At 38.8% G+C, this 144,179-nt stretch overlaps 10 protein-coding genes and 2 long non-coding RNA genes across 25 annotated transcripts in view; 7 read left to right on the top strand and 5 right to left on the bottom strand.

Annotated features, from left to right (window-relative positions):
- The window catches only part of LOC106181211 (cytochrome P450 2J4-like), a 5,871-nt gene extending 1,897 nt beyond the window's left edge, over positions 1–3,974 (bottom strand). The window contains exons 1-5 of the mRNA XM_087013527.1: positions 2,850–3,974; positions 2,091–2,322; positions 1,433–1,541; positions 871–1,024; positions 218–354 (exon numbers count right to left, since the gene is read on the bottom strand). Of these exons, the coding sequence (XP_086869653.1) occupies positions 218–354; positions 871–1,024; positions 1,433–1,541; positions 2,091–2,322; positions 2,850–3,138 (921 nt within the window). The 5' untranslated portion in view covers positions 3,139–3,974. The remainder of the gene's footprint in view (positions 1–217; positions 355–870; positions 1,025–1,432; positions 1,542–2,090; positions 2,323–2,849) is intronic.
- A 2,982-nt stretch (positions 3,975–6,956) lies between these two features.
- LOC106158197 (uncharacterized) lies at positions 6,957–24,271 on the bottom strand. 2 transcript variants are annotated; one of them, XR_015334490.1, is made up of 4 exons: positions 23,533–24,271; positions 22,225–22,380; positions 16,637–16,875; positions 6,957–8,231 (listed from the first exon to the last, which is right to left on the bottom strand). It is a non-coding gene; the product is annotated as an uncharacterized LOC106158197 (long non-coding RNA). The 2 variants fall into 2 exon arrangements; XR_001237881.3 differs by lacking the exon at positions 16,637–16,875 and having other exon boundaries at positions 23,533–23,999.
- A 9,020-nt stretch (positions 24,272–33,291) lies between these two features.
- LOC106181209 (uncharacterized) lies at positions 33,292–42,516 on the top strand. 3 transcript variants are annotated; one of them, XM_087013347.1, is made up of 5 exons: positions 33,292–33,477; positions 37,826–38,082; positions 39,092–39,311; positions 39,924–40,321; positions 40,418–42,516. In XM_087013347.1, the coding sequence occupies exons 2-5, from the start codon at positions 37,893–37,895 to the stop codon at positions 41,635–41,637; spliced, it is 2,028 nt and encodes a 675-aa protein (XP_086869473.1). In that variant the 5' UTR covers positions 33,292–33,477; positions 37,826–37,892; the 3' UTR covers positions 41,638–42,516. The 3 variants fall into 3 exon arrangements, with proteins under 3 accessions (XP_086869473.1, XP_086869472.1, XP_086869471.1); XM_087013346.1 differs by having other exon boundaries at positions 39,924–40,387; XM_087013345.1 differs by having other exon boundaries at positions 39,924–42,516.
- Positions 42,517–43,883: 1,367 nt separating this feature from the next.
- On the top strand, positions 43,884–50,057 carry LOC106158160 (putative defense protein 3). Of its 2 annotated transcripts, XM_087012989.1 has the most exons (5): positions 43,884–44,145; positions 44,352–44,532; positions 46,880–47,117; positions 47,508–47,727; positions 48,652–50,057. In XM_087012989.1, the coding sequence occupies exons 3-5, from the start codon at positions 46,922–46,924 to the stop codon at positions 49,022–49,024; spliced, it is 789 nt and encodes a 262-aa protein (XP_086869115.1). In that variant the 5' UTR covers positions 43,884–44,145; positions 44,352–44,532; positions 46,880–46,921; the 3' UTR covers positions 49,025–50,057. The 2 variants fall into 2 exon arrangements, with proteins under 2 accessions (XP_086869115.1, XP_086869116.1); XM_087012990.1 differs by lacking the exon at positions 44,352–44,532.
- LOC106158170 (beta-2 adrenergic receptor-like) lies at positions 49,963–52,423 on the bottom strand. Its single transcript, XM_013534061.2, has one exon. It carries the CDS (start codon positions 51,683–51,685, stop codon positions 50,570–50,572), a length of 1,116 nt encoding a protein of 371 aa, XP_013389515.2. The 5' UTR covers positions 51,686–52,423; the 3' UTR covers positions 49,963–50,569.
- A 5,485-nt stretch (positions 52,424–57,908) lies between these two features.
- Positions 57,909–69,020, top strand: LOC106158183 (adenosine receptor A2b). Of its 2 annotated transcripts, none has more exons than XM_013534075.2 (2): positions 57,909–58,031; positions 65,989–69,020. In XM_013534075.2, exon 2 carries the CDS (start codon positions 66,918–66,920, stop codon positions 68,058–68,060), a length of 1,143 nt encoding a protein of 380 aa, XP_013389529.2. In that variant the 5' UTR covers positions 57,909–58,031; positions 65,989–66,917; the 3' UTR covers positions 68,061–69,020. The 2 variants fall into 2 exon arrangements, with proteins under 2 accessions (XP_013389529.2, XP_086869112.1); XM_087012986.1 differs by lacking the exon at positions 57,909–58,031 and adding an exon at positions 58,786–59,128.
- A 2,029-nt stretch (positions 69,021–71,049) lies between these two features.
- Positions 71,050–80,771, top strand: LOC106158198 (cytochrome P450 10-like). Of its 2 annotated transcripts, XM_087012984.1 has the most exons (10): positions 71,050–71,098; positions 71,879–72,154; positions 72,691–72,922; positions 73,432–73,619; positions 74,730–74,931; positions 76,342–76,504; positions 77,125–77,291; positions 78,660–78,741; positions 79,428–79,628; positions 80,096–80,771. In XM_087012984.1, exons 2-10 carry the CDS (start codon positions 71,944–71,946, stop codon positions 80,210–80,212), a joined length of 1,563 nt encoding a protein of 520 aa, XP_086869110.1. In that variant the 5' UTR covers positions 71,050–71,098; positions 71,879–71,943; the 3' UTR covers positions 80,213–80,771. The 2 variants fall into 2 exon arrangements, with proteins under 2 accessions (XP_086869110.1, XP_086869111.1); XM_087012985.1 differs by lacking the exons at positions 78,660–78,741; positions 79,428–79,628; positions 80,096–80,771 and adding an exon at positions 78,061–78,639.
- A 5,423-nt stretch (positions 80,772–86,194) lies between these two features.
- Positions 86,195–96,069, top strand: LOC106158199 (cytochrome P450 10-like). Of its 2 annotated transcripts, none has more exons than XM_087012982.1 (10): positions 86,195–86,346; positions 89,438–89,692; positions 89,895–90,126; positions 91,066–91,253; positions 91,797–91,998; positions 92,545–92,707; positions 93,360–93,526; positions 94,269–94,350; positions 94,653–94,853; positions 95,411–96,069. In XM_087012982.1, exons 2-10 carry the CDS (start codon positions 89,476–89,478, stop codon positions 95,546–95,548), a joined length of 1,590 nt encoding a protein of 529 aa, XP_086869108.1. In that variant the 5' UTR covers positions 86,195–86,346; positions 89,438–89,475; the 3' UTR covers positions 95,549–96,069. The 2 variants fall into 2 exon arrangements, with proteins under 2 accessions (XP_086869108.1, XP_086869109.1); XM_087012983.1 differs by having other exon boundaries at positions 86,222–86,346; positions 89,459–89,692.
- Positions 96,070–99,083: 3,014 nt separating this feature from the next.
- On the top strand, positions 99,084–113,691 carry LOC106158166 (cytochrome P450 10). Of its 5 annotated transcripts, none has more exons than XM_087013800.1 (10): positions 99,084–99,330; positions 100,538–100,781; positions 100,984–101,215; positions 103,848–104,035; positions 104,763–104,964; positions 105,691–105,853; positions 111,052–111,218; positions 111,490–111,571; positions 111,888–112,088; positions 112,563–113,691. In XM_087013800.1, the coding sequence occupies exons 2-10, from the start codon at positions 100,565–100,567 to the stop codon at positions 112,677–112,679; spliced, it is 1,569 nt and encodes a 522-aa protein (XP_086869926.1). In that variant the 5' UTR covers positions 99,084–99,330; positions 100,538–100,564; the 3' UTR covers positions 112,680–113,691. The 5 variants fall into 5 exon arrangements, with proteins under 5 accessions (XP_086869926.1, XP_086869924.1, XP_086869923.1 ...); XM_087013798.1 differs by having other exon boundaries at positions 100,517–100,781; XM_087013797.1 differs by having other exon boundaries at positions 99,084–99,348.
- A 10,083-nt stretch (positions 113,692–123,774) lies between these two features.
- Positions 123,775–127,689, bottom strand: LOC106158182 (protein Mis18-alpha-like). Its single transcript, XM_013534073.2, has 5 exons — positions 127,449–127,689; positions 127,008–127,071; positions 126,664–126,786; positions 124,821–124,920; positions 123,775–124,441 (listed from the first exon to the last, which is right to left on the bottom strand). The coding sequence occupies exons 1-5, from the start codon at positions 127,606–127,608 to the stop codon at positions 124,241–124,243; spliced, it is 648 nt and encodes a 215-aa protein (XP_013389527.2). The 5' UTR covers positions 127,609–127,689; the 3' UTR covers positions 123,775–124,240.
- A 3,269-nt stretch (positions 127,690–130,958) lies between these two features.
- On the top strand, positions 130,959–136,321 carry LOC147761888 (uncharacterized). Of its 3 annotated transcripts, XR_015334880.1 has the most exons (6): positions 130,959–131,188; positions 131,408–131,569; positions 133,048–133,120; positions 134,165–134,415; positions 134,728–134,844; positions 135,811–136,321. It is a non-coding gene; the product is annotated as an uncharacterized LOC147761888 (long non-coding RNA). The 3 variants fall into 3 exon arrangements; XR_015334881.1 differs by lacking the exon at positions 134,728–134,844; XR_015334879.1 differs by having other exon boundaries at positions 134,728–136,321.
- Positions 136,322–142,316: 5,995 nt separating this feature from the next.
- LOC147761887 (E3 ubiquitin-protein ligase TRIM71-like) overlaps positions 142,317–144,179 on the bottom strand; it is a 3,307-nt gene continuing 1,444 nt past the window's right edge. The window contains exon 1 of the mRNA XM_087014208.1: positions 142,317–144,179. This exon is cut by the window's right edge and continues 1,444 nt beyond it. Coding sequence (XP_086870334.1) covers positions 143,148–144,179 — 1,032 coding nt within the window. The 3' untranslated portion in view covers positions 142,317–143,147.

The raw sequence follows: 144,179 nt of genomic DNA, 5'->3' as shown, positions 1-144,179 counted from the left end.
GAATGTGTTGGCTATGGGAGGTCAACCCACTTACAATTTGCCTCACGTGACTGCCTCTCGGCAAATTAGTAAACGCCAAAATTCATGAACATTTATTACAAACAAAGAGGCTTAATTAATTGAACACATCTTTCATTCAGAATAAAGATTCAAAGAAATAAGAACACAAGATCATCTAAGATTCTCGCTGTTGTTCATAAATACTGTGGGTCGTTACCTGATCAATTTCCTTCTGTACCCTCTTCTGTACATCCGGGTGATTTACGATATGAACCAGGGACCATCTCAAAGTATTAGCTGTTGTGTCGGTTCCAGCCGAATATAGATCAACTATGATGCGGAACACGTTCCATTCTGAAATTAATAACGCCAATAGAGAACTTAAAACAAAGATAATAATAATAATAATAATAATAATAATAATATTAAGAATAAGTAGACGAAGATTACAATCAATGGGCGGTGAAAACAATCAGAAAATCATCGATATTTGATCGGGCGGTACGTTTTAAAAACAGTTGTCTGCTAAATCACATCAAGTCGGGATCAGATATGAACCAGGGACCATCTCAAAGTATTAGCTGTTGTGTCCGTTCCTGCCGAATATAGATCAATTATGATGCGGAACACGTTCCATTCTGAAATTAATAACGCCAATAATGAACTTTAAACAAATATAATAATAATAATAATAATAATAATAATAATAATAATAATAGGTAGACGAAGATTACAATCAATGGGCGGTGATTACAATCTGAATATCATCGACATTTGATCGGGCGGTACGTTTTAAAAACAGTCGTCTGCTAAATCACATCAAGTCGGGATCAGATCTGTACGTGAAATTGTCATTTAACGGTTACATACCTGTGTAAATTTCTGGATCTAATCTCTCTTGAGTGACCTTTATATAGAGGTCAATGAAGTCCCGGATGTCAGCCGGATCAAAGGACTGGCGGTGCCGTTCTACTTCCTGTCTTATCAAACAATAGAATTTATCCACGAGGACGAATTTCTTCTTCTGAATTGAAAGTTATCAAACTTTGTAAGACGAATAGCGTTTTTGTGATTTTTTTAACATAAATCTTGCAACAGGCTTTTATAAGAACCAAATACAAAATTGACAATTTGTCCACGAGGGAGAATGTATATTTTCATATGAAATAAAACTTTGTTGAATTATGTAAGAATCGAAATATATTCTTGTGGTTTAAGGCACGCACTTTGTCAAACAAACTTTACAAGAAAGGTAAGTACGTGTGCCTACAATGGTCTGATTTCGAAATATATGAATTTATTTCGTATTGCTCAAAATTTAATTGCAAAATATGACACCAGAGACGAATAGGAAAAGGAGAAAAATATAAAAATGAATAATAAGCACTATGTAAAAGTCCTATGCTAGATATTGCAAATAAATCCATATTACCGGAAAAAACAAGCGCGCCAAGTTGGTAAATGCCATGGGTCCTCCTTTATTCATTCTCACTGATTCCTCCAAAACTGACAACATCTCTGGGGTGTCTTCGTAGTCATATCTGAAAGCGTTTTAAGGAAATTGTCACTTTTATAAAATAAAAAAAAACATAACGGACTTCATCCGAGATGGGTTTGAAAAAATACTGCGTGATGTCACAAGAGATTTTGAAACGAGAATTCGCGGGTGGTGAGGCTTTTCAGCAAATAAACACCCAAACCCAATATAGAGGTGTATTTCACATGCTATGTGTCAAAAAAATAAGATTGAATAATTCAAAGTTGTTGAATTTTTTACAATATGTGTATGGAACAAAAATCCACGACTGTCTCAATTTAAATTCAAATTTTAATTTTTATACCGCGTTCCGATATATTAATATATATATTAATGGTTTAGTCATGGTAAATTAGACATGCCGTACGGATGTTTTTATAAATATATGTAACTCCAGGGGCTTTGCGTCATGGCTAATACTAGGTAACGTATGTTTCCTAGAAAAATTGTCAAAATGTTTCATTTTGTTCAAGTACTTGGAGTATATACACATAACCTCCTCCGCAAATTATTCTTAATTTTTTCTAGTTGCAAAGTGTAGCTATTCACTCACCTAACTCCAAACACTACAAAAGAAATAATGTTGCTGACAGCTTTTGCAACCCTATCCCTTGGAGAGAAAGCCTTTCCATTTTCATCTTCAATATTTTGCACCAAGTATCTGGCCTCATCTTGAATTTTTTCTTGTAAACTTTTTCTCCCAAGGCCGAAATCTCGAAGAGACGAGAGTGTGAATCTCCTCAGCTCCTTCCATGCGTGTCCATTTTTCAGGATAACTCCAGCACCTGCAGTTTAGATATAATTAAAATATTTTATGACCCAATTTCCCAAATACCATCTATTTTATTATTTTATATTAAAATAACAAAAGCAGACACGAAAGTGGAGACGGAGATAAACACAAACACAATCAAACACACACGCGTGCGGGTGCACACACAATTACACGCACACATTCATGCACAGGTGTCGAAATGCTGAACTACTAAATGGTGCACGCTTCAGTTGCTATCTGTAAACCCCAGTTGACATGGCCTATAGGCTATCTACATAAAAGACATCTGGTCAAGCGGTGCGGACTTCACACTGCACACTTAAGTTTAAGTGTGTTCCTAAATAAATGTGAGCGCATGAGCCAATGTTGGATTTGTTTGGTAGATTTGGGGGGGGGGTATACGCCCTTCTCCATCCATTAAAAGTATAATGATCAAAACCAAACAATATCAAGTTGTTTGCCTTCCGTGCACTATATATTATACTAATAGTATCCTTGTCTACTTGAAAGCTAAAAAGTTGAAGTCACTTTATTTACCGTCTTTTCCGACCAATCGTCTTATAGGATATATCCAGGTAGGCCTATCACTGACTGTAGCTGCATTCCTCACGAAAGCCTCTTCTATCAGCTCATAAGACCCAAGCATTATCATGTGTTGTTCACCAAGTTGGATGTGCATAATATCTCCGTATGTATCGTACCATGGAAGAAGATCTGTCGGTTGTCGTCTTCTACCGCTGATCATCAGCTGAGGGAGACATCCCACCACGGGGAAACACAGAGGTCCGGGCGGCCAGTTCACCCGAGGATTCCTCAACGACAGCATCCACAGACTTAACAGCAACACTACCACGAATATCAAAACTGTCGGCAAACCAAGGTTTGCAAAAAAACTCAGAGAAACTGTGTACGACGTCAGTCATTTTGGATTCCACAGTTACAGCACCTTCTCCAGTATTTATAATAGTAAGAGCTATAACGGCGGTAGGGATATGCCGCTGTAAGCCCTAATGCATGTATCCTACCTGTACACGAAACAAGGTCAATACTGGACGCCTTTATGTGCTATGCTTATGTGCTTTTTTAACGTCACTAGCATAAAGAGATGGCCAAATTTCACACGAAAGTTCAAGGAATGATTTAACAACCAAACGCGAAAGAACATCGTCTGTCTCAACCCAACTACAGTCTTGAGAGCATGCATATATATTTCCATTTCTTATATCAGAGACCAGCCAGGTTATAACAACACCATACATTAACTCTCGCTAGACAGCAAACTGTATAGAATTAATTGAAGACAACACATAGGTGTGAATATCTAGTGAAAAATCCAACTGTACCTGACGTTGGTGGAGGCCAGTGTCAGACCTTATAATTATAAACGGATTAGGCGTTTACTAACAGAGGCGGATCCAGGATCATTTGAAGGGGGTCCGGAACGACCGTCGCCCCCTTGGTGTGGGGTTTGGGGCCTGCTCAAGGGCCCCGAATTTTGTGTGTTTGTGTTTGTGTGTGTGTGTGTTTTAGAGAGCAAACAGTGCCTTTTGGTACGGTTTAGAAGTATGATTAAGCTAGTCAATATTCTATTATATATTTTTCAGAAGTCGAAGGGGGAACAGTACCCCCCCTGACCCCCTTCTCCTCTAAAGTCGCCACTGTATTAACAGTACCCGCAGATCTTTTAGCACTAACGCCCATATTAATCTCAAAACCCATGAATTAACCAACACACCGCGCAATTATTTAGCACCAGCAAAGTGATACCTAGCACTAACAATTCATCCGCTCTGGTAGTGCTGGTAATTTTGTGGCTTATGTGGTTAAAATGGTTGTTAGTGCTAAAAGAACTGCGGGTACTGTTGGTAAACGCCTAATTCGTTTATAAGGCCTGAGTATTTACACACGTGACATCTTATTCAGATTCACCGGACATAACCCTGGTCCTCTTTTGTAATGAAATAGCAGCGTGTATTATTTTTATAATTATCATTGTTGTTGTTGTTGTTTTTGTTGATGTTGTTGTTGTGTTATTTTGTTATTTAAGTTTGAATGTTCAGTTATAAATTCTAGAAAGCACAGGGATTTTAAAACATGTAAAATCAATATTTTGATGATATTAACAGAAACCCTGGTAAAACTGAAAGCCAATAATATAGTTGATCAATTGATAAATATACGTAGTCTTTGACATTGTCTTTGCAGACCTCCCGTTTGAGAGTTTCGGTGCTTTAAATGTTTGAGACACTTAAAATATTGACTCTGTTAAGTTGACTGCTCCCTTCTTAAAAACTATATCAATGCAATTTATTTACTTCATTTTCAACATATGTACTGAAATAAGTCAATTTCAGGTGCGTAGTTTTTTATACCCCCCCCCCCCCTCCATTGCTTATCTTAAGTTTTGGATGGTAGAGGTAAGGTGGAGGAACATTTTTTGACAAAACTATCGATTTATGTTGTCAAGCAGTCAAGTGTCTTCTCTACCACAATAACAAATGATTTGGACACAAGACTCTAAAGCATTCGTGTGTGTGTGTGTGTGTGTGTGTGTGTGTGTGAGAGAGAGAGAGAGAGAGAGAGAGAGAGAGAGAGAGTTGTTATCCAATAGAAAAACCATAACTCATTCACTGGTCAAGCTTATATAGTTAAAACTGTAAATCGCTGGCAGACTATAAAATCGTGATGAATATCGTGTATGCATTCAGATGTCTTAATGTGGTTCTCAGAAATGCCCCGGATGAGTAGAATCCAATTTTGAGGACAAGATGTTCAGAAGAGGAAAACAAGTGATAGCATCTTTCATTTTTTTAACAAAAGACAACACGGATTCTTGGAAACGTAAGCGAAATTTGCAGTATAGGTACATGGTCACTGTATCAGATTGAAAACAAAAAAGAAAAAAATATTCACTGAATTTCTCTTAGGTCCTCGACAGTCAAAACTCTCCACCCAGACTCCGCCCCTCCCGTCCCCGTTGCTGATCTTGCCCTGCCAAGAGTCATCTCCACAGCGTGAATGAAAATCATCCGGGCTTGGATCGTCCCATTACTCCATAACCCCAGTGTAAACGTGGCTTCACACCTCCTCTGGCATGTACAGCTGGCGGCGGCGGACAGAGAACAATTTGACATGATTAATGACTTTTTAAAACCCCAAAACACATATAAATCTTCGGTCACTTGCACTTCAGTTACCTAATGTCTACTATGTTGTCAATATGCACTTAATTGACCTTTCATTTACACTTGTTTAATTGACCTGTTATCGTTATGATTGCGTTTATCGATCTTTCACAGAAATCTGTCCATTTACTGTATGGTGGTGATGTTTCCATTTAATAATAAATGTTTGTTTTTTGTCGCCTTCAGGGACGCGAGGTGAAAATTAGCTGTTCACCAGTTGGTGATTCGAGGACATTGTTGAAGGTTCCCGAAAAAATTGCCAAAATTCCAAGTATTTAAATGAAACAATGCATTCACCCAGTACTATCCGAAGTATCGCAAAATGCCGTAAAATCACACGAGAATTTTGGGACTTATTCGAGAGTGTGGTCAAGATCAGAATGAACATTTCAGATTTCAACGCCAGGAAAAGCTTGTTGAACTTTTAATCTTATAATTGCAATCAACTAGAGTCTCTGCGAACTACCTACGATAGTATCACTGTAAATGCCCCTAGTTAACAAAAACAACGACCCTCGTGCCGGTGTAACAGGAATGGAAGTCGGCTAGAAACCGTCGTCCGTTCCTATTTACTTTGTACAGGTGACATCCGTCCCATATACCAACCCTAATACTCCGACTAACCCTAACATGTACTAAGCATGAGTAACCCCGAACTTCCATTCCTAAGACTACCATTCTTGGTAGTCTTGTTACACCTGGCAAGTTTTATGTGCGCTCTGCTAGGGAGAGGGGTGAACTGATTGGAGTAAAGTGACCTTCACTGACCGCTAGTCTAGGTGTAAACAGTCAGTGGTCAGTACAGTTAGTTTGATGGCCACGCCCCCGTTGGACAGCAGACCTAATCCCAAGTGGTCCCTTCTATCGCCATATTATGTAAGGTGAGTCTCGAGATGAGCTAATCGCAAAAACTACGTCTGCTGAGATGTACCGCATTGTGTTTTCTGAACCCCACTGGAACCGAGAAGGGGGGGTACGGGGGGGGGGGGGTCAGGGCATTTGGCCATGTCACGTCACATCGGTCTTAAGCATAGTGAAAAGCGATCTACGGAATCCTGTACACATACGTTGGCCATTTTAGTATTTCGTCGCTTTGCCAAGACCCTAGACAACAGATATTCAAGCTCAAGTAAATAATTTTGCTGTTATTCTACGTACCCCCACCGTTAATTGCATTTCTTTAACTAGTTGGCTCCCTCACTTTATTTTATTTTATTCAATTATTTTTGTTTTTATGCGAGGGTGTACGACTTTAGCACACATCAACATAGAACGCGTCCATTTGCAAAAGCTAATTCAGACAAGGCTTTCTTTAGATCGGTCGTTTGTTGACGCAAGTCAATCTGAGCTTCGGTTTAAATGGCCCTTGTCCTAACTGTCTCCATACGGCTGTGAAAATTATCAAACCGAGAATGGAACGGTTTTTAATCAAGTGAAGACATAACTCACCACGCTGCAATAACAGTTGACGGTTTAATTATTTGGAGAACACATAGTTGTGTAAAGAAGTACCAATATTACGTCAAGGATTCTTATTTTGGATCCTAGACTACATCAAAACCTCTTATTGTCTAATACCTCTAAGCTAACATGTCATTTAACAAATTTTCTGACCATCTAAGTACAGCTATAGAAATGAAAATCTTTAAAATTTTGTCAGCATTAACACCGTCAAAAAGCACCTAAGATGAATTATTCCTCAGCCCCAGAACACTATTTGGCGATATGAGCCAGCCATTCTGTGGAGAGCATATGGAACGTTTCCTTTGTATTATCCTTGTATAAGCCGCCTGATTGGCCTTTAACGTTATCCTTTGTTTTCACCGACGCGTGTAAATTGTTCGGTAAAACAATCGGAGCTTTGTTGACTTTTTCTCTGTCCAAACTTGCCGAGTGCCTAATCTGCCCAGAGTTGTGTATTTTAACAGGTTCGAAAGAGGCATACTCGTCTAAATCTTCATCAAACACTCTGTAGTAATATTTTTTGGCTAAGCTGTCTCTGATTTCGAGACAGGTCACGTTTGACTCAGCTATTGAGACGCTGTCCCTATCTAAAAAGGGACTCGACGGTTCCGACGTTGAGCGCGCTTCGCTCTCCTCAAAAACTAGCGTCGTTATCGTTGGCGCCCCCGCCGACGTACTGTGCGCAGGCGTACTGTCACTTTTCAGTTTAGCCGCCCTGTACTTAGCATAGTCTGTGAAATAACCTCCACCCGAACTGCTATTCTCATGTTTAACTTTTACCTCCTTCTCATCATCCAAAGTAACGTTTTGGGAGCACTCTCTCCCCAGAGAACATACACAATACATCGTCCAAGAAAATATAAAAACTGCGGGGCCTATTAGAATTCCTAGAAATCCAAATCTTTGTCCGGCTGGCCCTACACGTCCTCCAAGTATCATCAATAGAAACGGAACTCCGACGAGAAGCATCCCGGAGAGGACGAAAATTAAGAACACCCATCGCCCGCGGAGTCGACTGTTTTGTTCCCACTGTATAAATCGTTCTTTAAACCTCATGGCGGCGCTAGGTCTGCCAGAGCGCGTGCGTCCTGAGGGATGGTTGTGTCGTTGCATTCAACGTGTGTCTTCTGGTCCTCGTTGTGTCGTCTTCCTCTTAGCACGAGTTGCGTTGTGAGTCAACTTTAGGTGGAGAGCCACGCGGAATGCGCTATGTTCAAAGCAGCAAACCCTCTTGTCGTTTTCCTATAAACTGCTGACGCTGCTTTATCCACTAGAATGAAAGAGGACAACAGTATATATTAATTATAAATCTTCACAACAATGGAGGTTCAATAATTTACTTTTATCAGACAAGTGACATGTGACAGAAGCATGTAGGTGTATTGCTTCAAAGGTAGAAAAAAAGTAAACCATTGATTTTGAAGCTTGTGTTAATCCCAAGTTTACAATTCATTATATATAGTCTGCCACATTGCCCGGGTTTTCGCGTCTGGTCTCTGAAATAAAGGAAATGAGAGAACGCTCAGGTTTCAGCTAACAGGTATGTTAGGTCTGCTATCAGCCAGTCAGCAGTGTCGTCTGCCACACTGTCCAGTTCCTAGGTGTCTTGTCCCTGTAATGTTGGGGGGGGGGGGGGGTTTGAGAGAACGCTCACATGGCTTGTTAGTGTCCACACGCTGTCTGCGGTACTGCCGTCAAGAACAAGAAAAAGACTTCCGGTGGAGTGGAAGAAGGAAACAACTAATATTTTTCAGATATCCCAAAATAAAAATACATTTTAATAATATCTGGGGGTCGTGTACCCCCTGCCCCCCCCCCCCCACCCCCACCCGTCAGTAATCCCCGTCCCTGGGGGAATCTTGTTTCCCTTTCGGAACATGATGGTGAGAGGATGGGTCGACCTTGTTAATTTCAACTGTTCTAAGGGATTTATTCTTTCAACTTAAATACTTATTTAATTATTTATTTATTGGTCTCCCAAACTATTCTTAAAAGCCCCGGCCATAAAATGTGTTTCCACACAGCAAATTTTGGTTCGACTCAAGTGCGCGCCCAGATCAGGTCAATAAATGCAAATGGAGCTATATTTACACTTTGATAGTACTACAACCGTGAGGTAAAATGAAGACATAGATCCAAATAGTCCTTTACATGAATCTTAACAAGAGATAAAATAAGTCAGTACCGTGTGTAAATAATAACAATAATAAAACCTGGATCAGTCGCTGACCATTTTGCCAAATGCAGGCTCCGTTTTACGATCCAGAGATGTTCATAAACGTGCCAAATGCAAAAGTTTAAACGTATTTCATCTACAGCGTGTCGTGCCCATGCATATTCATGTGACTCTGCTGGCAAATGCAGGATATTCCAGAGAGGCTCAGGCCGGCACAGCAGTCTGGTTGACTTTGCATTACCAGGTTATAACACATGTATCTGTAGGCGGCAGAGAGCAGGACCGGAGACTGGGGGAAATCATAGAAATGCTGTTCAAGTGTTATATACACAGTCAAACATATTATTCATATTGCTTGTGGTACTGATCTAGACGCTCAACTGAAGGAAAATGTATGTAGCTTCTGGTGGACTGGGATAAAGAAATGGAAAATCATACACGTTATAAAGACACCCCCCTTCTCCCCCCCCCCCCCCCAAAAAAAAAAAAAAAAAACAAACTGTTTTTCAAAATTATCTGATCCCTTGGAGTGCAGCAATCCCCAGAGATCAACCAATGGACTTAATTGAAATTATTCCGCATACGGCTTGTTCCGTATACAGCCGGTTACCTTGCAAAACCAAGACCTACTACTGCAAATAGATTAAAATGGGGCTCGTATTATTATTATTATTATTATTATTATTATTATTATTATTATTATTATATGCGTTCTATTTTTGTCGTCTGGTGAAGTTGAATGCCGCAATGCAGTCGTGTGTTTGACCTTGATGCCCTTGGCTGTGAAGAATTTTACCAAGAAGGACTATCTTGTCTTACTTCAGTGATGTCGATATGAACCTAAAAACGCCTAGAATCTCAAAGGAGGTATCAAAATTCGGAGAAACCAGTCGCGATCAATCATGAAAACACTGGGAGCTTAGAACACAGCGGCACACGGGCACAGAGGATACGGGTCCGTGTTTGTCTTCTATCTCAAACCATCAGTGCCTTCATTGCCCAGTTAGATCTCCGCTGTTTTTATACATTCTGGATTTTGCCATTATAGGATTTCTTCAATCTCTCCGCCACACTGAGGACCTCTTATCTCTTATTCCTTCGTGACGTCGTTATCGGTTTCGATAGTTTAAAAGATGGACGGATACATTAAAGGGTTTGAGACACATTAACCTCCATTTTCGAATTTCGTAGATCCAGCACTCAATCTGCACACTACAAATATGTTGGGATCGATTGCCACCCCATGAATAGTATAAAAACAACCTCTTAGTAGAAAATAAAGGCGTTTTAAAAATACCTTAACCGAATATGCAAAAAAATTGCGACATATCTGGGTCACGTGGTACTGTGACGACATACAAGCCAAGGGCCTTTGCTTCAGCTGAGTTATATACTGAATACAGTGGAGTTAGGGAAGGCTACGTGGAACAGAGATGACCAATTTTCTTTTTGCCTTAGGCTCTATTCTCATAGATTTTAGATCGATCTATCCCCGCGGGGAGTCTCACTAGATTACTTTCGGATAATACGACTTAAATGTCCGTCCCGCCTACTACAAGCTGTGAAGGGGTAATTAACTTTCGTGTCCGCCCAGCTGACAGCTATTTAGCGTGAACCCCCAGGGAGTTAGGTCGATCTAAAGTAGGTCGATCTAATCTATGGAAATGGGGTGTAAGTGTGCTGCCGTGGGATGCATTAAAAAGCAGCAAAGGATCTGGCGCTCGTTGACGATCTTGTTACTTTGTGATGGCGTTCCGTGACTTTCTTACTAACGTCGGTGACAATAGATGTGATGAGACTTGTTGATGCAATTTAAATGCCTGGTAGTTGACAATTAAATTTGTTAATTACGCACTGCGGAGGATGGGCCAGCAAAGATAATCTGGAAAAACTGTCAGAAAATCTGGCGATCGGGGGAGATTGGGGGCTCTGTGCACCGCCGTAAGAGCATCAGCGGTTATCTGTACTTCTCAGTGTTCCCTAAAGACCATGTGCAGCATTGATCCCGAGTGTTCTCGTGTTCCTTCCCTATCAGCCCGTAGACTTTTATGTTGTTTTTCCGGGGGTATTGTACATTATAGCTAGCCATTTCGATGGCATATTTTTTAGAAATGTTTCAACTGGTTTCTGTAATCAAATACTTCATACATTTAACGATAAAGAAAAGTCAAATTGGCCTCTTAGTTATTTGTTCCATACATATATCTGATAACAAGTAGATCAAACGAAGTGTGGGTGTGTGTCTAGAATGTTTATTTTAGATAACGCAATCAATAGCTTGCGGCTACTTTCACGGTGTCGCCCGGCATAAAAAATCGTGACTTCTTTTGTCGCAGGTCATTATCAATATTCTTAGCCATTTAAAATGTCTTTCAGAAACATCCATGATTTGCAGACGATATGGTGACGATATGTTGTACACGAAACACGTCAACACTGCATTCTCTTACAAAGTAATTTGCAAAATCTTTTCGTTACCAGGCATTGTGAAAATATTCTTGAAGTTAAGGACAAATTCATCAGTAAATTAAACATGCATATCGTAATACCTTTTAAGTGCGTGTCGTCTGAGTTTTTAACATTAATTTTGTTAACATTATACAAAAGCGTTGTTATTCTATTTTCGTCACTCTAACCATATGTTTCCTTGCTCTAACCATCGTACTGAATATGAACTTTGTGCCAAGGCATGTATCGATAGATATTTGCATGATTACACACAAAAAATAAATTTATCGGTTTCTTTTACCAGAATTTTAGAAATATTGAAATTTGCGAATGTGTTTTTAACTTTATTTTTCATTTTTCTGTTTACCTTGAATGGACGCATATATTGAGTATACATTTTTATACCAGTAAATATAGTCGTAATTAAATGCTAGTTCATTTTATTGAAATGACAGCAAAATGGTTTCACATGCCTTCACGAGTGTTTAAATCTCTAGGGTAAGAGAGGTGAATGTACGTTGTACGATTAACATTTCTTTAATTACCACTCATTATGCAAATGTGGCCTCGGTGACCAGATCTCGTGAACCGTTCAAATGTCCACGTCTCATAGATGAAGTATAGAATAGGTTAATCTGAAAGCTCGGTTGATAATTTTGAGTAACCTATGTGGTCAAAATGAATATAAACGTTCGCTTTAATTGCTAACTGAACAGGCTATGCATATGAATGTATTTCAGTCTATGTCTGCAGGGTTACTGAAACTGTCACAATCTATATTGCTAGGCAGTGTGGCGGACACTCACAAGAGTTCGTACTGAGAGTCAGTTCCTGCTGTTTGAATCAGGGGAATAAAGTGGTCGTTTTACATTTATTACTTATAAATGTGAGCCCGGGAATTTCTTTATTGACAAATGTATTATTATTATTATTATTATTATTATTATTATTATTATATAATTGATTGCTGCTTCCGCCGCTGTCGCCGCTGGCAAAAACAAGGACCATATCTCCTCCGTTCACTTCCATCACTTGATCCACATGTTAATAGTACAATATATATGCGCCAATGGACTGTGGAAATAACTGATTAGCCTAATGGTATTGATGAAGGGTGATGTATATCACTGTGACTGCTTAGAACCTTCACTGGCTCTAAGAACTTTTAAAGTATTCAGAAAATGTAATAAAAATAATATTTATCTAAATAATATTTACCTATAGCAGTACTGCGTGACAACAACACAAACTTACATAGTGCCTGTCTCTTTATCGTGTCACCCCCACACGTAAAATTGCTACTGTTCCCCCTCCAGTCTGAGAGAGAGAGAGAGAGAGAGAGAGAGAGAGAGAGAAAACCTGAAAATTGCTTCCCTACGTGTTATTTGCACACGGCAAAGATTGAGTACCTTTAATGACAGTGACGCCGACTTACCTAACAACAGATAGTTTAATTTGTGCGAAACGTACCACACAATGTCACACGAGCAGTTTGACTCACCACAAAGTAATATATTCGTCTTGTTACGAAACACGCGTTCTCTTTGTAGCAGCCGTTTATTGTTTGCTGAGCCTATAAAAGTTTGCTTACGAAAGAAAGTCACGTTTATTATACCATGTCACCGGAATTTACTGCTTTGAAATTAAACAATTTCCTTTGCATTTAAGAGAGAGAAAATGCTCTTGCAAGGTTTGCCTCGACGCCGCACGCCTGGTGGTCTAACCGCATCCGTCAGAGGTATTGACAGGCCATTTTTTACGATGATTAATCAAAATCTCTCCGTGGATTATATCAGCCTCGCTTGATCAAATTTGTAGTGGTTTTTCGATATTGACGCCGACAGAGCCAACTTGTTAGCGTTTCAATTGTGCGGTTTGAAATCGAGCCATTCTGACGGACGACGGGGGTTTTCTTAATCCATCTCCGAGAGAAATAATCTGCCACTGCCACCTTGATAGACCAGTAACCGAGACATCTTTTTTTAATGAAATACATTTCATTTTTCTCCACAGAGATTGTATATTCATCAAAACATGATGAAAACGCATAGGCAAACACATCAATACCATGTGTAACAGTCCGGTGTAGTTCCACGGCTGTACGTTTGACAAAGTAGGGTCTAGACTTCAATACAGCGATTGAGGAGTGAGTTGCTTTACATCCCCCCCTCTCCTTTACCCCCACTCTATAGCACCAGCAAGAGCAGAAGTCAAAATAACAAAGATCCAAAATAACACGAAGGTGTTGGATGCCCTCTCCCCCCCCCCCCAGACCCCATTGCCCCCATCCCAGTGAGAAAAAAATAATAAAGGGAATCTTCAAGTCCCTGTGCAAACCTTAGATCAGTCTTTTGACCCTTTTTGGCAAGGTCGGAGAGTCTATTGTTGTTAATCTATTGTTTTAATAAACGAATGAGGGGCACACACACTCCTCCCCCCTCCCCCCCCCCCCCCCCCCACCACCCACATTTGCCTTGGGGGGCATAAAGATTAATTAACAGAAGTAATATTTCTGACGAAAATCATTAAACTTGGCATAATTCCGTCTAGATATTGCCTAGGCCATTGGAGTCTTTTCATCCCGGCTCGTCTGCAAGAAGAACAGGGCAAGACGGGTCAGTTTGGATAGCACTCTACTGGTGCCACTCTATTGGCAAAATCAAAAATTGATTCATTCATCACGAGACATCGCAATTGTAGTGTGGAGGATTTAGACCCCATTTCCAGAGATTAGATCGATCTACTTTAGTTCGACCTAACTCCCTGGGGGTTCACGCTAAATAGCTGTCAGCCGAGCGGACACGAAAGTTAATTACCCCCTTACAGCTTGTAGTAGGCGGGACGGACATTTAAGCCGGATTATCTGACAGTAATCTAGTGAGACTCCCCGCGGGAATAGATCGATCTAAAAGCTCTGGGAATACAGCCTTAGTCTACTACTCAGACTGTCTGCTCTTCGAAGTCCTATCTGTAAATGCTGAAGATGTTCTACGGATAATACAAGAAACCCAGACGGATCACCTCACGGTGCTACACCCTGGCTTAATGGTACATGTATCTGCTCTTGGTGGCCGCTTGTTCCCAGACATCACATAAATGTATCTGCCATTATATAGATTTTCTGGTCCCAACTAATACCTTTTCTCAGATAAAAGACGAAGAGAGAAAACAGTTTGGGATGAACGATTGGAAGGTTTGGGCTTTTTTACATGGGATTGAGAGACGTGCTAACACAAAATCCAGAATCTTAACGTGCTAACACAAAATCCAGAACTAAAACAATAAATCCAATTATTGGCCTGATAAACGACAGTGCCAAGGTAATTTGATTGAACCTGTAACATTCTAGTGCAACGGTTGATTAGCAGTGTAACGATGTCAACTTACAGCAGTTAGCAATTTTCTAAACAATAACCCCTAATTACAGAAAAACCGAAACCGTGTTTGAAGGCAAATTAAAACCTTTAGGTGATACGTTCTGTCAGTTGCAAATATTGGAACTCACGTGACCCGCATGGTTGATCGCTATATGGCACAACTAATTAGCCCTGTCTTGATGCTATAAGTGGTGTGAATACTGATGTGTGTATACAGCACTTTCCTAATGAAATCGGTACAATATGACACATTGGAATAATGATAACCTAAATTAGATGAAGACAGCATTTATGACGGTATCGAAAACAAATAATGCAGTAGCGATCAAACAATCGGACAATTCAAGAAGAGCTGTGAACATATTAAAAAAAGAAACAGCAAAAACAAGAGTATGTCGTGGACATAGCAATGTTCTGTTTCGATTTCCTTGCAAACAAAACATCAGTTTCTGATGAGAACATGAGGAAAAATCGGTAGACAGGCCAAAAGATCCTCCATCAGTTATATATGTACGACACTGCTGCTTCCACCTCTATGAGCAATAATAAGTAATATCAGGAAAAACATGTCAAAACTTGATTTAAAAAATATCGCAAGCACAGAAATGATGCATATTACCAACATCTTGCAATGATATCTTTTTCTGTGTATCGGATATTAAAGTGATCTTTCCGTCAACAAGCCAGATTAGAAAGAATCGTGGATCGGAGCTCGTTTCCTGCAGAGTATTGACAGGGGTTGTTGACGGGACCTAGAAGTGACACGTCTATCTCTTCATTTCCGCTAGCGGCAAAGGTCGATGTGTTTTACATCATTTGGCTAATGGCTGCAGCATTGGAGGACCCTGGAGACTATGAACGCCTTCAGGTTGGTTTGAAACTGAAAAAGGCATTTGGCTGTCAAGCCTGCTTCTAGATGTCCTTTTTTTTCGCTGGGGATTCCAATGGCTGCAGAACTGTGTGCGAGGAACGGCGTAGTAAAGATTTTCCATTATCTCTCAATATAGAAAATACAGAAGAAAACTTCATTCGCGTAGCTATGCAGCAGTCATATCTTGATGAGTAAAAATTACTTGTGCAACACGTGCTTTAGACATTACAATTCAGGGCAAAAAATAGGCATAAGGTCTCACTAAAGCCAACATAATGGCTTTTCCAAGAAATTTTATCAATATCCATGTACCGTCTTGGTATACCTTATCTAAAAATCGTTGAAAAATGTGCGATCTTTTAACCCGTTTTCAAGCTGTTATTTCTTATTTTCATCATAACGAATGGCGTCCATTAATCCCTGTCGCCACTACGAGAGGTTAGAAACCAGTTGATAGATCTTAATTTTGTGAACGGTTCTGAATATGGTGTACCTACATGTAAGTTATCACGGAAAGTAAGTTTGGAAATTTCCAGGAAAAATGAATCCACATGCTTTGCTATAGGAAGGGTCCATCATTATTATTATGATGAACATGTCATTTAAAATAAGATTGTAAAAGAAGAGGGAAAAGCTTTTATAAATAAAGGAAAGCTCTTTATACATAAAGACAAAATACATGCTGCTTCATGAATTGTGTGATATTAGTGATAGGCAGGTTGAGCAGGTTTATACGGCGTCCCGAAGTCAGAAAGCAGGCGGCTCAGGCAAAACAGAGTCTGCACACTGACGTACAAACTTACCGGGACAAAAAACTGCTCACTAGTGAGCCTTTATCGGCGGGGATGTGACAAGGGAGAGTGTCCTGACTCGTCTCCCCTTCACTCTTAAGCGGACCTCACACTGAAAGTGGTATATTTTGTCCCAAACCGACTGTCTTCTTCGTATCAAATCTCCGCGCTCCCCTGCTTTGAGATTATTTTACACTGCCTGCGACTTGAAAGCCTGCTGTTGACACTTCTATCTCTTCACTCTTCTCCTTCTGAATGGAGGAAACGGATTTATTTATATACATGCTACAGCGGAAAGTTACTACATAGAGACGAAAAACTGACACCACAACAAATCATTATAGCTGCCTAAATTATAAACCAGACGCCAGCCAGAATAATCCGGCTGACTGCTTCGCACGTGAAGATTCTTCACCCAGCTGAAGAATGGCACTATTATGTCACCCGCCATGTGACTTCGGCTTTCAGACACCCGCAATTCTAGACTTCAGATTCTTTACCCAAAAAAGGGTTTAAAGTATCGGAGCCTGCAGTACGTGAGAAAATTTTGACGCGTGAGAAAATGACATTCGAGAGTATTTTGCAACTGTTTACAGCGAGGAATTGCACGTAGCACGCAATATGACTTCATTATTTTTAGACACCTGATATACGCTGCTTCAGATTCTTTACCCTAAAAGGTTTGAACGAATCACAGCCTACAATGCGTGACGACATTTGTTTACGTAAGAAAATTGAAATCAAGATTTATCTGGATGATTTTATGCACTAGAATTTACCCTGCAAAAAAAGTTTGTGGTTAGAAGGAAGCTTTTCTTGCTGTCTTTTTCTTGCAGGAGGGGGGGGGAGAATAGTACTGTAACATTAATATCGAAAAAAGGAGAAGTAAAGGAAATCTGTTGGCCTGATTGCGTGTATTTCTGATCAATTATTAAGAACAACAGTTTATACGTAGATGATATAGGTAGAATAATTTAAATAAATTAGACTAAGATCACAATAATAAAACAGGATATCAGAACTAAAAAAGAAAAAAGAAAAACAAAACCAAATTCAACCGCCCAAATAGCAATATAGTTTATTATTACGATTCTCTCGCCTAGTCGAAAAGTCACTAGATATATACACTAACTTTTTTCAATGTCTTATGTTATTTTGTAATTTTGATGATGGGTGTGCACATTAATGTTTATATCTTTATGCAGACGGTCGCAGTGATCAATGATTGTGATTGATATGTGACCTTCATAGATCGATAAGCTAGATACGCCCCTGACCTAGATAAATCACTGCACAAAAAAAAAACTTGTATTTAGACCATTTAACACATAATGGCTTTTTTCTCTAAACCCAAAATTTAATGCCATTAGAAATTGATTTTACAGTGATAATTTAAATTCTTCATGGTGGACACATTGGTTCATATAAGTAAAAATATAATGATATTAATAAAAAATAAGTGTAACAATGATTTTAATTTTGCGGTTTTCTAGGCTTTTAATAGGTGTGGCTTTCTATCTTTAATAGCGTTATACAGGCCTGACATTTTTGGCTTTATTTTCAGCTATAAATTTTCCCCTGTTGGAGATGAATTGATCATTTTTGCATTTACATAAAGCTTTACAGGAAAGTGAAAATTTTATTGTAATAAGTAAGATATTTCAGGATTTTCTACAAAAGTTCTGATAGGTAAAATTATGAAAAATATGGTAGGTAAAATTATGAAAAAATAGCTGTTATACTTGAAATGACCCATTTACACGTACACAATAATCACAGATATCGCGGATGGAGAAGACAGAGAAGACAGGGCTTAATAAAAATGATATCGTCACATTCTCTTTCCTAAGGGCCCCTTTACACTGGACGGCGTCCTTTCTGCGTCCCTTCTGCGTTCAAAAATGTGACCAGGACGCTCAACGGTCGCCAAAGCAATTAAATCGTGTCTCAGTGTAAAGGCGTCTGCGTACCTTGTGCGTCCTTTGAACGACCGAATCTTGATTTTACCTGTAAAACTGCGAGCAATCTGCCTGCCTCCACTGTACGTCCTCTCTGCAAAACAAGGCGTCCATTGCGATGTTTGAGCGACCATTGAGCATTCTTGTACCTTCATCGGCGATCAGTGGCGTCTATTCTACGATCATTCTGCATCCTGCTTGACCGATGAGCGTTGTTTGGGCGTCCTTCTCTATATTCTAACTCATATTTTTCATCGGTTCTAACCAGGTCATCTAATAAAGAACATTTCCAGCACACAAAACAAATAAATGGCAATAAATGCTTTAAACTATAGTGATGCAAGGTCTGTATGGACTGATTATCGGCCAGATGCTCATTGTTATCCTTATAAGAAGGAAGGACAGGCGCCGAAAACGAGAAAGTGCGACTGACACAACATAAAATATTTGAATCCGTTTTCAAATGACGCATTCTGCAAAAAGTTCTGACAATTAATGCATCTTGTAAAAAAAGGCAAAATATTCGTTTTATAATAACCTCAAAAAAAAAATGGATCGTTTCATGAATTTTAGGGGAAAAAACAATCGGAGGCTGATATGAGACCACTGTTGCCCTTAGAATCCCTGTCTGGTGAAAAATACCTCAGCACGGCCCCGTTTGACATTTAAAAAAATAATGTTTAACGTGCCGAACACTGGACGATCTTTGAGTTTTCATTCTGCAACCAAAGCGATGCTTGTGCCTCCTTTCTACGACCGCGGCGATGCTGGTGCGTCCTCTCTGCGATTACGGCGATGCTTGTGCGTCCTTTCTGCGTCCATTGAGCGACCATCCTCCATCGCGTTCTCTCTGCGATTGTTTTGAACATGCTCAAAACTTCGCGGCGTCCATGGCGTCCTCGGCGATGCTTGAACGTTCTTTGTGCGACCTTAGCAATCACTGTGCGTTCTTTGAGCGTCCGACGGCGTTCTGGCCAGTTTCATGGTCGCACAAAGGACGCAGAAAGGACGCCGTCCAGTGTAAAGGGGGTTTTAGCTCGTCTCCATCACGTTAAGCGGGGCTGTGTTACAGCTCAAATAACGCAGACATTGTTAGATGTAACCAAGACGGTGCGTGCAAGAAATGTCACCTGGGCATTTACTTTGTTTCAGGCATGTCGCGATAGAAATGGAAATCGTCTCACACCCATACAGGGTTTTTTTTTTTTTTTTTTTTTTTTTTTTTTTGCCACATCACACCTGCTGAGTCGCAGTTGCCGTCACTGAGATCGTTCCCAGGACCTCGTGAGAATACAGATTTTCTCCGTAACATGTGTACGAAATGATATAATATATAACCCGTCCAATGAGACCTGGCAGCCCCATCGTGTGGATATATTATCCACTAGACGGCGTCCTTTCTACGTCCTTTGTGCGACCATGAAACTGTCATCGCTGTGGTCGTAGAAAGGAGGCACAAGCATCGTTTTGGTTGCGAAATGTATGCTCAATAATCGACCAGTTGTCGGCACGTGAAGATTTTTATTACTCTAAGACCCCATTTCCATAGATTTTAGATCGATCTATCCCTGTGGGGAGTCTCACTAGATTACTGTCAGCTTAGCCGGCTTAAGCGTCTGTCCCGCCTCCTGAAAGCTGTAAGGGGGTAATTAACTATGGTGCGCGCTCGGCTGACTGCAATTTAGCTTGAACCCCCAGGGAGTTAGGTCGATCGAAATCTCTGGGAATACACCCTAAAACGGGCCGTACTACATGACGCAGAAAAGAAGCCGTCCAGTGTAAAGGGGGCTTAAGGGACAATGCTGCATGCATCGCTCACTGCATTGGTTGGCTGCACAGAAGCGTCTGTCTGGGGCTATTTTCTGCACATAGAGCATGTTACCCTTCACTGTAACAACATTGTGCGCGACAAATAAATGTTACAACTTGAACTTTATGAATTATAGTCGGTTAGGGCGACATGCATCAGGTTTGCAGGGGGGAGGGGGGGGGTGGCGGCGTGTGTGCCGGCGCGTGGATGATTAGACCATAAGAGCACTATATAACTTGCTGTTAAGCCCTGCCTTACAAAATACTACTTTGTCGACTACAAATCCCAGATTCATACAGACTGGAAAGAAACAAGATATCTTAATAATACGAGATCCGTCATAAAGAATAACCTAAAGGCAGTAATGTTACAGGTTATAAGAAAAGAACTGGCGTGAAAACAGCGAGCTACGGAGTAGTGAACGCAGATCAATCACCTTGACAAATCAATGACCTAATTATTGAAGTGAACACTGCCATTTCGGTAACATTATAGGCTTTTGTTAAAGACTTTACATATGTACTTTTCCTTCATCTACGGGGCTGTTTATACAGTTATATCAGTTTTGTGAATCATCATCTATTTATCTTTACGAATTAGTTAAAGATATTTAATTCATTCTGCGCCCAGTTCATTAAATGTAAAATATGTCCGTTACAAGGGGTACACTCTCATGGTTTTATTTATTTATCCATCTTTCAATTTACTTATACTAAACTCTGTTTTTACAATTGATTAATACACCGACTGTTTCTCTTTCTTTTTTTCTCTGTTGTGCAATATATCCCATTTTATCAAAAATAAAACAACAATAACAACAACAATAACACCGAACTGATAGAAGTTCTTTAGGCTCAACCTTGACCTTACTGATGTCATGTTGGAATTTTAATTTCAACCGATCTAAACGAAAGCTGAGATAGACTTTGCAGAGAGCGCTTTCTTTCTTTTTTTTCTTTTTTTTTTTCCTACAGTGACACTGACTGACATTTTGTTTACAGAATAGTTTCCTTTCCAGTGATGAAGAAATCCACCAAAAACACCATTAATATCCTGGCCAGACACAACTTGTATGCTCATTAAAACCAGACAAGTCTTCCCCGTACACTAATTAACATCTGTCTTCTACAGGAAAAACACTGGTTAAAACAAACTGAGAGAGTGGGAGAGATAAATGAAGAAAGAAAGAATGTCTACAGAGAAAATAAAATACATTAGGTGTGAAAGCTTGCCATCCAGCCAAACCAGTTGCTAAGTAGCGTATTGCAATTAGCATTTATCTTTCTCATTTGTTCAGTGGGCCCTAAGGTTAAAAATAATTTAGCTAACGAAAACAACAATACAAGAATCTAGCGTGGAAATCTCTGGTTATCAGCATACACATTAACTATAACGTAACTCCTTATTACATATGTATAAGTTACCTGTGGCGGTGACCGGACCTTTGACCACGGCCACTACAATACCACGGCGTTAACTCATGTCATCGCATAATTACAGGGACTGGTCATTTTATCAAGGGGGGACATAATGGTCCAGATTGCCATCTGACCCTTGGTCATCGTTAAGTTATGTTGGTGATGTGAGACTGGTTGTTTTCCCCTTCACGTGAAGGAAGTGAAAGGAGGGGAGTTATAATAACAACACGAACGTACAAATTAATATATAATTCTACAAACTAAAACAATGAATAAATTTACGAAAAAGAGCGCTAAATAGCAGAATAAAATATGATGACAAAGAAAAAATGATATAAATGACGGCCAAGAAGGCTGATCACGCTGATTACCCCATCTTAAAATCCAATTTAACCAATTTTTTCAAAGACTCACCTTGTTACATGCCACAACTTGTATCCGGCTTTCTGGGTTCTCTCCAAGTGGATGCCCTCCTCACGCCAGCCTCGACATCGGACGAACATGTATATTAGATGTGACTTGACTGACTTTTAAAAGGAGGTCCCCTTCCCCTCTTCGTTATGAATTTATCTGCAAATATAACAATTATAACAAAATCAAATTTTAGTGGTTGACTTAAGTCTTCCTTAGTCATAATTAACGGAGATAATGTTCAGAGGCAAACTATAGGCTACGAAGTATTGTGATAAATTTAGAACACTTAAACTATCCCAAGAGACACAGAGGATGTTTCCTGGAGACTGCTAAGCCATGCTTCCGTTCTGTCGTGTATAATGTGTTTAGGGAGTTGAGATTTCCCTTTTTTAAAGTTCATGATTTTAAAACTTTTTCTGCGACTTTTAAAAGCGTCTTAATTTATCCACACTAAGAGATTTTATTTCAACAAAACTTCAGTTCATTAAAAATTTATAGGTAACTTCAGACAGAATCCTCACCCTGGCTAATATCAGATAATTTCAACAAAGTATAAAAGCGTTTATCCCCACCACAGCGTCCTTGATTAAATTAAGGATTCTGAGCTAGCGTCTCTTCATCACATTAAGTATAAGGTGCACGTGGGACGTAAGAGTTTCTTCTTTCTTCTATCGCGTGGACAGACGACGGAAAAGCTAACATATGAAACACAGGGTGATTTCTATTCACGTTATGCTACGATATATATATATATATCGCCCGATCTGTCCCTGACTGTAGCACCCCTGTGTACCCCCCCCCCCCCCACCGACCCCCATCCCGGGTGGAAAAAGAGAAATATGGGGATAGAAGTAGTGTGTGTGTGTGTGTGTGTGTTTGCGCGCGTGTGTGTGTGTAGAGGGGGGGGGGGGGGTTACTCACACACCGACGTACACCTCCTTTGTATTCAGACAACGGCATATGGATGTTAACTCCGGAGTATTATGAGTGGCTTGGAACACAGAAATAAACTTGCTACGTCTCACTTCACGAATAACCACACACTGTAGTGCTGTGAGCGGCCATAATTAACCCAATAAGTTCAACCTTAAATCAAACCCCATTTCTCTCTCCAGGTTTTCGACATCATGATATTCGCAGTAGGGTCATACGGTACACTCTGTCCACTGACCTACCTGACCACCCACTGTCCGGCCTGTCCAGCTCCCTCGGACTCCTCGCAGACACATTGAGTATTAACACATTTAAAGTCCCTAACCAGAGCAATACATCAACAAATAATTTATCTTAATCCTAATCTCTGTTTACCTTCAACTGGTCTCTTATCTAGCACAGTCCAGGGTGACAGGCAGGGAATCCGGCGATATCATAGGCCCACCTTATATACGATGTGAAGGGAGATTACCAAGAAATGAGGCTGGACGGTTTCCTTGAGCGTCCGAGCAGGTGTGGAGACGGTCAGAACAGTGGCCAAACTCACAGTGGACCCTTGTGACTGGACACAGTAGACAGGGGTAAGTCCTCGGCTCAGTCTTAATTGGGGTCTTCCTTTACACTGTGTCTCAAATAACTTCAACCCCAAGTCATTACTAATCGCACTTAACAAGAGTACTGACCATTGGCTATTCAGGTGGGGATGGCCGCCGCTGACCTTCCCACACTGACCAATGACAGGTGCCCGTCGGGTCGGTATTAAGGGCCATGTTGGTCACCTGGTGGTCAAAGTGGACAGGCCGGATTACAGCTGAGAGAGGTGGCTAATCACTGGACTTCATGGCCACCCGTACGCAGACTGGGACACGAAGTGTGCCTTAAAGATTTGCAGTGATTGTCTTTTGCCCTTTAAATCGTTTACTTTTAGAAATCATTCATTACACAGTCATTACACACACACACACACACACACACACACACACACATGCAATTATACGCCACCCACACATGTATCCACACCCCTGTATTCACGTTCGAATTTACACGCACACATTCACAAATGCAAACATACACACGGGCGCACACAAATTCGCACAAGCACGCAAACACACACGGGCATTCACACGCCTGCAGAAAGTCAGCCACTTTTAACTTACTTTGCAATCCCCCCACACCAGCTGTAGTCAGGAGAGACTAGACAGCGGAATATGTCCTCTCTACGGTGACTCTCTGTGCCAGAAATCACCGGCCACATCTTGGGACGGGATGTCTTACACCTGGCAGTCTCCACTGGGGGAACAAAGCCTCCTATTGAGCCTACTTTTGTCACACAGCAGTGACGCTCAAAAAGAACGCTCTAATACACGTAATATTTTATCAGCGTACTGTGGAAAGACATCACATGGCTATAACGATCTTCCTTATTGGTTCTAGCACATCTTTTAATAAAAGTCAGCGACCTATCACCTACACAGTGTATACTGTAATAATGCTACACTGCAATCGATAGTGTGAAAACCGTGATATATACCTTGATTCGGCAGATTTGATTACAATTTTGCTTGTCAAGTAAACAAAACAGAAAGAAGATTTAGTAAATTATAAACTAGATAAATTGTTCCCGTTTTGGTCTATCAGTGAGCGCGACGCCGAGTCAGAAATATACGAACAAAGTACTTCAGACTGGCAGTTACTTAATATCCATTCGTTACACCCCATTTCCATAGATTAGATCGACCTACTTTAGATTGACCTAACTCCCTGGGGGTTCACGCTAAATAGCTGTCAGCCGGGCGGACACGAAAGTTTGTAGTAGGCGGAACGGACATTTAAGTCGGATTATCTGAAAGTAATCTAGTGAGACCTCCCGCGGGGATAGATCGATCTAAAATCTATGGGAATTAGACTCGATTTAACATCTTGGTGTAGCAGGAATGGAGGTCCTAGAAATGGAAGTCCGGGCTCCCATATGATTACTACAGCTTAGGGTTAGTTGGAGTATTGGGGTTAGTATATGGACCAATGTCACCTGTATAAAGTAATAGGAAGCGGTCTTCGGTTCCAATTAGACCAAAGAAACATTGTCTAGCGGTTAATAACGTAATGACTTTGTGGCCCTGTGCCTTTGAGAATAAGATCAGTGCTTTAAGCCTCTCATTGAGTCTAGATTACGAACATCACACAGTCACTGAGGTACACGCACCCCCACATGTACCTGTGCATACATACATACACACGCACACATGCACTAACACTAACGTACACACAAACACGCACGCACACACAAACAAAATACACGCACGTTAAATGTCTCATCTCCACCATAACTCGCCCCAGCCCACCCCCCTCCCCACACACAGGGGCGGACCCAAAGATATTTTCTGACAGTCTTCCAAATTATCTTTGTTGATTCATCCTTCATTTTTGACCGTCTTCCGACAGAAAAAATTAGATACCCATCAATGTAAACTTGAAAATCTGACCGTCTTCCGAAAGACCCAGAAAATCCGCCCCTGACACACACACACTCCGGTGCACACACACACCCCAAAATCACGAGACATTGAGCCCTTGCACCCTTATCCCCACCCCACCCCCCCTCCCAGAAAATGCCCTTCAAGACACTTAAAAACTTACATCAGCGTTCATTCTGTCCTCATTCAGCGTTCATTGTGTGACACGGATGACCATCTCCCGTCACGTTCTAGGACCGCTGATCATGTGTGTGATCACTTCAAGTTCGGAGACAACCATAGCGTGTGCTGTTCCTTCAGCTGAAATTTATTAAGTCTCCCCACTCACACATTCGTAATAATATACCGAGACAAATTGATTAAAGAAACCAGCTATCGTGACTCGAGGTGAAAGTGGTGTTAAAGGTGACGGCAGTCAGGAACAGTGACAGTAGTTCACGGCAACACCATGGAGCCAGCGGCTGAAACATCAAGGACGCGGCCTTACAGTCTTGTCTGTGCTACCACCACGGTTGACTTCTTTTAATTGATGTGAGGATCACCAAAATAGATAGTCACCGCCACTGGAAGCTGCCTCAGAGCTGATCAGTTTCTGTCGAGGATTATTGTCCCGGTTCATGTCTCCAGTCTTATGAGATCTTTCACTGAATCGTCTCCGTCTATCCGAAATTTACGTATGCAATAAATTACACTAAGTCGCCTAAATTTGCTAGTTGCACAGTGTCCAGCAGCGAGAAAAACAATGGCACAGTAATGCCTTCCCAGGTTGTCGGAATAATTCTCACCTACTTGTTGCCCCGGTTTTCTTCAAGTTGCAGCTAAACAGTAATATTGAATATTGCCGCACACGCATGGAGTTCTTGCTCACTTTGTTGCTGACGACAAACCTTGTTCCGTCTCTAGGAAACAATTGCAGGACAATTGTTATCAGATACGCGGTCACTTTCCCGTTAATTGCTTTGAGAGTTGGAATCCCAGCAATAAGGTAATGCGGATAATTAGCCGGCCCACTAGTTAATCAGCATTCGTTAGTCATACTAAACTAGTGGGAAAAAAAGCGAGTTGATGGATCTCCATTGGACGGAGACAACTGAATCACAACTTATAACATTACACAGTCTTACGTCGTCTGCCAGTGACGCATTCAACACCCAAGCAGGATAAGGTCTTCTTCTGCGTATGAGCGCGTTTTTACGTGCTCTCAAGTTTTTTTAAAGGCCCCCTGCACTTTGCTGTTGCACTATGCTTCTAATGTGACAGACCTGCGTCCGCTGCACCCGCAAGAAGACGCCGCCCCCTTGCACGAAGATAGTGATTACCATTTGTCGGGTGCGTGACAGAGATGCCATTTTACGTCTTCTACCACACGCAGCGTCCCTAATATCGTTATCTGTTCACGTAGACTGCGCGTCTTTTAAAGAGAACGGTGCCAAAATTCGTCGGGTTCAATATATGTAACACCACCACGCTGTAAGGGCGCTGTGTCAGATGAATGAATGGCTCGTATCAGTGCTTTGTGGTTGTCAATAAATATTTTGTGATGATAAATGTGTGTGATATATGTAAATCATTAATTAAAGTAGTTTTTTTAATAATCTGCATTTATGAATGATATATCAAAACAATATTTCAAAATATAGATACGTTATCTCTGTATACACGTACACACAGGAATGTATGAAGTTTTCCATTTCGCACTCAATTTAATAGCTCATCTCCAAACTAATTTCTTTGCGTATATAACGCCTTCAGTCTATCCCTGCGTAATAAAACTGTGAACTACTATCCCACCTACCGCATCAACAAGAATAATATCCGCGCCAGAGATAGGTTTATAAACACGTCTTACGTCATTGGCACACTGCAATAGATTGGTTCTATCCCTGAATTCAGATAATTATGAACGTTTTTTTTATTATTTAAGGCATCTTCTTGTAAAAGGCGTTTAGTTCGCGCTAGATCGTAACTCCCTGTGCTCCGGGTAGTGCTCTGGCTGAGGTCGTAGTATTCGACACGTTTGTGCCAAAATTAACGAGAAATTTTAAATTGGTCTCGTTAATTTTTTTCTTCTAGTTTTCCTTCATTTGCTATTTCATTCACGGTGTAAAACATAAAAAAGAGAATCAGCTATCCAATGGCTGGTGTTATTATAATTTGTACACACATTTGGCTTGACATGTCGGTTGACTTACATCACTACATAGTGATAACCTCGTTTTGCTCGAGATCCCTAATCAGCGCAAATTCTGCTCTAGATCTTTAATCAGTGCAAATTTGGATAAACTCCTTTGAAGACATACCTTTGAGGCCTTAGGCAAATACAGTACATCGGTACTTTTTTGTACATCTAAGAATCAATACGCATCTAACTTGCGTCCCCAAAATTGTTAGTAAACTTAAATGAACCGAGTTGGACTTTGATAAGCGTGTGTAACCGCAGATGTATCAAGCGTATTAGCCAAGTGCAACGGCACTTTATTTTCCGAAGGCTCTGGCTTGAAGATAAGATCACATGACGTGATTTTACCGTACGAGCAGAGTAATATGTCATCTACAAACAACGGGATGTATTGTGAAACGCACGGATGACTGGATGCAAACTTTGTTGATAAAGATTGCGGTGAACACGATCCTAATGATGTAGTCTGACTGAATAACGTTGAATTGCGTGACACCAATTTTTTACATTTGCATAATTTGCCTCTGTGTGAGGGCATATACGTTTAGAAAAATCTCATATTCATGTGAATTGCAATCGAGCATTAGCTTATATCACTAGGGTGCGTAGACTTTGTAGCCTGAGAGCACTGGTTAACAGTCACGAAGAAAGTTTTACACTTTACAAAAGAGTTCATCATATTGCTTGTCAAGTTTTAGTGAAACATTAAAGGGATAATAACTCTTCGTATGAGATCTATATTTCACAATAAAAACATTGTGAATAACTCATAGAAATATAATATATTCTGTTTTACCACAAAAACGGCAGTTATAGCTATTATTCTGATATCTGAGCTCGTCTTTAGACCACGTGACCGCCATTGATGGCTGTACTCTGTTAAAATCTCTTAAGAGATTTTAAGAAAAAACCAAACTTTTTAGAAAAAAACCAGGGACTAACTTCGAATGTAAAAATGGATTCATTAACCATTGGTTAGTATGGGAAAATTGTTGTTTACTCCAGGAAAATTCATTTTTTGGCCGAAACGAAGAGTTATTATCCCTTTAATTGGTGTGCTCCGGTCTCTCAAGTTTTAGCCGTTTGTGAAATGGGGCATTAGTTTAATGAATTAGTTTCTTGTGATGTTGGCGTTATAAAGGATATAATATTCAAACCGCAAGAGAGACAATGGAAGGAAGCCCAAGTTAAGGGTCTATAGAAAACTTAAAGAAAACTTAGTGAGAAAATTATGTTAAGTATAAATTAAAACCTGTAGAAAAATCAATCATGGCGCAGTTCAGATCAGTTCTTTCATTATATGTGGAAACAGGCCGATTTGTTAACAAAAAATTAGAAGATAGACTCTGTTTTCTCTGTAACGATAAAAAAGCTGTGCTTCTATTAAAGTCTGTAAAAAGCACTTGAGGTCTCTTTTTAACTTCTTCCAGGTTAGAAAGAAGTTGCTATATAATTAATGTTAAAACCGGTATTGTCAAATTAAATCTATTTAACTAACTATGCCAAAAAGTTCTGTCGTGTCTTATTTACTATTTTGTAGCTGGCTTGCACAATTTCAATGTCTTTTTTCTCTTGGATTACTTTGCCATTATCAAAATTTTTTCGTCCACATAAGGCAATTTTTACTTTGGTTTCTATAACCAGCTTACCAGAAACGACCCTCCTGCGGCAGCACCATGGAGTTCTGGACAAACTGTACTTTTCCCGAAACCGAAATGTAGTCTAAGACCCCATTTCCAGAGATTAGATCGATCTAGTTTAGATCGACCTAACTCCCTGGGGGTTCACGCTAAATAGCTGTCAGCCGAGCGGACACAAAAGTTAATTACCCCCTTACAGCTTGTAGTAGGCGGGACGGACATTTAAGCCGGATTATCTGACAGTAATCTAGTGAGACTCCCCGCGGGGATAGATCGATCTAAAAGCTCTGGGAATACAGCCTAAGGGACGTGCTTGATGTTCGGAAACTGTCGTCTGCTCTATTCACCCTAATATGGACACAATTCATGAACGCATTCCAATTTTATGATAGTAATGAAAAGTGCAGATGATAAACCACCAAAAAGTCGACCAAAATGATAAGTCATGATCCCCTACACGAAGTTATACGTTATACTGCCATATTTGCCGACATATATTCGGTGACTTTTAATTGTATGGGTACATGGAGAAACACTGGCGAACCTTACCCCCCCCCCCCTTGACCCCCACCTTGTCCAGTTGATAGATAAAAATTGTATGTAGTTTATGTAGTTAAAGTGAATGAAAACTTAAACATGTAATGTGAGCGCGCGCGCGCGCGTATGTGTGTGTGTGTGTGTGTGAGAGAGAGAGAGAGAGAGAGAGAGAGAGAGAGAGCGAGAGAGAGAGTAGAAGAGTCACCTCCCCGTCATTTCTAGCATGACGGAGTTATATGTAAGTGGCACATATATTTTGTAGAATTTCGTGAGCAGGGCTGATAGTTTAAGCTCATAAAGATACCACGGAATGTCGCATGACTTTGAGACATTAGTATCCGAGGAATAAAGAAAACCCTTAAAATTAACTATGAGTTGCGAACCAAATTAAATTAGGGGCACATACATGCACGTTATTCAAATTTCACATGTGTGCTTTTGAAAATAGTTTACAATTTCATCTGACGTATAAGTTTTTGATTTTCAAAGAACAGGGAGCTGTGCCCAGTTGATCCGGAATGAAAGGGGTTTTCAACTCAAAGATGGAAGCACGTGAAATACGCTAATAATTCTGGCATTGTGTTAAGTAGTTTATAGTAGTTTATTTCACTGTAACATATACATCCACCTGGGTGGATAAAAATGACAATATAAATATAATTTTAGTGAATATGCTACTTAAACAATCACTATGAGTAAGACTATTTGCATACTAAAAAAAAAAAAAAAAAAAAAAAAAAAAAAAAAAAAACCGTTTCTATTACTACTACTCAATTGCCGATGGGTGCGGCACTGTCTTCTAGATCCCGCCTAGCAAAAGTGGAGGAGAAAAACGAAGCTAGTGCAAAAGGGTTTCTTCCTCTTGACATTTCATAGTGATAGTAAATTTTTCATCAGTTGTTTTGAGGCCAAAATGTGTATATTGTTTTGTAATTACCTTATATAATATTGAGCGCAGGTCGTTGTATAGAGGGCATGTTTTGAGAAAGTGTTTTTTCATCTTCAATTTTGTCTTTAGAACAGTAATGGCATATTCTATCGGTCCGACGAGTGTTATTGTATCTGCCTGTTTCAATGTGGAGTTTATGCCCACTGGTGCGAAAACAACTTAGGTTTTTTTCTTTTATCAGTATCATGAAGAACGTCTAGATATTTTTCTTTTTCAAATGTATTTTTGAATTGGCAATAGGCTCTGGATTTAGTGTGCGTTGGAATGCTCACCACATCGGGGCATAAGAAGGCTCAGCTCTTGTACCTGTATTATATTTTATGGGCACATTTGACACCAAAAAAGCCAAGATATGTAGTATCTTTGTTCATTTATTATTTCAATTATACTGTGTGTAAGAGAGACAAAATACCAGACTTATCAGCGTACTTTACATATCTCATTCTTGAGAGTTCAACCCCCTTGGAAGGAAATGTTGATTGCAATAGCTGTGCCAGGAATGTTGATTGTGCTAGGTGTTGCGCTGGCTGAGGTGCTATATGGCATTTTTTGGTTTTGCCTGCTATAAACATGTGGTCCGAAACAATACAATATCATTCATGCACCGAAAACTACTTAATCAGACTGCACCTTCCCAAGGGAGGGGGGAACGTCTACACCCAGTCTGTATTCAGGACCAAAAATGACCAGTGGTCCATTGTAAACCGCACAAAGACGCATTAGGAGTGTGGTGTGCAAGCACTTTGCTTTAATTTACCTCTACTTTACTCTCAACAAACTGCTCAAATTAAAAACTCTCATTGAGCTGTTGGTCTTTATATAGCAAAACTGAATTTTCCTGAAATTTCTAACACGTTTTTTTCCTTTTATCACCGTTTTATCCCACATCAAAAGTCGTTTAAGGAATTACGATCTGTTAAAACTTTTTTTACTTATTTATTTATTTATTTAATTTATTTATTTTTTGTCAATATGGTTATAAAGATCGATACTGGTAAATGCCAACCGTGACAGAAAAACTTAAAACTTTGTAACAGAGTGAATAATGAAAGGAACTGGTTAAGATACATCTTTCATTCTAAACTTCCTACACCTTGCATTTCATTCTAAACTTCCTACACCTTGCATTTCATTTTTTTAATATAGTTAAAACAAATAGCACTGTACCTTCACGACGACAATTTAAAGTTAAAACCACCTCATTGTAGCTATATTGTGGACAAGCTACAAGTAAACATGCAGCCCTGAAAACATTAAAACGTTTAATCACATAAATATGTTAAGTATGTCAGTAATTTTAACATCTACACACAGCCTTCCACTTTCAGATGTGGGAAAGATTAAAAATAAAAGCCGTCATGACAGCATGTGACAGTGGCGACATATTTCTCTATCAGCACACGTGCGTGCATGTCTTTTATTTTCATTTTCTTAATCAATTAAAGGGATAATAACTCTTCGTTCTGGCCAAAAAATGAATTTTCCTGGAGTAAACAACAATTTTCCCAAACTTACCAATGGTTACTGTATCCATTTTTACATTCAAAGTTAGTCCCTGGTTTTTATTCTAAAAAGTTTTTTTTTTTTTTTTTTTGTAATAATCTCTTAAGAGATTATAACAGAGTATAGCCATCAATGGAGGTCACGTGGTCTAAAGACAAGCTCAGATATCAGATTAATAGCTATAACTGCCGTTTTTGTGGTAAAACAGAATATATTATATTTCTATGAGTTGTTCACAAAGTTTTTATTGTAAAATATAGAAGTCATACAAAGAGTTATTATCCCTTCAACCATGGTGTCAATTCTCGCAGTCCTATTCGTGATTATCATGAAAACCAATAAACCTGATTGCAGTTGTATAACATCATCTCCAACCATTTTACTGAAATAGCAAAATGTCCGGAATATCTATCGGATTAAATGCTTTGAGTTAAAAGGGTAAAATTTCGAGATAAACAGTGTAACATTTCCTCGCTGTTTGTGGCGAAGGCTGTCTGTTGATTCGTTTTACCTTGCATAGCTTCAATTGACCATTAAATGAATAAACAATTATAAAATATCCCTGAACTATTTGTTTTTCCTATCATTTATATTTTTCATCATTTTTGATGATAAAATTTGGATAATAAAATTCACAATTAACATAGTGCATTGACCCATCACAAAAGGGCGATAAATTTTTCTTGGACTAAATCGCTGTATACGTCCAAGTTTAGAGTTAACACTTGAGAAGTACAGTCTTTTATATAAGAAGAAACTATTATTTTAACTTGTTAAGCGTTACACAACCAAAGACCATCTAATCTTTTCGCAGATAATGAAAACAAATGAAACAAAACATCAACGGAAATGGGAAAACAAAGGTCTGCGGGAGAGGGTCAGCGGTGTGACTCAGGCGTGATCATTCGTCCCTTGAGGCGTGAAGCCATCCTAGGGGGGAGAGATTGCCTCATCACACGACGCACAGGAGTCATTCTCTCGCGCTCAGCCACTCCGTCAACACTGGGGAAAACACAGCGGACGTCTTAACACTTAAAGGTAAGGGCGAATTTTATTTGTGGAAATTTCTTTATTGGAACTTCTGTGTTAATATAAAGTATATGGAGCGTAAAGAAATGGACACTGATAAACACTCAGGAGATTATATTTGATGAAATTCTGATAACCCATCCCAAACATTATAGTACGGTTTCTGTGTTAATCATACTTTCGGTCGGAGTGATGGTAATTTTGAAATGAGTAATTCTAATTAATGTCTAAATAAGTTCTTATAGTTTTATGTTATTTTGATCACTTTAATTCAATCATTAATGAACAACCTCATCACCGCTTACAAGTGATACAGTTCCTATATTACCAAATGTTAAACAGTGACACTATTGGTTTTTATTTAACTTGTGTTGTATTGAATGACAAAAGCGTAGGTTACCACGTTAGCTATTATATTGTACAGGGAAGTTAACTGGTAGAACCTAGTCACAGCTATGTGTACACTGCTACTTCTCAAAGTGGGAACTAGAGTGTTCAATACTAGACAACAACTGAGTGGTGTAATTAATGCCGTGTAAACTTCTTACAGTAGAAAAATTGTCATGAATTAGGCAGAGATGTACATGTGAAAAATCAATCTGTGGCCCTGAGAGGGTAGGTTTTAAGTAGGCTGCGTCCTAAAGCCAGAAACTTTTAATGGTGTCTCTTCATTACATCTACAAGCAGTTAAATTGTATATATTAGGATAAAACCGACATATTTCAAATAAAGTAAAGAAATAAACTAAAATGCAAAAACATCTAAATTATCTACATTATAAAAATGTCATTTTAAGTACTACAGTGGATACCTTTATCAAAACACGAAAATGCATACAGATTTGTGGATGTATTACTCTACGTAACGAACAGGTGACACGAGTTAAAATTGAGAATTAGAATTAAAAGCTATGATCCACACTGGTGATGAGTAGATATTAACGTGTTAAGTTGACAGTGGGAGTGGAAACACGACAAACAATTTCCTTCTTAACTGCGGAAATCCTTTCGGGTATAATGACTTACGTAATGTTATTATAAGGGTCCCGGTCAAAATGATGAGTTCTATTGTCGTGGGGGTGGGGGTGGGGGATGAACGTGACAAAACCCTCATCCTAAAGACAGAATAGTGGTAAATTATTACCCTCTACCAGGGTCAATGTGTCATATACATGTACATCTTTAGAAAGAGTTTTCCTTCGCGCTTTTCATGACTTTAACTAAATACCAGATGAAATGTACACTTTTTGTAATAATCATTCTTTCACAACTTTGCAACAAAAGTTTTCCAAGTCAACATACTATTTAATCTACTCGAACGAAATGCGTTAATGCCTCTCTGGCCGTAGTGACCACGACAGTCATCTTAAATTTGATCACCTTGTTTACATAAAATAAGGTATAACAGTCCCTGACCTCGCTACGTGTTGATGCAGAAAAAAAATTGGTTTTAAATGATTATCATCAATCCCTCCAAAAACAAAGATAAATCTCATAAATTAATACAGTTAATTACCGTAAAACGGCTTCCACTGAAAATGAAATCTATTATAAGTTATAAACGTTGATAAAATACTGTATTGTAAATAGCTTGAGATATTTCTTAAAAAGATGTTTTGCTGTACGCAAAATTAAACTTTAAAAGTTGGGCTAGTAATGACAATTTACTTGCTTTCATATATATAAAATATGCTTTATTCATATTTTCTGCGCCACACTGAGCTGGTGAAAATGTACATAGATAAAGTAAATAATAATAATAATAATAATAATAATAATAATAATAATAAATACATAGATAAATAGCACCAAAATTACATATATACAAAGGTACCGTTATTCCAGTATTTCATAACCATAAGCTAGGTGCGGTCTTAATGCCGAGTCAACTACTCACAGCACTGATAGTACGCTAGCATCATACTACAAGTATTGTATACATGACTAAGATATAGATATTTATTACGCACGAGCCTGTTTCCTACTATGTGAAATGAACCTTGATATTTACAGTAATTATTTACAGCCATAGACATCACTAAGTGGAAGGTTAATAAATTGAAAGACTACTCTCGAAGATGTAGCACAGTTTCTTTTCTTAAAAGCTAGGTTAAGGAATTTGGCGAGAGATATTATCACTGTCTCGTTTGGGTTATTTCACACCTTGAATATAAGCTACATGTAGGGCTATATGTACATCAGAAACTGAACCTGTAGACAATAGCCCGGGGGTCCTTTTGTTTGTTCGTAAATCATGCTGGCCTTATAAATCATAACTTTTCTTTAAACCTGCTGTGCCTCTCTCTCTCCCTCTATCTTTCACTGTTTACCACTAAAAATAAATAAATAAATAAATAAATAAATAAATAAATAAATAAATAAATAAATAAAAATTGATAATAAATGAACATTTAGATGATAAAAAAGAATAACGACGCTGTCGTCAAATTTTCCCAAAGCAGCACAGATCCTTTACATATTTGCTTTCTTCATTTCCTTCTTTGTATTTTGGAAGTAAACTTCCCGCTGACACACGTGTTCCCCAGTTTAATCGGCTTAACAGTGTCTTCAGTTCCGTTCCCACATGTATTGTGACGTCCTAGGGTCTTTTGTCTTACAACAGTGGTAAATGACACTAACTAACACCAAGGCAGTGCACCGTAAACTGTACTGTCATGAGATGAACGGATAAATCGGCTTTTATGGCTTGATGGTGCCCCTCATAATACTGATAACATCACAATGTGAAACTACTGCAATAACACCACTTTTTAGGCTTCGTTCACATGCAATGTCTATTTTCTAAATTCTATTTTCTATTTGCGGCATGTCTTATGATCACGGTCTGTGCACTGAATATCCCGCCGCGTAATTACTGGCAGCGCGAGCCAGTTACTTATAGTAACTTATAGTAACTGGCTCGCGCTGCCAGTAATTACGCGGCGGGATATTCAGTGCACAGACCGTGATCATAAGATAGCGCGAATAGAAAATAGAATTTAGAAAATAGACATTGCATGTGAACGAAGCCTTACTCAGCAGTGACAAATATATAGTGGGTCAAGAAAGCATGTCGTACTCCCTGTCAAAGTCAGAGAGAGAAAATTATAATTTGGCATAATTTCTATACTTTGTATCTGCACTAGAACTAGAACAAAAACCCGCACTCACTCACGCGCATAATCATACACACTCACACTTACACACAAGCACGTTCTTACGTTCTCACGTTCTCTCTCTATCTCTCTCTCTCTCTCTCTCTCTCACACACACACACACACACACACACACACACACACACACACAGGCGCGCACACGTAGAAAAACACAAATGCACGCCTTACAGGGTCTAGTGGGAGTTAAAAATTATTTGACGCCCAAATATTTTTTCTTAATGTGAGCAGGCGTATTCTTTATTTGCGTGCAGCAAAAAAAGGCCTAGCTTTTACTGAGAAAGACAATAATAATGAGAGATGCAATTTCTAAAAATATGGCTATTAGATTAAATTGTCACCAAATGATTCCCTTGTTATAACTTGTGTCAGTATATTTATCAAAATGCCCATTCGAGGGAGCGCTGTAGTATGACTCTTCGAAAGACACTTATGCCTTGATAAATTACAACAAAAGCCATTACGATAACAATTACGATGTTGTACAGTGGTGCACAGAGTGTTGTGTAAGACAGGGTGATAGTCTCCTTCGATATGATGTACGTTTTCAACACCACAACAAAATAATAATAATAATAATAAAGGGGAATTGAAGACAACTAAATTCCCGCGATTGGGCTACCCTCTACCTGGTTCGCAAATAATAATGTGCACTTTTCTCTGACGCAGTGCAGAAAAGAACCATCATTTATTTAGAAACATATCTGCGAATATCTACTGAAAAAATAAACCTGTGGTCCTAGTGGAGGGTATGATTAGGCCTGGGTCAAATAGGTTAATATTGCACGGATAGCTTTGTTTTGCACACAGCTGACGTCTAGATCTTGTGATGACATTACTCGTCTACCGCACGGATTCATTTTAGTCCAAAATTATGAACAACTGAAACTAGGGTCACAGAGTGGGCTAAATAAGGCACAGCTGGCCAGTGTCCACTGTTTTTCCAACTTCATATAGATTTGCGCACAATATGAAGTGAGTTAGCCAACTTAGCCACACCTAGGAGTGATTCATTATTTCACGATTATTCAGTTAAAGATAGATTAAATAATCGCGGTTAGCGTTTTTCAACCAGTGTTCGCTCCTCTAGCGGTTTTGCACACAGTTGAAGACCGCCAAGTTCACGTCATACTCCCCTCTCCCCGCCTCTCGCACTGAATCACGCCTCTGTCATATTTTCTCCAGATAAAGACGAAATCACCAACAGCGACCATTACCAGTACATCACTACAGTGTCCACTCTCCAGCCACCATGTTCTCGCTGACCGCTCACACCTGCCTGCTCCTGATGGTGTACAGCGTCCGCTCCTATTCCATTGGACCCCCGACCAGCCGGTGTGACTCGTTGACCCCGGGGCATGGAAGCCCAGCACAGACCTCCCCCAGCCCCTACACCATTTCAGTGTCTGGGAACACGTACCTGCCTGGCGGAACACTTACAGGTAACGGGGAGAGATTTTCATAAATTATTTTATAATTTTTAATATTTTTCTTATCATTTTATATAGTACTTAATGGTTTTATACATTGCCAGATTTTCATAAATCTTTATGGTTCCATTTTAACAAAAAGCTATGATCTACCAGTTTTAACTTCTAAGCGAATGTAAATGTGTAGTATATGTAGCCGATAAGGCTGTGTGACTGGCGGTCTAAAACAATCTGTACTTCTTATAGTTCATTTGTTTGTATATTTTATCTAAACCTCACCCATAAAGGTAAAAAAATAAAAACAATAAAATTTAAAACAGTCATTACAACAAGGCAGTACTATAAAGAACTATGAGAGACTAACACAAACTTGACACCCACATTTAGATGGAATACTGATCATTATCCTACATCAAAGTACGCACTACATGTACTAGTACGTATATAACTATTGGTTTGAAGTTTTTTATACCAACTTTTGACAAAAAAGGTTATTTGTTAGCCCTACACCTCTCTCACTCCAGTGACGTCATAAGCCCGATATTGCCAGGTATTAACGGCTTCTTTCAGAGCTAACTGAAAATAGTATTTCAACTGATGCCATCCTCGGCTAGCTGAAACTTGGACACAAACTGTATGCTACGTACATTGTAGGCCTACACTGTTGGCCTTGTGCTTTTTCTACCAGCTGAAACAAAATAAAAATTGATGAAGAATTTGTCATTCGCCAAATATGGAAAAGTGGAGGATAATAATGACAATATTGGAGAGATCGTTCTAAAGATTAAGATTTAGATCGACCTAACTCCCTGGGGTTACACGCTAAATTGCAGTCAGCCGAGCGGGCACCATAGTTAATTACCCCCTTACAGCTTTGAGTAGGCGGGACAGACGCTTAAGCCGGCTAAGCTGACAGTAATCTAGTGAGACTCCCCACAGGGATAGATCGATCTAAAAATCTATGGAAATGGGGTGAAATATGGCATTCATTAACTTTTAACCAATCATTTAATTTTCATAGTGACCATATCTGGGGACACATTTCGAGGGCTCTTTCTTCAAGCACGGGTGTCCGGAGCAAACACGAGGCGGGGCACCTGGACGACTTCCGCTTCCGGTACAGGCACCATCTCCTGCACGGACAGCGACGATGCAGTCGGTCACGTGGATAGTAGCGACAAATCAGATCTCAGCTTTCAGTGGACAGCTCCATCTAGTGGTGAAGAGGATATAGAGTTTGTGTAAGGGACCATTCCCAGACCCTAACGTACTAACTGTGGATCGATCTTTCTCCAAAGGGATTCTTGCTAAATTGCAATCAACTTAAGCGGCACTAGATGTATGTCTCGCCTACTGAATATGGTAGGGGGTAATTAATTATCGTTTAGAAGCTTCAGTAGGCGTGCCATAGATCTAAGCCACTTAAGCTGAGAGCAATTTAGCGAGAAAACCCTTGGAGATGGATCGATCCTGTTAGATTGATCTAGGTGTAGAAACCCAGTCTTAGACCCCATTCCAGAGATTAGATCGATCTACTTTAGATCCACCTAACTCCCTAACGGTTCATGCTAAATAGCTGTCAGCCGAGCGGGCACGAAAGTTAATTACCCCCTTACAGCTTGTAGTAGGCTGGACGGACATTTAAGCCGGATTATCTGACAGTAATCTAGTGAGACTCCCCGCGGGGATAGATCGATCTAAAAGCTCTGGGAATACGCCCTTAGTATTTATGCAGAAGTATTCCTGTTTTAATGGCATATATATAAGAATCATGGTGTAGACACCGTAAGCTACGACCCCCTAGCACTTCGTAAGTGATAATATAGTAATGTAAAATATTATTTTAATTTCAGTGCCACCATTTTGAGGCAGTATGATACGTTCTGGGTTGCACAGAGAAGTTCTGTCATAACAGCAACAACGACCACAGCAAGTACTACCACTGTGCCAACTACTGCACCTACTACAACTACTACTGCACCTACTACAACTACTAAACCCACTACAACTACTGCTTCTACATATACTCCAACAGCTGCACTTACTACAACAAATACCACTACTACTACCCCACCTACTACAACGACTACTACCACACCCAGTGCAACTTCTATACCCACTACAATTACTACTACACCTATTACAACTACTACTACACCTACTACAACTACTACTACTACCACACCCAGTACAACTTCTATACCCACTACAATTACTACTACACCTACTACAACTACTACTACTACTACACCTACTACAACTACTACTACTACCACACCCAGTACAACTTCTATACCCACTACAATTACTACTACACCTACAACAACAACTACTACTACTACTACACATACTACAACTACTACTACCACACCCCCTACAACTACTACACCAATACCTACAACAACAAGTACACTTACTACAACTACTGCACCAACTACAACAACATCCACTACTCCTACCACAACCTCTACCCCCACAACAGCTACAACAGCCAGCACAACTGCTACACGCACTACAACTATAAACCTTACAGAAACAACAGCAACAACCACATTACCGCCAAAAACTACTGCACCTTCTACAACTACAACACCAAAAGCAACAACTGCAGAACCACCAAAAACTACAGCAACTACAACAACTACAACAACAACTACTACTACAGTGCCACCAAAAACCCCAGCTCCCTCTACAACTATCACAACAACTTCACCACCTCCTACAACTACAATACCCACAACAACGACAACAACAGCACCCACAACATCCACAGCACAAACTACCAGTACTACATTCAGTACACCTACCTCAGCTACTACAACTACCCCTGATACTACTACTACTCCTACTGCAAAAACCACCACCTCAGCGTCCACCACCACCACCGCCAGTTCTACTCCTACAACCGTCGTCACCAAACCAAATTCCACGGAATCTTCTACGCAGGTCACAAAGAGCACAGAGAGTACAACCATCCCGCCAAAAACAGCTGCTGCTACAACCAGTGCCTCGACGACCGCCAAGGAAACAAAGTCAACAAAATTACCGACAACAGCTACTACACCAACCAGTGCACCAACTTCTTCACCGGCTACGACTGCAGTGAGTCCCAACGCAACGGTAACTCCGTCATCTGCAAATGCTACTATCCCGGTGTCTGTGCCAACAACCGGGGATTCGACAACAACGAGCGCTGCGTCAACAACAACACAAACACCACCAACTGGGTCGCAGACAGTAGGTCAAAATACAACAGCTTCATCAACTCTGTCTGATACAACAGTCACAACAACTGAAGCGGCACCGCAGGCGTTGAATGGTTCCGTTACGGCGTCAACCAGTACAACAGGCGTTAACAACACGCTCTCGACGCCTTCGGGAAATAACGGAACTTCTGTGGACCCTTCAACTGCCTCCCCTGAGCCGGCCACTGTCCTTGTGTCCACGACTTCAGGGACGCCAGCGGCGGCGGACAACGTGACCGGAAATGCCGTGACGTGGCGTTTTGGCGGGGTTTCACGTTTGGTTCTTCCGTTGTCTGTATATCTGATTGCATTGGGCGCATAAGTAGAATGCAGGAGAGACACAGAAAGGTCCTATTCATGCCTCTATTAGATTAAATCATTAGACTAATGTGTGACCGTCAGTTAACACAAGTGTTGATGAACTGTAACATCGAAACCCCAAGCTTTAATGTTATCCTGCTTTTGTGAGATTTCCATGTGTAGTGCACTATAACAGATATATGATCGTTTTAATACCGCGAAGATACGTTACTGTTAGCTGTCTTAGTATTAGTTATAGCAAAATAACTCTCCGCAGTGGGTAGTTAGGATGTGCTAACTGAGAAAGGTGTCTGTGTTTGTTTATGATGTAAAGTAAAAATTACACTTGTCATTTTTTTATGTGAAAGACAGATATTATACGTTCATAATTTAAACAAATCTTAATATTCTTTATATATTGGAAGAGGGGTAGAACACGGTGGGATACAACCACAAAGTATCACCTATGATAATTCTATTGTAGTATTGTACATATGTAAATATTATAAGTATTGTACTATAGCCCTTTGATGTAGTACTTGGTTGCCTTAAGGTTTTTTTTTAAGTTGTGTCCCTGTGAGTTAATATTAATCTTTTTTTATCGATCAAAGCTGTTGTGAAAATTATACTGTGATAAGCGCACAAAAAAGATTGTCAAATTATGTGCGATTTAAAATGTCTTCTTTGATATGTCACGAAATGTTTTGAATTTAAGTATATATGAATTTAAAGAAAATCAAAATAAAGCCAGTTTGTAGCTATCCACAGGATTTTAGAATATATACATGTATGTATGTTTTGATGTAGACAGCTCAATCTAGTGTTGCGTGATTTTTCCCAAACGTTTTTGAAAAAAAAAACGTCTTGGATAGAGAAATAAAATGCGTTTTATTTTCATAAACAGACTATTTGTAATTTTAAAAAATCATTATTTTGGTTAAGATAACCTTTTATAATCAGTATTTTTCGACTGCATAGTCGGGTCCTGTGGGGATATCGACCCTTACGGATGGACCCCCCCCCCCCACCCCCACACCCGTCACTTTCCCAAAAAGGGTGTAAACATTCTGTTGCACATAGAAATGAAAATTAATATTTGCGTGAATATGTAACAATAAAATATCTCGCGTGGCCTCCTGGCATCTGACCGGTTGTCAACCCCAGGGGTGAGGGGGTGTTTTAGAGTGAGAGAAAATGCTCCGCACCGCGACATGCAGGGAGGTACTAAATGATGATGATAATTCATCCAGCTACAAATCTTATATGCTACCATTGTGTCGCTATCAATGCTACTTAATCGAACACTGTTTAATTGAGTAAAAAGTAAATAATTAACGTGGCGAATCAATGGCTATCAAGGGATGTAAGTACAATGTTTAACTATGACAGAAATTAGCTGAATCATACCACAGCATTGTTTTTTACAAGATATAGATAAATTAATAATGTGATAAGCGCACTTCCAGCACTGTATATATTGTTATACTGCCTCTTGAATAAGACTCATCAATTTGAGAGTTGAGGAGGATCACCTCTTACTTGATAATCCGGTATCTACATTTGATAAGAAGTGCTAAAAAATTGCTTTTACGTTCTTTCTCCTATGCATAAAAGTGCAAAGAATAGGAGAGCTTTGGGTGTATTCTATACAAGGAAATAATTCTTATTCGGGGAAAATATGTACAGAAAATATCACCGAGAGAGCCGTCTTTTTGTCTCTGGATCATATCAACCAGGGGAGGGGGGGGAGGGGAGGGCGCGGACTGCCGTCGTGTGAGACGCATCCTTTAACACACCAGAAAATAAAGTGGCTGTACCAGAGTAGCCCTAAAGTTGGTCAAATCTCTTCAACCAAATATTTGACCGAATTTAATTCAAAGTAAGCCATAGTAGTCCACATCAGTTCGACCGTGGTTAAAAAAGAGGATTAAATTCATATCAGTTTTGAAACTCAAAAATGAAAAGAGAGTTAGGGCCTGTACAGCTTTAATAAACACCGGTATGTAATTATAAACGCAGTGTTAACATTCATGCCTTAAATTTTTACTAATATATCAGATACAAATGAGGGCAGTATATACCGTAGTATTTTAACATATTGTGTGTGTGTGTGTGTGTGTGTGTGTGTGTGTGTGTGTGTGCTGAATTCACCTATAGCGTTACCTGTTGAACGCATTGTTCCCATAACAATCGATGCATCTTTCAGGTCAACAGTTACACAAGTTTCTATACTATAGCACAGTCACATTATAAGGGTCCAGAAATAACTCCCCGTGTTTTATCGATTAGGGACGTGACGTTGTGGCAGCTATCGCGACTATCGCCAGATATCAAGTGACAGTATCTCTGTACGTTATGAAGACTTTAAATATTAAGATTTAATTCTGTCGCTGATTGATCATATGCCAGTCAATATCGGGTGGTCGCTAAGCAGTGGAATAACGACGCTGATTAAAGAACAGGAGAACGTCACAGTGCACATGACCGACAGCTGAAGGAGATAGAGAAGGAAAACATCAGCTGCGATCAAGTATGTTTTATCATCTTTTATGCGTGTAAGTCTGTTCGTATGTGTGCAGTAGGTTTGAGTGGAGGGGGCGAAGACAAAATATGAAATATGATGCAATTGGGGAAACAGCAGCGGTTTTGTGAGCCCTGAATGTCACTCCGCCATTTTGTTACGCCTCTATTGTAGGCACTACGTAAGTCTCTTATTTACACCTATTTCTTCCCTAGGGATTGGTTGCATATAAACCCCGTGCTCGAGATGAGAAGGTAGAGACGGACTGGTGACGGTAGGCCTATATTTTCTATGAAGAGCTACATCTGATGTTTTCATATACGGATTAGAAACATACAAACACTGATTGAATAGAGGGAGTGAAACTGCAAAGAAAAGGGCTCAGCTGAAACGAATGTAAGTATGATGTAACAAAGACTGAGATACATACTACAGTATAGTGGAGAGTAACACAGCAAGCGTATACAGTGTGACATAAACAATGGGTTCTGTACAGGTAAGTGATCCCCCCCCCCCCCCCCCATTACTGTCTGTTATAAAGGTTTGTCTTAGGCTGTAGCCTATTCCCAGACATTTAGATCGATCTATCCCCGAGGGGAGTCTCACTAGATACTGTCAGATAATCCGGCTTAAATGTCCGTCCCGCCTTCTACAGGCTGTAAGGGGGTAATTAACTTTCGTGTCCGCTCGGCTGACAGCTATTTAGTGTAACCCCCAGGGAGTTAGGTCGATCTAAAGTAGATCGATCTAATCTCTGGAAATGGGATCTTAATGCGTTGACTACAGCGAGAGGCAGAAGGGTCTTAGAGGGGTGGCCTGCACCTGTAGCTGCATTAATTTTATATATTTTATACTGATTTAATTTAGGTAAGTTTTGAGGACAGAGCTTGTAAAACATGGGAATGTTATTATAGTGATTCTATTTATGCACGTCGGTTTTGAAAAAAATATCAATGTTTTAAAAAAGAAAAATAATGATAATTTGTTGCAAGTTATATTCATTCATGAAAATGAATTGACCTAATAACAAATAACTTTCGGAAACAGTCAGTGGACTTTTTCTTCCTTTAGAAAAATATATATTAACTTATCACTTGGATATGAGTTAGAAAAGCCCCCCACGATATCCTGGTTGCTATATGCATTTAGCTTTCTGCCCCACCCCAAGCAAATAGGCAGTTGATGCGACAAAAAAGTGAGTTTCAGCATAGACGTCCTGTACACTGTACCACTGGATAGTGTTTGGCTAGGGTTGATGGGGAGAGGGGAGTGTGTGTGTGTGTGTGTGTGGGGGGGGGGGGGGGGGGGAGGGGGTCAAGGTTGATTAAATACCTCTTCCCGCTAACTGACGAGGGCAGTTTTACTCAAATATACTGTGCACAGAGCAGAGAAGATTGCGTGGTTGTGACTCGTTTCGCTTGTTGATACAAGCACTACTTGTTAACACTCTATTTATTTATTTATACGTCTTATTTGTTTGTTATTTTAGGGCGAAAAGGGGAGAAGGGGGTTCCCCTGCTTAAATTTCCGCTGGCCGTAATTCAGTGTGCTACCCTTAAAGATGCATATGAAGTCAATTTTTTGCCACAAAAGCCATCTAAATGCCAGCATACAGTTTCAAGTTGTATAACTAAGTGATTAACCAAAAGCGTTGTTTATTTTTACCCGAAAATGATATCCTGAATAGAATTTTCTGCTAGCATTCTAGCTATGCTGTATATCAATGGGGCAGATAAGTCTGTAATGAAAGTAGGTTACATTTCTGACCAAAAATTTAAAGAAAGGAGCAATCTAAAGATCTTTGGCTGATTGAGTGATTTATTCAGTTAATCCATTGGCATGTCGAATGTATTTGATTAGTTGAAGTGGTTTATATGTGTTACTGATGCCCGGTTCATTTGTACCCTTAAGCTCTTTTATACATTATCTTACTTTTTGTTCAACCTATAAAATGACACCTGTTGTCAAGGAAAATAAGGGGCGTTGTCTGTCTCAGTGCGTACAACATAGACCACCTCGCCTTTATAAACAGTTGACGTGACATCACGCCTCGTAGTGTTGAGCAGGCCAGACGCAGGTGTCAAGAAAAGTGAACACCATTAGAACTTCTGAAATATTAGCTTTTATAGTCTGACTTTAGTATGTATAGTTCGTAATACGTGGACTAACAGAAAACGAAGTCAGTCAGATAGGTTCTACGGTTCCTGAAGACGGCTTCACATTTCATAATCTGATCATAACAAGTGCCAGAAAAGAGTTCGTTAAGCTAGTCTGAATATTCAGGTGGGATAGGTATTTATAAACGTGTGCATTTGAGAAATCGAACGGGGTAACGCCTCTCTCTCTCTCTCTCCCTCTCTCTCCAGTCTTTTTTTTTTTTTTTTTTGAGTCCCTCTGGTAGTCGAGGCACCGGCTGATAAGTAGTCCAATCGTGACTGTGAAAGTTAAGAGAATAGGAACTTGAAAACTTGCAGATTGTAATTTTGGAAGTGATACTGGTATTTTCATAGGTGTGTGATTAAGGAAAGATTGCTAAAATTCCGAGGCCTTTTTCTATATAATTCCCAGGATTATTATATTATTGTTTCTGTTGTTGTTATTTTTGTTCTTGTTGTTGTTATTATTATTATTATTATTATTATTATTATTATTATTATTATTATTATTATTTCCTAAACAATCTCACGCACATTGTATTTATTTTTCACTTCAGTACGATAACTTACGTTATTTTTCTTTCTAGCCACGAAGACAACCCTGAGGCATAACACCCCATTGCTCTACAATGTCCCTTCCCTGTGTGTATGGACTGGCTGTCATCCTTAGTCTCGTGGGGGGCTGTCTTGGATATAGTAGTGGAGCGCCATCTTTAGCCTGCACGTCCATGTATCCCCAGCACGGCCCGAGTCCCCAGGCAACAACGTCACCGTATTCCATATCAGCGTCCGCAGCCACCTATGATACTGACGACACTATAACAGGTGAAGATACGACAACTTTATCTGTCCTTCCTTCCATTCATGCGTCCATTCATCCGTCCATCCGTCTATCTATCTGCCTATCTATTCATTACTTTCATTAATGTGCATCCCTAGCTTATGCGACAAAGTGTTTTAAGATGATTTTTTTTTCTAATTTATAGTTTTTTATAGACAAGTAGTTGATTTTTGTCATGCCAGCTGCAGCATCATGAAGTAGTGTCAAGGGGAATTTCGTTTCATAATAGTGCATTATTTTTTAAGAAATTCCCCCACCAAAAGGACGTCTAATGGGAAATGTGAGTAAGCAGTTACATTAAGAAATATATATTTAAGAATATATAAGATAAATAAAAAAGAAAACTTTAACTAAGCAAAGACGCACTCTTCCAGTGACGGTGACAGGAACGTTCAAGGGAATTCTACTCCAAGCCCGGAGAGCGGGAACCACCACCATAGTGGGTTCCTGGGGGACCCCTCCCCCGGGCACCAGACACCTCACCTGTCAGAACATCGGCCAGAGCGCCATTACCCACTCCAGCAGTACGGACAAGACTGACCTCAGCTTCCAGTGGACGGCGCCCAGTGACGGAGTCGGCGACATAGAGTTCGTGTAAGTTATAACATTACCAACTTCAGAAATGCAAAGGCGGATCCAGCCCCCCCCCCCCCCCCCCCCCCCCCCCCCCCCCAGCGTCAAATTTTGAAAGGGGTCAAAGGCAAACAATGTATTCATCCCCGTGCCTTCATATTACAGCCGAGCTTATATCGTCGATTACATATTTTATAGTGACGCCCTGATTCAGTGAGCCGCTTTAACAAAATATTTACTGATATATTTCGGAAGAATGTATTTACAATTACTATGGCCTAACAATACATGTATCTACTATAAAAAATACCTAAGGTACTATGATGCTAGAATATCTATGAATTCAAATTTTGCTAACACAGATAGGCCTATAGCTGTTCAGACGCTATTAAATGTATGATTTAATTAGTAATCCCGCGCAAAATTTTGGTAGTTTGATGGCAGTTTTAAGTGAATCCATTTTTAGGAATTTTCGTGTTTTTCACACTTTTAAGAGCGTGCCACACGCAATGATGTATATTCTGCTTGGCCAATATGTCATTTATTATTGTTCCTTTCCTTCATTTCCATATCCTTATTATATAAGGCAATGGACTTGCATCTCCGAGAAACTTTGCAAGTAGGTTGTAGCATGGCCAATTGTGTCTTGTTTAATTGAAATTTGTCTTATTCTTCCTTAGAAACTACATTTTTAGCACTGCGTATTACGTCTAATATATTTTCAAAAAACAGTTTGTATTATTACAAAGGGCAATTTATTTATTTATTGGTTAAAGAATATTACATCAAAGTGATTGCTGTCCTTGTCATTCTGTTGGCAAACGTGTGTGTGTGTATTTATGTGCTACAACTGGCGGCATCTATCGGCAGCACAGTATTTTGGGGGGCAGGAGGGGGGGCGGAAGTGTCGTCAGCGTCAATGCAATTCTTTGTGTCTATTTTCAGAGCCACGATTGTGCAAGTAAAGGCCGTGTTTTGGACCGGAGTGAAGAGTTCGTCTCTGTCGCAATTGACGACCACAACCACCACAACTACCACAGCTACCACCACCGTCACACCCAGCCCACAGACAGCTACCACAGCGCCATCTACAGTGTCAACCTCCACAGTCAACACAACGTCGCTTACACCATCAACAACCGCTGCGACGCCACCGACAACCGTTGCTAGTACTGTCACCAGTAGCGCGTCTGCAACAACGACTCTTGCAGGGGGTCGAAATTCTGCTGCCTCTGTGGTTAAAATGTTTCGGTTATGTTCCTGGCTTTTTGTTTCAGTGGTGGCAGTTTTCTTTGAAATTGTCAAGTGGTTAGACTGATATACAAGGAAAGAAGTAATTGGAGTGATGGGATGAAGTTATCTTAAATATGAAGAACTCACGCACACCATTAATATCATCTTAATAAGCGCTGCACCATATACTTAGCACTCAGAAACATATTTATTTTATTTTATATATCATGCATCTTGTTGTTTTATTAACGCTGCATCTGAAGTCATTAAATCTTACATAAGGCACCAGGCAGTCTAACACGTGGACGGAGAATGACTGCACTGGAAGTATGAGATGTCATAACATCATTTGTGAGGAAGCTTTAATTAACGACTTAGACACGTAATAATTGTCATTTGTAACCGTGTTTGATTAAGCAATTTTATGCAGGTGCAGGGAAGGGCAAAAAGGGTGGGTGCCATCCTGTGGTAATTAATGTAATTACAGCATTGTTACTGTTCTTGCTCACGGAGAAGTTCTGATCGGGATAAGGAAAGGGCAACTTTGGTTTTTGCGATTGTTATTATTCGATTATTGCTGTATTTATCCTACCTCAGTAATTTTTCTATCTGTTATAAAATGTCAGCACTGTGCCTACTTTTGTCAATTTAAAGTTTCTGACATGTTGCACAGTGTCTTCTTTGTTTGGATATGTCGTAGGAATTAGAGGTCAAAACAAGACAAATCTTTTAGTTTAGAAAGTTGTATAAAGCTAGTATAGAAAAACACAGCCAAGTCATTAGTTAATCAATAAAGTCGTCTTTTGATTGAAGCTATAGCCGTGTTTAACGGATTGCGAGCAACCCCATGGAAACATGACTTGGAAACCCTCCAAGTCCAGTTCTGCCATTTTAATCAAAAGAAACCCGATCATGGCGGCTCTGTCTTGTGATGTGGAAAACATGTAGGTTTATGACAGGTCTCGTTGTCCTTAGATTACATCAATGTTTTTTTTTTTATACATCAACACCAGGAAGTGAAACCAAGAGCTACTATGAAGTATATTTCTATTCAGCCGTCATATCACATGTACATGTTGATCGTGATGATACAGAAATAAATTGTTTATGATGTAATATTCAAAGTGTGCAAAATAAGTGCTTTGCATTAATCGGGGTAAAGAAGAGATAGCTGAGTGAAGCAAAAAATGAAAGAAACGTATATTGACGGCAATTTTTAGAGCGTTGAAGTAGATAAATGCAGCTGAGTACAAGTCTAGCTTATTGTTTGCAAGTCTCTAATGCTACGGCACTTTCATTGTAAAACAAATACCAAATAAGTGCATAAATCTATAACTAAAAGGTGCAATGAATAACGTATTACTTATAACCGTTGATCAATTGTTGATGCAACTGGACCAAAAAACATTGATCTCAAAGTTGCTGAACGCGTTGCTAGATATGGAAAACCTACATTGTGCACCGGATTTCAATAGTTCACGCCGCCAATGTCATCACTGACATGATGTGTATGTCGACTGGCAGCTAGCTGTCTTTGTAGCCAACACATATCTGTTATTGTTACTGTGAACTTAACTATACCAACTTACATATCTGTCATTGGTTCCCTTATATTTGACGTTTATGAAAATCATACCTCTGAAATGGCTTTGTCCACACTTCCTGAATTCAAAGTCAATGAAAACGCAACTTTCGACTTTGATGTAAGCGCGACTGGTGCAGCGTGTTTTGGTTCATTTTCGCAGCCCGTGCTACTAGTTTCATTTCTGTCCGGCACGTTGTCCAGTCGGCGCATAGGTTGAGGTGCAACAGCGTTCACTTTGCGTTTCAAGCGCAGAATTTTCTGAAACTCTCCACGAAAGTCCTCCAAACGACACGCATATATTAGCGGGTTCAGGGCACTGTTGAGAACTGACAGCACTGTAGTGTACATTCGTATGGTCATCCACGTTTTGGAGAATATTTGGTCCGTGTATACTTGGATTCCCGTAACGGCGAAGAAAGGTACCATGCAGAATAAAAACATTCCCAAAACGATCGCAGCTGTTTTTGAAATCTTCATGTTTTTTCGGTGAATTTGCCGCGGGTTATTTTTCAGTCGAGAATTACTTACTACCGACAGGTGCTCCGAGAGAGAAGCTATTGCCGCTGCGTGCCTTCGAGCCAAGTGGAAAACTCTTGAATATAACGCTATAATGGCTAGCGATAGTGCGCTGAACACGGGCAGTACAATATATTTGATAAAGTCAGGGTTCAGAACGTACAAGAAGTCACATACCTTCTTCCCCGGGTCTCCCGGTCGTATGTCATCCAGCCCCAAAAAGTGGACTGAAACGATCACAAACGCAGAAGGAACCCAAACGAATACAGCGCCGAGTACTTGAATTTTGGCCGTCAATACACTCTTGTATTGATATGGGTAGATAACTGACACGTATCTGTCCACGCTTATAGCCAGAAGACAAAGTACCGAACCGTTTATCGAGCTCATGGGAAAACTATATCGGAAAAGACACACGTGAAGATCTTGGACAACATCGTCTCGGATAAACATGGCAATTTGTAGAGGCATCGCCAGTGCGACCAGCAAGTCAGCGCCGGCCAACTGAACTACAAACCAGTTCGTCGTAGTTTGCAATTTTTCGTTGCGAAAATATGCAGTTATGACCAAAATGTTTCCAAACCCGATCAGTATTGTCAGGACCGCCTGTATTGTAATCATCGATACCTCGTAGCCCAATTCCATGGTGTCTCGTTGCTCTTAGATATACGCTAGTTTTGATATTTTTCAAAAAGAATATCAAGTTCCGAAAACAGTTTTAAGCTTTGCATGTTACATGTTGGCATTTCTCTTCTCAAACCATTACTGTGATTTGTGCCCGTGGTCAAATTTTCGCTGCTGCCTGCTATGTTGACTCATGTCATGCCACGAATATAATAAGCCTCTCAGCTCAGTTCAAAGGCTTTTCTGTCAAAGATCGTGAACTATTTCTCGGAGCGCCCCTAAAGCCCGTTTAAGTGTCGTCTGAGCGGACTTCGCCGACTAGATGATTACGCGTGCTTTTAGCCTCTTCCACGGCGTTTGTTTTGGCCTAACGTGATCAACTTGTCTTTTAAGCGATGTCAAGGAGATTTTGTGCATGGACATAACAAGGCTGCTTGCGTGATTTTACTTTCACTGCTTCCACGAACCTGTACCGTGATAATGAAGTACAGCAATTGACGCCAAACCACGGTCTCGTTTGCTTTTCCTGTTTTGGCGCAGTCAAATCCTCATGTCAAAATAATCAGTCTCACTGACGTCCTCAACACCTTGATGACATTTGCGATGTTTTTGTCTACTTAAAGACATTGACATATGTTATCTGGAGTGTTTCTTACCTTTGCTTTCTAGTTTTGTCGAAGTACAATGAATTTCATCCACATTCCATCAGCAAAATATATAACACTACAAATTTGTTATCAGAAATCTGCAACAAAGAAAGGTGCGAGGCCTTTGTAGGCGTTGGTGCAGTAAATAACAAATTGTATTAGCCGAGGACGTAGCACGTCTACATATATACTAGGATGTGTTAGAAGGATAATGATCTCAAAATGAACTCTATTTCTAACACTTGGTCAATTGCTGTAATTACAGCATCTTCAATCTTGCCGACGAGCTTTGGTCGTGATAATGACGATAAACTGCATAATTCAATATACAGAAATGTATTTATATTTGAAAATTGTATCGTTCAAAATTAGCAATTTCAGTTGTTTGATAATTTTAGCGTTATCATCTCAATCATCCAATTCTCTCAAAGAACTGTGTTATAATGCTTGCGGCACTGCATGGAAACACTAGCAACTACCGTGTTCATCAGTTTTGCCGGCGTTTGGTTGGTGTATTTGAGGACTATTTTCTTGAAAACAAAGAGCAAACCACTGTTAATGATGTGTATGGAAGCCGCAAAAGATGGAAGCGGTTTCCCGTGTGTGGTCGCACCTCCATTGCTGTCCACGCCATTTTAAACAACAGAATATTACAAGCCATAGACGTCACTAATTCATAAAATTTTTAAATCGTCAAACTGGGAGAAAAAAAACAGAAGACTAACAATATGTTATCCAAAATGTGAGCGAAAAGAATCGAAAGAATAATAAATTCATATTTTTGGACGAAACCATACTCAAATAAACAATGTAACTAATGATAATCTAGGAGTAACTGATACTGGCGGTCCAGTTATCTTAGTCATATCCATTCTGCAAATATTTGTATAAATAATCAACAAACTAATTCAAGTTTTATAACAAAACAACGCCTTGAACATGTCAGAACTGCTGGACTCGCTCAAGATTTTCGTGACAATGCCATCTACTCTCACTGTGAGTCAACTGAGTATGTTCTAGAGCGTCTTTTATTTAAAGCATTTCAACCAATATGTTACATTCCTGTCAAGTTTTTTAATGGTCTTGTAATAGTTCGACGTTTCTATTTGCGTATATACATTTATATACCCCTGTAAATTTACCGCTTACGTATGTGTCATATTTTTCTTCTCTACGCGGCTGATCGAGGAATAAAGGAATACATAAGTAAATAGAACTGCATAATTACATATTCACGCAGTAACGGTTGATGTGAGTTTCGTTCAAACCCAAGGAAAGGCAGCGGCGCACCGTCCTGCGTCCTGAAAATAAACAATATGCCATGCACACTTGCTGTCTTTCACAGAATCTGAGACATCTTACAAGTCTCATTTCATTAGGACAAACCCAGACTTTCGTGTCCTGTGATAATTGTAGCTTCCCGCAGTGTCAGTTCTAACTATGGTTGTGTAACGGGAATCCAGTCCAAAGCTACGGTTTCAAAAACATGTTGACTGCCAGGATTTGTTTGTTTGTGCTTAATTCTGGATTGGGCGTCTTCAAAAAGGGATTTACAATTTCATACGTACTGGTGAAGTCAGGATATTGTGTTTTTTTTTCTTGCTTTTGTCTTTTATTGGCACTTGGATAAAAAGTGTTTTTTGCTTGGCTCAGCAAAAAAAAAATGGTAAAGGCAATTTCAAATTATTCCTGCATAATAGGGCAAAAAGAGGGACAGTTGTTTGATTTCGTTGCGGTTCACTTGATATGTAGAGTCTACTGAACATTTTATATGAATATTAGACTATAAATAAATCTTATTGTCATTATATACATGTATTTAGGAAGGAAGTATGACCCGTGTGAAGCTGAGGGGATGGCAGCGCGTGGACCACTGTAACATCCCTGGCTCCGTCACGAAGATACGAAAGGGATGTTTAGTTAACGAGTAACTTTGTGCCTAATGGTAGCTGGTAACGCCACTCTCTGATGTGCCCAGTTTAAATCGATATTTTTACATGCAATGACAAATCAAAGGTATCAGAGATCTATTGCCAGGCTTTTATTTATTTTTATCCATTTGATCCCTGAACGTGTTACATTATTACAAAATTTACATTTTTCTTTTTTATTTATTTATCGATCTATTCATTTACTTTTATTTATTTATTTATTTATTTATTTATTTATTTATTTATTTCAACAAAATAAGATGTGTCCAGTGTCACGGTTGCAGACCGTGGTGAAGAAATTGGACCACAGTTTCAAGTACGGCGTATTGTAAACACGTTGAATCATAACCTAAAGATACGGTAAAAATTAATCAATGACATAAAATCAATCAAAGCAATTTTTCTTGTCACAACCTTTCCTGCGTTCACGGCCGTGCCTCGATCTTGTCCATTTATCTTTCATAAAACCACTTCTTTTGCGCTTCTATCATTATCAAATTCCGTAAAAAAGGCAGCGTATCTCATTTTCCTGCCGAGGAACCATATTTATCTAATAGGCTCACTACGACGGTGTGGTCAGGTCACGCCCCCCCCCCCCCCCCCCCTCTCCCCCAGCTTGCGTTACAAAAGGTGACTTTGCTATCTCGAGACGCGCTCTCATCTATCGCAGTGAGCGGCTGCACCCTGCACCAGTTCAGGCATTTGACGAGGACGTGATTAAAACAACGTTAAATGGACCAAAAACCGGAGAAACGCCTTACCATATATATACTCAACCAACTTTTGATCATATAAATTCTATTACCAACATATTACAGGCTATAAACATTATTATATAATGGTAAAAATAAAAATTGATCAATTATTATCCTTAGGGAATGTGGACTTTCAGCAAGTTCAGCAGTTCATTGAAGTCTTGCAGCTCGCACGTTGATATACAAAAACCAGTAATACATTCTTGATCGGAGTAATATCCAGTAATTTCCTGGTCGGCAATTGATTTATTCCCGAATTCAGACCACTCACCGCAGATAACACATATTTTGAAGACAGATAGGACAAAACACTCCCTAATGACACCTAAATCATTCTAACTGCATGTAGTTATTGGAATAATCAAGCATAATTATGCAGTGGTTGTGGGTTAGCGTTCAGTATGGTAAGATAGAGGAGCACTCTCCTGTAGTTAACAGATGTTCACTAGCTCTAGCACCTGTACATTAAGACCTCATGTCGTGATCTGTCTCTGTCACCTTTAACGTGCTCGCTAGAAAAAAGGGGTGACGGCGGGGTGAGTGACAACACCGTATGGAAATCAACGAGAGAGGGGAGGGAAGGGGAGAGTGAGGACAACGGGGTTTCCAAAACAGATCTAGAAGAGTGAAATAATATAAGATAGGTAAAATAAATAAATGCGCAAAAGTTGTCGTAGATCAATTGATGCCTAACTGCAAATACAAATAAATAAATAAATAAGCTGCCCTAAGCAAAATCTTGGCCATTTCCAGGCTTGTTCGCCTTCAACTGCAGCCAGTACTTTCGTTGTATCAGTCATAATTAATACCAGTACTTCTCAGTAACAAGAAGACAGAGCCAATTTTAAGATACGTGGACGTAAGGCATTGTGTTGTGGTATGGTTTTTAAAAAACAGGTCCGTAGCCAGGGGGTTTTGGGGGTTCGAAAGAACCGCCCTTTTTGTCATGAAACGGTCCATTGTGGGTAAAATTTGATCTAGGTAAACTAAGGATTCATCGTAAAAGGTACACCTTCAGAAAAAGAAACCCCCTTATAAAATTGCTGGCTACGGGCCTGTTTTTTGTACATGGAATATCAGCTGTTATGTACGTGAATTCCACGGAAATGATGTCGAATCTCCTCTTATCGGAAATGAACAATCAAGCACGGCTCCATAATCCTTTGTTCATCATGTGAACACGGCGCCATTCAGACAATTTATAACCGCTCAGTTTGGACCAGATACAGATTACAGAACCATACAAATCAGTCCTCGTGCACGTGATCGTCTTCCTATGTAAGGTACAAGAAGGAAGGGTTCTTGGGGGACATTTTCTTTTTTTTTTTCATGAAGCCCAGTATTTTTTAAAACAATGCATGAATACACACGTTACCATCCCTGAGTATCATTATCGTCCGTGGGTGGTCTCACATTAACGAGGTAATGCTGGGTGTGGATGGGTTTTGGGTGGGTGGAGGTGGGGGTGGGTCTTGGTTTTGGGTGGGTGGGGGTGGGGTGTATCTGGGTTTTGTGTTGAGGTGAGGGCAAATCTCGCTTTCTAATTCTTTGTCGACAAACTCATCTTAGTGCAATGTACCGCATGTAGGCAGCAGTTAACACTGAGATACACCTCGCAGTTTGTACTCAATACAAAGATAAACACAAGGAAAATACACCGGTATTTTTGTGATCCAAATTATCAAAAGATACCGAAGATCTACCCCGGTATTCTGCTTGAAAAGATAAAACCCAAAACAGAAGTTAATGCAAAATATCCATTTACCATGATGCCGAAAATAAATAGAATGCGAATGGAGATAATGGTAGATAATAACTACAATACAGTTTTTACTGGTGAGCCAAAAGATGGCATTTATTGCCAATAAAGGGCCACAGGAACGGAGATTAACGGCAAACAAGTCTCCCAGACAATCAAGATACACATGTGATGTACACTCACCAAAGAAATGGCCACGCACAAGGCTTACAATGATGTCATTTTAGATTTAATTGGATTCTAATATCAGAGAAGTGTTACGCTAGCATTACACAGGACTGTTGATTGTAGCAAATATATGGACGTGTACGCTTGGTCCACCCTGAGCTTCAGAGCTAACTTGACACTAACCTTTTCACTGTAGCCTATCTCCATCGTGTCAAGTAACCTCTGACGAAAATAGTTTGACCTATTTTATATAAGCCAATCGAATCCATGTTTCAAAATTTTTCACCAAAGTTTGGTGAAAACGCTGATTGGTTGATCGTCAATCGGCAATCCTCGGCTGATTCCGCAAGCTCCATACTAACAACATAGTTATTGTCGAGTGCGGAGACATCCGAGTAGTTCCGAGTGGTTCCGAGTGCATAACCGTACACAAAGAATTAAAGCATGGAGTATATCGGAATTGAAACCAGAGCAGTATGATGCCCTGCATTATTATCTACTGAGGGATGATGTATTTTGCGTGCTGCCCACAGGTTACGGCAAGTCCCTGATATTCAGCCTTATCTTTGATTGGTCCGGATTTGAACAAAGCGCGCTTTGACTCGTTCGCGTTCATTGGCTAGATCGTTCAATGAGTCATTGAGTGCGGGCTTTAAATTTGATTGGCGGGCGGCGGAGGCACTCGAATCTGGTCAGAGGTTACTTGACACGATGGAGATAGGCTACAGTGAAAAGGTTAGTGTCAAGTTAGCTCTGAAGCTCAGGGTGGCTTGGTCAAACCTGTACTTATATACCAGTAGTACATGTAATGTTAATTGTTTGTCCCGTTCAATGTATGATATGTGGGAATCAAGTAAACTAACAAACAAACTACACTGTGAACGTAGTGAGGGATGTGTTGTTGTATTTGTAAAACAGGACATTTATGAAGCAGGACATTTTGACTTGTACAAACAAGGGCGGAAATTAACATCAGTGCACTTTAAAAAAGTTGGAAATAATACGCATGCGCAGGCTGAATGGGTTCGGATTTAATTCAGGTGTACTCCCACATATAACATCTCTGCTGTTCGTTAAAAGTGACCGTCTCAGTTAGCAGTATGACAGGTAAGTTTTGGTTCTATTACAATTGAAGAAATATCGTACAGATTTTGAGAGGATGCTTTCTAGATAGTTAGATAAACATACAAACCCCCCCGCCGCCGTTAGCCCCAGCCTTTGTTATAATTGTTCAAGAACAAAACGTTTTCTGATGACAAAATGTAAGTATTATTAAATCGTGAAAAAAAAGCGCGTAAAGTTGTTGTTCCCGTTGCTTTATGAATACATTCGCCCGTGTTCACTGCGCGCAATATAGAAATGGACTTTGAGCCGAGACAAAACCTTGGAGAAACTGTACTCTGTTCCCGAATGTGACAATACATATTTTCTTGAAATTAAAAAGCGCTAATCTTTGACTCGGAAACGTGACTCAAATTGAAATCATAGTCGACACCAGTACAGTGTTGTTGCCTACAAATTCTCGTTACAGAGCAATCAGAGGAAAATGCTATTTTGACCCGTATTTAATTAAACATGCACACAAACTCGGCGTGGGAATATGCTGGTGCCATTTCTCTGTCACCCGGAAAGTCAGAGTGTCCAGAGGTGACAGGAAGACTATTGTCACTGCAGGTGTTTTAAAACGTGGGGTGATATCACCTGGAGTGGATCCTAGAAGAGAAGGACTGGAGAGGGGGGCGGTACGAAGACTATATTGTAGGCACCGTCAACTTTAGTAAAATTTAAGACAAATGACTGAAAAAATTGCTTCTGGGCCGGGGGGGGGGGGGTCGTGAAAGGGGCTCTTCCAAAACTTCCTGTATGGGGTTGGAGGTGGGGATGGCCAACTTTGCCTCTTCTCTGTCTGCCTAGGACACAGAATGCTGACATAGAGAAGAGAAAGCCAGCACTAGCTCCAAGCCACTGCACTCTGGCCAACACAAGGTGGACATTAGATGGCCGTGTCATATACAGGGCTATACAGTACAGATGGCCAACCTGTGGTACCGCGATATGGAGTATATAATTATACCCGTTAAGCTTCATGCACGCTCTGTCATTACCACGACTACTGGTAGTATTTAGCAAGTGAGGCCACCATCATAGCGGAGAGACGAAAATGAGGGAAATGACAAGAGAGAGGTCGTGATTTTATTTTAAAGGTATACTATTCGCGTTTAAAACTGTCAGAAAGTAATATTATCATATCCTAAAAAGACTACTTCTGTTTTCCCAATTTAGGAATTAAAAATGACAAAACCATTCAGATAAAAGAATCGTTCAAATAAAAGAATCGGTTTTTTCCTTCTGAAATGTTGAAAAAGATCAAAACAGAACATTAATTAACATAACATTAATTATTTAATTACAAATGGCGTAAAACATCAGATCCAAGGGGAAGGTCAAGCAATGAATCATGAGTAAGAGAAAATTACTTTTTTGAACGGAAATTCAATTTGGCTGGAAAAGCCATGATAAAGGCACAAGACAGACAAACAAAACTTACATGTAGCTATCTCTCCTTAGTTTCAAAACGACACAATCATCATTGAGAGAGAACACGATTGTAGTTTTTATGACTTATTTTTTGCTATTGCAATATTGAGAATGATCTGGACTCCATACACATGTTTACTTAATTCTAAAAATGCTTTAAATTTGTATGGAATCTACATTTTCTTCGACTGACTTGAGGCAATTTCAGCAATCAAGTATATTTCTTTTGCCGAGCATTTTTTCTTGGGTTTCTGTCCAAAACTGGTTCGTGTCACCAATAGTTGAGACTTTGCCACCTCTGTGACCGGGCATCAGCTCCGTAATTAAAGATTTTATCCTTTTTGATTATTATACATGGTAAAGCATTATGTATTTTTATTTCCCTCTCCATGGCTAATCACTGTAGGTGCCAAAATGTGACGTCAATCATAGGTACATTTCATTATCAACTCTATTTCACGACGGAAACATTTGTGTTAAAAAAATAACGCATATATTGCAATTTCCAGGTATTGTTCTTCTTAGAAACTCCATACTCAAAACATCTACATTTCTTTATTCATCGTCTGCTCGTGGGTTATTGTAGCCTCTCAATATCCGTCATATTATGTCATATGCGTTTATAAACACTTGACCGGGACAGTCTTATTTATTAACTAGAATATGGTAGACAGGCAATGGAGAACCGATTGGTTTTGTCGTGTTTCGCTCTGGAAGGGGGAGGTGAGGTTCGAAGCTTTGGAGTTGGGGGGGGGGGGGGGGCAGGTGCCTTTCATTGTTTTCACCAATACTTTTTCTATCTGTCTGCTTAAGGATGATCCTGTCAAATAGACCATCGTCTACAGCTCCTTACTACAGTGCACTGTCTGTATGAACAGAAAATGTCTACTGCAGTCTCGAGGACTTCTGACTGCTGATTCAATTGAGGCATCTTACATGACATAAAAGGTTTCATGTTTTTCCCTTCAAATTTCCAAGAAATAATGATTCAATATAAAATATACAATTAAATTAATAAAACCTCCGGAATGAAAAATTAAATACTAACCTAATAATTTAGGTTCGTATTCCAACAATGTTCAACAATCTTCTCACTAAGACACCAAATCACACACCCATATTTTCTTCATTCGTTTATTTATTATAACGTCAGGTATTATGTATTGAGGAAAACTGCCACTCCTTCGGGCTTATGAGATAACAACAATAAACGAGGTGTGAAGTGGACAAATGTACTCAGGATGGACGACCATTAGAGCAGGCAGACGGTGGAAAGGCTGTGTTGTGAAGACTCCTGAACAGACAGTCAACAACCTGATGTCTGCACTTAAGTGCGTTATGCTCCGCTGAGAGTAGTGGAGGAGATAGGATCCGAACCTGCGAATATCATAACTCTATCTATTTGCATTACTAACATTCCTATTCGTAGATTGCTATTTCTAAGTTGTTTGGTAGGAATAACGCCAGGGCAGTAGTCGCGTCAGAGAAAAATGCACATATTGAAAAATGCAACGCTGGTAGAGAGTTATATTCTTAAGTAAACTTTGAAACGGGGCGAAAGTATCATTAATCTACAGGTGTTGTCTGCACGATGTGGCTTGGGTATCGTTAACGTATTTTCGTTCAAGCTAAAAGTCTGCTGGGTTACACTCTTGTGACGTTAAAGGTCAGAAGGCTGCCATCTCAAGACGTAAAACCGCTGCCTGCTAATAATAAAAACGTGAAAATCCGAAATGTCCAAAACAAAGACCGGCTTTCAGTCCTTTTGGTCTTTTCACAAGTGAATGAACACAACGCAGATAGAAGCCACCACCTTAGAACACATACACACACACTGTCACACACACACACACACACACACACACACTGTCACACACACACAAGCATGCACACACACGCACATACGTACATACACGTACACACATGTGCACACACGTGGAAATGCACGCTTTCAAAAAGGTGCTTGATATTAAAGATTATGACAGACACACAAGCACACCCACACACACACACACACACACACACACACACACACACACAGTCTTCACATACAAATGCTCCCCCCCCCCTCTCTCTCTCTCTCTCTCTCTCTCTCTCTCTCTCTCTCTCTCTCTCTCTCTCTCTCTCTCTCTCTCTCACGCAGACACATATAGAGACAAGTGTGTTCTCTTGGCGCTTATAAATTCAATCTGTAGAACGTAATAAACATTCATATTATCCTTTATTCCGAATACAGCAATATCTCCTGCGTCTCCAATATTCCATTTTCACCATAAACTAGCCAATAGCCCATTTAGTAAATCACCGATCATCTTGTCCCGTAAATCAGACGATCATCAAATCAATGCTGATTCAGTTTATAGAATCACGTGGCAGTAGCACGTCTCTCTCTCTCTCTCTCTCTCTCTCTCTCTCTCTCTCTCTGCCGCTCTATCCAAACGCAGTTTGTCTTTATTTATTTATTTATTTATTTATTTATTTATTTATTTTTGTGCCGATACTGTCAAGTATTAAAGGCAGTGTTACACCGGGTTTGCGGCCGAATGAAGAACGATTTTGGTTCTAATTCACAAATATGTATCATTAGAAAATGTCGCAATGTTCAACGCTCATTAACACAAATCCACAAAATTGTCATAGCGATAAATAAATGCCGAATACTAAGTAATATTTAATGTAGATCGATTATTTAGACCAAAATTCGCCGTCACATCTGAAAAGAACTGAACAATGTAATGCAGTTTTTAATGCGTTTTTAAGACTTATCTTTACTGTGTATTTCAAGTTATACTATATAAGCATCTCTCTCTTAATTTTCCTTGAATCACATTTTTCCCCACCAGCACTTCTCACATGAAGAGTATTACATAGATCCACTGTTTTCGTCATTAATAGGGTAAAATAGAAATGAACTGTGGCACGTTTTTATTGATTGAATTGGAAATACATTGATATTTCCAAGTTTAATATATAAATTAGTAAGTACCACCAAATAGTCATATGTACCTCTGTTTATTTATTTATTTTCGTTTTTGGGTGATCAATAAAAAGATGCCACAGTTTATTTCTATTCTTCATGGAAATATACACGTTATGGACAGGCATGGACCTAATGTCTGCATTTCAGAAATACGCACTTTGAAATGCCTTGATTAACATTTCAGTAGTTACCTACGAGACACAAACAAATCGATTTATCCTAGAATGGAAAATGACCCCAGGGACCCGGCCATGAAGACCCCGTGAAGGAGTTGTTCGATACTGGTCTTTATCTCTTCTGTCGAGCAGGGCGGACTTTAACGCCCACTTTGCTTCATTGATCCCGGCGGAATCGTTTCTAGGACAGACCAACAATTTGGCGAGGAAAGCCTGCCTTCCAAATCTCGACACAGTTATATATACATTTATCATTAACCATCATCATTATCATCGTTATTGTCACTTGGAATGCTGATAATTTGATTTATGGGAAGGTAATCATGTCTTGTTTGTGGACAAGGGCAAAATGCATATCAAATGGTATGTAGTTTGACTTTATATAAAGTGATTATTGATCTTATAAAATGCTAACTGGTTTATTTTTTCTTTTTCTTTATTTTGTGGTTTGCCTGACTGGCAAACTGTGTGGTAAGTAATACTCTTACACTCTGCCCGTATAGCTTAGTCGTAAATCGTATTTGTCTGATTTCAATTCTATCGTCATCACTTACAATCAATATGATCTGAAGGTAATTGCTTGACGGATGACAAGATTCTCTGGCTACCTATACACGTGTACCTGTAAGATGCTAAGTTATTTAAATAAAATTCTGATTAAGAACATGTTCTGCATTTAATTCAGTCAAGTGCTAGAAAGAATGGAAAAAGGTGTTTCTTTCTTTTTTTCCTCGTCATATATTTTGTAAATTGGTATATACACTGATGCTCATAAGTTAAGCAACACCCCGATTTTTTCAAAAGTTTCTTCTATCATGATCATTATTTCATTTGTTGGTGGGATTATGCATATTTCTTTCATATTTTACAAATAACTTATTCAAATTGAATATTTCGGTTAATGAAATACACCACACAGCTTATTGTAATAATCAAAATGACTTTATTAACCAAACGGTACTAAAATATGCCAAACCATGTGTCAAAAAAGTATGCTCACACAGCAAAAAGAACGTGCTGATTAAAACAGCTTATTATGAAAAAATAAAGTTCGATCATCTAAGAATTAGTTTTAATAAAAGAAGACAGTGGATAATAGATGATTAATCGTCTATTATGCAATAAATATTGGGTGTGCTTTCCCTGGTTTTGAACAACAGCTTCACATTGTCTCCTGCAACTTGCCACTAAATTCTGCCAATCTTGCTTTGAGAGCTGGTTCCAATCTTTATTTACTGCCTGTTGGACCTCCCTAATGTTTCTAACTGGAGGTTGTCTCTCATTTATTGCCCTGTCAATCATATCCTAAGCATGCTCGATTACATTGAGAATTGGTAAATATGCAGGCCAATCCAAATGTGGGATACCGCGCTGTTGCAGCGCGTCTTGCACGGACCATGCTTTCTGGATGGGCGCATTGTCCTGCACCAAAATGATTTTTCTTTCTGGATTTGCTTGAATGTGTGATTGTATGCACCCCAATGGTATTTCGTCTCTGTATTGTTGACCACGGCGCCTCCCTTGAATGACGTATGGTGGCAATTTTTCATTGTTTGGCTGAAATGAACTGGTCCTGGTGGCATAATCGAACCAGATGTCTTCATCTCTTGCGTCGGTTAATATTGGTCTACCAGAAAGAGGCTTGTCCAATACATGCTAAGTTTGGCGCCATTTTGCTACCAGCTTGGACACTTGGCTTGGTGCTGCTTTTTTGTTGCCTTGCAATCTGTCTCTTTGGCACCCCAGCATTATAGCTTCCCATTATTTGCCATCTGATTACCTCGTTGAGTCCTCTTCTAACCATTGGTTGGTCCAAAATAACAAATTGTGCCCATAAAACTAGCCAAACTGGAAGCTCCTCATGGCATGGCTAAACTGTGTTTTTCGCAAGTGGCACCCCCAAAGCATATTCTATCGTGTCCAACAGTAAATAGTACTCTAATGTCACGGTCCAGTAAGTCAAAGTAAAAACAAGAGAAATATCTAACTATTGTACAAATTTTGCCTCAATAAAAATTTTGGTTGCTGAGAAATTCGAGAAATAAGAAAGTGTTGCTTAACTTATGAGCATCAGTGTAATTTGAAATGACTTGCGGTTCATAACAACCTTTCCGTGTAGTCGTATGACTTCCTATCGAATTTCAAAACATCTTACACAAAATAGGTGCTAAAATTTTCCTAACCATTATAAATTCATTATGATCATGAATAGTTATGATAATACTGCATTTTGGAAACACATAATTGCCAATTTTTTTACTTGAAATCTTATTTATTTATTTATTTATTTATTTATTTATTTATTTATTTATTTATTTTTTGTATTTAACAAAGTGCACGGCAATTGTTCATCTTATAATAAAATATTCGAGTCCTGCTTGTTTGTTTATTTCCAAGTTTTAGCTTAAACGTATATGCAGCACCTTTAGATCTCTCCGCGATGTCTTAATTCACTCGACAAGAGTATGTGCGGTCTATTTCTGCTAGCAGCCATGCCTGTAAACCGTTTAACATTACCATTTATAACTTCTTATCAACCATGACACTGTCTTTCAAACAGTCATTGTGGATAACGTAGAATCTTTGTTTTTAGCAAAAAAGAAAGCTTTTACCCAAATTAAATCTTAATTATTTAATGGGAAACATATTGATTTATTTTATGCAATAGACAATGTAAGACGTTTGTATTAGCTTAGTAACATCGCAACAAATCACATGTAATAAGCTATGCTAATTGAGGAAATAATGGCAAACAAGACAGAGGCGGTGGTTTCGCTTAGTTACTCAACTTTATGCACACACTGGACAAAAGAAGTGTCACCCCCTGAATCAGAGTAATCAAAGTTATAATGCCTGGTCTACTTATAATGTGACTAATGAGTATAAAACCGCTGTACCATGGAATTGTATTGTTGGTCTTTTTGTAAAATATGATGTTAATAAAATGATACCAGGAGCATATCATTCCACAGTCATTTATTTCCCCCAAAGTATTGGTTCAGTAGGGGTGACACTTCTATTGTCCAGTGTGTGTATGTCAATTAATAATCCAGTAGGTAGTCGGTAATTTATTCCAGAACTAATCTTTTATTTCGTTAATGTGAAATTTTCTCCGAAAAATTCAGATCTTTTCTCGAAAACCACCTGTGACCCTACTTTCAAAAGAAATGGTCTAAAAACACTGATTGCTTGAGATTGAATTTCCCAGGTACTAAGACATCAAAAATTCTACTACGGGCTGATGTTGCTGAATAACACGAAAAACTTGGCATCCCCATACTGAACTCACAACTGTGCAATGATCCCTTCTGATATTTTTAAAATCAAATTTCACTGATCTCACAGGGCTCTTGTCTCTTTCACATTTCAGGTCTGCTGACACAATTCAAAGAGAAACTTTTTACATTTTCACCCGTTGCCGTGGATCAGCGCCTTGTTGAAATTGTGCGGATGGTTTTTCTAATAGAACTATAAATCAAAGCCTATTGTGATTGGATACCATACCAAACCATGGAGAGCCAGCATAGAGAAGCAGCGCAGACTCCGGTACCAGCTTAATCCCAAGAAGTTGATTTTCACGAATTAGGTGGCGGAATATGAAATGACTGAAAATCAGGAACATATTTCTGGTTTATAGGAACCTACAAACTACACAGTGGACATCTCACAGTTATCGGCTTGACAAATCGCGGGCACGGTGACCTGCTTTCCCCTGTTAAAACATTACTATTTAAGTGGCGCAATATTTTCAAGAGGAGCATAAGGATGGGTTTGGTATAAATCAGAGATAAATAACAACAGGCCTTCTATCTTGATGATAAATGATTGGCTTTAACGTTGGCAACAGGCGTTCTTGGATTATTTAGGAGCTTTAATTTTTTACTCTCCAGAAAAGATGCTCTTGTGACACAAATTAATAAGAGGGTTATAACATATTCAACGGAAACGGGAAACAGTCTATTGACAAAGTTGGAAATGTATCAAGGCCCAATGCGTCACTCGCAGGATCACAGGAATACAAGGCTGCAGTTGCCTGCCTTCGAGAGAAGAGCTTCTCTTGTAGAGTTAACTTGTGAAGTGCGACTGCTCTACGCTGTGCACAACAGTCGGAGTTAAATTCAGCTGTTTGCGAACAAAATATTGGAGTCCTGGCACTGGGAACGTGGTAAAATAATAGGGGTGCTGAATTACATAGAATTTGACTCAAATTGACAAGACATACATTTTAATAACTTTCACAGGCCGCGGCACTTGTTAAGTAGACGAGAATACAACTAGTGAGTAACGTTTCTATTCAGAATGGAAATAGACTCGTCATTTTCAAATGGCAGTAACTTTAATTTTAGTACCGCGATTGGCGCCAACATGAACGTATCTCTTCTTGGAGCCTCTGGCGAGTTCGGAAACAACTTGACCAGTGAAGGCAGTGGCGTGGTGGACGGAACCCCGGTCAATCTGTACAAAATCATCACCGCAGCTGCGCAAGGAATTTTAATGATTCTAATATGCTTCGGTAATGGGATGGTCATCGGTGCCTTCTACAGGTCAGAGAAACTGAAGACCATTACAAACTACTACATAATGCATTTGGCTTGTGCGGACTTCACCGTCGGTCTCTTCTTGCCCTTCCAAATGACTTGCTTTCTACATCCAGAGATACTGGAGAATATTTTTGTGTGTCTGTTCAGATATGCGACTATGGTCGTCACCCAGTCGGCGTCCATCCTCTGTCTCCTCGCCATTACCATTGACAGATACTCTGCCGTTATATACCACATGCGTTATTACAGTGTTATGTCGCGTCGGAGGTCAATTTTTACCATTTTCATCGTTTGGTTGACCCCCCTTGTGTGCGGCCTCATGTTGCCTTTTCTATGGTATAACGGTTGGCCGGCTGAAGGCGAAAAAGACTGTGACTTCGGAAAGACGCTGACGCTGGGTTACAACCGCTACGTAACGGTTGGAGCGTTCCTGACGGTGACCCTGGTGATAATCGGCCTGTACAGTCGGATCTTTCACGTCGCCAGACGCCACAACGCGCAGATTAACGACACAGCAACGCTGCAGCCAAACCATTCCAGTAGGACGTTCAGTCGCAACTTTCGTATCGCCAAGACGGCGGCCATCGTGATCGGGTTATACCTGATTTTTTGGTCCCCGTTCTTCATCATTCTGGCCATCCAAGTGTACGGCGGGCTGGTCAACTCTCAGCTGTTGATTGAACTACGTGTGTACGCCAGTGTTCTAGCCGTACTGAACAGTGCCGTCAATCCGGTGGTGTACGCGTACCGGATGTGTGACTTTAAAAGAGAATTTAGAAGAATGCTGGGACTGAAATACACTACAGACGATTCCAATGATAACTGCTCGGTGGGGAACGAGTCAAATCAGACCACTGGAACCGCTGCTACAGCCGCCGCCAACGTCGCTGAAACATTTTGAATCATTCCAGGCTGCGTGAAGTCAGTGGAGCGCGGAACTCCAAGTCACAGCCTTCCCCCAAATGCGTTCATTCCTCAGATTTTAACCTGTTTCTAGGAATATGTTTTAAAGCGTTTGTCAGCCAGGTTTATTCCGTAGTTGTGTCGAAAATCGCAAATTTTTCTGATGAGCCTTTTTGCCCAGCTCCACAGGGCCCCCGTGTTGACACATAGGGTTAATCTATGTAATATGTCACATTATAAGAGTTGAGGAAAGGAAACATTTTTCCAGTTTGGCAACTGCTTGCTACAACAGTGAGAGGACGTCAACGTCATAGGCCGCATTCAGAACAGAGGACTAACTAGTCCGAGGATTAAATATGGAGACCCACTACAAAGCTTGCCGTCTAATCAACTATTAAACGCTGAATAGATTCCGTGGGGAAGTCTTCAAGTGATTCGACCATATTTGTAACCCTCGGACTAGTTAGTCCACTGTTCTAAATGAGGCCATACATGTGTCTCACATTGTCAACGTACTGCACCGCTTCGCCCCCTGGCGGCGTACTCCCTGTATATATACAGCTTTGGAACCTATTATTAATGACGTTAGCATTGATATTCATATGCGGTGAGAAACAATCGGAATGGAAAAAAATATCCATACATCTGAACCAATCTAATTTTATATCAGCCGAGAGAAAAATTGTCGGAATTGTGCTCTACTCTCGCTGACATCAAGGTTACGTAAAACTGTATATTTCCGCTATCATATATTAACACCAGTAGGCAGTAACTCTGTGTTTTCGGATGGTTTCAGAAGATACCGTCAGATAGTCTTCACTGATATTGTAATTATATTTTTATCTGTGTTCAATCTTAACAGTATATTTCTGTATATTTTTAATAATGCAAAGGCTAAAAATGTGCCTTAAAATTGAAGCGCCACTTGGATAAAATTAAAGTGCGTCAATATCAGCAACGGCGTGATTGTTGTTTTAATTTCGATGGATGTGGATAACGTAAAAACCATTGATTTCTATCGCATCTTACCACCCTTTGCTTATATATACTTGGCTGCAGATCGGAGTAGGAGATAAAAAGGCGTGGACCAAGGATTTCCTATTAAAAATCAGTTTCATTCCAACGTTAATTCTGTTAAGCCATATGAATCGTTTGATTTATAAAGTCCATGAAAGCTGTCTTTCAATGTATTAGGTAGACCGCCGCTATTTTCCCAAGCACAGCATTTTAATATCATCAAGTTATTGGGTTGTCGATTTTCTTTCGTATTTTTCTCCTCTGCAGCGCGTCTCTGTCTGAGATCAATCGAGAGTTCTAAATCCGCCGCTTATACTATACTATACTTTTTGTCAGAGTTTTAAGAGAGTTCTAGGAGGGAAAGTACTTCACGTATTTCACCGTAGGGGAACTTCAAAGAAAAACAAGATGCGTATCTAATATTACAGTGAGCCCATATAAACGGAATAGTAATCACTGACCAGGAAAAATTCGCTGAGACAGCAGTGTTTGGCCTAGCTTTCTGTCTCAATCTGTTTGTTGCGCTCTCCACAAGTTTCTCCATATTGTGCTAGTGAAGACAACAAAGAATATAAAAGATCATCTGTTTTACTTTCCTCCATTTTGTTTACCTACCGCAAGCAACGTTGTATTTGGCCCACAGTTTTCTAGTGATTTCACTTACTCTTAATAAATTTAAGTGAAAGCGTATCAAATAAATAAATGAATAAAAATAAAATTTAAAAAATGAAAATGAAAAACGATTCAAGTCGGTATAAGTGTCTGCTCACGAACGGTCAATATACTATAAGTTACTTATTGTAACTTATAGTAACTGGCTCGCGCTGCCAGTAATTACGCCGCGGGATATTCAGGGCACAGACCGTGATCATAAGACATACCGCAAATAGAAAATAGAATTTAGAAAATAGACATTGCATGTGAATGAAGCCTAAGTGTCTGCTCACGAACGGTCAATATACAATGGCCGTCCTCTATTATATTACCGCCTAGCCAGTGACGCACACTGGGTCAAGTCCGGTGTTATTGTGGTTGTTTGAATATAGCCGTCAACAGAACAAGCAGGACGGTAGTAGTGGCCTTAAAGAGACAGGAGTCCGCTAGGTAGATGTGTCCTACAAGAGTGCTTAGCAAGAGAAAAACACCCGAGTAATCCTAACCATCACAGCAGACAGTGTACAGATACCGTATAGATGTGGAAGACTGAGACGGGAACGTCTTACTAGCAGATTACAGCGAGATCCGAGCGCATACCTTCCACGTTGCTGCTCACGTTAAGGTAAGCCGACACGAGATATTTGTAGACTGAAAAGATGTTTTGGGGTGAGGAGGGGTGTGGGTGTGAGGAGGGGGAGGGGGCAGCTGATGACGTCCCACAATGTACATGTACTTGTAAACAGCCAGGTGTTATGTTGCTGGGTACGGATCTAGACGCCCGAGACGCTGACTGAAGGAAAATGAATTAAGAGACTCTCGATCCTTTAAATATAACTTTTCCTGCCCCTTCCTACCGCCCCCCTCCCCCCATCCCACCAATCCCATCCCCCTGCAACATGATTGCCTGGCTTCTAAGACTTCTAACATGTTGCGAATGTACATATTTAAGTGTTAAGAGAAGCTGGACATGACTCACGCTATATGATTAAGGTGCCCACAATATGACACAGAGGGAACTTAAGGTCATTTAATGGTCATTATTTCCAGCTGACAAGGCACAAGAACGTTTACTTTAATATACTGGCTTACACTTCGGGTAAGAAAGGAAAATAAAAAAGATTCAAGTCAGTACTTAAGTGTCTGCTCACAAACGGTCAATATATCAATGGCCGTCCACTATTATATAACCGCCTAGCCAGTGAAAGTAAAAAGGCATACAAATAGGAACTCGTATGTTGATGCCAGGGAGTTAATCGTATCTGAAATAATTTTAATACATTTTTCTAAATTTGAAATAAATTTTTGTTTTCAGACGTGAAAAGATACATCGTGGTGCTTTTGGATGCTCAAGAAATATCTTTTGTAGGTATTTTTTATAATATGTCACTAGATTATACATTAATAAATAAAAGTAATAGCTATAAATGCGTCGACTATTTTAAAGTTGAATTACCTCCCAGCTTTATTACGAAGCATCGATTTGTTAGGGCGTCCTTATGAATATGCAAGCTATATCTGAAAGCTTGTTTTCATTGTTTTATCACTGGGCGACTTAATTCACCTCCCCAATATTGTCCGAAGCCCATTTTATACAGAGTTGACTACAGAGAGATTTAGAATAACAGATGTACAGCCGGATGTTCATGTATGCCATGTATATCAAGAGCGTCATTTCCCCGTGTCCACCACCGCGATACGTAAATAGTCCCAGTGCATTAAGTCAAAGACACCACATCCCTTCCAAATTTGAGAGCTCTTTGTAATTATGGAAATATTAATATCTTAAGACCGTGTTCCACGTACTGTTGGCATAATTTATTACAATTGACATAGAAAACAACAAAGATTAATATAATAATAAAAAGAAATGAAAACGAAAATATGCAAAATATACATACGCGTTGTTTAAATAATAAGTGTTTTTACGCTGTTCTCTGTGCTATTATAATTTAGATGGCAGAGTTGAGAGAGGAGTGGCCTCGTTTTGGATGAACCATTCATACATTTGGTTCTGCGGCTAAAACAGGTGTTTTGGTCTTTTTTTTTTTTTTTTTTTTTTTTTTTTTTTTTTTTTTTTTTTTTTTTTTGCTTTAGAATTGTAATTTTCCGCTTTAGACTGATTTATTTCTGAATGATTTCCAGCTTTTTCCTTCTCACAAGTAACCTCATTGTCTTCCTGTGTCGAGGTCTGTAGACAGAGGTCCAGGATGCCTGTATACCAGCCTGGGAGATGGACTAAATGTGGCCTGTACTATATCACCAGCCGGTCCTACACGACCTCCGCTACCAACAAAATCAAAGACCCGCCCACACCCCACGGGGCGGCTACACACGTACCTCCGGCACGGCCGCTGGAAGAAATGCCCGGACCAAAGGGCTTACCTTTGCTGGGAAACCTTCTGGACTATACCAAGTTTGGTACGCTCATCTTGTTCTGTCGTCTAGTGCGTTAGCCGGTCAGGTCAACTATAATTATAACAAGTTTGGTACGCTCACCTTGTGCTGTCGTCTAGTGTGTTAACCAGTCAGATAAACCATAATTATACCAAGTTTGGTACGCTCATTTTGTACTGTCTTCTAGTGTGTTAGCCAGTCAGATTAACCATTATTATACCAAGTTTGGTACGTTCATCTTGTACTGTCGTCTAGTGTGTTAGCCAGTCAGATAGACCATAATTATACCAAGTTTGGTACGTTCATCTTGTGCTGTCGTCTAGTGTGTTAATGGTCAGAAGAACCATAATTATACCAAGTTTGGTACGTTCATCTTGTGCTGTCGTCTAGTGTGTTAATGGTCAGGTCAACCGTAATTATACCGGTATAATTTACAAATATTCCTTTAGGTGTAGTAGAGTTGCGACCCTTCTTTATGAGATAAATACCGGTATATTTTTAATGTCTAAACTATAGTTTTATATTTAACGTGTAACATGAGAATTAATCCAATGTTTCAGGGAACAAAATAATATCTAAATTACACCTGCAGCTCGCTAAGGACTTTGAAAAATATGGAAAGATTTTCAAGGAAAGACTCGGGCCTAGTACATACATGGTTTACGTGTCCGACCCTGAAGATATTGCCACTGTGTTTAGAAAGGAGGGGCGTTACCCAGTCCGCGGGGCTTCGTTACCTTTGCTGGATGTTTATTACAAGCGCACAGGAAAACCTTTAAGTTTAGGGATGGGGTAAGGGAAGGAAAAGATCGTATTCAGAACAGTGGACTTACATATTCTCGGATCAAAAATGGCCAACCCACTGAATGCTTGTTGGGCAATCCCCGCGGGGAATCTATTCAGTGTCCAATCGAGAATTGAGCGGCAAGCTTTTTAGGAGGTCGCCATATTTCATCCGCGAATCTGTGAGTCCACAGTTCTGAGTGCGCCCATAGATCAACTTCTGACATTGCCATGGTGGTCTTTCCAATGTTACTGCTTTCCCGTGTCATTCCATTCTAGAAACATCCGAGTTTTATAGAAACGATTTTTCAGTGCTCTTTCACAATTGTATTTTTGATTGCTCATGAAAATTGCCTTTCTTGTTACTTATTATACATTTGTGTCAATTTTAAAGTTAAATTAATATAAAAATTTTTGACTATCGTGTCAGTCTGCCTATTCAGACACTTGTAATGCGCTAAGATATTGTTGTTACCTCTAGTTTTACTCAGTGAAAACATTTTAGTTTCTCTTTCAAGAGATGGCAAACAGTGGCATGACCGACGTACGACGACCCAGAAGAAAATGCTCCGGCCCCAAGCCGTGCAGCTCTACCTAAGTATGCAGTCCCAAGTCACAGATGACTTTATGGCTTACCTGCAGAAGATGGCCGAGGAAAAGACAGAGCTCGATATTCAGGCGGAACTGGTACAGTACGTCATGGAATGTAAGTTTCTCTTCACACATGTTTTCATGTTGCATAAGCACAAGCAAATGTGTACCTACATGTTTTGAAATGAGGAATGAACCGTGACTGCATTGAAAAGTGAATATATAAAGGAACGTTTGTTCCCCCACTTTTAATATATAACCACTACAGTGTTATTATTTTTGCGGAGTTTTTTCACATCGGCCGTTTCATTAAAGGGATAATAACTCTTCGTTTTGGCCAAAAATGAATTTTCCTGGGGTAAACAACAATTTTTCCATACTTACCAATGGTTTATGAATATATTTTTACATTCAAAGTTAGTCCCTGTTTTTTTTCTAAAAAAAAGCCATCAATGGAGGTCACATGGTCTAAAGACCAGCTAAGATATCAGAATATTAGTTATAACTGCCGTTTTTGTGGTAAAATAGAATTAATTATATTTCTATGAGTTGTTCACGATGTTTTTATTGTGAAATATAGATCTCACACAAAGAGTTGTTATCCCTTTAACCTGAAGCCTGTCGATTCACCGTATAGATCTTAAGGAAAAAAATAAGTATTATTACTGATGCATCTATGAAGATCTACTGAACAGATGTCATATATAATCCGTACTTTCGACTCCTAGGGATTGATAATACCCGAAGAAGGCCTAGGGGCCGAAAGCTCGGATGATATATATGACATCTGTAAAGAAGAGATGCATCAGTAATAATACTTATATTAACCTGAACCAGTCCATTTGTGCGGGTTTTTACATGCAATTACACTACTGGAATTTTATACCAGTCATAAGTTGTCCCTTTACTGACTTCCTACGTTTTATTTTTACTAATTAATCAGCCTTGTCGAGCGTCGAGGATCCGTTGGGGTTATTTACTAAGTTAATAGCAAAAGGCGAAAAAAAAAACAAAACAAAACGGATCAAAGTCCACAATGAGGAATACACTTACTAATAGTATTGTTTATTGGTAGTGATTTCTCTCATCCAGTTTAAATATATTTATATACTTTTGTGCTGGGAAGCTTCAGAAAAATGGTTATAACTTAGGTTAGAGTACAATGATTTTATTTCACTTTTTCCCTTTTTTAATAGCATAAATTTTATTTTTCCTACTTTTTTAGCCATTGGAACTGTATGTTTTAATATGCGACTCAACGTGCTCGGAGCTCAGTTGCAACACGATGCCAAGGAGCGGATGTTTATTCAGAAAAACGAAGAATTGTTTGCCCTCCTCGGTGATAACCTGTTCTCTTTGCCATTCTTTAAATGGTTTCCAACGCCTCTCTACGCCCGGTTTGAGGAACTGTACTCCTTTGTCTTACAGTAAGTACAAGGGTATGACAAAACCTTTTACACGCACTCAGTGGGATAAGTTGTGAGAGGAGATCTCTTTTATTTTAGATTATTTGGTGCTTTCCGTGATTGGGGAAAGATTAAAAGATAACTTCATACAAAATTTGACTGGGTATTTAACAATACAATCTACCCAAGCCCATGGGGATTCACTGCAGAATTTAGTCTTATCTCACAAATTAGCCACAGTATTAAACAACATAAAATCTATAAAAAATGTAATGTGAACGAGGAGACGAATTTTTTATATTCTCATATGCCCATTTAGGCAGAAATTTATCAAATCAACATTGGTCTAAAAGGTTGTCCCACCCCAAGTTTCATGTGCTTTTATTCATAAATGATTACATCACAAGAGCTAATTGCTATGAATGGTGGTTTTACCCTAACTAACATGATAAATGGTACGGAAAATTCAAACTAGCGGTTAAGATATCCATATTTAATACCATTTATTTACATTTATTACATGTACCCCCTCAAATCCGACGTTTCACTGTGACTTTCACAGAGTTAAAGAAATTTCCATAATATTGAAAAGAAACCGCCAAATGTCACGAAATTTACACACATTTAGCATTAAGATGTGCTCATTAAAGGTCACATGTCTAATAGCGTGTGTGTCTACCGCGTACTGTAATTATCTCCTGTAGACGGCGCGGCCTGCCTTTAACAATGATAACAAAGCTGTTTTGTGGAATATTGTCCCATACTCCTGAAGAGCTTGGGAGAGTTGGTCCACATTATTAGGAGTTTGGTTCTCCTTTGCACACTTCAATTCATGCTTAGTACGGTTAATATCAGGGCTCAAAGATGGTTGCTCCATCCTCTGAGCATTGGGTTTCTGCAACACATCACTCAGCAGGCGAGAATTGTGTGCAAGTGCACTCCCACGATGTACGAATATCCCTGAAGTCACCTCTTGCAAATGGAGTGAGATATTTGTTGAGAATATTTCAGTGAATTGGCTCAATGAAAATCACTATTTATAACAACTTTCACCTGTGATATGATCATGAATAAATAAAAGCACATGATACTGGACGTGGAACAACCTTTTTGACCAATGTTGTATTTCTGCTATATAAGGCCTAACACCCTAAAAACTATCAAATATTATTGTTGAACAATATTAACAAGTTTTATTAATTTATATATATTTTTTATAAATTATTCTATTTTCTTATATGGTATATTACTCTGATACGCCGTGCGCCTAAAAATGTTTTATAGAATGAAATGAATAGAAGTTACAATGTTTGAGCATGTTTACCAGTGAACGTGAAATATAAGCATCGTGCATCCAGAAAGTTGTATCCACCGACATGACTTCAGTTATCCTACATGCAGTTTGTTTGATTTTTGTTTTATTTCTTTCAGATTTTCAGCGGATCTTGTCGAAAAGAGTCTTGCGAAAGATGCCGAGTTGAGGGCTACGGAAGATAGTCCACAGCATTTCATTACCGACCTTGTCAAGGACGGCGAATCCATTGAAACCGCCTCGGATTCAGCCGCGGCACTCTTTATTGCAGGAGTTGAATCGGTGACTTGTTAAACATTTCCAAAATACATTTTTATTTCGTCATTTTGTTTGAAGTGCTTTAAGTTATATTTCTGGAGAAACACTCGCGGAAAAACTTTAAAATAGCAAATCGTATAACTGTTCTCTCTCTCTCTCTCTCTCTCTCTCTCTCTCTCTCTCTCTCCGTTCAGCAGTTTCCCTTTACGATTTCATATCATCTTTCAATGGGGAGCTCTGCTATGAGAAATTAAACGTTTGATATGGAGTCCAAAGCCAACATTGAATACGACGATTGCACAAGTAATACACTAACACGTTTAAAGAAGCCGAAAGAATTCGGAAAAAGTGCGTCAGAACAAAAGCATGATAGATGAATCTCCGACAGCACTAAAGCCTAAAGGCTTCCTCCCTAAAGGCTTCCTCCCCCCCCCCCCCCCCCCCCCCCCCCAAGAAACAGACACACCCCAGTGTAGGTCGTGGAGTCGGGAAAGATATCACATTCATTTTGAACTTATTCATACCCTTTTTACTATCAACATGTGATGACGGAATATGTCCTGATTTCCTGCGTACTTTTGGCCTTTTTTATCTTTAAGTTAGGCTTTGTGTCTATTTATATTTTCTGTTGCTTTCTGTTTCAGACCTCAAATAGCCTCGCCTTTTTAATGTACAATTTGGCTCGCAATCCAGACAAACAAGACAAATTAAGGGCCGAAGTGACCCGAGTGTTGCCGAGAGATTGTCACATGACCCCCGAACACCTCAATCGTCTGCCCTATATGAAAGCGTGTGTGAAAGAGTCTATGAGGTATGCAAAGTAAATCCTTAAGAGAACTACATTTATCAACATTTTTGGGGTATACAAGTGGTAAAACCAGAACTAGTTTAATTTACAACATTAGTCAAAAAGGTTGTCCCACTCAATTCCATTTGCTTTTATTTACAAATGATCACCTCACTAGTGTTAATTATTATAAACAGTGCCTTTTGTTCCAGATATCATATATAACCTAATAAATGGTTCGGAAAATACAAAATAGCAGTGAAAATATCCAAAAGTCATACCATTTATTTAAATTTTTGATATGTTCCCGTTAAGACCGATATTTCACTGTGGTTTCCACAAAGGTAAAGAAATGTTCAGTAAATTGAAAACTTACTACTGAATGGCATCAAATTTACATACAATTAGCATTAGGGTGTGCTCGTTTAAGATCACGAATCTAAAAGCGTGCGTGTATACCGGGTACTGCAATTATCTCCTGAAGGTGGCGCAGCTTGCTATGACAAATGTAACAATTCTGTTTTAAGGAATTTTGACCCAGTCTTCCTAAGGAGCTTGGTGGAGTTGTTTCAGATTATTAGGAGATTGGTTCTCCTCTACATAGCACACTCTTATTCATATCACGGGTGCTCAGTAAGGTTAGTATCAGGGCTTAAATATGGTTGCTCCATCTTCAGAACACCGAGTTTCTGCAACAAATGACTGTTGTCACAATGAAGTCACCCCTTGCATATGGAGCTAGATATCTGTTGAGAATGCTACAGTAAAATGTCCCTGTAACGTTCTGTTCCAGATGGAACAACGTACGAATATCATGGACTTGGGATGCTCCAAACGCGGACAGATCTGACACCTCAGGCGATATTATTCTCCACACACCCTTCCAAGGAGCATTCTGCACCATGTATATGGACCCTCATTTGACCATCAATGAGATATAAGAAATACATTGGTTCTTCAGCAAAACCAGCTTCATTCCAGTTATGGTTGACCAGGTTCCGGTGCCTCTGGGATCACTGAGCGTAACATTCTCAGCTCATATCTCACTCCATCTGCAGAGCTGACTTCAGGGTTAACTCCAGGCTTTATCATGACAACACACTTCCTCACAGTTTTCGTTTGCCCAGTGATTTGATGCAAAAACACAATGTTCGGAGGGAAGAACCACAACATTGAGCCCTGATATTAACCATACTGAGCACCTGTGGCATGAATTGGAGTGTGCAATGCAGATGAGAACTAACCCTCTAACACGCATGGTATTGGAAGTGGGACAACCTTTTTGACCATTGTTGTATATGAAGTAAATTGTTTTTTCTGCAGTGTGCAATATAGTCCTGCGTAGAGGAAATCTCTATTACGCTCTATTTTCATTTGTTATCGTGTTTTCAGGCTATCCTTCCCTGTAGTGCTTGGGGCGACGAGAATCCTGGCCGAAGACGCCGTTCTTGGAGGTTTTTTAGTACCAAAAGGGGTTTGTGGATATTTATTCTCACATCATAATGATGCAAGCGTGGTCTCGAACTAGACTTCAAGCCAAATTAACCGTGCACGTTCTCTTAAAGATACATACAAAGTCAATTTCTTCTCATAAAAACCAACCAAATGCCAGCATTTAGTTTCAAGTAGTATAACTAAGAGAATTACCAAAAGGCTTTGTTTAATTTTACCCGAAAGTGATGTTTGAACAGATTTTTCTGCTAGCATTCTATGCTGTATGTCAGTGGGGCAGAAAAGTAGGTCATGAAAGTAGGTTAAATTGACAACCAAAAATTTAAAGAAAGGAGCACTCTAAAGCTCTTTAATGGCTGATCGGGTGATTTATTCAGTTTATCCCTTGGCATGTCGAATTTATTAGGGTTGTATAAGAAACTAGTAGAAGTGGTTTACATGTGTTACTGGGAATCCACGCTCCACCGATGCTCGGTTCGTATGTACCTTTAAGACAGAAGAAGTCTTAACACTTACCTAAACCGCCACAACTTTTTTGAAATGCTCCCATTGGGTAACCACATTCTCATCTTTAATAAGTTTTAACATGAAAGTAAATTCGTAATTTTAACTTTCAGTATACCTGTTTATTGTAAGGCGGTGAGTTGGCGCTGATTGGGTGTAATGTTATGCTCAGTCACGCGGCTGATCATTCCTTCTTTCTTTCAGACCTGTGTGATAAACTGTAACAACACCTCGTGCTTGCAGTCCGAGTACTTTCCTAACCCTCACGCCTACTCTCCTGAACGCTGGATGAAGGAGGACAACGTGCAGCCACACCCTTACCTCCTGCTGCCCTTCGGCCACGGCCCCAGAATGTGTATAGGAAAACGGTTCGCAGAACAGCAGATGTACATTGCTATCAGCAAGGTATCGACCCCCCCCCCCCCCCTGCCTCTCGTCTCTCTTTTCCCCTCCTCCCTCTATCTCTCTCTCTCTCACACACTTTTTCTGCTATACATACAAGCACATTTTCTGCTACACACTCTCCTTCATATTTGGACAAGAAAACAACGTAATTCACTTCATCTTATTTAGATATGTGGATACAATTCATTAGGTATTTATTTGATATTATATTTTCCTTCGACAAGCCCTAGTTTGCGCATGGGCAATCGTGTTTACCTTAAAGGAGGCCTTTCCAGATTTCCCCGCCAAATTAAATTTTCTCCTTCTCACGAATCACCTACCTACGTGCTTTATACCATTTCTAAGTGCTATGTTATTGCTACGTTTCATGCAGGAAATGTAGAGATAAAATTCATGTATTTGAGGACATTTTCCATCACGTATAGTTTACCTTTTATTTCACCATTTCATTCTCTTTCTCTCTTCAGCTTGTCCAAAATTTCACGATACAACACACGGGCTCGGAGGACATTGGGATCACGTATACTATATTCGGGAAACCAGACGAACCTCTTGGTCTAACAGTCACACCAAGAGGTGACTAGACAGCGTTCTGCAGGAAAAGCGCTGACGAACTGTACGTTTCACTTTGGTATTCAAAGGTACGGGCTTAACCAGGCTGTGGCAAATGGGAGAAGGGGAAAGTTTTAAAAAATCACACAAGGAAGCGAGAGAAATACAAAAAAGTGGACGCTTTTTCCATAATATGTAGGGTACAGGGTTGTAGCAATGGCTAGTTTTCCTCGTCTCATTCTTTTTCCTTTGTTTTAATATTAATTGTGTTCATGCCATTTGAATTATATAATTGTGCCTAAATAAGTACACTGTACTATTTGTCGTTAAGCGTTTATTGGTCCAACTTGACAATGATCGCTATCTGAAACAGTCTACATAAATAATAATCCTATATCTCCCCCCAAGTCTTTAGGTTCACTGATAACCAAAGTCAGCAGAAATACTGAAATGTTTCAGTGATCCATGAGAGGTCACTAGTGTGTAAACAAGTAAACTACAGTCCCAGTCTTGTCCCATTTCAGGGGGTGAGGGCTTGTCTGGTTCTGGATTCGGACACGGTCCCCTATTGCAAGGGTTACAAGTCTCTTGGTGTGCATATGGCGATTTCTGAGCGCTTCCTCCCTAGCCTTAAGGGTCACTTGCCAAGTGGTGTGTGGTTTATATCTTCCTGGTGGAATGGGGATGAAATTACGGATGGGGTGCCCAAAGACGCACATTGCCGGTGAGAGTTTGGTGTCTCTGTCTGTGGTGTTCCTGTACTGAAGCATAGCACGCTGAAAGCTGTCCATGTCCAGGTCACCATTAGGGCTGGTATTGTCTGTGATGAGGCGTTTTACGTTTAATTCCAACTTCAGCACGGCATTTACTATGGGGAAAGGCTACTGATGACATACGATGATGTACACCCCAATCAGAAAGAAACGTCTTGGTGGCAGTTGATGTGAACTCCCGTCCCCCATCTGAGGATAGCTCATCGGCTATGCCAAAGGTGACAAAGGTCCCTCGAAGAGAAGCTAACAGGCCAGCCGCTCCTTGGGATGCTCTCTCCGAAATCGGCCAGGTGGAATACCGATCAACGATGAAAAGGTAGTAATTACCCATGTAGTGGAAGTAGTCAGCACAGATGCACTGGAATGGGTAGTCAGGATACATCAATGGTGTCGGAGGGGCACTCGGTTGGGAGGGGGTCATGCGGTTGCAGTGGTTGCAACCTGTTCTGGTGGATATTATTTCGGGTGTAATGCCAGGCCAGAAGATTGAGGACTCGGCTCTGGTTATCATAGAGGAGATCCCCTGATGGGCACTGTGCAATGTAGAGAGGACGTCTTGCCTTAATGCAGATGGGATGACTACACGGTCTCTATACAACACAACTCCGTCGATTGTGCTGAGGTCCTCCTTGAACTGATAATACTCGTGAAGCTTCATGGGGAACTCTTGGTGGCTCTCTGGCAGACCTGAGGTTATTAAGTCTACTAGCATAGCCATATCTGCATCACTTGTGGTTGCTGAGCGTACTCTGTCCCAGGTCACTGATTTCAAGGTGATGGATGCCAGAGAAGATGTAAGTGCAGAGATCATGTCTTCCTCCATGAGGATGTGATTGGGGGCAGGGGATCGGATTTGAGACAGAGGGTGATGTTGGCTGACAGAAGCAACGTCGTCAGGGAGGGGGAGCTTATCTGGATCTCCTGTGGGATGACGAGATACGCAATCTGCAGCAAGGTGTTTGACCCCACGTATATGTACCATCTGGAAGCGGTATCTGAGGGTCTTCTCCTTCAAGTTTCTTAGGCAGGGATTGTTGATATCATCAAGGGACCTGCCGCTAAAGACCTTCAGTAATGGCTTGTGGTCAACTGCAATGATGAGGTCATGACATCCAAGGACAAAGTACCTTGTCTTGTTCAGAGCATCAGCAACAGCTAGGGTTTCACCCTCGATGGGGGCATATCGCGATTCAGCAGAGTGGGTAAAACGGCTGCCTACAAGAGTAATCTTCCATCCAGATGGGCAGCAGAATGGTCGGATAGGCTGGCAAGAGCAATTCTTCTGTAGGAGCCAGAACCCAATTCCATTTTTGGACCAGTCAGTTGCAAGGCATGTGGGCCTGGACTTGTCAAATATTCGGACCCCCTCTTCAATTTCCTTGGAGATGACAGCCTTGGATTCTTCGAAGAGACTGTTGAGATCCTCGTCCCATCTGAAGGGGGTTCCAGGTTGAAGAAAACATCTAAAGGGAAGCATTTTGTCTGCCATGCTGAAGGCATATGATACCTGGTTGACCAAACCAAACCATGATCGCACATCAGTCATGTTTCGAGGGGTGGGAAAGTCCAAGATGGCCTGAAGGTACTTGGAACTGGGCTTGACACTGTCCAGGGTAATGTCAAATCCTGCAAATTCCACCTCATCTTGTGCAAAGACAAACCTCTCTGGGTTCAGGGTGATGCCATGTCTACCACAGATGTCTAACCACTTCACGGCTTTGAAGAAACTCCCCTCTATTGAGCTGGACAAAAGTAGGACATCATCGACACATTTGGTTTTGTTAGTGATGTGCGAGACAATTTCGTCGTATCTCCTGGTGTACCCATCACCTGAAGCAATGTATTCTTGGGGGGGGCAACCTAATATCGGTATCTGCCCCAGGGTGTGATAAACGTTGTTAAATGGCGATCCTCCTCACGAATGGGTACACTGTGGTATCCATTCCACGCATCCAGAACTGTCTTTTTCTTGCCCTATCTTGGTGAAAAGGAGAAGGGGTGTGGTGGGTCTCTCGTGTAGCATGTGCATTTAGGGCCTGTAGATCAACTGTGCGGCGTAGCCTGCCATTGTTCTTCACACATACACCCATGCAGTGGCACCAGGTGACTGGCTTACCAATTGGGATTGGTTCGATGACCCCCAGTCTGACGTCATGGTGATCAACTGTGCGGCGTAGCCTGCCATTGTTCTTCGCCCATACAACCATGCAGTGGCACCAGGTGACTGGCTTACCAATTGGGACTGGTTCGATGACCCCCAGTCTGACATCTTGGTCGAGACCTGCTTTCACTTCTTCCTGCCAGTGAAGTGGGAATGGTATTGGAGTGTGATAGGCTACTGGTGCAGCTCAAGGGTCTACCATCAATTTCATTGGCGGGCTGTCCATAAGGGGCAAGGGCTGATGATCACATGTATTAAACGTACTGGACCTGTAATAGTCCAGAAGGTATTCCTTCAGTCGCCCACGATTCTGTTCCTCTGCAGGGAAGGGCAGCTTGGTTGGAGGCTGGTGAGGTGGTTGACGTTTGGGGCAAGTGCATGTGTGTTGGGCATCAGTGCCACATGCTGTAAGGGTAATGTCAGGGAACACGGATGCACACTGCGACATGTGATCTGCACCCACAGTCGGGAAGGTCTTTGGTATGATGCCAAGTGCAAAACATGCCTCCCAGCTGATTAAGAGCTTGTCAGAGTTGTTGGTGACATAAGTCATCTGTCTTGTTTCCACCAGTTTGCCAGATGGGCCCCTCCCAGCATAGGAAAGTATAGTTGCTCTAAGAATGTTGATGCCATTGTTGACAGCAGTGTGCATCTTCATAGTGACTGGGATCAGGTCCTGTTGCTTCAGGCCTAGACGTTGGATTACCTTAATGCCACAAGGCAGCTCTGACAACCAGTGTCAGCCATTGAAGGATGTTCTATTGGTGTGGCTGAGGATAGAAGGCTGAAGCCTAGCTCTCTGTAATCATCTGCACAGACAGTGATTCTGAGATTGACGAACGGTTGTGGTTTGGAAGCTCTTCGCACCCACGTGTCATTCAATTGATCATAGATATGATGATCTAAAGCAATGGCCCTGCCTTTCCTATGTTGTGTTGTGATGGTGACAGAGCAGAGCGATTCATAGACTGCGCCTTCACAGTCATCTGCCTCATGACAGGAAGTAGTCTTCTGGCTCGGCTTGGGTTTATCTTTGCTACGGCACACTATTTCAAGGTGGTGGTATCACGTGCAGGTCTGGCATTTGTGCCCAAAGGTGGGGCAATCTTTCCTACGAATGCGTAGAGGAGCAGCCTTGCCATGGCCAGTTTTTCCGCAGTAGCCACAGGGGTCCTGGGGTGGTTTTTAGGCAGGGGCGGGGGTCTCTTTTTTCTTGCGTCGGTAAGTGCTACCGATGGCCTCAGCTGCTTGGGATTCTTGTAAGCGTGATGCGGAGCACTTTTCTGCTTCTTTTGCTTCCACAAATTGGAGGACTTCCTCCAATGTCATGTCCTGGTTCTTATCCCCTAAAAGGTCTATTTGGATCTCAGAGTCTGCTAGTCCATGGGTTAGAACATCACGGGTCATCTCCTCCATGTAGCTTACAGCAGTGTTGCAACTGGGGCATGAGACAGAAAATTTGCATACTCCTGCCTGGCCTTTTAGACGGGCTCCATAGTTGCGAGCAGGTTCATCTCTGTCTTGGCGCATGTTCTGTAGTGTCACTCTTGCCACCATTGTGTTCTCTGTGCGTACTGCTAATGCTTTGATTGCAGCCATCACCTCATCAACGGATTAGTTTGCAAGGCTCCCACATGCTGTCCTACTTAGGTCTTATCGCAAGGGGTCATCACAACATTCCAGCAATTGGATAACCCTGTCTTTGCCAGCTATCTTTGTTGCATAGGCATATTCTGTCCATCTGGACTGAAAGTATGACCACTCTTCGCTGGTACCACAGGCTGATATTGTGGGCCGCTTGACTTTCTCCACTTTGGCTGCAGTAACGGGGGCATTGGTATGAACAGAGCTGTGTGTGGTGAGTAGGGCTGCTACGATAGTGGCGTCAAGGTCATCTGTGGTGTAGTCACAGCCTTCTATTGGGCATTGGACCGCCGGCATGATGTCAGGTATGGGATAGCGATCATATATAAGTACACTGTACTATTTCTCGTTAAGCGTTTATTGGTCCAACTTGACACTGATCGCTATCTGAAACAGAAGATGAATTACATAAGTCTACATTAATAATAATCCTATAGTGCCTTATGACTCAAATATGTATATAGTTTAATTTCTTGAATCTCGTTTGTAAAATAATTTTACTATGTGTAATAAGGTGTTTGAAATATTATTATTATTATAATACACGGATATCTTAGTCTATTATCTTAGAGGTCTGTGTACATTTTGAAATATAATATAAAACTCGTTATTTTCAAGCATGTGGAGTTTTTTGAAGAAATCTCTGTAAAAATCGTTTCAGTCACTTTAATTGAAATATATTAGACACAGGTATCTTCAGTCGTGTTCTGTATCTCTAAATAAATAAAATTACTTTTAACTGCTTTGTTCTTGTGTTGTACACTTCCATTAGTTAAATGTTTACAACTTGTTAATCAATGGGTTAAATAAAATTAAACAATGCACTCCGGTAAAAAGAGCCAAGTTATCAAGTTTACAGTGAGCACTTAGTAATCTCTGACCAGGAAAGCATTTTTTACCCTCACATTCTGTCTAAATCTGATTGTTGTGCTCACCACGATTTGCTCCATAATGTGCTAGTGAAGACAACAAAGAACGAAAATGATCTCTTGCACATATAGCCGTCACCTGCGTCTATCGTCGCCTTTGCAGTCGTCACCGTCGTCGCCATGCACTTAAACATTTTGGCTTTAATCCTTCAGAACTAATGTTTATTCATTAAAGGCAAGTCGAGTTCGAAAATTAGCATGATCGGGTCATTTTTTTCAAAAGTTCTTCTGTTTTTCACTTTTTTCAGTATGTATGCAACATTGATAACACATTTCAAGGAAAACTGATTGGCTTATTGTCATGAAACTCACAGGAGAGATCAATCTTACTAAAATACGGGTTGGGTTTAAAAATCAGCTTGATCGGTGCAGTTTTGATGAAGTTATGCCTTTTTTTAAGTGGTTTTTCATCAAGTTTAATTCCCGATAAGGTCAAATTCTGTGAACCTTCACCTTGATGCACTAGTCTGGTGCTTATAAAACTGGCTCTTCATACAGTGTCGCCTACTCTTATAAAACCGCGTAGGCCGTGACACAAAAAAAAAACTATTATTGTAACTGGGTCAGCTCCCGTGTTATTATTGTTGCTCGGGTACAGCCGTCCCCAGAACAAGCAAGGCAGTAGCGGTATATGCCTTAAAGATACAGGAGTCCTCTAGGTAGGTGTGTTCTACAAGAGTGCTTAGCACAAGCAAACACCCGAGTAATCCTAACCATCACAGCAGACAGTGTACAGATACCGTATAGATGTGAAAGACTGAGACCACATTTCCGTAGACTGAAAAGATGCTTTGGGACGTGAGAAAAAATTCTGTATTAAATGTCGTGATGGTTGAATGGGGGAGTGGAGAATGGGGCAGCTGCTGACTGTCTACAGTGTACTTGTACGTGTAAACAGCCAGGTGGTATGTTGCTGGGTAGGCCTACGCATCAAGACGTCCGAGACGCTGACTGAAGGAAAATGAATTGATTAAGAAACTCCTGATTTATATTGCTGGGTACGCATCTACATGGACAATAGAAGTGACACCCCTACTGAACCAATACTTTGGGGAAGATAAATAACTGTGGAATGATATACTCCTGGTATCATTTTATTAACATCAAATTTCACAAGAGAAACGGTTCTGACTGAACAATTCAACTGTATCGATATTCTGACATTGCTTATATTCGGCCTCTTCAGGTTAATAATTTTGATTACTCTGATGCAGGAGGTGACACTTCTATTGTCCAGTGTGTGTTGACGTCAGAGACGCTGACTGAGGGAAAATGGATTAAGAGACTCCTGATTTACTATGCTAAAAGAAAATGCGCACCCTGTATAAAACTTCAAAATATACTTTTCAAGAATTTCTAGGGGAGATCGTTGGGATGGTATGTCAACTTTCCCTGCCCCCCCCCCCCCCTGCGGCTCAAACTCCATGCATGTGTTTTGCATTTTGTTTTATGTAAAAAGAGTGTTGAAAAAGAAAAGATACTCATTTTAGAATAGATATCTCTTGTGCATATATTTGCATTTTCAAGGTGTGACTTATTTTCATCGACCTTAAGACCTTTGCAAGTCATATTTTCTTAATATCATGTTACCTGCAGTGCATGATTAAAGATCGATTGTGATTATGCGGTTAAGCATTATGTAATATCATATCAAAAGTGAAGGAAACCTATTTTGAGCACTGTCACCATAGTGACCATTAAAGGAAACCCATATCTTTAACTCTTCTCAAACTTACAGAAAAAAACATAGGACCTAAATGCAGTTTTAGCTTTAAAACATAGATTCATTGACAGTCATTTGCTGTTAAGCATTATCTAATATTGTATATTGTATGAAATTCCTATTTTGGACTTTGCTGCCATGATGACCATGTTACTCATGATTCTGAAATTTACTGCAAATACTCATAGGACTGAAGTGTTGGAAAATCAGTGAGAATGCTTTCTGTTTTGGTAGCAATGCAGTTCCTTATGAAATTCTCATTTTCACATACTCTTTGGTGCCATATAGATACAACAGGTGGTCAGTCTGTAATTGTCCCTTGGGTAGTCACTAGCTAAGTTTAGAGCCAGTAAGTCACTTGACTAATTAAGTGGTATATATATATATATATATATATATATATATATATATATATATATATATATATATATATACTGATGCTCATAAGTTAAGCAACACTTTCTAATTTCTCAAATTTCTCAGCAACCAAGCTTTTTATTGAGACAAAATTGGTACAGTAGCTAGATATATCTCTTGTTTTTACTTTGACTAACTGTACCCTTATATTTGAGTACTTTTTACTGCTGGACACAGTAGAATATGCAATGGGGGTGACACTTGCGAAAAACACAGTTTGGCCATGCCATGTGCAGCTTCCAGTTTGGCTAGTTTCATGGGCACAAATTGTTATATTGCACCAACTAATGGTTAGTAGAGTACTTAACGAGGCCATCAGGTGGCAAATAATAGGAACTTATCGAGCTGGGGTGCCAAAGAGACAGATTGCAAGGCAACAAAAATAGCGCAAGTCAAGTGTCCAAGCTGGTAGCAAAATGGCACCAAACTCATCATGTATTGGACAAGCCTTTTTCTGGTAGACCAATATTAACCGACGCAAGAGATGAAAATGTCTGGTTTGATTATGCCATCAGAACCAGTTCATGTTGGCCAAACAACTGAGGAACATCTAGCCTGGATTAGGAAGAGCTCGAATCAGTAGGCAAACAGTCAACGGGCATCTTTTACAAGCCGAACTTTCATCTAAAAGACCTCGTCAAAAGCCACCGTCGACCAACAGACACAAGCAGATAAGATTGGCATGAGCCAGATGACGAGAAAGATTTAATTTATGTATTAACTTGCAGTGGATGTGGTGAGAACTATATAGGACAAACCGGAGACACTCTCCGACATAGAATGACCGTTCACAGACAACAAATAAGACAACCTAAATATCAGTGCACGTCTGTGAGTGGACACATCAGGGAATGCTCTATGAACAAAAACAAGGACTTTAGGGTATTCCCATTTTATAAATTCACTAGGGAAACAACCCAAACAGAAAGGGAAATAAAAGAAAACCTATTTATTAATAAATATAAACCTACATTAAACAGGTAACATCATTGGTAAAAGCAACAATGAAATACCCATTGTTAGAAACATCACATTCAGCCTCTTTGACATCTTTTAGTAACCAAAATAAACAAACCACCTGAAGATGCAATGAAACCTGTCGGGGCAAAACAGCTGCTGTTCTTTTTTTTTTTTTTTATTATATACCAGTGTTTGAATATATATATATATATATATATATATATATATATATATATATATATATATATATATATATATATATATATATATTCAAACACTGGTATTTTCAAAATGTGAATTTTAACTCCCATCCACCTAAAGCTATAAACATTTTCTGTATTTCCACATAAGCGGTAGTACTGGGGTTTATGTAATTAAACATTGTTATATCATTTTATGCACTGTCAACATTTTCCACATATTGGGATTTTTATTATGTGAATTTAAACTGTCATGGTTTTGAAACTGTAATCTTATTGACCATGTTACCTGTTGTGCATGATTTAAGTTTAATTTTGGTTGACTGTGTTGTTATAAGCATTATTTATTTTTACATCAAAATTGACAAAATGACAAACTTTCTACATCCTTATTTTGTGCTCTTTGTCTGTGCATTTGACAGCTTTGCTGCCTTGTTTAATGATTTCCAGCTTTTCCCTTCTTACTTCAAGTCATCTCCTCATCCAAGATGCCTGTACATTTACACCAGCCTGGGAGATGGACTAAATGTGCCCTGTACTATATCACCAGCCGGTCCTACACGACCTCCACTACCACCAAAATCAAAGACCCGACCACACCCCACGGGGCGGCTACACACGTACCTCAGGCACGGCCGCTGGAAGAAATGCCAGGACCAAAAGGCTTACCTTTGCTGGGAAACCTTCTGGACTATACCATGTTTGGTACGCTCATTTTGTACTGTCGTCTAGTGTGTTAGCCGGTCAGATAAACCATTATTATACCGGTATAGTTTATATAATATTCCTTTAGGTGTAGTAGTTTTACGACCCTTGTTTATGAGACAAATATCGGTATATTTTTAATGTTAAAACCATCGTATGATATTTTAAGTATAACATGAAAATTTATCAAATCATCTTCCAGGGAACAAAAAAATATCTAAATTACACCTGCAGCTCGCTAAGGACTTTGAGAAATATGGAAAGATTTTCAAGGAAAGACTCGGACCCAGCACATACATGATTTATGTGTCCGACCCTGAAGATATTGCCACTGTGTTTAGAAAGGAGGGCCGTTACCCAAGCCGCGGGGCTTCGATACCCTTGCTGGATGTTTATTACAAGCGCACAGGAAAACCTTTAACTTTAGGAATGGGGTAAGTAGAGGCATATAACATTTTCCAGATTCAGAGCTAAACATTGGTACTCTTCTCTTCGTTTTTAAAAAATATGAGTATTTTTTCTTTCAAGACAAAATTTCTCAGAATATTTCTATTTAAAAGCTTAATATTGCAGTATTTTTCTGTTTATTTTTAAAACTAATTATTTTTTCTCGTTCATATGAAACGTCTTTTTTTTTTCAATGTAAAATGGAAAAGTATTCTTCACTTCAAAGTAAAAAAAAAGTAAGAGTTTTCTCTGATTCAACGCTACACATAGCTGTATTTTTTTTTTCTGTCTATCTTTGAAAATCGGTGTTTTCCTTGTTTAGATTTAAAATTAAAATACATCTTTAAAAATATTCTGTTTTAAAAGTATAATATCTATGCTTTCGGCTAGTCAGCCTTCTTCATGGACACAAATTTAACGCTTGATTCTCATATACAAGATCTATACGGTGATTTATGATTAGCATTGTCTAAGTTGTAATGTAAAATGTAAAATTTTTTTTCTCCTTGGTGCAAGAAACGACAGTTTTAAGTTTAACAGTGCAGTTTTTTCCTGTTCGTCTTTGAATATCAGAGAAACTTCCCATTGAAAATGAAACACCAATGTAATCTGTAGAAGTATTTTTTCCTTAGGGATAGAAAGGAGTTTTTATATCTGTTTAAAGTTAAACAGTGTAATATTTTTTCATTTTTTGTATACCAAAAAATTGAATGGAACATCAACCTAATATGCAGAAGTATTGTTATCTTTAGTGCATGAAACAACAGTTTTACTTTTAGAATCAAGTTTTCTGTTCTCCTTTGAAAATCAGAAAAGTAAACAATCACATATTTTAGCTTATTTGTCTTGACGTAGTGGTAGGCATGCACTCCCTGCGTGTCTTTCTAGATTTTAGTCAGTGAAAACATTTTAGTTTCTCTTTCAAGAGATGGCAAACAGTGGCATGACCGACGTACGACGACCCAGAAGAAAATGCTCCGCCCCCAAGCCGTGCAGCTCTACCTAAGTATGCAGTCCCAAGTCACAGATGACTTTGTGGCTTACCTGCGGAAGATGGCCGAGGAAAAGACAGAGCTCGATATTCAGGAGGAACTGGTGCAGTACGTCATGGAATGTAAGCTTCTCTTCACACACGTTTTAATGTTGCAAAAGCAAATGCGTACCTACATGTTTTGAAATAAAGAATGAACCGTGACTGAATTGAAAAGTGAATATATAAAGGAACGTTTCTTCCGCCAGTTTTATGATATAACACTTTAATGTTAATATGTTTTTGCACAGCCTGTGGGTCGCCATATTTGATCGCGGATCTGTTAGTTTGCTGTTCTGAATGCGCTCTTTGGCCCCATTCAGAAAAGGGGACTAACTAGCCCGTGGATCAAATATGGCGACCCACCACAAAGCTTGCCGTCTAATCTGCTAATGGACACTGGGGAAGTAATGAAGTGGTCAGACATATTTTACCTTCATACTAATTAGTCCCTTATTTTGAATGGAGCCTTAGTCAACATTTGAGGATGTAGTCACTTTTAGTATTGCTTATTGGTAGCTATTTCCATTTCAGAAAATGTTTCTTGTTCAGGTTGGAGTCAAATTATTTTATTTCACTTTTTTTTTCCTTTTTTAATCACCTCATTTTTATTTGCCTACCTTTTAGCGATTGGAAATGTATGTTTTAATATGCGACTCAACGTGCTCGGAGCTAAATTGCAACACGATGCCAAGGAGCGAATGTTTATTCAGAAGAACGAAGAGTTGTTTGCCCTGCTGGCCGATACCATCTTCTCTTTTCCGCTCTTTAAGTGGTTTCCAACGCCTCTCTATGCTCGGTTTGTGAAAGTGTACTCCTTTATCTTACAGTAAGTACAGGGGTATGACAGAACCTTTTACACGCACTCAATGGGATCAGTTGTGGGAGCAAATATTTTCAATTTAGAATATTTGGTGACCGCCGTGATTGAGGAAAGATTAAAATTGAAATTCAGACCAAAATTGACAGGTGATTTTACAATACAATATGATCTACCCAAGCCCATGCCTCAGTTATGGGGGATTCCCTGCAGAATTAAGACTTTCATCTAACAAATTAGCAAAAGAACAAGGGAGATACTCCAACACTACAAAGAAAATAAAATTTTAATCTTTGTTATGTGAACGAGATAGGAGAGGAATTTCTTTATACTCTGATATAAACATAACATATTACATTTAAGGAAGAAATTTATTAAAAAAAACACCCTAAGGCCTACCAAGGGTTATCGTTGAAAAATAATACGAAATTAAGTAATTAAGGTAAAAATATATCACAATCAAAATACGAATCCCTTTGGCTATTTGTTGATTTTATAACATGACTTCAGTTATCCTACATGCAGTTCATTTAATCTTTGTTTTATTTGTTTCAGATTTTCAGCGGATCTTGTCGAAAAGAGTCTTGCGAAAAATGCCGAGTTGAGGACAACGGAAGACAGTCCGCATCATTTCATTACCGACCTTGTCAAGGACGGCGAATCCATTGAAAACGCCTCGAATTCCGCCGCAGCACTCTTTGTAGCAGGAGTAGAATCGGTGACTTGTAAACCATTTCCAAATATTTTTTTATTTTGTCAGTTTGTTTGAAGTGCTTTAAGTTATATTTCTGAGGATACTTAAGGAAATACTTATGACAGCAAATCGTATAACTGTTTCTCTCTCTCTCTCTCTCTCTCTCTCTCTCTTCATTCGACAGTTTCCCTTTACGATATCATATTGTCTTTGAATGGGGCGTTTATCATTAACACGACCATTCAGCTGTGAGAAATTAAATGTTTGATATGGAGTCGAAAGCTGACATTGAAACCGACTATTTTACGTGTAATACACAAAAATGTTTAAAAGGAGCCGAAATAATACGGAAAGAGAGCGTCAGGATAAACGTATGCTAGATGCATCCCCAAGGCTTCTTCCCATGTTACCTTTCTTCACTTAACATATTGGTGGTAAGTCCCTCTTCCCTACACCCCCTCCCCCCCCCCCCCCCCCGGAAAAACAGACACACCCCAACATAGGTAGTAGAGACGAGAAAGATATTACTGTATATTCATTTTGAATTTCTCTATACCCTCTTTACTATCAACATGTCATGACGGAATATGTCCTGTTTTCCTGCGTAGCTTTGGCCTTACTTACTTGTAAGTTAGGCTTTGTGTCTACTTGTATTTTTTGTTGCTCTCTTTTTCAGACCTCGAACAGCCTGGCCTTTTTACTGTACAATTTGGCCCGCAGCCCAGACAAACAAGACAAATTAAGGGCCGAAGTGACCCGAGTGTTGCCGAGAGATGGTCACATGACCACCGAACACCTCAATCGTCTGCCCTATATGAAAGCGTGTGTGAAAGAGTCTATGAGGTATGCAATGAAATCGTAAAAATGATATACCTTTATCTACATTTTTCTGGGTAGTAAGCCAAACGCTGCATTTGTAGTACAAATGAGTAACTTGGCATTAATGTTCCTTGGCCAAATGACATTTTTTTATCCATAGAGATACTTCTATTGATGCATAAATTTGCATAATTTACATAATTAGCATAATTAGATACAAAAATATGATATATCATATTAGCTTCACTTTTATGACTAAAAACGTATATTATCAAACCTGACTTAATTACCAGGAACCCATTTATGGAAACAATTGCCTGACATTTGGTGTCTCAAATTCAAGATGGACGCCATCCGCCATTTTGAAAGTGGACATAATTTTGCCATTTTTATTATTATTATTATTATTTTATTATTATTTATTTTATTTTTATTTTTATTTTATTTTTTTTTAGCGTTTGACCTACATATACGTGCAATAATTCTCTTACTACATGTATTTTACGGGTTCATAAGTTATTTTTGATATTGTTTGGTGGTAGAAGATAATTTGAAGGGACATATTATATAGATATAGCCCAGCCGAGCCCATTAAGCCCAGTCCATAGTGACAATTATAATATTTTAAAAGGACTTAGAAACTACTTTTATTGTGTGTACGTTAAAGAGTTTTCTAATCTCCGTCTAGTGTTTGAATATAGTTGTAACGATCAGTTCATATCTTCTTTAAAATTTTGTTGCAGAATATGTAAGTTTGTTTTTTCAGGTTATACTTCCCTGTAGTGATAGCAGCTTCGAGAATCCTGGCCGAAGACGCTGTTCTGGGAGGTTACCTAGTACCAAAAGGGGTTTGTGGATATCTATTGTCACATAATATTGTTGCAAGCGTGGTCTGATCTCAAATTAGACTAGAAGCCAAATTAACCATTTTCTTAAGAAAAAAGTTTTAATACTTACTTAAACCGCCACAACTTAAGTGCTCCTATTGGAGTATGACATTCTCAACTTTACAAAGTTCAGTTTTAACGTAAATTTCTAATTTTAACAATTTGCCTGTCTGTTTTAAGGAGGTAGCGGTGGTTAATCTAAAGTTTGGGTGATATGTCATGCTCAGTCACGTGACTGATCATTACTTTATTTTTTCTTTCAGACCTGTGTGATAAACTGTAACAACATATCGTGCTTACAGTCCGAGTACTTTCCTAACCCTCACACCTACTCTCCTGAACGCTGGATGAAGGAGGACAACGTGCAGCCACACCCTTTCCTCATGCTGCCCTTCGGCCACGGCCCCAGAATGTGTTTAGGGAAACGGTTCGCGGAACAGCAGATGTACATTGCTGTCAGCAAGGTATTAACCCCAATCTCTCTGTCTCTGTCTTTCTGCTCTCTTTTTCTCTCTTCCCTCTCTCTCCCCCCTCTTTCCCCCTCTCTCGCTCTCTCTCTCTCTTTTTCTTTCCTCCCCCTCTCCCTCTCTTCTCACTCTCTCCCTCTTTGCTATACATACAAACACTTTTTTTTCTGCAACATTCTCGGAGTCTCCTTCAGATTTAAACAAGAAAACAACGTAATTCACTTGATCTTACTTAGATATGTGGATATAATTCATTAGGTATTTATTTGATATGATCTTATTCTTCAACAAGCCCTTGTTTGCGCATGGGCAATCATCTTAACTTTATAAAGGAATCCTTCCCAGATTTTCCCGGAAAAATTGAAATTTCTTCTACTCACGAATCACCGTCCAGCCTCTGTACATGAATCCGTGTTTTATACCATTCCTTATTGCTACGTTATTGCTACGATTCATGCAGGAAATGTAGAGATAGAATTCGTGTTTTGGGGACACTTTCAAACGCGGATTGTTTACCTTTTTATTCCACCATTCCATTATCTTTCTCTCTTCAGCTTGTCCAGAATTTCACGATACAACACACGGGCTCGGAGGACATCGGAATCACGTATACTTCATTTGGGAAACCAGACGAACCTCTTGGTCTAACAGTCACACCAAGAAGCAACAATGTTCTGCAGGAAAAGCACTGACGAACTGTACGTTTCACTTTGGTATTTAAAGGCCCTGACTTACCCAGGCTATCGCTAAGGGGAGAGGGGCAATGTAAAAGAAAAATCACAGAGCGAAGCGAAATTAGACGTTTTAACCATAATATGCAGGGTACAGGGTTGTAAAATTGGTTTGTTTTTCTCGTCTCATTCTTTTTCCTTTATTTTAATATTAATTGTGTTCCAAACATTGTATAATTATCCCTTATAACTCAAATATGTACATAGTTTATTCTTTCTTATTTCTATTTTGTAAAATAAATTAGCAATGTGTAATAAGGTGTTTTAAAGATTATTATTATTAAAATACATGAATGTCTTAGTCTATTATCTTAGAGGTCTGAGCACAAATGTAATATAAAACTCGTATTCAAGCCTGTGGAGTTTTTTAAAGAAATCTTTGTAAAAATCGTTTCTGTCACTTTCATTGATATATATTAGACACGTGTATCTTCAGTCGTGTTTATATCTCTGAATGCATAAAATTAATTTTAATTGTTTTATTCTTGTGTTGTACACTTCGATTATTTAAAGGGATAATAACTCTTTGTATGAGATCTATATTTCACAATGAAAACATTGTGAACAACTCATAGAAATATAATACATTCTGTTTTACCACAAAAACGGCAGTTATAGCTATTATTCTGACTTCTGAGCTTGTCCTCAGACTACGTGACTTCCATTGATGGCTATACTTTGTTATAATCTCTTAAGAGATTTTAACAAAAAACCAAACTTTTTAGAAAAAAAAAACAGGGACTAACTTTGAAAGTAAAATGGATTCATGAACCATTGGTAAGTATGGGAAATTGTTGTTTACGCCAGAAAAATTCATTTTTTGGCCAAAACGAATAGTTATTATCCCTTTAAATATTTATAACTTGTTAATCAAAGGGTTAAATAAAATTAAATAACGCGCTCCGGTTGAAAGAGTCACGTTATCAAGTTTGCAGTGAGCACTTAGTGATCTCTGACCAGGAAAGAAGTATTTACCCTCACTTTCTGTCTAAATCTGATTGTTGCACTCTCCACAATTTGGTCCATATTGTGCTAGTTTTAACTATGTTTTAACTATGTTTATATTAATATATTGTCTTAAAAGACAACAAAGAAAGAAAATGATCTCTGGCACATATAGCCGACGCCTGCGTCTATCGTCGCCGTTGCCATCGTTACCCTTTGGCTTCAGAACTAATGAATATGCAAAAAACGCAAGTCGAGTTCGAAAATTAGCATGATCGGGACATTTTTTTTTCAAAAGTTATTCTGTTTTTCACTTTTTCAGTGTATATATGCAACACTGATAACACATTTCAAGGAAAACTGATCGGCCTATTGTCTTCAAACCTACAGGAGAGATCAATCTTACTAAAATACAGGTTGGGTTTAAAAATCAACTTGATCGGTGCAGTTTTGATGAAGTTATGCTTTTTGTATAAGTGTTTTTTAATTGGACTTAATTCTAAGGCATGTTAACAGTCTTATTATTGAACTAATTAGATACGTAAAAGTGTTCTTTGACATTTTCTGCATCTTAATAACATTGTTAGTTGATTATATAAAAATGATGGTAAACCTGCCATCGTGTATGGTGTAATAAAGTGTGAAAAAAATCTCACGTCATTGCAGTTTGTCATATTTAATCATTCCCTATATTCATAATCTCAGAATGGAGCAAATTAGACATTGTAATTGTTATTGATATTTTTTCTCATGTTAACAATTTTCTAAGTTGTTCATATAAAAATGGAAGTAAATGTTGTTGTTTTTTTTTTTTTTCTTTTTTGTTTTATGTAAAAAAGGTGTTAAAATAGAAATAAACTCATTTTAATACAGTTATCTCTTGTTTCCATTTTGGCGTTTTCAAGGTGTGACTTTGATATTCCATGGGCCTGAAGACCTTTGCTATAGTCACATTTTCTAAATATCCATGTGACCTGCAGTGCATTATTAAATAATGGTGGTGATTATGCTGTTAAGCATTCGGTAATATTGTTTCAAAATTGAAGAAACCTATTTTAGGCATTGCTGCCATAGTCACCATAAAAAGGAAAACTATGTCAGTAACTCTTCTCAAACTTACAGGAAAGAAAAAAGACTAACTTTCAGCGTCAGTTTGAAAACCAGTCCGATTGGTTGATTTTTCTGGATGTTAAACATTTTTGTGAAACTTTCATTTTTCACATATTGGCATTTTCAAGGTGTGACTTTACACTTCTATGGACTTGAAGACTTTTGCTAGTCACATTTTTTTAATATTCATGATACTTTTCTATTATAATTAAAAGTTGATGGTCATTATGTTGTTAAGCATTATGTAATATTGCATCAAAATAAAGAAAACCCTATTTTGGAAATTGTCCCTATCATGACCATTAAAGGAAAACCATTTTAATTATGATTCTCAAACTTGCAAAGAAGAATCACAGCACTAAAAATGCAGCCTGGGTTGGAAAAGCAGTCTAATTCACTTTTGCTAAATGTGCATGCTATTTTTAGTAGATAATTAAAAATTGGTGGTAATTATACCATTAATGATTATGAAATACTGCATCAAAATTTACAAAGTAAACTTCTTTGTCCACTGCCACCACAAATGTTCTGGAAGGAAAACTGTGTTTAAGTTACAAGAATTTATTCTAAAGATTAACATAAAGCTCAAATTATCTCTGTTGGATTATCTATTTTAATATGTGCAATTTTGTGAAATTTTCATTTTTCTCATTCTAGAATTTTCAAGTGTGAACTTGAACTCTCATGAGCCTGAAGCATTTTGCTTGTTACACATTTTACTTAAATCGGTATTAACTGTTGTGCATGATTGAAATTTGATGCTGACTTTGAAGTTAATTATAATATATAATTGCATCAGATAATTTTTTCAGCATATATGCAACACCAATAACAAGATAAGTGGAAAACCGTTTTACTATTTTGTGCGTTTTTATTTTCTGCTATGTGTCTGTACATTTGACAGATTTGCTACCTTGTTTTCCCGTTTGTTTACCCACTGCAAGCCACATTGTATTTAGCCCTATAGGGAGAGTACTTTCTGGGAGCGAAGAACTATTAAAGAGTGATTGATCTATAGCTTTTTATTGATCTAAACTACTATATTACTGTCAATCAAATACGTGTGCATCTCAACTAGAGTGGACTAGGTGGGAAGTATTGATTAACAAAAAACTCCATATATGTGCATTGTAAATGTATACAACTAGATAAGGGGAAATAAGAACATATATGAGTTGCATGTCTGCTTCGAAGCCGTAAAAATCGAAAATTGGGCATGCATCCCATGAAATACGGTTTGGGGCCTACGTTTGTCAGAAGTTAAAAGGGTCCCAGGCAAGTACTTCAGCCCGATAAGGTCAAATTCTGTGAACCTTCACCTTGATGCACTAGTCTGGTGCTTATAAAAGCAGGCACTTAATACAATGGTCGCCTACTATAACAAAACCGCCTAGGCCGCGACACAAAGAATAAAAACCTATTATTGTAACTGGGTCAGCTCCCGTGTTATTATTGTTGCTCGGGTACAGCCGTCCCCAGAACAAGCAAGGCGGTAGCGGTATATGCCTTAAATATACAGGAGTCTTCTAGGTAGGTGTGTTCTACAAGAGTGCTTAGCACAAGCAAACACCCGAGTATAATCCTAACCATCACAGCAGACAGTGTACAGATACCGTATAGATGTGGAAGACTGAGACGTAAACGTCTCACTAGAAGATTACAGCGAGACACTAGCGGATACCTTGCAGGTAACGGCTAACGTTAAGGTAAGCTGACACCACATTTCCATAGACTGAAAAGATGCTTTGGGGCTTTGAGAAAAAAATATTCCACATTAAATGTCGTGAAAGGGGAATGGGGGGAGTGGAGGGGAGGGGGGGGCAGCTGCTGACAGCCTACAGTGTATTTCTACGTATAACAGCCAGATGGTATGTTGTTGGGTACGTATCTAGATGCCAGAGACGATGACTGAAGGAAAATGGATTAAGAGACTCAAACTCCATGCATGTGTTTTTGTCTTTTTTCACTTTAGAATGTGCCCACTAGATCTGAGTGATCTATTTTTCATGTACAGACAGATGCTTCTGTACGTATAACTGTCACCTGCGTCTGTCGTTGCCGTAGCAAACACGATAAATGTTCTCGTTTAAAATCAGCATGATCAGGTCATTTTTAAAAGTTGTGCTGTTTTTTCGCTTTTTTCAGCATATATGCAACACCAATAACAAGATAAGTGGAGAACCGTTTTACTTTTTGGCTTAAATCTTACAGAACTAATGAATATCCATAAAACACAGGTCGAGTTCGAAAATCAACATGATCATGTCATTTTGAGGCTGTTTTTTTTTTCTTTTTTCAGCATATACGCAACACAGATAACACATTTCAGGGGAAAATCGATCGGCCTATTGTCTTGAAATTCACAGGACTGATCTACCTTACTAAAATACAGGTTGAGTTCGAAAATCAGTTCGAAAATCAGACCATTTTTACACAATTTTTTCTTTTGGGGTTTTCTTATAATTTTTTATATAGATATTTTCAAACGCCGGCATTTTCAAGTTGTGAATTTTAACTCCCATCCATCTCAAGCTCTATACACTTTCTGTATTTCTACATAAGCAATAGTTTTGGTGTTTATGCCATTAAACATTATATTATGTTATATTATATTAGTTTCTGCACCGTCATCATTTTTCATATATTGGGATTTTCATTTATGTGAATTTAAACTGTCATGGTTTTGAAACTGTAATCTTATTGACCATGTTACCTGTTGTGCATGATTAAAGTTTAGTTTTGGTTGACTGTGTTGTTATAAGCATTATTTATTATTGCATCAAAATTGAAAAAAGGACCAACTTCCTACATCCTTATTTTCTGCTTTTTGCCTGTGCATTTGACAGCTTTGCTGCCTTGTTTAATGATTTCCAGCTTTTTCCTTCTCACATCAAGTCATCGCCTCATAAACAGAGGTCCAGGATGCCTGTACATTTACACCAGCATGGGAGATGGACTAAATGTGTCCTGTACTATATCACCGGCCGGTCCTGCACGACCTCCGCTACCACCAAAATCAAAGACCCGCCCACACCCCACGGGGCGGCTACACACGTACCTCAGGCACGGCCGCTGGAAGAAATGCCAGGACCAAAGGGCCTGCCTTTGCTGGGAAACCTTCTGGACTATACCAAGTTTGGTACGCTCATTTTGCACTGTCATCTAGTGTGTTAGCCGGTCAGATAAACCATTATTATACCGGTATATTTTATAGAATATTCCTTTAGGTGGAGTAGTTTTACGACCCTTGTTTATGAGACAAATATCGGTATATTTTTAATGTTAAAACCATCGTTTGATATTTTAAGTATAACATGAAAATTAATCAAATCATCTTCCAGGGAACAAAAAAATATCTAAATTACACCTGCAGCTCGCTAAGGACTTTGAGAAATATGGAAAAATTTTCAAGACAAGACTCGGGCCCAGCACATACATGATTTACGTGTCCGACCCTGAAGATATTGCCACTGTGTTCAGAAAGGAGGGGCGTTACCCAAGCCGAGGGACTTCGTTTGCCTTGATGGATGCCTATTACAAGCGCACAGGAAAACCTGTTGGTTTAGGGATGGGGTAAGGAGAGGCATAGACCAACTTCTGGCCTTGCCACGGCGGTCTTTTCAATGTGACTTTTTTTCTTTTATTTTGGCATGTCCCATGTCATTCCATTCTAGAAAAATTCTACTTTTATTGAACGCAGTTTTGCAGTGCTCCTGTGTATTTTTAGTTTTAGTTGAAAATCACTCATCGTATTATTTTTTGTAAATTTGCGTCAATTTTCAAGACTACATTAATGGAATACATTTTTTTTACTTTTGTGTCAGTGAAGGCGAGGCACAGCCTGTCTGTGAATATACTTGTAATGCGCTAGGATATTGTTCTTACCTCCGCTAAGGAAACTATGATTTTACCTCTGTTTGTCTAAATGACACCAGCCCAACTCAAAACGTTAAGGATGGATTGTGTCTACATTTTCGGAATAGGTCACGAATGGGCTAACTTAAAAGTTTTTAAGTAGCTAGATTTTGGCGATGATCCATTGAGCAGCTAAAAGTTATTTCAAAGAAGAATATCATCAGCTGTGTTATGTTATAAGTATAGTAATTATTTCTTTAATCAACAGCTGAATATTAAAATAGTTGCCCTCCAATATTCACATCAAGAAGACAGGGGCCACTCTCAACAAAACTGATGGTACCAAGTAGTTAATAAAACCCGACATGGCTTACCAAAACTTGTCAGAGCTATTGAAAAATTGCCATAGTTGTTGAAAAAAAGAGCAGAGCTATTGAAAATGTGACAGAGCCGTTCTTGTTTTGTTTTGGTTAAAAAAGATGTTTATATTGGTTGACGTATCAGGTGTATACACAAGCTGTGAAAGGCAGGTGTTTGTTTGACCACGATGATAAAAAAAGAGGTGGCATTTAAAAGCATACAAACAGGGGTCCGCTAACAGTCAGGTGAGACTATTTTAATTCACAAATAGAGAGGTGTACAAACCAAATACCTTGAGTATTGTGATATATGTAGTGTGTGGTTCGCAAACACTTAGTAGATGAATGAACAGTGGTCGGCACTAAATGAATGACATTATTATAATATGAGACGGGTATTATACCAAATCTATATTATGTGCCCTTGAATCAACTGTATTAGTGGCTTATTTGTACTTAAACGCCGCATCAAATACTTTTGGTTTCTCTAAATCCCCCAACCCTTTATTCCTAATTGGTCACCTTGGTTTATACAAGCAAAACAGTAATGCAGGCGTCCGTAAACAATTTGTCTAGAGAGGGGACTTTTGTGGCCAAAACCATTTCTAAGCAATATTTTTGATTTAATGTTAAACATTGGAGTACCCTTCTCTTTGCCTTTAAAAAGATTTGGATATTTTCTCTTTCAGTAACATTGAACAGTGTTTTTTTTTTTTTTTTTAAAACTAGACATTTTGATATTTCCTGTCCACCTTTACAAATCTGAGTATTTTTTTCTTCATTTCCATGACACGCTAGTGTTCGTAATGTAAAAAAGGAAAATTATTTTTCTCTTTCCAGTAACTACATTTTTCCTATTCAAAGCTGAACATTGTTACTCTTCTCTTCGTCCTTAAAAAATTAGTATTTTTTTATTTTTAGTCAAATTTTCTTAGCATTTTTCTGATTAATATTGCAGAGCAGAGCTTAATATTGCAGTATTTTTTTCTGTTTGTTTTTCAAATTGATAATTTGTTCTCCATCAAATGAAACGTCCTTGTTTTTATCAATGGAAAATGGAAAAGTATTCTTCACTTATAAGTGAAAAAATTAAGAGATTTTTCCGATTCAACGCTACACATACAGGTGTAGCTGTTTTTTCTGTCCATCTTTGAAATTCAGTGTTTTCGTTCTTGTTTAAATTTAAATTTTAAATACATCTTTAAAAATATTTTGTTTAAAAAGTATAATATCCATGCTTTCGGCTAGTCTGCCTTCTTTACGGACAAACGTTTAACATTTGATTATGATATACAAGATCTAAACGGTGGTTTATGACTACAATTGTCCAAAAAGTAATGTAAAATGTAAAAAAAGTCTTTTTCTCCTTATATTAGTGCAAAAAAACGAGTTGTTATACTAGTTCAAAGTTAAACAGCGCAGTATTTTTTATTTCTTTGAACATGAAAAAAAATTAAATGAAACACCAACCTACATGTAATATGCAGAAGTTATCTGTAGTGCATAAAACAGCAGTTTTACTTTCTGATTCAAGTTAAATTATTCTGTTCGTCTTTGAAAATCAGAAAATTCACCGATGAAAATAACATCATAAGAGATTTTTGTACACAAGATCGCGTTTAAACATTGTAGTTTTTGTCTGCTTATACAGTAGTCATGTTAAAGAGCCATATAAATTCAAGACAACACGGGTCATATGGATAAAATGTACATTTATTAGTGCTAAGGATACACTCTCTTTGAGTTACAATAGTGATTATAATTAATTTACCTGTGCCGTCCTTCCTGGCCTATACCTGGAAATAGCTGGGGTTTGAGGGGGAGGGGGCAGGTATATCTGCTGAACAGAGGATATTCAACTGAAAGGCCTCGTTCCCTGTAGATACTCTGACATCGAAGTATTGGAGGTAAACAATTTCAAAATTTAGCTTATTTGTCCTGGCGTAGGCATGCTCTCTGTTCAGTGAAAACATTTTAGCTTCTCTTTCAAGAGATGGCAAACAGTGGCATGACCGGCGTACGACGACCCAGAAGAAAATGCTCCGCCCCCAAGCCGTGCAGCTCTACCTAAGTATGCAGTCTCAAGTCACAGATGAATTCGTGGCTTACCTGCGGAGGATGGCCGAGGAAAAGACAGAGCTTGACATCCAGGAGGAGCTGGTCCAGTACGTCATGGAATGTAAGCTTCATTTCACACAAAATATTTCATAAGCAGAAGCAAATGCGTATCTACATGTTTTGAAATGAGGAATGAACTGTGACTGCACTGAAAAGTGAATATATAAAGGAACGTTTGTTCCCCCAGTTTTATGTTATAACGACGTTAGTGTTAGTATGTTTTTGCAAGATATAAGGTCTTTTTAACTGAATGCTCTCATTTTGGTGAGTTCTAACATGCAATTATACTACTGGATTTTTATAAAATTCGATATCTGTCCCCAAAATTTTGTCACATTTTAGTTTAGCTAACTAATTGTCCTTGTCGAGTGTCGAGGATCCATTTAGGTAATTCACAATTCAAAATGCACAAGACGTAAAAAACAGAGAAAAGCGGTCCTTAGAGCGCATTCAGAACAGCAGACTTACGGATCCGCTGATGAAATATGGCCGACCCACTTGAATTGCGTAATCCTCGCATGGAATCTATTCATATATAATCGGCGATTGGGTAACAAGATTTCACGTGGGTCACCATATTTGATCTGCGTTTCTGCTAGTCCGCTGCTCTGAATGCACTTTTAGTCAACATTATAGCATGCAGTCACTAATAGTATTGCTTTACGGTAGCGATTTCTCTCTTTCAATTTAGAGAAATGGCTCTTGTTCAAATTGGAGAACAAACATTTTATTTTACCTTTTTTTACCCTTTGTAAAATTACCATATCTTTATTCGCCTATTTTTTTAGCGATTGGCAATGTATGTTTTAATATGCGACTCAACGTGCTTGGAGCTAAATTGCCACACGATGCCAAGGAGCGGATGTTTATTCAGAAAAACGAAGAATTCTTTGCCCTGCTCGCCGATAGCCTTTACTCTTTACAGCTGTATAAGTGGTTTCCAACTCCTCTCTATGCCCGGTTTGAGGACCTATACACCTTTATTTTACAGTAAGTACAGAGGTATGACAAAACCTTTTACACGCACTCAATGGGATTAGTTGTGGGGGAGATCTCTTTTATTTTAGATTATTTGGTGCTTTCCGTGATTGAGGAAAGGTTAAAAGTTAATTTAAGAAAAATATAAACTGGTGATTTTACAATACATTATGGTCTACTCAAGCCCATGCCACAGCAACGGGGAGTGCCCAGAAGAAATTAAAGTTTTATCTCACAAAATAGCCATTAAACGAGGAAGACACTCCAACATTTCTAAATAAAATAAAATCTTTAAACTCTGTTATGTGAACGATATAGGAGACGGGTTTCTTTATGTTCCCATATACCCCTTCCGTATAATATTTAGGCAGAAATTTATCAAATAAAACACCCTTAAACCTATCAAAGGCTATCTTTGAACAATACTTCAGTTAAATAATTAAGGTAAAAACATCTCCGAATCAAGATAAGGATCCCTTTGGGTATTTGTTAATTTATATAATTTTATGTTGTATGTTATTATATTTTATTATATGGTATATTACTTTCATGAGCCGTACGGCTTATAGATTAAATAAAATGAATTCAAATTAGTAGGCTTTGTCCCTTCCCATTGTTTGAGCATGTTTGCCAGTAAACGTGAAATATAAGTATCATGCACCCATAAAGTTGTATCCACCGACATGACTTCAGTTGTCCTACATGCAGTTTGTTTGATTTTTGTTTTATTTCTTTCAGATTTTCTGCGGATCTTATCGAAAAGAGTCTCGCGAAAGATGCCGAGTTGAGGGCTACGGAAGACAGTCCACAGCATTTTATTACCGACCTTGTCAAGGACGGCGAATCCATTGAAAACGCCTCGGATTCAGCCACGACCCTCTTTATGGCAGGAGTTGAATCGGTGACTTGATAAACATTTCCAAAATACATTTTTATGTACAGACACATCTATGTCTGTGCATATAGCCCTCACCTGCGTCGCCGTGCACTTTCACCGAAAAGTGGAAAACCGTTTCACCTTTTGGCTTGAAAGATACAGAACTGATAAATATTCATAAAACGCAGGTCGAGTTCAAAAATCACCTTGATCGGACTATTTTTTCAAAAGTAATGCAGTTTTTTCTCTTTTTTCAGCATATATGCAACACTGATAACACATTTCAAGGAAAATCGATTGGCCTTGAAATTCACAGGTGTGATCATGCAGTCTTACTAAAATACAGGTCGAGTTCAAAAATCAGCTCAATCGGACCAATTTCAATAAAGTTAAGCTATTTTTCCGCTTTTTTCAGCATATTTTATCCACCATTATACGAATAACATGAAAGCCACGTAATGTTTTGCTTAAAAACTTGTGTCTGATTCATAGGGCTTATATATAGATCAAGTTTGTAAATTAGCTTGATTGGTTCACTTTTGATGAAGGAAGGCTTTTTTGTACAGATTCAATTCATACGCATGTTTACAGTGTCACTATCAAAGTAATTAGATATGTAAAAGTGTTTTTTTTTTTTTTTTTTTTTTTTGAGATTTTCTGCATCTTAAAGGAATAACAACTGTTCATTTTGGCCAAAAAAAAATTAATATTCCTGGGGTAAACAGCAATTGTCCCATACTTTCCATTAGTAAATGAATTCATTTCTAAATTCATAGTCAGTCCCTGGACAAAGAGTTGTTATCCCTTTACAATATTGTTAGTTGATTATATAAACATGGTGGTAAACCTCTTATTGTGTATTGTGTAAGAAAGTGTCAAAAATGGAAATAAACTCATATCATTGCAGTTTGTCAGATTCAATCATTCACTATGTTCAGAATCTCAGAATGGAGGAATTGGACATTTAAAATTGTTCTTTTGGTATTTCTCATCTCATCAATTTTCTTAGTTGATCATAGAAAATGAAAGTAAATGATTTACTTGGTTTTATGTAAAAAAGTGTTAAAAATAGAAATAAACTCATATCATTGCGGTTTGTCAGATTCAATCATTCACTATGGGTGTATTTCCAGTAATTTAGATCGATCTAGGAATTAAAATTTAGATCGACCTAACTCCCTGGGGTTTCACGCTAAATTGCAATCAGATGAGCGCGCACCATAGTTAATTACCCCTTACAGCTTTTAGTAGGCCGGACAGACGCTTAAGCCAGCCAAGCTGACAGTAATCTAGTGAGACTTCCCACAGGGATAGATCGATCTAAAAATCTATGGAAATGGGGTGTATGTTCAGAATCTCAGAATGGAGCACATTGGACATTTAAAATTGTTGTTTTGATATTTTCCCATCTCAACAATTTTCTGAATATCCACCATACCTATATTTTATTATTAAAAATTGATTGTTATTATACTGTTAAGCGTTATGTAATATTGCATCAATTTCATGAAAACCCTATTTTGAACGCTGCTGCTAATGATGAACATTAAAGGAAAAACCATGTTAGCCTTGTTAGTTATTATTCTCAAACATACAAAGAAGAAACACGGGCCTCTATTGGAAAGGCAGGCAAATAAGCTTTTTCTTTTGGAAATTTTCATTTTTCACATATTGAAGCCAAGTGGTGATCAAATTTTCTAAATGTCCATGATATTTATTGTTAGATGGTTAAAAATGGTGGTAATACCATTAATCATTATTTAATACTGCATTAAAATTGAAAGAAAATGTACTTTGTGCACTGTCAGCACAAACGGTATGAAAATAAAAAATGTCACTTATTATTGTTTTAACTTACAAAAATGATTCTAAGCATTGACATACATCTCAAATAAGAAAACCTACTCGATTGGATTATCATTTTTAATTGAATTTATACAATTATTTGTGAATTAACATTTTGGCATATTCAAAGTGTGAACTTGAACTCCCATGGGCCTGAAGCCTTATGCTTGTTACTTTTGTTGGTATTATTTGTTGTGCATAATAACAAATGTTGGCTCTACAGTTAAACACAATGTATTATTGCATCAGAATTAACAGTAGCCTATTTTGTGCATTGTTATTTTCTGCTTTTTGTCTGTACATTTGACAGCTTTTCTGCCTTGTTATTTTGTCAGTTTGTTTGACGTGCTATAAGTTATATTTTTGTAGAAATGCTTGCGGTAATTCTTAAAATAGCATATCGTGTACCTGTTCTGTCCTCTCTCTCTCTCTTCCCCCTCAATGATTTCATATTTTCTTTGAATGCAGAGTTTAGCATTAACCCGATCATCAGCTATGAGAAATTAAATGTTTCACGTGGAGTCGAAAGTTGACATTGAATACGACGATTGTTCTTGGCGGATCTTAGATCAAAAGGCAACAAGAAGAAAAAATAAATAAATAAATAATAAATTTAATGTGACCGAAAAACAATCTAATTGATAGAAACACATTGAAAACTGCTGCTGGTGAGATTGTTGTCGAAGTTACCGGTAGACCGCTGTCGTCATGGGCTGCCGGGTGCGCCGCTGAGCATAGGAGTTCTGTGATCTATTGTCTGATTTTACTTTGATGCAGATGGAACATGAGCCTGCATGTACGCATAGGACAGGGAATACCCTCGATCTAGTTTTGCCAACTAGACATGAGCAAATCTGTGATTTAGAGGTCTGGCCTGACGGTTTTTGCTCGGATCATTATCCAGTAGTGTTTACGTTTGAAATGAATGCGAGTAGGGTACGTGAATCAGAGGTCAAGGTCAATTTTAGGTTGGAAGCGTGTCGATCTACGTACGTACAAGGATTGAGGAATTCCTTTGTGATAGGCTTGGTTATGGTTTTCATTTTAGTGCACGTAATGCCAACAATAATGTTGAACATGTGTGGAATGATTGGCTGTTTGTGGTAAATACGGGAATAGATTGCTTTGTACCTAAGCGCATGTTAAAGGTTTCAAGTAGGCCTTGGAGGGTTATGGGAGAGCTAAAGCATTTGTCAAATAGGGTGAAGTCAGCGTTGCGTAAAGCTAGAAATGATGGTAGAGTTACATCTTGAAATAGGTATAGAGGTTTGAGAAATAGGTTGAGGAAAGTCCCGTACTAGTTACAAACAATAGTGGGCCTGATTTGGTCAAATCTGAAGCTATATTTCTAAACTCCGATGTCACAACATTAAAAAGTATGCTGCACTAGTACTTCTACAACGAAGTATTTCCTTGCTTTAAAAATGATCTGAGATGGTATCTAAACCACCCTTTAGCAATTAGGTAAATGGCACTTACTTGACAAGAGACCACGCACCCTTTGCTACTCACACAATGGTCCTCTTCTTGATTGCCATCTTCACCTGGCTAGCTGGAAAGTCAGTCCACGTTTAGACGCGTGAGGGGAGATAATTGCTTTACCACTTCATTTGAAGGCAGACAAATTATAGTCTTACTCACTGCAGTTTTAGTTCCTTTTTAGTCTTAAGATCAAATTAATGCTTCTTACTTAATCTTTAAGATAGCGTCAGTCCAGTTTTGGTCTTAAATTGCACTTTAAGACCCAATCAGGCCAACTAGTGAAAGCATATATCGAAACAATAGGTAGGGTGTCAAGGTCCAAACCGAAGCGCTTTTGGTCGTTTAAACACAATAAAGTAAATGCTGATAGGATACCCAAATCTATAAGTTACAATGTTGTGAAGGGAGTTGATTGCAGTGATAAAGCCAACTTGTTCAATGATTAATTTACTGTCGTCTTTTCTAATGATAATGTAGTTTTGCCAGATATTGGCATTGTGGTCGAACCTTCATTAGATTGTTTTGAATTTACAACCGAAGAGGTGTTAAATTGTATTTAAAGGCTCCGTAACTCAAAAGCAACGCAAATTGCGATCAAGCCCAAGCGTTTCTATTCCATAACTTGGCATTTACTTGCCCCATATGGTAGCCTCGAAATGAAAGATGATATCGCTGTCCGAATTTGAGTTACGAAGCCTAGGTCTTGATGTAAAGAATGGAATTCCGCCAAAACTATTGAAGGAATGTGCCGCATCGTTAAGTGACTCTTGTGCGTTTTTATTTTATTGTAGTATGTTGTGTGGTGATCTGCCTATTATTTGGAAGTTGGCGAATAAAAAGGGTAACGAGGGTAAGGTAGAAAACTACAGGCCAGTGTCTTTGTTATGTACTATTTCCAAGGTTATGGAGAGGTTGATCCACACTAAACTGACCAAATAATCCTACCTAAAATTAATGAGGCTCATGATGGTTTTTTAGGGCACAGCGTTCAACTAGCACCCAACTAATACAAGCATCACATTCAATAGGGGGAAATTTGGATAGAGTTGAGCAGATGATGTCATTTATCTAGATTTTAGCAAGGCGTTTGATGCTGTGCCTGTGTAGTTTTGATATAAATGGTAGATTATTAAACTGGTTTAGCGTTTATTTAACCGTAAGGCAGCAAAGAGTATTCTTAAATAGTGAAATCTCATATACTAGTGATGTAACTTCTGGAGTTCCACAAGGATCAATCTTGGGGCCACTGATGTTTTTACTTTATATCAGTGACTTACCTGAGGTTTTTGACCGGTTAACAACTATGTCTCTTTTTGCTGATGACTCAAAAATGCATATATTAATTAGTTCTTTGGCTGATTGTTTGGCCCTCCAGGAGGATCTTGAGAAAGTAGTAGAGTGGTGTAATACGTGGGGAATGAAACTGAATGCTAAAAAATGTATGCTGCTAAGTGTCACACGGAAGGTCAATCCAACTGTATTTTATTATAACATCTCTGGACGTGTTGACAAAGGTACATGAAGTAAGGGATTTAGGAGTAACCGTTAGTAGCGAGCTGACCTTTAATTTACATATAAAGAACATTGTTAAGTGTGTAAACTAGACATGGGCAGCTATTATGCGAGTATTTGACAGAAATAGGAACCCGAGATTAATGCGGCCTCTTTTTGATTCTTTAGTACGGTCAAAGCTGGAGTTAATTTCTGTATCTTGTAATCACATCACAAAAGAAAATTTGATAAAACTAGAAAGGGTGCAGCGATCTGCCACAAGACATATTCTTGGTAACCAAATGAATTATAAAGACAGACTGATTGCTTTAAACATGATATTTATAATTTTGTACTCAATAAATTATTTCAAATCAAATCAAATCTGTCGTTTTCTGTTTCAGACCTCTAACACCCTGGCCTTTTTAATGTACAATTTGGCCTGCAACCCAGACAAACAAGACAAATTGAGGACCGAAGTGACCCGAGTGTTGCCGAGAGATGGTCACATGACCCCCGAACACCTCAATCGTCTGCCTTATATGAAAGCGTGTTTGAAGGAGTCTATGAGGTATGCAATGACACGCCTAAAGAGTTCTACCTTCATCTGCACTTTTTTTTTTTTTTTTTTTGATGGGGGGGGGGGAGTATACATGTAGTTAGGTGGTATAACACTTGTCAATCACCACCACTTTCTCAGAACTATAGTTTATCGTGTGTAAGTTAAGAGTTTTTTATCACCGTTTAGTGTTTGAATGTAGCTGTAACTGCCAATTCATATCTTCTTGAAATAACATTTTTGTTGCAGAATATTTTGGCATTGGTATTTGTCATGTTTTCAGATTAATCTTCCCCACAGCGGCAGGGACTTCGAGAGCCCTGGCCGAAGACGCTGTTCTGGGAGGTTTCCTAGTACCAAAAGGGGTTTGTAGATATTTATTGTCACATCATATTGATGCAAGCGTGGTCTGATCTCAAATTAGACTAGAAGCTAAATTAACCGTGCACGTTCTCCTAAGACAGGAGAAGTCTTAACACTTACTTAAACCGCCACAAATTTATTTAAAATTCTCCTATTGGGTAATCACATTCTCATCTTTAAAAAGTCGAGTTTAAACGTAAAAGTAAATTCGTAATTATAACAATTTGCCTGTCTATTGTAAGGAGGTGGCGTTTGTTAATCTATATGTAAAGTATGGGTGATATTTCATGCTCAGTCACGTGACCTTTTTTCTTTCAGACCTGTGTGATAAACTGTAACAACATCCCGTGCTTACAGTCCGAGTATTTCTCTAACCCTCACACCTACTCTCCTGAACGCTGGATGAAGGAGGATAACGTGCAGCCACACCCTTTCCTCATGCTGCCCTTCGGCCACGGCCCCAGAATGTGTATAGGGAAACGGTTCGCAGAACAGCAGATGTACATTGCTATCAGCAAGGTATTAACCCCAATCTCTCAGTCTCTCTCTTCTCTCTTTTTCCCTCCTCCCTCTCTCTCTCCCTCTCTCTCACATACTCTTTTTCTGCTATACATACAAGCACATTTTCTGCTACACACTCTCCTTCATATTTGGACAAGAAAACAACGTAATTCACTTGATCTTATTTAGATATGTGGATGTAATTCATAAGGTATTTATTTGATATGGTATTTTTCTTCAACAAGCCCTAGTTTGCGCATAGGAAATCATGTTTACCTTATAGGAATCCTTTCCAGATTTTCCCGCCAAATTGAATTTTCTCCTATTCGCGAATCATCGACCAGCCTCTGTACCTGAATCCGTTTCTAATTGCTAAGTTATTGCTACGATTCATGCAGGAAATGTAGAGATAGAATTCATGTTTTGGGGACATTTTCAAACGCGGATAGTTTACCTTTTTATTCCACCATTTCATTCTATTTCTATCTTCAGCTTGTCCAAAATTTCACGATACAACACTCGGGCTCGGAGGACATTGGAATCACGTATACTACATTCGGGAAACCAGACAAACCTCTTGGTATCACACTCACACCAAGAGGTGACTAGACAGTGTTCTGCAGGAAAAGCGCTGACGAACTGTACGTTTCACTTTGGTATTCAAAGGTACTGGCTTACCCAGGTTGTCGCTAAGGGGAGAGTGGCAATGTTCATGAAAAGTTACGGTACGAAGCGAGAGAAACATAAAACAGTAGACGTCTTTTACCATAATATAAAGGGTACAGGGTTGTAAAAATGGCTAGTTTTCCTCGTCTCTTTTGTTTTCCTTTATTTGAATATTAATTGTGTTCCAAACATTTGAATCATTATATAATTATCTCGTAAATGAGCAAAAATGTTTGTTAGCTTGGTAGTCTGACCATAAATGAAAATATCAAACAAAAGCCGAAAGACGTTCATACTGTTAGGTGGAGATGTAATAGACACCGACCACAGTACTGACTGGAATTCAACCAAGATCCTTGAATCCGAGTCATCTGACATCCTGCGTTAGATACGAGAGGCTATCAACATCAGCCGTCACCTGCCACCCATGAATAGGGACGGGGGGGGGGGGGTTCGTTCTACCTGACATGTATAAGATGGTCCTAGCCGCTATACCACCTAGTGGTCAGTGAGTGTGAATATCTGGTCACATCAGTCTGATGAAGGACTACGTCCCGGTTGGCCGTAATTAAGCTGACAGTATGAAAGTTTTTCGGTTTGTGTTTGATTATGTTCACTTATAATATAATTATTTCTTATAGCTTAAATATGTATATGTTTTGTTCTTTATAAATTCTAGTTTGTAAGATAATTTTGCTATGTGTAATAAGGTGTTTTGAACATTATTATTAGAAACATGAGTATTCCATTCTACATGTATTATCGTACAGGTCTGCGTACATTTTGAAATGTAATATAATTAAAAATCGTCGTTTTCAAGAATGTGGACTTTTTTGAGAAAATCTTTGTAAAAATCGCCCCAGTCACTTTAAGTGAAATATAGGCCTATTAGACACATGTATCTTCAGTCGTGTTCTGTTCCTCTGAATGAATAAAATTACTTTAGATTGCTTTATTCTTGAGTTGTACACTTTCATTAGTCAAATGTATATAACTTGTTAATCAGAGGGTGAAGAAAATAAGTCAAACGAAAAAAGATATGAAATGTAACAAGTTTTAAAATGGCCGAGAAGTGGGATAGAAAAAACTTACTAGTACATTGCCTCGGTACTTTATCAGTGCGCATGCTTTAACCGTTCTTCAGTTGTCCGTGTTCAAGACATGACCGTCATGTATACATGTAAATACACGTCACCTCTGACGAACCAGACGTAAAAAGAGTTTTGTGTAAAAAAATCAAATTCGGACCTCCAGACGCCATGGTGCAGTTTGGTAAACTCACGTTTTGTTACGGTGCTCCGCGACATTAATGAGAAGAAGAAACTCCGAATGTCAAGTAAGTTCAGGGGCATTCTTTATTTTACATATCAATAAATCATAAGATTGTGAAAACAAGCCTACGTTATGGCGTAAACGTCGCTGCATGTGGCAAAAACAATGATGTTAAACATTGACATATTATAAATGAACATCCTAATGTGAGGCAATGGCGAATGTTGCTTGCGATACGGACGTTGGAAATTGGATTTGTCAGCAGTGAGCTGCAAAATAAATCTGATTTTAAAATACTATAATTACACATAATTGATGAACAACAGTGCAATAAAGGCAAGTCAAGTCTTTTTGCGTTTAATAATTTATATTCATTTGCCCTATTTATTTTATCGTAATCGCATCCTCCATTCCAAATAGATAATCGAAATTATCTTTTTCATACACAAAAAATAAACATCGTGTTCCATTTCATCTGAGCAGTTTTTAATACCAATGGAAACGCACCTTAGGCTGCAGTGTTTTGCCTGTGATGTGGTCTCAGCCTCGTAGTCTCTTATACCAATGGCTACACGCCTTAGGCTGCAGCTGTGTATTCCCTGTAATGTGGTCTGAGCCTCACAGTTTCTAATACCAATGGATACACGCCTTAGGCTGCAGCTGTGTATTGCCTGTGATGTGGTCTCAGCCTCGTAGTCTCTTATACCAATGGAAACACGCCTTAGGCTGCAGTTGTGTATTGCCTGTGATGCGGTCTATGCCTCGTTGTGACGGCTTACACACGTACACCGCCCAGTTGTGTTAGTGAAGACAGAACGAGGATTGTTAGAGAGAGAAGATGAACTAAACGCACCCAAGGTAATGGGCATATTTGTGTAGAAGGGAGTTGACTTGTATAGTTGAATAAATACATTAATTAATTTATGTGGTATATGAAAATTACACTAGCCATCCTACCAAATTATCTATTGATGATTATCTCAATACATATTATTGAAATAGCTGAGAAGTTGTGTTGCTACAGTTTGTTTGTATGTCCGGGCAGTAACTAGATACCCCAGTGTTATTTAGCCAGGAATATACGGCTAAAAATTGTGATGTTTGTCCTTAGATTCTGTTTCAGCCTGTATGTGATGCTCCCCATAACCATATAAACATGTATGTAGTTTATAGTTTTAAAGCTATGACAAGGCATGTGAAGATTCTTTTGTCTATATCTATTTATATTAGTTTGATCTTACCATCCAAATAGCACACCAGAGGGGGTGACAGGTTGTCATACCTGTCACAACCTCATTCCCTGATGAAATCTGACTGCAAGCAGATGAAATATTGGATGGTAAGATCAAACTAATATAAATAGCTATAGACAAAAGAATCTTCACAAGTCTATGACAAGGCAGTGTTTGTATAAATGTAGCTTCTGAGACATTTTTCAAACACGGTTAGTGAACGGCACAGGTGACCGTAACTAGGGCAAATCACTATTTTACAGCATTCACTGTTTACTAGGCTCTGCACGCTCGCCATGGTGTCTTTTTATTCATAAGAATCCAGGTTAATAAGGACGTAGACATATTATGCGTGTCGTAATTAGAATCCACGCCATATAGAATGTAGGTGGGTTGTTTTTTTTAACGAAACAGACACAAGCTTTGATCTCACAGTGAAAGCGTCTCATTTTGTGGAATCTTTGAAAGCACTTAACCGGTAGGTACCACTTACAGAAAAACTGGCATCACATACAAGTAGAAGAGTTTACAGCAGACTAAAGAGTGCTGATCAATATATTTATTTCACAACGTCCTTTTAATGTTTAAAAATGATTAAATTCAGTATTGTGGGAATGGGGAGGACGTATAGTCAGTCAGTAAAGCATTCACTCGATCTAGTCAGTTACTCAATGGATTGCAGGCCCGTAGCCAGCAATTTCAAAAGGGGGGGGTTCTTTTTTAGAAAAAGTGGACCTTTTTCCATTAAAACTTCATGTACCTAGATCAAATTTTACCCAGAGTGGACCTTTTCCCACTAAAGGGGGCAGTTCTTTCGAACCCCCCTCCCCCCCCCCACCCCCCCCCCCCCCCCCCCCCCCCGGCTACGGGCCTGGATTGAAAGACTATATATCAAGATTTTTGCATGATTCCTGCATCCCCTGTTTTACTACCAATCAATCAATGTTTTCTTTTAAGCCTGTAGACAACTCCGACTACCTACTTCCTAGACTCTTTTCGTGTGCCTCGTTGAAACGTAACCGTTTAAGCAACCACTGATGGCAAATAACATTATTCGCCCACTAGGACATGACGAAACCAACTGCGCTTTGATGCATGAGGCAAAAGTCTCCACAATGGCGTTTACCACGTGGATCACCTCGAAAAGGTTGATAACAGATGATGTCTGGGTACAGTGTCTCGGGCAACTGCAAAGAGACATTCCGCACCTTCGACTGGCCATAGTTTGGCAGGAAGGGAAGAGGCACTTCAAGTATATGGACGTCCCTCGTGTAGACTACGAGGCTGTTGAAGGGACGGCGGAAGATGACTGGGAGAAGGTCCACGAGGATATGATGCCCGTGTTGTTTGACACAGCCAATGGTCCGCTTTGGAGGGTGAGAGTAGTGCGCATGCCCAAACAAAATGCTGACTCAACAATGGAGGGATACGTCGTAAATGATAACGACCTCTTCAACAGCGTAGTCGTGTTTGGGATCCATCACTCTATCATGGATGGAACTTCTAAGCTATTAATGTTACGCAGACTAATTGATATCCTAAACGCCGCCATGTTGGGTGTGTCTTGTGAGGATGGCGATGCCGTGATGCTCCAGCCAGCTTTGGAAGATCTCTTGCCACAAGATGAAATGGCATTTAGTTGGCGAGATTATCTCCATGTAGTAAAGGCAAAGTTTATACAGTGGTTTCCCAGCAAGAGTCTTTATATGAAGCGATTCCCGCCACCGGTTGCAATAGATGATGACACGTACACAAAGACAGTAGCAGTTGAATTTTCAATTTCAGAAACGGATAGAATTCTAGCGAAATGTAAGGAACATTGGACAACTGTCCATGGTGCCTTCTTTGCTGCTGCATCCATGGCCATAGCAAATATGATAAATGATGGAAAACCACCCAGCGTTTTGAACATAGGTTCTATTCACGCTGTTAACATGCGGCGTTTTCTTCCACCGGAATTAAACGCTGCCTTTGGCATTTTAAATTGGGTACCTGCTGTCACCATAATGACCCCGACAACTGTCACGTATTCCGCCTTCTGGAAACTTGCAAAGGATGCAACCCAAATTGTTCACTCCGCACTTAGAAATGGAGAGGTCACGCAGTCTTATAAAATAGATAAATACATTGGTGACGACAGAGTAAAACGCATCCTAGCTAATCCGGATTGTACAATGGAATTCATGACGTCCAATATTGGTGATTGCGACAAGTTATGTCCTCCTGGTAGATACGACGACGAGGTCCACGCTACAAGAATTGTCTCGTCCACCGCATCGCGTAGGTATCCTGCGCCTTTTGTGCACTATCTGCACAAATTCCGAGGTCGATTCTGCTACAATCTAGACTACTGCACCAACAGGGTGAGAGGTACGAACGCCAAAAAATACGCTGAACTGACTGTGGAGTTGATGAAGATGGCAGCAGGAGACGTATAGACATAGAGATAATTGAAATTAAAAGGTTGTCTGTTTTGCCCTATTTTTATTTGAGATAAAATCTATTAAGCAACTGAGTCAAAATAGGCCTTAGACAGCATGGGGCAGAGAAGGACGAAAATGCAGCTTAAGGGGTGTACTAGTATGTGAGACTGGCTTCTGGTACAATATATCGTCGTGGCGTGCAAAACGAACAATAGCAAAATTTCAAAAACAATAAAAGAACTTCCAAAATCAACAGATGGGTGCATCAACACGCACACATTCACACACACACACACACACACACACACACACACTGTTTTCTATTGGGGAGCTGAAACACACTCTGGCGGCGGTCATGTTGAGAGACCGCTTAGAACAAAAGAAATTATTATCGTACGTCTATAAGGCCACGTAAGATAGCTTATACCATACATATCTTTAAATACTTTACACATTTTATATTATAGAATGCGAAAAACATAACATAATTTGTCAGGGAGTGACCAGCAAACACTGAACGCTTTCATAACGTTACCATAAAGCATATATAATAAAAAAAAACATTACGGCAACGTTAAAATAAATTTATAAAAAGTTCTGTCTTTTTTGGGGGAGATAACTGTTTAAATGAACATTTTGAATTAGCAAACCTCTTTTGCTACATGCCAAGTAGCACTAGTACCCAACAGTAATGGAAATCTGGACATTGATACCTTATACTGATTGAACAAAATCAAAGACCTGCATCCTGCATCACATTACACATGTTAAGGTGAAGGTGTTAACTGTGTGAATGGGATGATCTCTATAATTTATCTCATGTAATCAAGAGCTTAGCAATGATGATTTCATGTATTATCCATGCAATAAGCGTTGTCCAGTGATTAAAAAATGACCATGTGTGATGAAATGCACACGATATCCTTATATTTTCGAACACGGGGCTCTTTTTATTAATTTTACATATAGGTGAAATTTGTTGAAAAAGTCAGTTTAGGATAGGGTCAGGTGCCAAGACGACGGATGAGAAGTTTATGAAATTATTGACATAAAGAACAAGGTAAACACTATGGAAATTGTAAATTATTTAATGAAAATAAACATATATTCGGAAAACTTGACTTATTTCATCACCAAAGAGTTTACGCAGCCGAAAACCTGTGTATCAACAGTTAACTTATAGAATCATTCTGAAACATTCATGAAGTCTTTATAAAGATCGTTGCTGAGGTAATTTTTTCATTTTGTTTTTAACTTATCACTATTAGCCTACTTTGCCTACCCAGTATGTCGTCATCAGGATTGTAAACTGTTGTTAACTATTGAAAGAAAATGAAAATTTAGGGGAATTTAATATATATATATGAATGCAGCAAGCCCAGTAATTGGGAGGTTTTTTAATTCCTCGAAATGTGAAAGGAAGTGACAATGACCCTGTGTTTAGGTCTTGTCGGTGACTTCATGTAGAAGACCGTGAGACATTTCAAGAGCGAAATCTGCACAGAAAAAGTAAATAAAAATGACACTGTTATATTTCCATTCCCTTATCGTTAAAAAGTAAACAAAGGAAAGGCGACAAAATCAAGAATCTATCACTCTGACTTTCATGTTATATTAAAAATTTCACTGCTCAAAATTGCAAAGCTCGCCGCAGCATAGAATCCTGACACCACCGATAAAATATCTGTTGTGGAACGCTTTACTATAATTACAAAAATAGTAGTAATAATAAAATAATGAATTCTCCTTTGAAAGGTTCCCTTCTTTGTGTGTGTTACTCGTGAAAGCCACTTTTTATTTCCCAAGATGCGTGAACCCGTTCGGGGTCATGCCGATACTCCCCCGCACCGTTACTCCCCCGCACCGATACTCCCCCTTAGTAAATTTTTGCATTATGCACATCGATACGACCTCACACCGTTACTCCCCCGCACCGATACTCCCCCGCGTTGTTGTTTCCTCGCACCGTTACTCCCCCGCACCGATTCTCCCCCGCATCATTACTCCCCCTATGCAATTTTGACGAAACTGAGGATCGAGTAACAGAGTCAATCCTCCATTTAATTATACAGGTTAGGGTCAGTCTAGGTAAGTGGATCAAAATCTACGACCCGTTTAAGTCCAAATTTTGCGGAGAATCTCATGTACACGTACCACGCAAGTCCTTTATGCGAAATTTCGAGTTCGCACGTATGTAAGCACGTACGGAGGATATTGAACATTTCCAATAGATTCTACGAATAATCTGCGGACAGCGAGGCCGCAAGCGTAATTTGCTCCCTTTCTAAGGAGTTTGCGATTGGTTTGCAAGTGAGACTTGCCTGGTCCAAGATGCACGCCGCAAGAAATGAAGGAGAAAGAGCCCTTTGCGTGTTGAGTACGGCGCACGCCCTCACATCTATAACGAACAAAATCGAAAACACGACGTGACTGCGAGTATAAAAGGCGTGCTCACGACGCATGCTCGTGTCTCGACAATTTCGTTGTGCAACAATTTTCAAAATTTTTGAATTTTGCTCAATTTAGATTCTAATCTAATTCAGATTCAAAAGATAAGGGAAAGAAGCTTAAAGAGCAGAAAAGAAGGTTGGAGGAAAAAGACAGAAAACGAACCGCTTTAGCACTTCTTTTTTATTACTTAATAATTTTACGAATTCATCGTTGCCAAAAAAAAAAAAAGACATAGCTACATACTGTAGACCTACGTACTGTCAAGCTGCACACAAAGTCTGAGATTGACTTCGTGTAACGTTCTTTATTTTTCCCAATATATTTCGAATAAAATTAGTCAATTCTGGGTCCCAAGAGGGTGGTGCATCTTGAAAAAAAAAGCATTATAGAAAGTGTTGTAAATTACGAATGGGGTTTACAAAGCCAAGGGAATCTATATATATGCCTTAGGGGAGTAGTGTTTTTGCGGAGTATCGGTACGCGGGAGTATCAGTGCGGGGAGTATCGGTGCGGGGATGTAAAGAAGTGGGGGAGTATCGGTGCGAGGGAGTATCGGTGCGAGCTTGGACCTAGGTCCAAGGTGCGAGGGAGTATCAGTGCGGGGGAGTATCGGTGCAGGGATGTAAAGAAGCGGGGGAGTATCGGTGTGGGGGAGTATAGGTACGTAACCAAACGTTCAGCGTGATTGGAGATGCAGCCCAATTCTTTGTCTCGTGAATGCAGCTAGTCCGAAGGTTCATTGGTCCGAATGTTCACTACAGAACCTTCGGACCAATGAACCCTTGATTAAAAAACCGATCAAAATGTTACCGTTTTTCGGACCAATGAACCTTCGGACCAACGAACCTTCGGACTATCGAGACGCCCCCTTTTTATGCCTCGTCTTTCGTAAACTGAAGTCATTACGTTCTGTGTTTCGTGCTTTTCAATGAAATGTGAATAAAATTTTATTTGGTGTAATTTGTGATTAGATAAATTTATTTTCCGTATCCCCAAACTATGATCACGATTTATTATTATTTGAAGTTTTGTATTTTTTCTTTTTTTGTGATTTTTTAAAGAAAATTTTCAAACATTAGCAACTTCGAATTCAGTGTCTTACTCTGAACTCCCATGGGCCTGGGACCCTGTGTCACCTGGCATATACACAGTCACCACAATGCCTTTGAAAGTGTCATGAAATGAAATAGACTAAATAACTATTTGGTGCATTTTTGCCAGAAGTACAGGAAAAGGAAGACTATATGCTACTGCATAATCATGTCAAACTGTTTTTTTTTTTAATCTAATAATCTTTAGATTTTTTTCTTTTTTAGATTTTAGATAAGTAGATAAATAATGTTGGCTATGTTCAGTTTCACATCCTGCTGTATATAAATGGGTTGAGCACTTTTCATGGTTATGCAACATTAAATAGTAAAAACGACTGCCTGGTTTGGCAGAAATAGTGGCATCTACCAAGATTAAGGGACGCATTTATGCAGTGGTGTATATGTCTTTGGAAATGAGTGTCCAGTGTGGATATTTTAAAGTTGCACAAGTCAGTTAAAGTGACAACCAAGCTAGGATTCTTTAGGACCCTATGCAGTGGCAGATTTAGAGGGGGGGGGGGGGGGCAAGGGGGTTCTGACCCCCCCCCCCCCTTCATTTTCTGAAAAATATATCACACCAATATTCCCCTCTTGAAATTACAACATGGAATATCTGGATCATAGTTATAAACCATACCAAAGGGCATTGTTTGCCCTCCAAAACACCAAAAAATTTCCAGGGCCCTTGAGCAGGCCCGAACCCCACACCAAGGGACTATAGTTGTCTTAGCATCCGAGGCCTGTTGTTCCGGACCCCCCCCCCCCCCCCCCCCCCCCCCCCCCCCCCCAAATAAAATAATCCTGGATTAGCCCCCTGCCTATGGAGTCCTGATCAAAATGAAAAAAATCAAATCTTACATGTAGGTCTGGGACAATTACCAGGTTACTGTATTGGAGGTATGGGAGTGACCCCTCAACTTTATAATTTCAGTGTCACTCAAGTTTTATTAATATTAAAACCATATATCCATCACATCAAGGAATAAGTTAGCCTCAGTGCCTTCAATAGTTACAAAGAGTAGTTGGTTTGGAAATTTTAAAGTCAAGAAGTGCCAACTGAATTTCAGTTAAAATTTCAGTCATTGCTACTAGTGATTAGTAATTATTTTCATTTTATGTAATATAAAAATATATATATTTAATTTAGGCATTCAGTTACTTAAGATAGGGCTCATAAAAACCTGGGCATTTTTTTATGAAGAAAACTTGACTGCTACTGGTATCATGCCTGCTGTTTGAGCTAGAGGCACTGGCTGAGATGGCCTCTTGCTCCATATGTAAAGAAATGATTATTTCACTTTTTTTGAACCACTACCAAAAAATATGAGACAAAATACAAATTAAAGGTTTATCCTGAGGATAAGCAGTGTTAAATGTGCAATGCTCATAAAAATGTGGTAAATTTTTGAAAAAATAAACTAAAATATGCAGTTATTTTAGGAGACTCATATTTTTACATCAGAACACGGCATTTACCAAAGATATGACCCATTTTTGAGGTTTTCTTAAAAGATCCCACCTTAGTGTGTGAAGTGGCTGTCCACAGATGTATTCAAGAATTTAATTAGTAAATATCGAGAACAAATCAAGACTTTGTTTTTAAAGAAAATTTTCATTTTATTTGCTCCTTCATGTTGTTTACAGGAATGGAGAACACAGACGTATAACTAAAGATTTGAAGTAGGCTGCTAAGTAAATGTCTGCAATGATCTAGTTAACTGAGAACTCTAAAGAACAGGCCTAAGACAATCTTCCAGATTGTGACTAAGTCTCAACAGTTAAACTAATTGGTGGTAGCTACAAACAACAAATTACCTTTGTCTTTTGAACCGATTTAGCTTTGACTGATTCAAGTCACTTTCATGAAATAATATAACATGATAACTCTTTGAATATGATAAGGAAAACATGCTTACAAGAATTTATCTAAGAAATTAATTGGACTGAATTCAAAACCTACACAAATATTTATGAAATCACAACTGATTTTTTTTTTCAATTTGTGAGTACTTCTTCACTTTTCTTTTAACAAAGTTCAATTATTTATGGATCTCATAACAGACTAAAAACTTGCACTAACAAGACGTTCCACTTAAAACTAGTAAGTATTGTAAAAAACAACTGTTTTAACATCTTTGAAACGCGTGTCAATGATCCAATTTATCTTCGACTGATTCAAGTAACCTTTATGAAACAAAACAGTTTGCAAATCATAAGCAAGATGTGCTTACATATCAAAGTTTGTTCTAAGACATGAATTAACGACTGAAAAAAGTGTTCACTAGACACTCAACATAAATAATTCTAAAATGCTGAACTATTTGAACATTTGTGAAGACTTCTTCACTTTTCTGTAAACACTGTTCAACAATTTATCTCATTAATTACAGACAGAACCAGTATTCACTGGGATCTCAACTCGAAATCAACATATATTTGTAAAAGACAACTGATCATAGTAACATCTGTGAAACATGCTTTGAACAATCAACCAGAAAGTGAATTATCTGTTCTAAATACAAGTTGCAAAACAAACTGATGATAAAAAAACACAAATTACCTTCAACTTTAAATTTAATGTATAATCTACAAATTCTTCAAAAGACCCGACTTTCCCTTAAAGACCTGCACTTACCAGAGACAACTTGTTCTGAACTTCTAGTAAAACAACTGAACACAAGTCATATAAAAAAGGCATTCATTTCAAAGTCAGATCAATTAAAAGCACTCAGTGACAACAGAAGTGCTGTAATTACAGACCGAGAACTAGCATTCATCTGATGCTAAACTGAAACCATAAAATATTTGTAAATCAAATGTCTGATTTAAAATCTGTGAAACTTTCACATTTCTTTCATCACAGTCCAGATAATGAATATGGCACTAATTACATAATGAGAACTAGTGTTCACTAGATCCTCAACTTAATAATTTTCTTTAAAAAACTGTTGTCATATTTGTGAAGACTCCTTCACTTGGAACAAAACAAGTGTTCTTGACAAGCAATCCTCAAAGAAACAACAAGTGAATCCTCCTTACTCCTGTTCACTGGCTTGGTAACCAATGTATTTTTCTGATCTCTGTTTCTTGGTGATCGGCTGCACCGGGCCACTAGAGGGCCCTGGAACCTGCGGCAGAACGACGACGGTGTTGTCAGCAGGAGGTCTTGAGGCAGGTGGGAGACCTTTCTCCAAGGTGTTGATTCTTTCATTCATGGCGACAAAAATGCCCTGCATCTGAAATAATAGTCAGACAAGAAATATTTTATGCATTGCATTGCCTTAAATGTATATTAACTTTACAGCATCTCTTATATACATATCAAACAAAGTTATTCTTGACAAAGGAGAGGAGATTCATAAAACACATCTCAATCCACCACGTATGGACTTTCATAGTAATATATGCATATTACTAAATGTAAGACAACTATCCAATTTTATAGAGATATATTTGAAAACAATAAGAAACAACGCACTGAATTCCTTTATAAATCAATATATAATGACAGATAGGTATAAGAACCACAAAAAAGCTACAGCTGAAGACCCACAGATTGCTTACACATGTAATTACACAAAAGAAGCACCTTTTTCCGTCAAGATGCATGCTCACCTTCTGGAACTCCATGACCACATCTCTGTAAGACGGCACTGGAGAGTTGTCCACAGGTTTGTCTGGCAGAGGTGTCACCTTGCCACTGGCCAATTCATAACTAACAAAAAACATCATCAAAATGTAATTTTTTATTTATTTTTTTATTTTATTTACTTATTTATTTATTTATTTTTATTTTATTTTTTATTTTTTTCCTAGCAGTAAAGTTGTAAAGAAGATGATTCACTTTATGTCTCAATAACCAAACAGGCATGGAGAAACACTGCTCCTACATGATCTATGTACAGAATCCACTTCACGTCTTGTCATTAATTTTATCTCCCACCTGTGTATGTTTTTATGTCCCTTTCCTCAGGACAAGGCACACTCTCATGTTAACTTAGGGACCATTCCCAGACCCCACGCTACTGAAGCTGCTAGGGGGCAAATAATTATCGTTTAGCAGCTTCATTTAAGCCACTGAAGCTGAAAGCAATATAGCAAGGAACTCCTCGTAAATTGATAGTTTCAATGGGATTGAGCCCTGTGAAAAGTAGGACCAACTGTTCTTGAAGTAGACCGAGGAAACCGATCTTAGGGACCATTCCCACAGATATTTGGATCAATTTATCTCCCTTGGGAGTTTCACTAAATTGCTGTCAACCTGACCAGCTTAGTCTGTCACACCTAATAAAGCTGTAAGGGGGTAATTATCTTTACCCCCTAGCTGCTTCTGTAGGCCTGACAAACATTTAAGCCAGCTAGTTGACAGCAATTTAGTGAAACTCCCCAGGTAGTTAGATCGATCCAAATGGATCGATCTAGAAATGGGAACCTAGTCTTAGTACTATAGCAACAATGAGCTGGCACGTAGGGCTTAGAAAAGTAAAATTGCAATTCTTTTTTAAGTTCTTTCCAATGTATCAAAAATCAAACTAAAAAAATCTTACAGAGCCATATATGAACACTTGTGGCTAAAAACACTACACAAAACTGGCTGAGGTGGGGGTCGGGGAGGTGCTGCAGCCCTTAATTTTCCCTTATTGAAAGTTGTGAGCTAGGTCATATGTCAGATGTCTTCTCAACAGCTATATCTAATACAAGCGATTTCAGACACCAGTCAATTGTCAACTCAACAACAATATCTAAGACAAGCAATTTCAGACACCAGTCAAATGTCATCTCAACAACAAAATCTAAGACAAGCAATTTCAGACACCAGTCAAATGTCATCTCAACAACAATATCTAAGACAAGCAATTTCAGACACCAGTCAAATGTCATCTCAACAACAATATCTAAGACAAGCAATTTCAGACACCAGTCAAATGTCATCTCAACAACAATATCTAAGACAAGCAATTTCAGACACCAGTCAAATGTCATCTCAACAACAATATCTTACACCCCATTTCCGTAGATTAGATCGACCTACTTTAGATCGACCTAACTCCCTGGGGGTTCACGCTAAATAGCTGTCAGCCGGGCGGACATGAAAGTTAATTACCCTCTTACAGCTTGTAGTAGGCGGGACGGACATTTAACTCTGATTATCTGAATGTAATCTAGTGCGTCTCCCCGAGGGGATAGATCGATCTAAAATCTATGGGAATAGAGCCTAAGACAAGCAATTTCAGACACCAGTCAAATGTCATCTCAACAACAATATCTAAGACAATCAATTTCAGACACCAGTCAAATGTCATCTCAACAATAATATCTAAGACAAGCAATTTCAGACACCAGTCAAATGTCATCTCAAAACACTACGTAACACAATTTCAGACACCAGTCACCTCTACAACAAAATGACACTTAATTGGCTTTAGTTCATATATGCCTCCTTTAAAGTTCTGCTTACTTTGTGACTTTGAAGACATCAAAACTAAATGTCTCCCTGAGAAAGTCCAGCTCCTTGGGTGTTGTCTTGTACACTTGACCAAGGATCCTCTTGCACTTCAGACACCTAGCCCTCACATAGGTGCTGGAAATAAAATATGCAATGAAAATACATCTTTATAGATTGCAAACATGAACAGAAAAAAAATTACAGTTTCCATCATTTTGGCTCAGAATAAGGTCTTGAAACAATATTCCAATTTACATGAAAAGAAAAATCTAAGGTTTGCTTTTAAATTCTATATCCTGAAAATGCACAAAAACAATGACTGATTCCTTATAAAAACTATAGAAATATCAGCTGACCTTCCTACATCTTCACCATCTGTAGAAGACACCAGATTGTTCCCCTGGTAGACATTGTTGGCAGCTGGAATGTTAGGACAATATTGATAATATCACTGTACCACATTGCAATTGACTTATTATGACCTTTTCACAAACACCAGGAATTATTCCTACTTCTATGGGCTCATTCCCAATGAAACGATCTGTCAACCTGATTGCATTCAGCGAGAGTAACTACGGAGTTGGATCGATGCACGTGGAACAAGATTCATTGGGAATGAGCCCCAAATCTTTGATCATAATACAATTAACAATTCCCATTTCCAGGCGACTTTTGAATGAATCAAATTATTACATTGCAGAGAACCCTAAATTAAAGAAATCTCTGTAAACTGGTGATAAAAAATAAACGTCTGACAACTGCTAAGTGAAAAAAAAACTGAAAACTGCAAACTTTACCTGCCAGAACCATGATCCCAATATCACGGTGCGTTCCAATGTAAGAGGACGAGTCTCCAATGATTGCATTGCACCCTGAACACTGGAATACAATAAGGTCCGAATTTCTTGCTCCTCCTGAGGTTTGTTGCGAAGTGCTGGCAGTGCTCTCACTATCCATGTTGACCACGTGCTTCAAACTACTGCGACGATCCCGCTTTCCTCTGAATGTTGACAACTCAATGACTGTTTCGAATTTTTGATCACTTGAATAATAGTAAAACTGTGCTTATGAACAAAACACTAACTTTTTTCCATTATTGTAATATAATTTTATCATCATATTGGTATGTTAGATTGAACATTTGAATCAGTCCAAATAGAAATATTTAATCGAGACTAAAATTCTAACGAAATATTTAGAAAATGTTCCGGATGTGCGCAGTGTAAAATGCGTACTTGTAGTTGTTTGTTGACGGAAGAAGTGACACAACACGTTTTTGACGGAGGGCGTACAAAGTAGGCTAGGATTTTTTGTTAAAGTTGAATGATGAACTATCACATATTCATTGAGTTAATATACCTTCTGTTCATACGTTATTGTTGATTTAGTTAAACCTTATTTTAATCGTTAATTTTAGTTTTAGAGTGCATATCATCGAGTCTTCATGGCGCGCAGTGTGAAAATGAAATATTGAATGGAGCTTCAGAAACTGCACTTTTAGAACTTTCACCTGTCACGTTAGATCTGACTTTCACACTAACAAATTGGCCTAACACAACCGCTTTGTTTCCGTATTGGCAGGTTTAAAGGTTGGTGTGTGAGATATGAGTTGATAGTACCACCTGCAGGCATGGTTGTCCAGAGTTAACACTGGTAAAAGCACAAACCTTTCAACCCTTTCAACAATGACAGTTGACAGAGAGGGAGATTTCCTAGCGCGCCCTATGGTTCCCACAAAAATGTTTCTTTTCCTTTCAAAAACTTTTTGTGAAATTTTAATTTTTTTCACATATTGGCATTTTTAAGGTGTGATTATAAACTTCCATGGGCTTGAAGACCATTGTAAGTCACATTTTCTGAGTATTCATGATACTTCTGTTATATCATTTTAAAAAATGGGGGTCATTATGCTGTTAAGCATTACGTAATATTACATGAAAATCGAAGAAAACCCTATTTTGGGCACTTCCGCCATTATGATCACTGAAGGAAAACCATGTTACCTATGATTCTCAAACCTACGGAAAAGATTCATGGGACTGAAATGTAGCTTGAGTTGTAAAAGCAGTATGAATGCATCCTTTTTTCCGGAAGCTTTTCAGTTCTTTGTGAAATTTTTATTTTTCACATATTGGCATGTTCATTGTGGGACTCCCATGGGCATAAAGCAGTATGGTACCCGTATGTACGTTTTCTCATTGTCAGCATTATTTATAGTAGATAGTTAAAATTTTGTGGTGATTATGTTGTTAATCATTATGTAATATTGCATGAAAATTGTCAAAAAACCTACTATGTGCACTGCTGCCACAAACATTATGCAAAGAAAACTAAACTGTTACTTAATGTGTGCTATTGGACATTTGGGACAGAAGTGGACATCCATGAGGGTGTTTTAAAAATTATAATGATGTGGGGGTACACAATCTAATACAGTAATAAAAACTTGCAGTAAAATGTAATTAGCAATTGACATTTTTTTATCTGCATTCTAAAAGGAGAAGGAGAGAAATTGTTTTAATATACTTCTGTCCCAAATGTCCAACAGCACACCCTCAGAAAACGATGTTTTCTCAGTATATATATAATGACTAAATGTTCAGTAATGCATCTGATTAAAACTTATATTTTTTATAATATACAGAATTCCATTTCTCAAGTGCTGTTAAAGAAGCGACAGAAATGTCCAGCAAAATGCCTTAATGGTGAGTTTTCCTATATTTCGTATCCTTTTATAAGTGTAACTATCACATTACATAAAATTTAATCTTTTCAATTTTTTTATGATTTCAATTTAATCCAATAAAATTCAGCAAATTTTTGTTGAATAAAGGCAGCAGTTTTGTTAATTTCATTGCAAGCTTAATTGCTATGTTAATTTGTAGTCCAATAATGGTATTGAAATGTTGCATATTAAAATGTATAGAATGATGTTATAGAAATAACTGTAACACATATCGTAAAATGTGGTAAGATTTCACACTAGGGCTTGACATTTGCTTTTTTTTTCCTAGTTGCTATAAAATGCAACCAGGCCTGGTGGTTTGGTTTCGGTACCAGATTAAAAACAAAATCATTGGAGGGAGGAGGGGGTTGGCTTACCAAGCATACAATGAAATACTATTTGTTTTCTAACTGATACTCCAGATTCAATAGGAATTCAAAAAAAATTATGTTGCACTCCCATATAACAAACCGTAAAACTTACAATAAATGAAAAATATTCCTGGTGGGATTAGTTGCCAAACCAGTTGGAGGAAAGGCAAAGGGAACGGAAAACTGGGCGGACGCAGAGACCCTCACACTCTTCAGTATCTGGGGGGAGGAAGACATTCAAGTGTGCGTTACGCAAATGTTCAAGTTTTCGGAAAGATCGCTGAGCGGCGGAGACAAGATTGCGGCATTGATCGTTCAGGCCAGGCTTGCCTTAATAAAATCAGTAAGTTGAAAGAGAACTCTAAGAATGTGTTTTGCACTTCTAGCCATGTTTTGCGTCTGCTATCCTTGCGTCGTCACAACTAAACTAATGAACTCCACAGTTTAGAGATACTACTGCGCATGCATCCAGGTGTCAGAATCTCCTCCGAGCGCAACCAAGATTTAATTACAGCTTTGGAAGTAACTCGCTTGCCCTGCTAGTTGATTACGCCATAGGGTATTCAGTGCACAGACCGTGATCACTAGATACCGCCAATGTCTTTTTGGAATTTGGATGTTTCATGTGAACGATGCCTTAATGTCAAGCTCTGCACCCTCACATTATATCTTACATATCCAATCCCAGTTTATTAACAATAGAAGTAAAAACTGCTTTGACTAACAGTGATATGTTTTTCTATCAGAACAGGGCTGAAGGGGAGTGTTTCTGCCATGAGATGCAGAAACTAGGATGGATAAGTCGAGAGTGAAGCACTGCCAGCCAGTGAGAATTGCTGTGAAATACCAGTTTGCTGATGGACAGGTAGTTGTGAGATGCATGTATAACCATTAAATTATTATGTTCCTCTTATATGGCACATTCCATTATCCTTTCAATGCATCTTACAAATCAGGAGCTTAACATTAAAACATTAATTGCAAGGGAATTTATAAAGAAGGATAATAACCAAACATAGGAGCAGATTCAACTTCATATTTGTACAGTTGTAATTTAACTGAAGTTGCACTCCTTAAACATGTTACAATTTAGGCACATGTTAGACACCAAAGTGGCAGTACATGGACTGCAGTTAATTTCAGGGCACATACAGGTGTGATAGTAGCAAGTATCTAACTCTGGGAAATATAATTTCAGATGCACCATACAGTTGCAGAAGAATGGACATCTTCAGGAAGCAAGATAAGCGTTCCTCCATGACAAAACCTAGGTAAAAAACCTTAGGTACAAAAACCTTGTGTGGAGAGGTTAAGCATTAATATTTTATGACTATCTGCATATCCGTGGCTCTCAGCAAGATGGTGACTGTCAACATGTCAAGTGTAACAACAATGTGACTAATACATTGAAGGAAGAAACGTGTGAAAATATAACCAAGAAGTAAGTTAATTGATTAGTTGTTTTGTAAATACATTGCACGTATTGACCCTGTGTGATTTATAACTTGGTATGGCATGTTTTGAGTCAAGCTGACTCACTATACCTTACATTTAAGGAAAAACCTGCATTAGCTTCTACATTTTTTCATGTCGTACATGAAGTGAAATGGCTCTTGGTGAATACTGGCAGATACATCAGTTTCTTTCTTCCTGCTTATAGTGTCATCATAGTGGACCAAGTCTGGCGGGACACTGAAAGTGTGAGGAAAAAATGAGTGGATATGAGCCCAAATCTTGAATTTACAGAAAAGCAAAAGAGAAAGTGTACAGGGAGGACAGGGGGTGGGCCATGTCCAAAAGATCTGCCCCCCTGGAACAAGAGGTAAGTATTAGCTATACTTGTAAAAATAATTTTAAAAAAGTAAGATATTATAAACAACTGTTATTGTCACTATAGGTGCAGCGTGATGTCATTGTAATGTAACTGTTATTGTCACTGTAGGTGCAGCGTGATGTCATTGTAATGTAACTGTTATTGTCACTGTCGGTGCAGCGTGATGTCATTGTAATGTAACTGTTATTGTCACTGTCGGTGCAGCGTGATGTCATTGTAATGTAACTGTCATTGTCACTGTCGGTGCAGCGTGATGTCATTGTAATGTAACTGTTATTGTCACTGTCGGTGCAGCGTGATGTCATTGTAATGTAACTGTTATTGTCACTGTCGGTGCAGCGTGATGTCATTGTAATGTAACTGTTATTGTCACTGTAGGTGCAGCGTGATGTCATTGTAATGTAACTGTTATTGTCACTGTCGGTGCAGCGTGATGTCATTGTAATGTAACTGTTATTGTCACTGTAGGTGCAGCGTGATGTCATTGTAATGTAACTGTTATTGTCACTGTAGGTGCAGCGTGATGTCATTGTAATGTAACTGTTATTGTCACTGTCGGTGCAGCGTGATGTCATTGTAATGTAACTGTTATTGTCACTGTAGGTGCAGCGTGATGTCATTGTAATGTAACTGTTATTGTCACTGTAGGTGCAGCGTGATGTCATTGTAATGTAACTGTTATTGTCACTGTCGGTGCAGCGTGATGTCATTGTAATGTAACTGTTATTGTCACTGTCGGTGCAGCGTGATGTCATTGTAATGTAACTGTTATTGTCACTGTCGGTGCAGCGTGATGTCATTGTAATGTAACTGTTATTGTCACTGTCGGTGCAGCGTGATGTCATTGTAATGTAACTGTTATTGTCACTGTCGGTGCAGCGTGATGTCATTGTAATGTAACTGTTATTGTCACTGTCGGTGCAGCGTGATGTCATTGTAATGTAACTGTTATTGTCACTGTAGGTGCAGCGTGATGTCATTGTAATGTAACTGTTATTGTCACTGTAGGTGCAGCGTGATGTCATTGTAATGTAACTGTTATTGTCACTGTAGGTGCAGCGTGATGTCATTGTAATGTAACTGTTATTGTCACTGTCGGTGCAGCGTGATGTCATTGTAATGTAACTGTTATTGTCACTGTCGGTGCAGCGTGATGTCATTGTAATGTAACTGTTATTGTCACTGTCGGTGCAGCGTGATGTCATTGTAATGTAACTGTTATTGTCACTATAGGTGCAGTGTGATGTCATTTGCCACTTTTACAACAGCGGACCAACAGATCCAGGGATCAAATAAGGCCGACCCACTTAAATGCTTGTTGTGTAATCCCCGCAGAGAATCTGTTCAGTGTCTATTAGGGGATTAAGCAACATGCTTTTAAGTGGGTCACCATATATGATCTGCAGATCTGTTGGTCCACTGATGTGAATGCAGCCATTGTTATGTAATTGCTATTGTCATTACAGGACAATCTTGACTGCAGTTCCAAGGACAAGATTTTCTTTTAAAAGTTTTGACAAGCTGGAAAAATATGGAAAGGTGAGAGACTTGATATTAAGTATTAAGTTTGTGTGAATTGGTTTTTTAATTGCATTGTTATTGTTAAGAAGGGTTATTGTGTTATTAGCATATAAGAGCATTTAGTTATATTTGTGACTTGACACTACATAAAGAATCAAATTGTTATCTTTGCTTTATTATTCATTCATTTATAGCAACTTGTAATAATTTCTTTTTAAGTCTTGATAAAGCTGTTAAACCTTATTTCATAAAGAAAGTGTTTTTAGCTTAATAGCACAGGCCCGTAGCCAGGGGGGGTCGAAAGAACCGCCCTTTTTGCTGGGAAAAAGGTCCACTTTGGATAAAATTTGATCTAGGCACATGAAGGTTTTATGGTAAAAGGTCCACGTTTTCAGAAAACAAACCCCCCTTTTGAAATTGCTGGCTACAGGCCTGTAGTATCATAATTTAAGCTAGATTTATCAAATTTTTTATGTTCAATTAATTCGAAAGAAGCAAATTATTACCATAAATTATGAAAAAAAAAACATTTAAGTAAATATGGAAGTCAGTGATTGAGAGTTAATATGGTAAAATATATTGGCTGATAGTGCTGCAATACAATAAATATACAAAGCAGATTGGATGTGCATTTGTGACCGTTTTTTCATTTTTATTTATTTATTTTTTTAACAACCTTTGTCTGGTTTTGTATGTTTTATTTATTTGAAATGTAGTTATTGGGTGTTGTCACACTTCAGAGTCCTATACAGTATTTTGGTTAGTGGTGTATTTATTCTGTCTTTTTTTTTTTTTTTTTTCAATAAGATTTTGATTGTGGAAAGAAACACAAATGTTTGCTGACTGTGTTGATGGATTTTATTTGAAAAGCCTTTACAGATATAATCAGTGAGTTGATGACATTGTAACCATTAAGACTACTCTCAAAAATTTGGTTAAAAATGTAAAAACTGTCTGTGGCATGATTTAACAACAAAGAAAGATGGATTTATTACCAGACCAGTGAATTTATTCAAGAATCTGTAAGAAGATATTAAAATTTTCTGTCCTCAATAATTTCAGAATGACACTGGGAAACAGACAGCTTTAATCCTCTTAAACCTCCAGTAGCATCTCAAGACTGGGAAATCAGCAACCCAGATATCAGCATGGCGATCGAGTTGTGGGTAACTTGTGGAGAGGACTGTGGAGGACTTTGACTAGTGGCAATACTTCCTACTATATAACAGCCACAGCTGGCGCCACCATATTGTGGAGAGGACTACAGAAGACTTTGACTAGTGGCGATACTTCCTGCTGTATACCAGACATAGGTGGGGCCACCATATTGATAACCACCCAGAAGTTGTACCAGTAAAAGAACAGTAACAGTTATTAAATTCCTTGTGGAAGTTAAAATGTAGCAACATTGCCGTTCCTGCTCAGCTTGGAAAGAATTTGTTAAGACCAGTAAAAGTGAAACAAATCATTCTATTTCTACTATTTCACATATGAACCACAAGTTTTATTTCTAGTACTTCATATATGCATATGCAATATGCCATCATTTGTCAGTACACAATATAACAGCTTGAGTCTTGCGCAGCAGTCAAAATCATTTTATTGTAGCTGATTTAATTTTTCAGTCATTATGATGACAGTAATATTTCCATCATCTGGCTGAAGAGATGATTGGTTTTTGGAACAATGTCAGCAGAGCACAAACTGTCCACAGCGATTAACAGACCCAACTAGGCTTAAAGGTATTGTTCAATCAATGATATGAAAATTCCTAATTCTACCAAAAGCTCTTTCCACGTGGATCCATAGTGAAGCAATGGCCTGTGTTTCAATTACCTCCTCTGCTTCAAGTTGATCCTCTTTTCCAAGAAATGCTGGAATATTCAATTTCACACCAAGATATGAGCCAGCAAATCTTGAATTGTGAATCCCTTGTCAGCCATCACATCTTGAAACTCTTGCCTCAACAGGCGACTCCTTTCAGTGATTTCTCTGTCAGTGATGTTTCCTGTAAATAATTCTGAAACAAATACAGTGCCACCCTGTGGTGCTATGCCGCTCAGTCCCTTCAATGTATTTGTACCTTTGTAGTTGCTGTATGTCTTGGGCTGCAGACTCTGGGAAGATGGTATTGCAACTTTGATTTCTGTACAATCACCCTAGTGTCTGGATATTTGACTTTAAACTCTGCTGGCATGCTCTTGTTTACACTTTTCTTTGATGGCCACAGCTTGATGGAACGTAGCCTTAAATAAAGAAAATTTGTCCACGCAATGATAATGGAAGATACAGTGGACTGAGAAATCTGAAACCTTTATGCCAAGTCTGTCTCAAAAAGACCTAATCTTACCCTATATAAAAAAAAGAAAAATTAATCTTCAGGGGTTAAACTCCTTTTTCCACCTTTCTTCTTCTTATTGCCATCATATCTACAGTATGATCATATCTGATGTTAGAGCAATTCTCACCAGGACCAACAAACTCCAAAACTGAGTTAAAAACCAAGCGAGAGGGAAATCCAGTATGAAATTGTACATCACATTCATTAACTTCATCGATGCCAAAAGGAGTACTGCATTTACTCAAATTCAAGTCTTCCTTCAAAGTGTGCAGTTCAGTTTGAAGGTATTCTACCCTTTATCTTAAAAAGTCATTTTCCTGCTGCAGTGTTTGTAATTGAGATATAAGTTCCTGTAATTGTTTTTCAGGCTCTTGATCAGTAGGGCTCTCAAGGAAGTGAGCAGTGGCACAGCTTGTAACCATCACCAAGACAAAATTCCAGAATGAATCTACCATGGGACTTCTCTGTAAAATTAACAAAAAGATTGAGGAAAAAAATGTTAGGAGGCTGCTCTGTATAAGTAATGGGGACATGTTTTCAAATAACGTGGACGATTGATATCTAGCCTATTTACTCTTGAAACTAGACAAAGTCTTGAAAGACTCCCTTGTGAGGGATGAAAATCCAGTCAAGAATAAATACAGGTACTTGGATGCAAAAGAAATGACAAACACTTTTTGATAAAGAAATGTGACATGTTTACAAGTAAGAAAAAGATGAGATTCTTTATGAAATATATTTTTGTCATTTTACTGTTATTACATATTTCAATGAGTGAAAAGTTTGTAAGGACTCACTAGTGATGGAAATGAGAAAAACTTAGCAGAGAAAGTGCTCAAAGTAAGAATTATCAGAATAAATGCGTAAATGCTTGTGGATTTATTTGTCATAATTTATTTTGATACTTGTTGACATTTAGTGTTTATTCGGCTCGTAACTAGCAAGTTCAGGAAATAGTGACTTTGTTGTGCGTTTAGTGTTCTTGAAGAGGAAAATGCTCGACAAGCCTGTTCTCACAGACCTGGAAGTGACATCTCGATCTTTTCACCATTATGATTTCTGAATTTAAGGCAGAGTTCACTTACGTACCTTATTCTAAATTGATACAAATGATATGAATTATAGTAATACTAAGTACAGAATTCAATGTATGATATATGCGTCAATATTTTATATGATAAACAGCAATTATCAGAATTATGATTATAATAAAATTATATTGTATTTATTCATATGTTTAATTTATTTATATGGTTAAGATATGTTCAATTTGTCCTGCATATTATTGACATTAATTCACGCAGCCGCAGTGGGCGGTCGAGCAACGGTAAAAAATCGCGCAACTTTCCACGCACAGCTTAAATTATTATATTTAGATCATCAAATGAAAAAGTGACAGACAAAAACGGATAAAATTTGAAAGTCTTTCGAGTTAAAAGGATGAATTAAAAAAGACTAAAACCTCTTATGAAGTAAATTTGTGATACTTTTCTAAGTCTTTGCGGCTGATCGTCCCATTTACAATATAACGAAAGATTTTCAGCCTATATTTACATGCTGTCGGTGGTTTTTGACATTGAAAAAAAAGCTTAGAACGGACTAAGTAAGGACTGAGTAATAAAATGTTTGCGCGTCATGACCGTCTACTAGTGCTGATATTTGGCTACCTATGTAAAGATAGAAATTAGGGTCGTCAACAGCAAGCAGGCATCGAGTTAATACCGGTTCAGAATAACGTGGGAGTGGAAAAGGACAACCAACTCTGGCTGAATGATAAATAATTGTTTCAAACTATTTCACGGAAGCGTATATTAATGACATCCCTCGCCCCTACTAACCCCAGCAGCTGAAGTCGTAAAAACAACGGCACTGTGAGGGCGTTTTAAACTAATTTATCCACGCTTTACTGCAGTAAAAATAAACTAACAAAATAATTACAAGAGCGAGGTAGCGGTTTGTCTGTTAAATAGGAATGGACGACGCACATTAAAATGTCTAGAGAGTTATTCACAGTAATATTTTTGTGAACAGTTATATTTTGTTTATTCATATTATCACAGGTCCTTTGCTAACATATACCCCCGCAAAAATTAAACCACTTACCTCAACCACAACACAAATGTGAGCTTAAATGAAGATGAATTAGTATAGTTTTTTATTTATTCATTTATTTATTTATTTATTATTGTGCAGAAAGTAGACTTTGACAGTAAAATAATTTCAATATTCCTCACATGATGCAAAAACGTTTATTCTTCCTTCTTCCATGCACATAATGCGGCACATATTTGTACCAATTTTGAAATGACTCGTGCGCTACCTCCAGAATAACGTCAAATGTCATATTTCTTGCATCTGTTTTAAAATTGGTTTGCTTTGCTAAATTCTTCTTATTACAAAATAGTTTGTAATTTAGAGCGTCATATTAGACACGCTGAAGGGTGCAGAAAGATAACTAGTTTATAAAACGGGTTGTATATATGCTCATGAAATATTTTATTTTGTAAGAAATCCGTCCTAACTTCTGCATATACATGTAGCTCCCTCTTTCGACGTACTTGGAACTCACTGTTTCACGGCGAGAGAAATCATAATGCGCGATGATTGACGTTTGTTTTTATTACCCGCCAATCAAGCTGTTATTACTTGACAGCAACAATCAAAACTAATTGAATTTGATTGGCATCTTGTCAATCAAAGGATGTAGGGAGCTTGAGTTTACCGTGTTCCACGACTATAGTGATTGCCTGTGTAATGAATGTGATTGACGTTTGTTTGACTGCATCGAAAACGGCTTTGGTGACCAATTAATTGATTTTTGTGTGGACTGTAATATATGCATGTTAAATGGCCGAATTGGAAAAAGCAACACATTTACTTGTATCTCCACGAAAGGGAGGTCAGTCGTGGACTATGTGTTAGCACCTCATGAACAATTATCCCTATACGAGGACTTTCAGATACATACCATGTCAGACTTAATATCAGAACTCCAGCTTTCAACGCCTCTATCAGTACCAGATCATTCTTTGTTAAACTGGTCGATTGACCTGAGAAAATCTGGTGTAAAACTACCAGTATTAGATGAACCAAATCAAGAAAATCACTGTGTAACATTAATAATTTTCCCGACAATTTCTTATGCTCAAGACAAGGAGGGTGCAAACAACTCCACGAATGTATGAATCGCATCGAGGATCAACTAGAAAATCGAAACGATGTCAATGCGGCGTACGCGGAATTTGAACACTATTTACACGATGAATTGAAGAAAAGAGGTTTGTTACGACAAAGCCATAGCAATGCAAAACGTCACATATCAAAATCAAAACCCTATTGGAATGATGAATTACAAAATCAGTGGAATAAAGCCTGTGATGCGGAACGAGCTTGGTTAAAATGTCCGACGCCTCAACGTAAAAATACTTTGAAATCTGTATATTGTACCGAGCGCAAGAGTTTCGACAGGCTACATAGAAAATACAAGCGTAATTTCCAACGGAATAAGCAGACGGAGATGCATGATAAATTAATTTCCAACTCTCAGGAATTTTGGAGAGACATAGGAAAAATCGGCATTGCAAATAACAGAAAATGTAAAATTCCAACTGAGGTGATAGACCGCGACGGCTCTCTCCTAACAGGAATGGATAATGTTTTAAACGAATGGAGATCCCAGCATGAATGTTTATACAACGTTAATAATTATGTCACGGATTTTGATGAAAATCATTTCAGCACAATTCTCAGCAGGCTCGAAAACGATGACTTCCATCCTATGTACGATGCAAATATCCTGAACCGACCAATACGACGAGATGAAGTTGCGGAGGCAGTAAAGAATGCTAAAATGCGTAAGGCTGCCGGCATTGATGCAATCCCGGCAGAAGCATTAAAGAATGAAGTTTGCGTCGAGCTTTTGCATAAGATAATCAGTGCATGCTTCGAAAAAGGCGTAGTCCCAGATATTTGGAAAACCGGATTGCTGAATCCAATAGTAAAACCAAATGGGACGGACCCACATAAACCTTTAACTTACCGAGGTATAACATTAATTTCAGTACCGTGCAAGATTTACGGCGATATATTAAATAAACGCTTAACTGCGTGGCTTGAGAGTACGCCCTACTTGGCGGATGAACAAAACGGCTTCAGAAAGGACAGGAGCTGCGAGGATCATGTTCACACCTTACAAAGCATCTTAGATAACAGAATAAAATCTAAAAAGCAAACTTTTGCCTGCTTTATTGACCTGCAAAAGGCGTTTGACAGTTTAAACAGGGACTGCTTGTGGTTTAAACTGAAACAACTGGGGATAAATGGATCGTTTTACCAAGCAATTATTTCCATGTATGACAATGTCACCGGCCGTATACGACTAAATGGGTCATTAACCGAACCTTTTAAAATTACACGTGGTGTCAAGCAAGGATGTTTGCTGTCGCCAGCATTATTTGGGATTTATATAAATGACCTAGCAGACTCTTTGCGTGAGGCAAATCTTGGTATTGACATCGATGGAACAACAATTAACCTTCTTATGTATGCTGATGACATTGTTGTCGTGGCTGAAAATGAAGACAATCTTCAGAAAATGCTGGACCTTGTTTCTGCTTGGTGTTACAAATGGAGACTTCAGCTTAATTCATCTAAAACGAATGTGATTCATTTCCGTGTAAAATCAGTTGAAAAATCTAACTTCGAGTTTATATGTGGAAAGAAAAGACTTGAAACGGTCGATAAATATAAATATCTCGGCATTTGGCTAACAGAACACCTGGACTTAACGTATGCTGTAAGGGAACTGGCCAAATCAGCCAGTAGATCACTTGGCGTCTTGACAGCAAAATATTTTGAAAGCTGTGGCATGACTTATGTCGTTTTCACACAACTATATAAGTCTTCAGTAGAACCAGTTTTAATGTACTGTGCGTCATTATGGGGACAAAAAGAATATCGATTTGTCAACAATGTTCAAACTCGCGCGATACGTATCTTCCTTGGCGTAACAAAAACGATGTCTAATGTGGCAAAGCAGGCTGACATGGGGTGGATACCTAGCCTAGCAGTTCAACACATAGAAGTGTTCAGATACTATTGTAGACTTAAAAATGTAAACAACGGCCGCATTTTAAGTAAAGTTTTTAATTGGTCAGTAAAGCAGAAACGCTCTTGGGGTGTGAAAACCATTAAACTTCTCACTCAATATAAACTGAACAGCATGTTAAGCAATGAGTCTTATGTATTTAAAAACGCTAAAAAAGAGATTAGAAGGTCTCTTTTTCAATTTTACGAACAGAAATGGTTTTGTAAATTGTGGAATGACAAAGGAAACCCCAATGGAAATAAACTGAGACATTATAGATCCTTCAAAAAAGATTTGAAAACGGAGACATATCTTCACTGTGCGATGCCAAGACCTTACCGTAGCGTTTTAGCTAAGCTGCGCTGTGGCAGTCTACCTTTACATGTAGAATCTGGCCGTTTTATACGAACCCCTTTAAATGAAAGAGTATGTTTTTATTGCGATAGAAAAAATACAGAAGATGAGATTCACTTTCTTTTAATATGTCCTTTTTATTCAGATTTACGACAAGAACTTTTAGATCAATGTCACTATCTTAATCCATGTTTTAGCAATTATAGTGATACAGAAAAATTTGTTTTTATTATGAATTGTGAACACCAGTTTCTATTAGCTAAGACAGTTTTTAAAATGTTTAAAAGACGGAAATCTTTTAACTGTGTCTCATAAGCCAAATATGGCTGGGTATTCTTTTAATTAGTAGTTTATTTTATACTGTTTTTTGTATTTTATGTTTTAAGAATATGCGACACTTTAATAAATTAATTAATTAATAATATAACCCGTCAATCAAGCTGTTATTACTTGACAGCCTCTATCAAAACTAATTGAATTTGATTGGCACCTTGTCAATCAAAGGAGGTAAGAGACTTTATTACCTTTTCGCAGCGCGTTAAAAACGTCGGGCTCTTTATTTCAACCGAGAGACTACATGGAATTTAACAACATGAAAGAGTCCCGTTTTTTTCACAGGCGTTTTTTAATTGTACTAAAAGTCAGTTGTCTGTTTCAGGATATGATGTAAAATGACTACACATGAATTAGCATTGTTGTCGATGCTTGTTGCTCCATAATCCTTCCTTGGGAGCTCATACGAAATCGAAACGCCGTATACGAACTGAACATATTACTTTAATCATACTCATGTTCTTTTAATTTAGACCCAGTGAATATTTTTGGATCATTTTTAAAAAACGAGGTGTATAAAATGTGAAACCTCGCCATCTTTTCATGAGCTACGGAGGAAAAAATGCCGAGATAATGATGTTAGTGGCCAGGTAAAATCAGAAAGTAACGGTTTTGTTCGTTCCTTAAAAAGAACCCGGGCAATAAGTAGCCCGTCGCTGTATATTGACATGAGCGTGCGTGAAAACTCTTGTTTTTAAATAAACTACACAATTAAAACTGCCAAATTAAAACTGAAAAAAAATATGTGATATACTGGTAGTACTTAATAAGTATAAAAAACTCGAACTTTCAATAACGTGTGAATGATTTAATAAAGTAATAGTGTGATAAGTCGGGTTAGTTTAATCAAAGACTTTAATTCCTTGGTTTAATTTATTGAAGTTGTTCTTTCAATATTATGTTCTGTATTTCACCAGATTAGTAAAAAATCTCTTTTCATTATATATAAAATTGATGCTACGCCGTATAGGAATTTTAATAATAAAAATTTTTGATCTAATATTTACTAGAAAACATACTTTTTATCTAATTTATTTCATTCTACTTTTTAAGTAAAACATTGTTTCTAATTCAGTATCATCAATATCATCTTTGCCTTGTCTCATCTAGCACATTTTCTGAAATTTTTGTCCGAAAGCGCCTATTATAACGTTAGGTTTCCTGGCATGCTTTTTGCCCTTAATATTCTACATGCAGTTTATTAGTGTTTTCATACACCAAATGAGACTTGTATGAAGTTTTTTTTCTCTCCCAGTAATTTTATCAAGTAATCTAGCATAGAGAAACGTCTTTAACATGTTTCTATAACCCAGACTAGGTAAATATCTTTCATCGTTTTGAGCTCAGGAAAAGTCGGTTTGTCAGACGATAAGTCAAAGGGGGCTGAACAGAAGAACCGGGGGCGGAAGCCAAGTCTTGACATTGGTCTCTTTCACTACGTTAACACAAGAAGTGCACTCAAAAAATGTACGAGGTAACTACATATCTTGGCTTCCTTTGCCCCAAATTTGCCCTTAAAAATACCCACAGATACAGATCCTTATTAAACCCCGACTTGAGTGATATTCACAAGTAAACCGAAATGCCGCTAAATCCTATTATTCAGCCCCTCTCTCTCTCTCTCTCTCTCTCTCTCTCTCTCTCTGCATTTATTTTAATCTAAATACAAATAAGGTCGATTTAGAATTTACTTGATGGAAAACAGAAATTGATACAGGCTTTATATAAGAAGTCGATCCATTTTCTATTGAACAGATCTTTTTTTATGGCAGATAGTAAAGCGCCGTCTCATGAACGTTATTTGTTATCTGGATTATTAATAAATGTTTAAATGCTAAATACTGTTTTTACAGGGTAGTGTGTTCATTATTTTCTCTTCAGTGATTGATATCATAATTTAAACATCATAACAGTATCAAAATATATTTATGTCATTGTTTACCAATATACTTATACGTGGATATCTCACATCGGATAGTTCCAACAACAAGCTCTCCGTTCCTGTTAACATCAACTGATATAGGATGCCCAATGTCGTCACTCCTTGTCAGAATGTAACGAACAAACCTTCCGTCTGAACCAAGGACAACCACCCTGTGATTATTGAAGTCAGCTATGAATATGTGTCCAAACTCATCTACGCACACGCCTCGTGGATAATTTAGTTGTCCGCCTCCACTTCCACTCTGACCTCGTGCTCCATATTGGAATATGACGTCACCCTGGGGTGTCACTGCATACACACAGTGGATACCAAAGTCGCTGACTATGATTGCATTGATGATGTGATGGTATGCACAGCGCAGTGTGCTCTTACTGCACATTGGGATAGGAATTCTGTTCACAAGTTGAAATGATGGCATGTCATACACACTGATGCACTGTGCACCACTATCACACACGAATACCTTACCCTCTGTACGGTCCACAGTGACACCCCAGGGGTCAGACATATCACCCTGACCAAAACACTGGATAACCTGACCTGATGTTGAATACAGCCTACACTCTTTATCGTCACAGGTGACCAAAAATCTATCGTTACTGACTGTACTGATACACCTCACCCCTCCCTCTATACTGATCTCACGATTACATTGACCTTCGCTGGAGAATACGGACACTATATCACTAGACCGTACAACTAAAACACACCCCTTATCTATGCACTGGATATCCCACGGCCAATCATTCACATTATAAAAAATACACTGCTCTGGTGTTTCAAGATATGCGACTCTCTGAAATTCCATCAGCTCGGGATAGTACTCTCTCTCTTGTTTCAAACTTCCAAAATATGCATCCAAGGGACCCCGGTATGTTTTGGCCGTAATGGACCCCGTTTTGATGGACAGCGGCCGTGGTTCGGGGATTTTAGGAAACTGTAGCACAATGTCCATTTGTGTTTGCCCCGGTGTAAATGTTATTTTGGTGATCTTGGTATCAAAGACTGGTTCTACTGT

Source organism: Lingula anatina, chromosome 5, assembly GCF_051362555.1.
Source record: "Lingula anatina isolate TDL-2025a chromosome 5, LinAna3.0, whole genome shotgun sequence".
In the NCBI taxonomy this organism is placed as follows: domain Eukaryota; kingdom Metazoa; phylum Brachiopoda; class Lingulata; order Lingulida; family Lingulidae; genus Lingula; species Lingula anatina.
The sequence above is the reverse complement of the archived record's forward strand: the minus strand, read 5'-3'. Positions and strand labels throughout refer to the sequence as shown.

Coding starts and splice junctions, on each gene's coding strand:
- LOC106181209 (XM_087013345.1), top strand. CDS start 37,893: ATGTTCTCGCTGACCGCTCACACCTGCCTGCTCCTGATGGTGTACAGC. Junction 38,083..39,091: donor GCCTGGCGGAACACTTACAG/GTAACGGGGAGA, acceptor TAATTTTCATAG/TGACCATATCTGGGGACACA. Junction 39,312..39,923: donor GAAGAGGATATAGAGTTTGT/GTAAGGGACCAT, acceptor TTTTAATTTCAG/TGCCACCATTTTGAGGCAGT.
- LOC106158160 (XM_087012990.1), top strand. CDS start 46,922: ATGTCCCTTCCCTGTGTGTATGGACTGGCTGTCATCCTTAGTCTCGTG. Junction 47,118..47,507: donor TACTGACGACACTATAACAG/GTGAAGATACGA, acceptor GCACTCTTCCAG/TGACGGTGACAGGAACGTTC. Junction 47,728..48,651: donor GTCGGCGACATAGAGTTCGT/GTAAGTTATAAC, acceptor GTCTATTTTCAG/AGCCACGATTGTGCAAGTAA.
- LOC106158170 (XM_013534061.2), bottom strand. CDS start 51,685: ATGGAATTGGGCTACGAGGTATCGATGATTACAATACAGGCGGTCCTG.
- LOC106158183 (XM_013534075.2), top strand. CDS start 66,918: ATGGAAATAGACTCGTCATTTTCAAATGGCAGTAACTTTAATTTTAGT.
- LOC106158198 (XM_087012984.1), top strand. CDS start 71,944: ATGCCTGTATACCAGCCTGGGAGATGGACTAAATGTGGCCTGTACTAT. Junction 73,620..74,729: donor GGTACAGTACGTCATGGAAT/GTAAGTTTCTCT, acceptor CTACTTTTTTAG/CCATTGGAACTGTATGTTTT. Junction 79,629..80,095: donor TGTACATTGCTATCAGCAAG/GTATCGACCCCC, acceptor TTCTCTCTTCAG/CTTGTCCAAAATTTCACGAT.
- LOC106158199 (XM_087012982.1), top strand. CDS start 89,476: ATGCCTGTACATTTACACCAGCCTGGGAGATGGACTAAATGTGCCCTG. Junction 89,693..89,894: donor TCTGGACTATACCATGTTTG/GTACGCTCATTT, acceptor ATCATCTTCCAG/GGAACAAAAAAATATCTAAA. Junction 93,527..94,268: donor TGTGTGAAAGAGTCTATGAG/GTATGCAATGAA, acceptor TTGTTTTTTCAG/GTTATACTTCCCTGTAGTGA.
- LOC106158166 (XM_087013800.1), top strand. CDS start 100,565: ATGCCTGTACATTTACACCAGCATGGGAGATGGACTAAATGTGTCCTG. Junction 104,965..105,690: donor CTATACACCTTTATTTTACA/GTAAGTACAGAG, acceptor TATTTCTTTCAG/ATTTTCTGCGGATCTTATCG. Junction 111,219..111,489: donor TGTTTGAAGGAGTCTATGAG/GTATGCAATGAC, acceptor TCATGTTTTCAG/ATTAATCTTCCCCACAGCGG.
- LOC106158182 (XM_013534073.2), bottom strand. CDS start 127,608: ATGGATAGTGAGAGCACTGCCAGCACTTCGCAACAAACCTCAGGAGGA. Junction 127,072..127,448: donor TGGGATCATGGTTCTGGCAG/GTAAAGTTTGCA, acceptor CTAACATTCCAG/CTGCCAACAATGTCTACCAG. Junction 124,442..124,820: donor TGGTCATGGAGTTCCAGAAG/GTGAGCATGCAT, acceptor CTATTATTTCAG/ATGCAGGGCATTTTTGTCGC.